Below are 144179 nucleotides of genomic sequence, written 5' to 3'. Positions count from 1 at the left end.
CTCCCTGTCTAGTGTCCCCTTTCATTCATCATTGCCCTTATAATGTCTTGAAGAAATATACTGCTGTAAGTATAATCTTTCATGGTTGTCACAGGGTGAGCCTCCCATTTATTCTGGAGCCAAAAAGTTGTAATTCTTTCGGGTAACCCCTAAAGGCATAGGAGTCTGACAGTGAAGTTTGTTTAGACCAAAAGACAACAGGGAATTGGCAGTTTGGGAAAAAGAGTGGAATGACCATCGAGCCGAATTTGTGATTTTTGGATTCTGTTTAGTTTCGGTTCGTTAAGAGGATTATATTGGACCTAATGTGTTTGGCCACAGCAAATGTGCAATTTTATGGAACAATCATTTTTTTCCTGAACAAGTTTTGACATAATCCCAGCTCTAATTTTCATACAAAATCGTATAAAAATGGGAACAAATTAAAGCTTTATCCCTAGGGTAAGTAGTGAATAAACAATACAAATATATTGATTACTAGTTGTGAGTAAATAACAAATTACTCTGCTGTTCTTAAAACCATTTTAATATTTTGAAATCTTTTTCATATTCTACCCAGTAAGCTTCTTTCTTCATTCTGTATGTGAGATTTAACCTTTTATTTACAGTTTCCAAATGAATGCAAAACAATTCAGATTACTATGACATCCTTACTAAATTAACAATGTAGTTGTTGTTAAAACCCAATTCAAGCTTCTTCTTTACCTGCCCAATTAACCAACTCAACTGGTGTAATGAAAAAGCAGCCAGCAAGCTGACACTCCTGCTTAGATTACAACCCAGTCTCACGGCATTTCGTGTTATAGTCACGACATTGAATCTATTGATTCGTGTTCACCAACACGATTTTCCCCTTTTTTTCGTGTCACACAGAACGATTTTAAAAGCAATGTATTTCTATTGGTAGTATGTTTCGTGCCTGCAACACGTCTTTTTGTCCGGTCGGGTCTTGGAAGACCGGAAGCTGTGTGGTTCATAAAAACATGTTCTTACTCAATATCAAGCCACGATTATTGTTTTTATTTTAAATCGTATAATGTCTGACTTTTTTTGCCGTCCGCGAAGAAAATAAATGGGGCTCAGAGCCTCAGAATACTGAAATCTGTATTTGTTATTCTTTTCTAAATAACACATTGTTATTTACTCAACAATAACACACAATTATCCTTGTTTTTATTTATTTGTTTAATTCTATAATCTCTGGCTTTTTTGGCGTCCGTCAGGAACTGAATTTCAAAATAAAATAACCGGAAACGGGGGGTTTACGTATTGTAACCCTAGTTATATAAACACAGGCGGAGCCCTCTACTGGACTCTATGGGTACTACTCTCTATCATGCTGTGCGTGCTTTCACCTACTGAATTTACGTAAACGTAGCCGGCCAATCGGGGTGAGCCTACCTGAATGCGCGCGCAGGCCCACAGTATATAAGGCGGCTACACCCGCCGCCCCACTATCCTATACACTGAAGTAAGAAGATATGATTCTACACTGTATTGAAGTAAACATGTATTGTTTGAACTGTTTTATGTAATCACAACGGTTTGGGTAATTATATATAGAATAGGAATGTTATTCTCACTTTTAAATTCACTGGCTCAGAGATTCTGTGTTTCAACACACCAACATTCTTATCATCCCTAAAAGCCAGATGCGGTCATTAAGTCGTTAAAAGACATCGTAAAATAAGTGGAGAAGAGTTTAAATGTCGGAAGGAGGGAAGGTTAGGTGAAAATATCCCCTGGGAAAGGAATGTAGAGTAAGATAAGGTAAAGATAAACATTGACTTTTGACCTGGTGTGGTTTGGGATCTCACTCTGATTGACCTCGGCCAGAAGCGAATCCAGCCAGTCAGGGCACTTGGGGGAGGTGGTCAGTTTAAACAGCTCCTCCCCAGGGGCTCTCTGATTCGCTTGGGAGTAAAGTGGGAAGGAAGAGATGACCCATCTCCGCCCCAAAAGTAGATAGAAATACTGATGTTTGTGTGTGTAAAAATGCTTTTGGGTTTGGTGAGTGGTTTGATCCCGATATCTGTATCCGCTTCGCATCACAGACCTGAAGTCCAATTTATTTTTGTTTGATGAGTTGGTTTGATCCCGACACATTTATCCGCTTCGCATCACAGACCTAAAAGCCCGGAGTACCCGGAGTACTCTGTATAACTTGTATATGTGTTTGGTTTCCTACTAGAAGTAAACTCAGATAATTTGTTATAACTTTGATTCCGGTGTTTTCAATTCCTTTCTTAATTTAATAGAGATCCAGCCTCATCCAACGAACGGCGCGTAGCAGAGGTATTCTACTCCAACAACACTCAGCTAGTCAGCGAGCGGACTAGGAAAGACAGGGCCCCCAGGTAGAGGGCTCCGCCTGTGTTTATATAACTAGGGTTACAATACGTAACCCCCCGTTATATCTCACACAGGCTGATGTATAAACGCCCTGTCGTCCAACAACATCGACCCACCACACCGTCCCTGACCGGCTTTTGGCTAACATCCACTGCATCCCCACTTCCTCCCATCCGGTTGTAACCGTGGAGAAGTCGGGGCCGCAACTTGGATAAGGCACCCTCACACACGCTTACCTCGTGTAGAGTGTGCATGGAAAAAATTGTGCTCCGTCTGGAGCCTACCGCGCACCATGTTCCCCAGGTCCCTCAGGAGCATGGGAAAACATAAGTGCACCACATCCCCCACACTCACACACGCTCCGTGTAGAGGGGGCATGGACAATAGTGAGGAAGGCTCACCCAGCCTGCCCATAGGCAGGCGGGGAGAGTCCTCCAGCCCTGTATGGGGCTGATTGCGCACCATGTCTCCCGAGTCCCTCAGGAGCATGGGAAAACACAAGTGCTTTATGTCCAGGGGGGGGGGGGTCAGATACCTGCTGACCCACAGCCACCCCCCTCTCACCAGTCATGCGTTGCCTCGGCAAGCACAGACGACGAGAAGGAGCCAGACATGTCCAGGAGATAACATTTTATGAAGGGGCCTGGCGTAGACCAAGACGCCGCCGTGCATATATCTTCTACACTCACGCCGCTGAATAAGGCTGTTGACACAGCCACAGCCCGTGTAGAATGTGCACGGACCCCAGTGGGGAGGGCTCTCCCCGCCCGTCCATAGGCATGTGTAATGCACTCGCCTCTTGGAGAGGGCTTTTCCAGCCACACCATCCCCAAAGCACACAAACAGTTGTTCAGTGCGCCTAATGGCAGCCGTGCGCTCTACATAGCATGCTAGCGCACGCACTGGGCAGAGGAGGTGCAATTTAGCCTCCCTGGCCCCAATATGGGGTGGAAGATTAAGCCACCTAACTGAATAGCCCTTGATCTGAATGAACTTCTGATACTCTTAGGAGTAAAGGAGGGTTTCGGCCTGAGTGTCGCCCCGCTACGGTCACCCCGGATCAAAAGACAACTTGGGTGTACCGACAGAGCGGTCAGCTCGGACACTCTTTTAGCCGAAGTCAAGGCAAGTAGCAATGCTGTCTTCCATGACAGTGCTTTCAGGGAGGAGAGCTCCAGAGGCTCAAATGGTTCTGTGACCAGAGCCTCGAGCACCAACGGCAGGTCCCACTGCGGGGCGGAGGCGTGCACTACTGGGCGCTGCCTCCTGACCCCCTGCAAAAACCGCGCCATAAGCGGCTGACTGAAGGCTGACCTGCCTCCAAATCCCTCATGGCAGGACGAAATGGCTGCTGCATACACCTTAATTGTGGAATGAGCCAGCCCCCTGTCCACCAGTATCTGTAAGTAGGTAAGAATAGAGCCCAGCGTGCACAACAGAGGCTCTAGACTCCTTCCTTCACACCAACGCCGGAATCTCGCCCACTTTGGCCTGTAACAAGCTGTGGTGGATTCTGCTCTTGCTGCTTGGATAGTCTGAATAACGTTTATCAGACAACCCCACCTGTCTCAGCCTGTCCCTCTCAGGAGCCAAGCCTGGAGAGGTTGGCCCAGAGTGGGTAACGGCCCTATTGCACCTGCTTCCTGAGACACGGCGCCAGGCGGCGATCTGGGGCCACCAGGATGATTGACAGCTGTTCCCGCCTCACCCTCTCCAGGAGGGGGGGGATAAGGTGCAGCGGTGGAAAGGCGTAAAGCAGCTTTCTTGGCCATGGCTCGTGTGCAAATGTGTCGACCCCCAAGGGCGGGTTGTCCCACCGAGCCAGGGAGAACCACAGGGCACAGTGGCTGTTGCGCCGATTGGCGAACAGGTCCACCTCTGCTCTACCGAACTGAGTCCAGACCTGCTTCACCACCTCCGGGTGAAGCCTCCACTCGTCTGGCAGGGGTCCGCCTCTTGACATGAGGTCGGCCCCCCTGTTCTCCCGTCCCGGGATGTGCAGGGCCCTTAGAGACAACACTGTGAAATCCACAGCCACAGGTTCTCTGCTGCGGTCAACAAGGCTATTGAGCGGACTCCGCCCTGCCTGTTGATGTACGCCACTGTGGTGCGGTTGTCGCTCCTTACTAGCACATGTTTGCCCTGTATTAAGGGTTTGCAGTGCTGTAGGACCAACATCACTGCTTGCAGCTCCAGGAGGTTGCTGTGCCGTGCCTCTGCCAGAGGCCAGCAACCACCCACAGCTCTCTCTAGACACGTCCCCCCCATCCTGTCACTTTCTTTTTCTTTGAAGCGTCTGTGAAGACTGTGATATAGGAGGTTACCTGCCCCAGTGGAGCTCCCCTCCGCAGATTCTCTGGGGACCCCCAGAATCGGAGGTTGCTCTCTACTGAGGGGGGGGATGGTCACCAGACGTCGTTTGTGTCTTAAGATCTAAACGAAGGCCGGTAAACCACCTCTGCATGCGACGTGCATGCAGCAGTCCGAGTGGCACTACGGAGTGAGCAGCCGTCATGAGACCCAAAGTCTGCATGATGATCAAAGCTGTCACCGTCGCCCCCTGACGCAGCCTGCAGACTGCCCGCAGCAGGGATGCCTGTCTGCTTTCTGTCAGGGTGACACGTAGTAGTCTGCCTGCATCGAGCATCACCCCCAGATATTCTACCTGCTGGTGAGGTATGGGGGAGCTCTTCTTCCAATTGACCGCAACTTCTTTTCACCCCATCTTGGTTAGGTGTAGGATCAATTGGGCTGTGTGCAGTATTGCCCATTCCCTGGACCTGGCCATAACTATGAGGTCGTCCCTATGCCATGGTCCCGCAGCGGTTGCAGCGTCGTGGCTGAACGTGCGTGGGGATAGGGAGTAGCCGAACGGCAGTCTGTTGTACTCGTAGGCTACCCCCTGGAAGGCAAAACGCAAATACTTTCTGTGCTCTTGGAGCAATTTCGCCATGAAAGTAAGCGTTCTTCAGGTCGATGGTTGTGAACCAATCGCCTGGCTGCACCCGGTAACTGTTTCATAGCTAACATATGGAACTTCTTTCATGCAATGTGCTGGTTCAGGCATTGAAGATCCAGAATGGGCCTGAATTCTCCTGTCTTCTTGGGAACCAGGAAGTACAGGGAATAGTGCCCCTTCTCTCTGACTTGAGAGTGCACATGCTGAGAGGAAACCTCCTCCTGGGATGACAGATGTGCCTCTCTCCTGCCTCTGAACGGAGGAGGGATGCTGCAAAACTGAAGTGAATAACCCAGTCTCAGTATCCTGTCCATCCGCTCTGTTAATACACCACTGATTTTCCATTCCCCATAACATTGTGTTAGGGGATGTGCAATCAGCTGCGGAGCCGCAGCTATGAAGCTGTGGTACTCTCTGGTGGCCCACTCCGCCGTCAAACCCTCCATAAAAGGAAGTTTGACCCATGGGGGGCTGACACAGAAAGGGTCGTTTTTCTATAATGCAGTTTCCACTCAGAGAAAAAAATGGCCGATTTTTAACTGAGGTCCCTGAACGCACCACGGCATGCTCCCGTGAGAGCGTGCGCTCCACCATAATGCTGTTTTCTCTTAGAGAGAAATGAGCATTAATCGGAGCTTCTTCTGTCCATGAACGCACCGCGGCCCGCTCTCGGGGGGGGGGGGCGCGCGTCGTCATAATGCCGTCTCTTTGAAACGGACATTATGGGGAAATGTGGAATGTGGAGAGAGATGACTCTTACTCTGGGATAAATGCAATCGTTTTTACTGAATGCATTTTACACACACATATCACTCTAGAACTAGAGTTACACTACGTAACCCACTGTTCTTCTGCGGAGGTCCCTGAACGCACCGCGGCCACTCTCACGGGGGCCGCGCCTCATAATGGGTGTCCAATTAACATCGTATGAAAACGGCCTTGCCGATCTCAACGAGACATTATGGGAAAATGTGGAATTGTGGAGAGATATGACTCTTACTCTGGGATAAATGCAATCGTTTTTACTAAATGCATTTTTCACACACACATCACTCTAGAACTAGGGTTACTATATACGTAACCCACCGTTCTTGCAACAGGGCCTCTTTTCGACTTTCTGTTGAAAGGAAACCTATCTCTCCCAGGATGATAGATTTGCCTCTCTATTGCCCCTGAATGGAGGAGGGACGCCGCAAAGCTGGAGTGAATAACCCAGTCTCAGTGTCCTGCCCCTCTACTCTGTCAGTACACAGCTGGGCTTCCATTCCCCTGTGGAGCCACAGCTAAGAAGCTGTAGTATTCTCTGGTGGCCTACTCCGCTGCCAAACCTTCCATAAAAGGGAGTTTTGGCATGGGGGCTGACACAGAAAAAAGGGCCGATTTTCTACTGAGGTTCTTGAACGCACCGCGGCAGCTCCCGTGGGGCCGCGGCTCTGTCAAATGCCATCTCTTTGAAACGGACATTATGGTGAAAAGTGGAAATGTGGAGAGATGACTCTTACTCTGGGATAAATGCAATCGTTTTCACTGAATGCATTTCTCACACACACATCACTCTCTTGAACCCGCACAGTGTTTTGACAGCACTACGGTTTATTCCACTCACGTGCACGCGCCCGAGTTTACAGAGGGGGTGGGGAGTGTGGGACAGTGTTCTTTCCTCTGGGGATGAGCAAGAAGCAGCCTACTCCTCACCCACGTGACCAAGGAGATCGATACAAAGAGCCCTTCCGTAAACACGGGGGCTCCCAGGAGATCAACACGGTCCTTTTTGGAAAGTGCCATGCGGCGTGATCCCTCACCGGGACATCACACGGCAGACAACGGCGGCGGCCACAATCAAGCTACAAATAATCGCTCTGATCTGGTGAGGTGGGGGCATCTCCAGCAATGAGCGAGATGCCCAACACACCCGTGTTTATTTGCAGTCGCCCTGTCACGTGGTAGCGTGGCAGAGCTCTTTTCAGCTCCCTGCCCAGCCTGCTGCCCGCTGGGTACAGCTGCGCTCCGCCGCCATGGTCATCACCTAGGGCGGTGGACCTCCATGGACCGAACCCGGAAGTGCCCGACAACGGCAAACGGAGCCATCCGCCCCGCTGGAATGGCGAACGTGAATGGCACCGCCTCGGCCATATCCTGGTCCCCCAAACACTCTAACAGAGGTGGTGGAGATCGGTGCCCGCGATCAAACCAAGGCAGGTGGGGCATGGCCGAGATTCCAGTAATGGTGAGTCCATTTTTAGTTTCTTCTAATCTTCTAATCTTCGTACGTTTAACTCTTCGGTTGTCAGCTCGTCTGAAGAGAAAAAGGATAGTGGGGCGGCGGGTGTAGCCGCCTTATATACTGTGGGCCTGCACGCGCATTCAGGTAGGCTCGCCCCGATTGGCCGGCTACGTTTACGTAAATTCAGTAGGTGAAAGCACGCACAGCATGATAGAGAGTAGTACCCATAGAGTCCAGTAGAGGGCGGAGCCTGTGTGAGATATAACAGACGTAGGCCTATATGGGACATTTCGAGCATCATTGCGATACACACCATGATACACACCCACTGAACTGATTACCCAAGATCCTCAGCTATGGTTTAAGCTCGGTGATTGGATGTTTTAGCCGCAATGCACGTTGGGATATGGTGTTAAGGCGAGACACGGCAGGCAAAAACATCGTTTTTCCTGCACTGGTCAATTTTGAGATTTTGTGCTATTTTGATTCCATAACATGTTTTCTTTCAGGCTTTTGGAAGGAAAACGTACAAAATACACATTTAAGTGTTTATTTTACTATAGTTTGTCTATTTGCGTCTGTAGATTTCTCTTACATTCACCAAAAGTTAGCATTCTAACGTAACATAAAGTACCGCGACCGTTGTTTGCACCATGTCATCAGAGGTATCGTTTGAAAGCTCCGTTTCTCCTGCACAATCTCATCGGATCCAAATATGGTCATTTCCTTTGTATCAGCAACCAATCGTGAAAGTGCAAAGGGGTCTTTAACCAAGAAACGAAATCTCATTGGCTGGTGTCAATTTCTGACAACGTGATTCGTTCAGATGCGTCACGTGGTGTGCTAAAGCACTTCCTGGTTAGCTTTCCGCTAGAAATTTAAATCTGAAAATGGCAAAATAACGGTGAAAAAAACGTTCACAGAGAAGACGACAACAATTGTCACTTGCACAAAGCAAGGTTATACAAAAAACAAATGACCCTGAACATGAAATACCTTCACGGAGTGCGTCGATGCGCAAGCTATCATCCAGATAACAGGAGGGTTTAGCTAGCGTCACACTGAAATCTTTAAAGGTCGTTTTCTCAAAATGAGTTTTTTCTCCTACTCTGAGTTCGAAATTTCCACTTCAGTAGCAGTTACATACACCAAACCTTCCAGTTATATTCCTATCAATATTATGAAGGCTTTTACAGAAGGGTTTGGTCATATATAATTCATAGCCTGAATTATATAACATTTTATACCTAAAAACATGGTGAAAATTGATATTTTAGGGCTGTTGACAGTATTTTCTGATTTATGGAGTGATACAAAGAGATATCCAAAATCCCTTCTGTAAAAGCCTTAGATACTAATATGACTACAAAATGAAACAATAATTTTGATCCTGGCTTTATCCAAAGTTCAGATTTCGGTTCCTGAAATGTGTTAAAATATGCGCATATTTCATGAGATAATGGATCATTTGCATATTTAAACATGCTATTTCAGAAAACTTGTAATACAAAAAACAATTGCCTTATTGTAAGTAATTAACTGGAGAAATTTCTAGCTGATATCTTTAAGTTAAAAAAATTACCCTATTCACCTGGGGTGTCTCGCCTTAATGCGATATGAAATCCGAAAAACATTTCGGAGTTTAGCATGGCCGAAGACACTACACTACCCATAATCCTCAGCTATCGTTTGGGACTACAGTCCCCGTGATTAATCTTCAAGCTCTGGGATTGGATATTGGAGTGGCAGTGCGCCAAGGTTACGCCGAGCGTCAAACAGCACTTTGAAATGGAACGAAACCACGGCAGACTATCCAAAACTGGACTCGACCAGCCCCCCCCCCCAGAACTACACATGCTGGCTCTTGTGTTTCGCAAAATGTTCTATGGGACGTCTCTACTGGGAACGTTTTCGTTTTTCCCACAATTAGAAGTTGCCAGTATTAAACACATTGGTGTTATCAAATTTAAAACATATAATTAATAAATGGGTGAAAATGGCTTGTGTCCATAATAGTAGAGGAACAAACCCCCAAAAAAGGCTTTAGTTATCGAGACACCCCTACCCGAGGTAGAACAAAGCACAACCATGTTTTTTCATTACTTTAATATGTCTAGTTTATGAAACGGATGGTTGTATAAAAATATTTGACTGCTAAATAATTCTTTATTATAGTGAAAATGTAGGCTCCTCTGAAGGGGGCCGTGTTGGCCTTATCCCATGTATCTCAGGAAATATTGATCAGGATGTTGATCAAATGTGGCCTAGATGTTCACAGAGAGGCAAGGCATACAATAAAGCAAAGATTACATCAATACCTTTTACCATCTTTGTAATATTAACACTTAAACACACATAAATCATAGGCGGAAATGGAATAGGAAATAACAAATGCTAAATGTATGTTTATGCTTTTCTGTCATTTTTAAACTAAAGAGTCCAATCACCCAAAAATGTCATTTATATGTACCAGAGACTCTTATCTTTTCATAAAAATAGTTTTTTTGACTATTCACTTCACCCTCTGCTGTCACCAGCGTAATATGGTCTTTGTTTACATTAGCAAGCATGGCTAACACTCAGAGCTAACCTGTACTGGAGAGAGTATGTGTAAAAAAGCAGGAAATAAAAAAAGGAACTCACCTTGTGGTAAACCGGCAAGAGAAAAAGCATTTGAGCTCCATACTGTTACAGAAATAATCCTTGATGTGGTTTTGAACATGATACGGCATTTAAAAAAAAAAAAGCTAAGGACCCAGAATCAACTCTTCTCTAATGCTGCGTTCACACATGCTTTGACAAGTCTGCAGACAAGACGGCAGGCGAAAAACCTTTTAAAATGCGTGTTTTCTGAATGGAGATCGGATCGATCAGGCTAAACTAACGTTGTATCTGCTCCGTCCACACTCACAACAACGGCATACAGACATAAATAAACCAGCGACTGTATTCGCCATGACACAGAGTCTTTGGTTTGTACTTCTTTAACCTTTGTCCAGTTTCTGAACAGATATGAGGAGCTGTGAGCTCTGAGTGCTAACAGCTAACGGCTGATGTTTTGGTTTTCTGGTTCAACGTCAGTGACGGCAGGCTGAGATCCTCACCGCTGATTGGCTACCGCGAGATCGCGTCATGCGAATTTGACGCTCGAGTTGAACAAATTGAACTCGAGCGGTTGTCGCGGCCCCCTCCAATCGCCCCAATCGCGCCGCGGCATTCGCATCAACTGCTTCTACCATACCATAACAGGGCTGAAATAGAGGAGTATGAGTCATGACTAGAATGGGCGATCTGTTTGGTATTTTGAGCATAACACTTCATAGATATGTTTTTTATACATTTTCATATATTTGAGAACTATAAATTATGCCTAAAAATAGGATAATAGGAGACCTTTAAATGACAATGTTCAATAATTAGATTGGATAAATCAAAGATTAATCTTAAATGAATGATAAATGATATACAGTATGTATTTATACACTGGGGTCCTTTGTATTTGTGTTATATAGCTTTTTGTTGTTGTTGCATTCATCAGTGATATGAAGATGACATCTAGCCTTCTATTTATTATTTAAATTTTCCTTAAATGTCCCTGACGGATTCTCTATTTTTCGTCAGGACCGGACTGCAAACTCGGGGAAAAGTAAGGGAGGCGGTGTGTGTGTAATGACTAACAACAATTGGTGCTCAGATGTGAAGATTATTTCATCGGACTGTTCCGCACAGCTAGAGCACCTCATGATCTCATGTCGGGCCTTCCATCTGCCGAGGGAATTCACATCTGTTGTGATAACAGCAGTGTATATCCCGCCGCAGCCACTCGCCGACAACAACACGGCACTCGATCAGCTGTTTGGGTTTATTGATAAAACCGAGACTTCACGGCCAGATGCGGCGTTCGTTGTGGCCGGAGATTTCAACACCGCCAACATGAAGAAGGTTTTGCCAAAATATTACCAACACATCAACTTCCCGACGCGCGGGGGAAACATACTGGACCATGTTTATTCCCCTTTCCGGAATGGATATAAGGCTCTCCCTCGCCCTCCCTTCGGCAAATCAGACCATATCTCACTACTGTTGTTGCCTGCTTACAAGCAGAAACTTAAAAGGGACAGACCGATAACAAGGACAGTACAACGATGGAGCGAGGAGTCAGATTCAGCACTGCAGGATTGCTTTGCATCTACGGATTGGAGTGTGTTTGAGGACAATAACATCAACACACACACGGACACTGTCATCTGCTACATTGGGAAATGCATCGATGACGTGGTACCGAAGGTTTCTGTACGGACATTCCCAAATCAAAAGCCCTGGGTAAACGGTGAGGTGCGCGGCAAACTGAAAGCGCGCACTCTCGCGCACACAGCGGGAGATTTGGAGGAGTACAGGAAGTCTAGGTATGATCTCCGGAGAGCAATAAAAAATGCAAAGAGACAGTACAAAGAGAAGGTGGAATCTGACTTCAAAGGCTGTAACACTAGGAATATGTGGGCGGGACTAAGGACAATGACTGACTACAAAGGAGCAGCGGGGGGTGCTGCGGGAGTGTCTGCGTGCGCATCTCTCCCAGATGAGCTAAACAGTTTTTTTGCACGCTTTGAGAGCAGCCAGGCTGTGGAGGTACAGAGGGACCAGGAGCTACACTGCCCTTTTGTTTTAAATAGGGCAGATGTGTGTAAATCCTTTAAAAGGGTTAACCCACACAAGGCTCCTGGACCTGATGGCATCCCTGGCCGTGTTCTCAGGGTGTGTGCAGTTCAGCTGGCAGAGGTGTTCACAGACATCTTCAACAGGTCCCTGCTGCAGTCTGTAGTCCCCACATGTCTTAAACACTCCACCATCATTCCTGTCCCCAAAAAGTCAATCATCACCTGCCCCAACGACTACCGCCCAGTAGCACTCACCTCCATCATAATGAAGTGCTTTGAGCGGTTAGTCAAATTATTCATCACCTCCTCCCTCCCTGAATCTCTGGACCCCCTGCAGTTTGCCTACAGAGCAAACAGGTCCACAGACGACGCCATAGCCCTCACCCTCCACACTGCCCTCTCACACCTGGACCCGAAGAACAGGAACACATATGTGAGAATGCTGTTCATTGACTACAGTTCAGCATTCAACACCATTGTGCCCTCCAAGCTGGCCATCAAGCTCAGAGACCTCGGGCTCAACAGCGCCCTCTGCGACTGGATCCTGAACTTCCTGACGGGCAGACCCCAGGCAGTGCGGGTGGGAAACATCACATCCTCCACCCTGATTCTTAACACCGGTGCCCCTCAAGGCTGCGTGCTCAGCCCTCTCCTCTACTCCCTGTTCACCCACGACTGCGTGGCCACACACAGCTCCAACACCATCGTGAAGTTTGCTGATGACACGACCGTCATCGGCCAGATCACAGACGATGACGAGACGGCATACAGAGAGGAGGTCGAAAACCTGACATCTTGGTGCCAGGAGAACAACCTCCATCTCAACATCAGCAAAACAAAGGAGCTGATTGTGGACTACAGGAAGCAGCAGGGAGAGGGACACGCCCCCATCGCCATCAATGGGACTACGGTGGAGAGAGTCAAAAGCTTCAGGTTCCTTGGGGTCCACATCACTGAGGACCTGACATGGTCTCTTCACACCACCACCATCACCAAGAAAGCTCGACAGCGGCTCTTCTTCCTCCGCAGGTTGAGGAGGTTCAAAATGGATTCCAGGATACTCTGCAACTTCTACAGGTGCACGATAGAGAGTATCCTCACTGGCAGCATGACGGCCTGGTACGGCAGCTGCACCGACCTCGATCGTAAGGCTTTACAGAGGGTGGTGAAAACTGCACAGCACATCACCAGGACGGAGCTGCCATCCATGGAGGACCTTTACTCCCAGCGGCTCAGGAAGAAATCACTACGGATTATCAAAGACCCCCATCACCCCAGCCACAAACTGTTCTTTCTGTTGCCGTCTGGCAGACGTTACCGCAGCATCCGGGCAAGGACAAGAAGATTCGGAGACAGTTTCTTCCCGCGGGCAGTGAGACTGTTAAAAAATTGAACTGTTGAAACAACTTCAAACATTCAACTGCTACTCAGTAGTATGTATCTAATACCTAATATATATATATCATTCCAATAACTTGTATATAGACTCATACTGCACTATTCCACATCATAACTTTATTTCATTTTTATAACTATTATTATTTTTGTATTGCTCTTGCTCTTATTGTTATTATGTTATGTTATTATGTTGCATTGTTGGAGAAGCCTGTGACATAAGATTTTCAACTGCATAATTACTCTGTAGCTATGTCAGATTGACAATAAAGAACCTTGAACCTTGAGTTGTTGCATAAGATGCAACACCTAGGTACTATCTCTCTACTAGGTACTATCTCTCTAATAATGACACATCAGGAATCAATTAGGAATTTCCCCCAATGTGAAACCAAAAGTTCCTCAATGCATCCACAGCCCTTCATTTCAGTATCTTTGAGGGCCTCCTTCACATGTCCAAGGTTAAGGACAAGCACAGCCAACAGGCTTCCTGACAAATTATTTTCACATGATTTAACAAGAAAAATCAAATAAATAATCAATGAATGATACAATTATAAAGAGTATATAGTTAGATAGTGGTGGTCTAATGGATAGTGAGGTGGGCTGAAGATCGGAAGGTTGTGAGTTCAAATCCCGCCAGGAACACCACCACTAGTGTGCCCTTGAGTAAGGCACTTAGCCCTTAGTTACTCCAGGGAGAATGTCCCTGTAATTGGTCAACACGTTCTCACTCCCAACCCGTCACATGTTGACGGTCGGTCAGGGCCCCTCCCCGTCACTCTATTACGGACAGGGTACCCCTTGAGAGTCAGTTTTCAACGGGCAGGGCGTCCCATTGACTTGCATAGAGCTCCCTGAACGTTGGTAAAAGTTGTGATCGCGGCGTAATGCTCTCCGCAGATCCATTCTCACAGCGTTTATCAACCTTTTTCTTACTCAATATCAAGCCACACTTATTGTTTTTACTTCTTTATTTTAATTGAATAATGTAGGACTTTTGTTGCCGTCAGTTAGGGGGAGAGTAGGGGCTCAGAATACTGAAATCTGTATTGTTTCATCGTTTTTTCCTTCTAATTTTGTATTCTTTTCTAAACCACACACTGTTATTTACTCAACAATAACGGAGCGTCCACACAGCAGCGTTAAAAAAATCTTAGAACGCTTCTGCCCATTCACTTTGAATGGGGTGACGTCACTTTGCCTCACTTTTCGCCGAACTGCATTGTGGGAAGCAGAGCGGAGATTTTCAGGATTTTCAGGATTCAAAAGTTGAGCAATGTTCAACTTTTGAAGCTGAGGTGGACATTAGACCATAGACTGTATAAAAAAATTAAATAATACATTATTCCGAGTGTGCTTGCTTTTCTCTTTGAAAGTCATCACATAACGGCATTGTAATACACGTTTCGGCTGCATTAAATATGACATATCTGCCGTAGTTAACTCTATGTATAGAGCCCTGATGACAAGACTTCTAGACAAACAGGAACTGCCGCCAAAACTGAAAACTTGACGTGGATCTTAAATATATAAGCAATTAAACAACATCTTACATTTCTTTTCACACAATACGTCTCCTTGCAGTATCAACACTAATTCGGCTGACTTTTATATTTGATCCAATTGGTAGATAGGCTGTATTTACGCCATAACGGTGCACAGCTGATAGAAAGGGACACCTACTGGTTAAAGCACGTTATTGCATTTTATAATTTAAAAAAAAATGTTTTCTTTTTTTTTTTTTAACATTGATGAATATCCCCCGAGAGAAGCAGACAGATGGCTATTATCAGAGCTTCGTTGCTGTGTCGCCTGCATGATGTTTTTGCCGTTTTCCTCCTTGGGTTGTACCACTGTGGAAATCGGAGAGTAGCAGCCAGGACGTACTCCCCCATACCCAAACACATGGTGTTGAATAGTTCAAAAGAAAATGGCATGGATTTGTATTTGGCCCAGATAATTGCCGAATTCAATTTCAATTAGGAAAGGATCATGTTGCCACCCATGTGAAGGCATGAACTTTTACAGTCTACTAGAAATAATTTTCGAATTAATCTATTCATGGCCATGTGACACCACAATGATTATATAATTTAACTAAATGATTTTTGGCTTACACTAAAGTGATCCTCAAGATCAGAAAGTTCATCAATGTTTGCCCCTTGATGAATCCTTGGAATGGTTAATCATCCGGAAGACTAAACCCGTGAAGTCTGATGGTGATATGTACATCATCTGACAAATATGTGCTGTTAGCTTCATCACCACCAGATGCTATCTCAAGTAATGAGTGCCATGTGGGTAGAAGTTGACAAATGTGATAATTTGCACAGCATCTTCAAACTGCAGCCTCGGTTGATGCTTCAACATGTCATTCAGTTGACTAGCCAAAGGTTCTCCGAGAATAGGTCCAAATCTCACTTCAGATGTGTCGGAGAGTAAATTAGCAACATCCCCCCTCCCGTAAATCTGTTGACATGACATCAGTTTCCATGAGTTGCTCATCTTCTTAATCAGTCTCCTCTTTGCAGTGCTTATTTTTATTCATCATTTGCCTGACACAGATCAAACTGATTTAATCTTAAATGTCCCTTTTTAAAAAAAAAAGATGATGCACATCTGGCATCATTAAATACAAGTTCTACCTGGTCTGTATTTTATCAGTGTATGACTGAACTTCCTATTTAAGAATTTTTCTTTTTGAGAACAAAAGCTTCACTTGCAATCTTTTTTCAAATCCTTCTGGTAAATACAAAATCCTTGGTCCCCCTTTTGGTGTTTTTCTTCATCTCATCTTGCTTATATTTTCTGGTCTTTTTTCAATCAATTATAATAATAATATAAACAAGGTAATCCTTATGGTCAGAGAATGAGAGTTTTATTAAGTGGTGTTTATTTCTGCAGCTTTAAATCTTGAGAAACAATATTAATATTGATAAGAATTGTACACCTAGTAGTGTTTTATATTGTCAGGCTCTCTTTATCTGTTCTATAATGTTCCCTAAAAGGTTGTTATGAGCTGTAGCATCTTCAAGAGATAATATTAAGAGATATTGATAATCTTTGGAAATTCAATTATTTGAATTGATTTACAAACACAGGCCTGAAAAGAAGTTTTGTATTTGAACACTTGATATACTGTAGGTATGTCTATTAAAACAGTTAATGTTATGCGTCACTATAAACAATAACATTTCAATTTTATATCACATTGAAAAGGGTTGGGCTGAGTTAGGGAATACTGCTGATGTTTGCATTTGATGTTGACTTTTTTTGCTTTAAATAATACACCCTGATGTTCTTTGTATATGAAATGGACCAAACTAATTAAGGTTGACTCGATGGGTTTTTCCAAACTGTTGTGAATTATTACATTATTATTAATAACTTTAATTAATAAAATTAAAGCGTAATTTTCATACGCTCTGTAACCCAATGGGTTAAAACAAATATGTAGGGCAGAAAGCAGGAACGTCGATCACAACAATCTACAAACTCAATCACATGCAGGCCTACAGGGCAGTTTACAATATGTATTTAATGTAAGTGCAGCATGCTGAAGAAAATCACAAAGACGTGATTGGAAGAAAGTACCTGCTAGAAAGTATGTTCCCAAAAGACAATTGATAGACATGTGGATTAATTTAATCTTGGATGAACAGCACAAACATGCCCATTATTTTTTAAACCTAGGGACTAAGATTGCACTAACTAGTTGTTGTGTTTACTTATTGATATCATTGTATATGTTGTAGTTTCCCCAATCCCCCCAACGAGTAAACGCACAGCAGTTCTCGAGCTAGCAGCTGACCGTTCTCAGCTGGCATTCTTTTAAACCATCACAATCAAAATGGGGCTTAGAACAAGTCGTTATTTGCTGTATGTTTACATCTCCATTCAAAAGAATACCTAATTAAAATGTGTTTTTAGCTGTATGTTTACATCTCCTATATTTAAAACAATACTTAATTAAAAATTGTTATAGTATACACATTATTGGTAAGAGATTGCTATATTATGTAATCTCTGCAGCAAGTCAGCATGTCAGATGATGTCACTCTGCATGATAATTAGCAATATGCATCTGTTTGTGCATAAACCAAGGCCACCTCCTGTCATATAACTACTTTTGTTGGTTTAACAGAAAAGGACACATTTTTACGCCTCAACTTGCCAAGCCCCTTTAAACTTCTTACATTAGTCACCACAGAGCTTTTTTTCAACCTGCAATAACTTTTTTATGGCCATTTAAGGGCAGAGGAAACAAGGTGTAAACAGCTTTTAATTTGATATAGCAAACATTTGCTTATTTACACATTAAAGTTGCAGGCTAAACGGCTAAACAGTGAATTGACACTATAGCTTCTGTATGTTCAATACAATTAGCAAGACTTTTCCCATTGTTACACTGAATTCTAATTATTAGAGCAGCTTCTTAGCTAGAGTTGAACATGTTGACATTAGTAGCTAACTTTAATTTCAATACTAACATTCAGGTTCACCTTTACCTTCTATAGCCATGGTAAGTTGTCTTTTGAAATTACCGTCTTACCCTTATCTTTTTTATAGCCTAACTTGGCCTTGTGTTGGATACATTTAGCTGTTAATATAACTGCCATTGTTTGCACATTAATTCAAAGTACTGCTTATATGTGAAATGGTGCATTTGGCTACTGTAAAATACAAAATCAAAATGGGTCTAGAGGGGACGCTTACATTACAGGTCAATACAGCAAGACATATTGTCACTAATGGAGTGCATGATTTGTTGGGGACAATGTGTTTGCTAGTGCCTTGTTTATATTTACAAAATAAATAAAATATCCTGTGTTGACATCATTTGATGAATCACCACTTTAAGAACGCCAGTCACTGCTGAGAAATCTTTGGCACACAAACCCTCTGCTAACTTTCTATACTTAGAAAAATATTGATCACACTGTCAAGTAAATCTTTCCTGCAGCTGCAATAATTAACAAATGTTAATTATCTGATTGTGGAAGAGTTTGAGCCTTTTCATTCTTTTTCACTAACCTCATTCAATGCTTTTATAAAAATGGATTTCACTTACAATACATCCTTTTAAAAATTATTTTCTGCTAATGTTTCATAAATTATGTCTGCAGTCTGCTAGGTATGTTTTGTTACTCACCTGCGTCTGAGTTATTTTCACCTGATGTAAGCCATTTTGAGAGTGACTGGAACAGCTCTAATTATAAGTCGATGCAGCTTCACAGCCGGCACAGATGTAGTGATGTTTTGATGTTCATTGTTCACTCTCATGAACTAATTTGCATGTGCCTGAATAAACCTGGATGTCAGTCAGCTGTCTGTCAAATTAGAGATCCCTGATGTGAAAATTATGCTAATGTTTTGAGTCTGGTGTCTCTTACCAAATCATGCAAATGCGGGATTTATGCATTACTCATAATTTTGTACTGTAATTTATTTAAACATATTCATTTTCTAGCAAAACATCCACAAAGTGCTAAATGTTATACATAAACAGTATTTGGTAAAATCCTAAGGCATCATGTCAACAGTCCAAGTCAAGTATCAGCACCCGAGGCGAGAATTACTGATTACTTCCTTCATTATACTTGCATGTTAGAACTGTGACCACTCAACTGATTAATGAACATAAGGATCTTTAAATGTCAAGACATAATGTATTGTAATCAAATAAAACGTTTAATCTATTTAAAATATGTATATTAGGTTATGTTGACATCAATGTGTACATCTAATTGGTACGTCTTTATGCTTTGTTAATCAGAAATTACCATCATCCAGTTATATTATAAAACACAAAATTAATCATATGATGAGAATTCTGTTTTATTTTTATGGTGGCATTCATAATGGAATAACTGTTCATTTGAAATTTAAATTACAGGATGCGCTGGTGACCCTATTACTGCCCATGATGCTCTGACCTTTTCTTAACGACTTGGAAAGGGTTAGTCATTACTTTGGTTGACTTGGTGAATTAAATATATACAATTCCATCCTTATTTTAGTAGTACCACCAGCCCATTCCCTGAAGTGTGCAATCCATCATGCTGACAGGATCTGGCATGTGCTTGTTACATGTAGCTGACAGCTCAGTGACCATACATGTAGAAGCAGAGTCCCTTTTCAAAGCTCTCAAAAGGCCACAGGCTGAAAAACCTATTAGATACTGAAACATATTGAGAATTCTGATGTTGGGTCATTTGCCTCACTTAAAGACCTTAAATCAAGATATCCTGGCACTTGATGTTTGTTGTGCCACCATTTAGCATATTTCCAATACAGGCTGTTGATGACCCATGAACCTAGACTTTCCATAACCTATACTTGTGATCCCTCAGGTTCTTATTTACAATTTATTTGTAGTTTGCACCCAAAGATGTTTCAATCGTGGATCCAAGAAGATCAATTGCCCCAAACCATGTTGAGGGCATTGCAACCACAATTGTTTTAAGGTTTGCTCCACTGGCTTGTGTTCTTGAGTTTTCAAACAGACTTGATTTTCTTTTTTTCCCCCTTCAACATGGTCTGCTGCTCCTATTTCTACAGCTGATGTTAGCAGTTTTTAAATTACATCCAGCAATACTGTAGGTGACATAATGTATAATATTTGTTTGTCCGCAATCAGAGTTGTTATTTACCAGTTTTCTGCATGTAATCAAATGGTGACTTCAACACCTGTCCTAATTGAAAGACGGTTATTCAGATTTTTCTGAAATCTTAGATATATCTGGCTTAAAGAGGCCCTATAGAGTGCCACAGTGACGCGTCCTAAAACCCGGAAGTAAGCTGCGCATGAGTTCCTTCGACAAAAACGCAATGCAATTTCTCCATAGGATTTTGGAAAATAGCTTGAAATAAAGTCTGTGGTTGACACATTTAAGAGACGGATCACGTTTTGTTCAGTCGGATAATATCCACATGTCTACCCTACTTTTCTAATTTTCTAATTGTAAATCTAATCGATAGATTTATGATCGATAGATTTATGATTAGAAAATTATAAAAGTATCGAAGGAACACATGCGCAGCTTACTTCCGGGTTTTAGGACGCGTCACTGTGGCACTATCAGAGATGGGGTCGTTACTAAAAACAAGTAATATATTACATATTACATATTACTTTAAAAAAAAGTAATATATTACACTACTTCGTTACTCTCTACATCGTTACTTTACTCGCAGGGCCGGCCAGCCCCTCCCTGCAGGCAGATCACGCAGACTGCTAAAGTTTCAAATGTTCTCTTTAGTTCAGTTTCCATTGTCGCATAAGACTGATCCAGATAGCTCTGACCATGGCTGTCCTCTGTCTCCTGCTATCTGTATTTTGCGCAGTATATCTCTGAACGATGCGATGGTGATTCCACTGTGCAAATGGGCAACATTACCTCTACTATGAAGGATGCTACAAGCCTGTCCATCTCTGCTTTGGTTACCGGTCCTCCAAATTCTTGCGGCGGCGCACTCACAACATCCTCACTCTGGGTTTGGGGGTCCTTAGCTATTAGATTCACCTTAGCATGTGTTCTTTGCAGGTGTTTGTTGAGGTTTGACGTGGTGTTTACAGCAGTGGATAACAGCTTCTGGCCTGGACACAGTTTGCACCTCACCGTCACATTCCTGTCTATTCTTCGGACGAACTCAAAATAATAATTACTTTGTAACGCGTTACACCCAACTCTGGGCACTATATTACGCTTTTAGGTGTTTTCCCTTTCTTGTTGTGTGTTATAAAGGTGTTGTGTGCATGTAAATGGTCTGCAATGGCTAACATCCCAAAGTTCCCTCCAGAGGGAGTTTCTCTTCAACACACTCCCCCCCCTGCCTGAAACGCCTTGATTGGACTTAATTTCCCTTCCTTAACATAGTGACTTCACTATGTCACATTTATTGGCAAACAGCCCAACACATTATATGACCTATAACCTATACAGGTCTGCATGTAACCTATAGGCTAAGAATCGGGATATCTTTAGACAGTTAAGCAATCACCACATAGCCGCCAGCTAACCAATCAGAGCAGACTGGGCTCTGGTTGCAGACAGAGGGTGAAAAGAGGTGCCAAAGCACAAGCAGTATGAGACAAATACAGCACTTTTCGAACATTAAAGCATGTAAACATGTCACAGAAGAAGCACAAAATACAGATATGATCCTGAATATGAGCATTATATGTACCTATAACCCAAGCAAACACTGTCGCCTCACATCTGCAGAAGTCTTTCCCCTCACTCTATCCCTCATTAGTTGAATCCAAATGTGAAATAAAAGAACACAAGGGAAACAATTAAAGTCTACATATTTTATGTTAGTGGGAAATATATACAGTTTTCACACTATATTTTATCTAAGAGATGTTTTTCATAGTATACAATATGACTTGTTATTTAAAACAAAAAAGCATGTTTGCAACTGATACCATCAATAATGACTAAAATCCATTTAACCTCTTAAGCACGGCGGTCCCCCCATTGGACCCCTCCCACCGTTTTTTTTTTCGAGATAATGTCTCAGGGCTTCTTAACATTTATGAAACTATTAATGTGTAACACCAGATTAACGGGAAGAATCTCAGCTAACTGAAGATATGAACCATTTTTACCAAAACAAAACACAAGTCTCATAAGAAGCGTCTAAATGACCCCTGAGCGAAAAAATTCTAACGCACTGCGGCACACAATTCAAGATAAAGATACCCTTATTACTTATTGTAGCTGCACATACAATATAGCCGATTAAAGCTGAGACTCCACAGAGTATTTAGGTATAGTATCATCACTGAGCGATCCGAACTTGCGACAGGGTAAGCAAACACAGACATCACAACACGTACCTTTACGGAGCATTTACGGCAGATCGTCTCACCGTAGCTGTTAATTAGGTCAAAAGACGTGTTCAATGGCATTAAAACGAAAAAGAAAAAAAAATGCTACAACTGTTGATCCATAGGTTGATAATGTACCTGTGCCTTTGAAAAAATTATTTATAATCCATAATTGCATTTTTTATGTAAAAATCGGAGCGGAAAAGTTAGCTGCTAATGGTAGCCACCAGAGTGTATGCAGCTTCCGGTTTTGGTAACGCGTCACTCTCACTCCTTATTTGTTAACGTGTTGGTGTGTATATAACTTTCCCTCGATTCCATTGGCTCTAGCGGTTATAAAGAGATTTCATTCATCAAAATCGAGCAAGGGGGGCCAGAGATAGGTCAAATCCACCCAAATGACCCCAGAAGAAGTACAGGGTACTTATTATATGTTGTACTTTGGATTCCTAAAGCTTTTAGTCTACGAACCCATCATCCAAGGGTAGTTTTCACTATAAGTAAAAAAGAATTTTTGGACGGACACTATAATTTACAGTTTTTTTCTATGTAAAATCTGAATTTTCTTTAAAATAAAAAACATCTATATTGATTCTGACTTTTCTACATCCAACTCACAGGTTTATCATTACTTTGAGAATAAAGATTATTAATTTAACCCTTTTAGAAGGGAAGATATGGTCATTTGTTCTGGGAATGTCATTTTCGAGCCTGAGACCTGAAAAACAGGCTCAAGAGGTTAAAGGTCCCATGTCATGGCCATTTCTACTGATCATAATTCCATTGTTGAGGTATACTAAAATAGATTTATACTGTGCAATTTTCCAAACTCACATTGGTTTCTCATACAGCATCTCTGTATAGTGTGTGTATTCACCGGTATTCACTCTCTGTCCTAAACGGCTTGTTGTTTGTTTGTTTGTAGCCTTTATTTGTGACCTGCTCTATCGAAATCAGTCGCATTGACCCGAAGACACATTTTGAGTTGTATACACTGTTGGAAAGAGGAGATTCCTAGCTTTCTAATGATATCAAGATTTTTGTTGTACTCCAAATATTAAGCAAAATATGTCACATTATATAATGACTGTCACCGAGTCATCATTTTGAGAAAAAGGCCTTCAAAGTTTCCTCTTCTCTGGAATCCATCGATCTGATTGATTATTAGCGGAGCAAATGATCAAAATAGTCCGGAGGGAAAATATTTCCGTTTGGATTACTGGTCTGGGGGAAGCTCGCGAGTGTGTGAGTGTATGTGTGTGTGTGTGTTTGTGTATTTTTGCGTTTGTGTGTATTGTGTTTGTTTCCCGGGGAAAACACTCACGAGAAACACCGGCTGTTGTTATGCTTGCTGTGACGTTAAGTTACTCCGTTCTCCGCTTGTAAATATGCCGTTACAAGCTTCATAGTTGTATTTATCATCTAAATTTGCCGAAACAAGTTTAATATTCTGAAAGCCAAGACTTTGTTTAATTGAAATCAGATGAAAACAAACTGTAACGGACCCTGCCGTGTTATCTATGATTACTTATGCCTTACATTCATAATTTCAGCCGGAGGGAGGGGGAGCTGCGCTACGGAACAGCAGATTGCGATTGAGAGGTGCCTGTCATCTTCCCTTTACAAGCTTCACAAATGTATTTATCGTGTGATTTTGGAAATAAAAGTTTCATATTCTGAAAGCCAAGACTTTGTTTATTTAAAATCAAACAAAACACCCGAACCCCGGAAAAATAGTTTTTTCCGCAAATCCACATTTATTTTGAAATGAGCCGTTGCGACATCCGACTGATTTCGATAGAGCGGGTCACATTTAACCAGGTGAAAAAATCCCATTGAGATCAACGATCTCTTTTTCAAGGGAGACCTGCGGACCTTGTTGGAGCTCCTGCCCCCCCCTCCCTGCGAGCCCAGTGTGCTCTGATTGGTCGGGACGTTGAAAGGCTCGTTGCTGCGATCTGCTCCGCTCCTCGCAGCAGATCGCAGCAACGAGCCTCTCGGCGATACAGCGAGAACAAGCGAAACTCATCCTGAGCACACACAAACACTCACAGCCGAAGTAAAAACAATAAGTGTGGCTTGATATTGAGTAAGAAAAAGGTTTATAACTCTGTTAGAATGGGTCTGCGGAGAGCATTTCTCCGCGATCCCAACTTCGTAGCCCGAAAAACGTTTACCCATTTAACCTGTTAAGCACCAAGCCTGTTTTTCATGTTTCAGGCTCGAAAATGACATGCCCAAAACAAATGACTACAAGTTAACTTCTAAAAGGAATATATGAATAATTTATTTTATCAAAGCAAGGTTAAATCTGTGAGTTGGATGTAGAAGTGTCAGAATCAATATAGATGTTTTTTATTTTAAAGAAAATTCAGATTTTACATAGTAAAAAACTGTAAATTATAGTGTCCGTCCAAAAATTATTTTTTACTTATAGTGAAAACTACCCTTGGATGATGGGTTAGTAGACTAAAAGCTTTAGGAATCCAAAGTCCAACATATAATAAGTACCCTGTATCAAGATTGATGCAAAACAAGTGACATTTGACCTTTTTAGAGAGGTTTAGCCAAAACCACCCCACCTCTGAGGTGATTTGGGTGAAAATGTATTTTTTTCCATATCTCTGGCCCCCCTTGGTCGATTTGGATGGTTGACACCTCTTTCTGACCGTTAGAGCCAATAGAATCAAAGGGGGAGGCCCCCACCACCACACATTGTGAAGAGAAAAGGTGGGGGCTGCGCGCATGTAAATGTGCAGCAGAGTGGACCGATTTCTAGCTCTGGCATTTGGAAACGAAAAAGCAGTTTTATTGCTTATGGATTATCAGAAATAATTTCAAAGAGGACACAGATACATTGAATGAACCTATGGATTAACTGCAGCATCGTTTTTTTATCGTTTTAATGCCATTGAAGACCAGTTTTGACCAAGGTAAGCCATGTTAGCGTTTCTAGCTACCTAGCTCCACATGTTATGATGTACGCTTTCGTTTATAGCGTCGCAAATGTTTATCACTGAGTGTTGAGGTGGGCACCAAACGATTCTGTGTCTCCAGCTGATGAAAAACGAGTGGTTGGCTGTGCATCTAGGTTAAGTAATAAGGGAGTTATTGTGAGTTTAAGTGCCATTTTAGGTTACATTTTTTCGCTCGTGGATAATTCAGAGGCTGAGTGTTAGCATTGTGGGGTTTTTTTGGAAAAAAAATTAAAAAGATCAGTTAGCTGAGTTTCTTCCCGTTACATGGATATAAAACATTCATAGTTTATTAAATATTAAGATTCCTTCGACGTTGTTTCCTGCAAATGACGCATTTATCCGCCCGGTACCGGGGGGGGCCGTGCGTAACAGGTTAAACAGTCGTGGTAGATACCTTGTTTGTTTTAAACATCATAAATACACAAACAACAATGAATACTTACAGGTTGTGTACCCGAATCTCCCGCTGGTCCAAACAAAGTAGGAACAGCATCGTTCTTTAGTGCCCTACGCTGTACATATCCGGCATGAATCGCTGAAAGGTTTGGGAAGCTTTGTTTCGTGAAAGGCTGGCAGAGGGTGTGGCCTCTGGGTATCCCCACGTCAGAGTACCCAGGAAGAAAATGAGAAATCTCCAACGAGGCGTTTTGGGGAGGTCTTTTCTGTGCTAGAGTTTTACTCCCTACAGGGTGTACTTTGAGGGTTTTTGACTCTGCAGACAGTTTACATGCATACACATCTTCATAACACACAAGAGGACGGGTAATAACCGGAAAAGCATGACATGGGACCTTTAAGTGTCCCAATAGGCCATAGCACAGCACAATCATACATTATATATGTACTCTAAACTGTACCACTACAATGTAATTGGTCACAGAAGTGCTATTCTTGCAATGAAATGTAAAAACATTGTTTGAAATATAACTTTGAAAACACACTCATTTCAGATAAAGGTCCTGACTGTGTATCATTACTACCGATTTGCATCACGAGTGCTCAAACACAAGAGGAAACATACTGCATATTAGTTTCATGCTTCATGCTTTCATCAAGAATGCATCCAGTGAGCCCGCTCTAACATTGGAGTGGAGAAAAGAACACGGAATAAATGTCTGCATCTCACTCATAAATTCCCATGCGTTTTAATGCACAAGACAGGAGCAAACACATTTCAGCGCCTCACCTTCGTCAGCACTTTCTTTTGTTCTTAATGCGTTGAACCACTCTCGTAAAAAAAAGAAGTTTTAAAGTAAGGTTGGCGTTTGCTTTCTTCTAGCTCGCATGCTGACAGGGTTTTTGCATGTGTATCCTCTGGAGACAGATCTCTCTAGCTGGGAGGTGTTTTACAGGCTTTACAACAGTACAGCTCTACTCTCTGGGGACGTTCAAACAGACACAAATCACTTTGACATGTCTTTCTTCTTCCCTTTTTACACAGGATAGAGACATTTGGAGACATGGCCAATGCTTCATATAACATCCTGGATTCCAATAGCAAGCAATGACTTTGAGAATAAATAGTTACACGTATAAACATTAAGCTGTCAGTCAAAATAGGATTAAACGCAGAGACTTTTCTGTGACGGAGAATTCTTATTCACTTTCAATTACACAAATAGGATATTGCCTGAACATGAAATGTTGGATGAGTACAGTTTAAGGTTCCCTAGGGTCAGCATTAGTTACATTTTTGTATCATGCAGAGACTTCCAACTCCAATACAGCAAATCCAGCGCAAAATACTTCTTGATCACATCAGGGCAGAAAGAGCAGTATGGAAATCCTTGTCATGGTCTGAACCGACAAGAGGGGGATTAATGGAAAGAAAAGAAGCTGTGAGCAGGGGCAAAACCACTGTTAAGTGGTCTCTACGGCATGTGCTAAAGGGTTGCTTAGTCAATGGATTTTTTCATGAAACTTCTCTCTCTCTTACTGAGTTTTAACTAAGAAATGTACTGTATTGACAAAACAACCTTTTAGAAAATGTAACATTTGCAAATAATTTAGACTTACTACAAAGAACAATCTCTCACTTTCACATGTTTTCTCTCAATCTCTTTATCTTGTATTCTCCATCTGGTGTTTTATCCCACTGTTTGGTTGCCACCGTATAAAGCCAGCCTGTGATTTGTGAAACACGTGGGATGCTTCAGAGGAAATCATGTTATCACAAATATCTTAAAGGCTTTAGGAAGTTTGCACTGCGGTCATACCAAAAAACTGTGTGCTATGACCTTAAAGGTCCCATCATATGCTTTTCTGGTTATTACCCGTCCCCTTGTGTGTTATGTAGCTTTTTCTGCATGTAAACGGTCTGCAAAGTCACAAACCCTCAAAGTACACCCTGTAGCGAGTAAATCTCTAACACAGAAAATACGTGTCTATGATGCCCCAGAACGCCTCGTTGGAGATTTTTATTTTTCAATTTTTTTCTTCCGCGGCCTATTGACGTCACTAAATCTGGACCAATTGGCACACAGCTATAGAACAATAGGCACATCCTCTGCCAGGGTGGACTCCGCGAGGCCCCCGGAGCGGACAGTGTGAGGGGGATTTCCCGCTGTGTTTCCCTGGATGCTGGATATATACCAAGTGCCGTGCCAGCGGCAGACTCCTTACCAAATCAGGAGGCAGACTCCGCGGTGTCCACTGGCATGGCACACAGACCCCACGCAGCAACCAGGAAACGACACCAGTAATCCACCTCACACTGTCCGCTCCTCGAGCCTCAACGGGCGGGGCAGCGAGCCCCGCAACGTCCCGCCAACACGGCACCCAGACCCCACGCAGCATTCTCATCTGTTTGTCATTACTGGTGTCATTTTCTGGTTGCTAACAAACGCCATTGTAAAACATAAACACTGATGTTCAGCTGTAACGTTGGTTGACTAATCAGAGCACAGTGGGCTCATAGGGAGGGGGGGGGCAGGAGCTCCAACAAGGCGTGTAGGACAGAGAGAGAATACACATACTATACAGAGATACTGTATGAGAAAACCAAGCTTATATTAGCTTGTGCTGCTTTAAGAGGTTCAGGCCTATGAACATGTTTTATAGACTGATAAACTCTAATGCTGTTTTGTTGGCTTTTGTTTTTAATTCAACCAGAGTGCAGTAGATCAGTGATCCGTGAAAGCATCATGACTCATTTACTGTGAGAAACTATTTGTATTTGCTTGATATTTAAGAACTTCCAGCCTGGTTACTTATTATGCAAAGTTGACCCATTCTCTAAATCTGTGCAGCATAACTGATTTAAATTCAATAGGTGAACTCCTAAGTAACAAAGTTTAAACACAACTCTCACTAATATGCTTCAACAATGACGATATAATTTTTATTATTATGCGGGTGTTGACGTTCTTTCCCTCATTTCCTGACAGACTTTAATTGCCATCTATCTAATGTCTACCATTTGCATGGTGTAATAGATGATTTTGAGTGACTTGTTTATTCTCAGAAGCTAAAATGTTATTGCCTTCAGATCAATTTCATCAGCCTGGACTCGATGACCTTGATGAAATATGATGGTTCATCAACTAGAAAAGCAAAATGAATTACTTTTCTCTCAATTTAGGCCCTTTCCAGGTTTGTTTTTTCCATCATAAGATGCACTACAACACTGCAAATAAGCTCAGACACGCCGTCAGAGCTTTCATTTTCTTGTCATATCCCATCCCCTGCAGGGAACTCAGGAGAAGCCGCAGCAATAAATTACTTTTTTGGTCATTTAGATGAGGACTGAGTTGAATTGATGTTGCTTAGTGAGATGAAAAATGTGTCTCCACGTGCCTCAGTTGCTCTAGCCTATTCATTGTTATGTGAGAAAATAAAGTGTAATACAGCGGTGACAGCAAAGCCCAGCATTATATGTCACAGTCAGTTTAAATTTGGGTGCATTGTGAACAGCTACTTAGAGAGAGTATTGTATTGGACTCTTTTGACTCAGAACATTATATTCAAGTATTCTGCATGAATGTTATTTTTGAGCTATTTCTGCTTTACCTGAATGTCTCCATTTTGTGCCAATTTATATTTTGACTTTCAAAGACAAATAAGCTACCACTATACAATTTAAAGGAATACAATCATCAAACTCTCAACCCCAGCATACTTTAAGTGTGTCTCTAAAAAATGTATAGCTTTCATTCCAGGTCTAAGGTATTTCATCGCAACCCAGTTTCATAATAAAATGAGTCACCACTTCCAAAAGAATATCTCAAAACCCTTCTGATCTGCCTGTCCATTCTATATTTTAAGACAACTCTAAAAATACTTTCTCACAATAATGGTTAGCTGTTTTTCTGTCAAACACAACTAAATTGGTTGCAAGGAAAGGAGCCATTCTGCATTATTAACGTAGTAACTTTCAATACCCTCATGCAGTTTTATTGAATGTTTGGCTAACTTAGGGGCAAAAGAACAAGCTATAATTATGATATTGACATATAGTGACCTAAAAAAGTAGATAAGCTAGTTAATGAACAGTAGTTTATTTACAAATTCAACAGGGTAACATCAGCATTCAATTAGAGTTGTGTTTCTGTTGACCTGAAATACATGAAAGTCAAATATTCACTCTCTTGCTAACCTCTGGTCGGGTTTACACCAACTCCTGAGAGAAGTATCTTTGAAAATAGTAAGGCTGAAGGCCATAAAACCAAAACAAAAAGTTGAAACACACAGAGAACAGAAGGAAATAAGAGAATCGAGTTATAATTCTCAATAGGGTTTGTTACTCCAAGCAACTCTTTCACATTACATGTTGTCATTGATCTATTGCAGTGTTTCTCAAACTTTTTCATACCAAGGAGTCGGACCACTTAACCAATAAAAAAACACTTGCGGACCACCTAACTCCACAAATATCCAAAAACACATCGTTTTTCTAGAACAGATTACAAATCGCCTGAAAATGGTACAAACAAGTGGCAACATGTGTGATGAAGGTGTTGCGCTGGGCTCAGTGGCGGCTCCAGAGTATTTTTGTTGGGTAATCTATGTTAGGGCTAACCCATACAGTGGTGGGGCTCAAGTCAGTATTTGCAATGTAATTACATACACACTATATCGCCCCCCTTGACAGTGAAATGCCACGCTTGAGGTTTCGATTATTTCCCTGTCTCAATCCAAATTGAACTGTATGAAATAAAAAGGCACATTTGTCTTGTAGTAAATAAAAAGGGCGACCTGAAGCCAATCCTGCAATTTCCCCACAGGTGAAAGAGTTGACATGCTGAAAACCCAACCCTTGCAGGGGGGTCTGGGGGATTCTCCCCCAGGAGATTTTTTGAAATACTAACATAAAATACACATTCTGGTACTCTCTTGAGAAGAAAAATAAATAAATCTATTACTACACATTTAAAAAAATGAATGCCATTTTAGTTTTTTGTTACTTTGTTCTGAAAGCTGAACCCGCTGCTCCTCACAGAGAGAAGAGGAAAGAGACTGTGAATTACTTTACATTGTGGATAAGGGTGGAGAGCCCCCATTGTTCTGTGTGTCAAAATGAAAGACAGCCCACACACCTATCAATCATCAAACCGTGGGGTCTTATTTCATTACGTGTTGATTTCTATCAACACGTAATGTTGTATCCATGGATATAGAGATGTACTACAGCAAAAGTATTCTCCGTCGGGACTTCCTGCAACAACACCACACCGTTATCGTGATTCTGATTGGCCAGAAGACATTATCAAAGATGTTTTATTGAGAAGACGATCACTACGTGACAAAAGTTTTCAAAACCGTTTCTAGTCTTCGGTATTTCCAGACAAGTGGCTACTGAAATCAATCTTACTAACTGCTGTCTGTGCAATTTACTCCGCGAGTTGGCGGACTTTATTTTGCTTACTTTAACATTATTTTTCATGGTGGGGCTAAGGTGAGGCTAAGGTGGGGCTAAGCCATTTCTTGGTATGGCTGTAGCCTACCCCAGCCACTGGCTGGGCTATATCATGCAATCAAAACTTAAGCTCGCTCCATTGCGGAGATATTCCCGCGAGAGTGCGGAAAACTTAAATGTATTTATTTATTTCAAATGTGAGATTTTACCAATATACTCAAGGACCACTAGGGGGCACTCACGGACCACCAGTGGTCCGTGGACCACACTTTGAGAAACACTGATCTATTGGACTTTTAAATATTGATTGAGTGCATTTTGAACGCAAGGCATTGACACACAACAATGTTTTATTCATTGTGGTATTGCTTCTGCTCTAAAAAGTTGGAATGTTTTTTTTACCACTGACTTTGTAGTATGAAGATAGTTATCATAAATAATGTTTATTAACGGTTTGAGCAGACAAGGCAAACCAATCCCGGGAAAGAAGAGGATAAAAGAAGACTGAAGAACATCGGAGTGCAGTTCCCTTTTGAACCCAGTTCGAACTTGAACTCTCCAGCTTTAGCAGGCAACGGAAGACAATCTTATACTAACTCATAGTGAGGCAAACCTACATCTCAGATATAATATGTATCTGAGCAAAACGCATTTCATTTTGTATTGATGTGTGGTGTTATAACTTGTGAAACTTTAATAAAACTACCTGTTCACATTTGTGAGTGGAAACTAAAGTTCATGTAGCCCTTCTGATTATTGATGGATAAGTGGCAAATCAGACGGAAATGTAACCTGTTCCCACATAGCTTGAGTCCTGAGTCCAGTTTTTATTCCAGTGTCCTGTTCCTTGGTTGAGGATCAATCCCTGACGGAGTCTTGCAAAACGCCAGAGAAAACAACGGGTAAGTCGCACCTAGGTAACTCTGTTGCTGAATTCTATGTCATATTGGAGGTCGCCATGATCGATTGATCTTAAATACGGCAGCAGTGCTTTACGGGTATTGAATCCCAAGGTTTCAGAGGTGTGTTCATTAAGGTCTGTGTTTAAAGTCTAAAGGGATAACCTAACAGGGTAAAGTTAAAATGGTGTAAAACTGATGAATGGAGGTAGTATAGAAAGAAGGGAGTTTGTCGGTACCTCACGGTGGTGTGTGAGGATACACCTTTTAGGCCCGGACTGAGTAAAAACCGAAAATATTATAACACTACACCAACTGATAATGATTAATAATCAACAGGAAAAAAAATAATATTCATATCTACAAAATATATTGAAGATATATAGAATAATATATTGTGTTAATATATTACAATATATTGTAAAATACAAAAGTAATTGCCGCTTTTCATATATTGAGTAATATATGAAAATATATTTAATAATATATCTTAATGTCATTATATATTTAATATATGTAATATGGGACAACATATGGTAAATATTGGTTGTGTATATATGTGAACATACATTTACTATATATTAACATTTATATGGGGACAAGTATGTTTTATATATTCAGATTTATATGGGGACATGTATGTACTATATATTCAGATTGATATGGAGACATGTATGTACTATATATTCACAATTATATGGGGACATGTGTGTACTCAACACAGTCTCACTCCCTGATAGTCCAATAGCGACGCTTGGTCAGGGTCCTTTGGCATGCAGTTGTGACGCGCAGAGTCTCCTTCAGCTTCATAAACGGACGCAAAAAGCTTTCAACTGATTGCAATGTATTCCCATCGGCGGGGGTATTTGACGCTCAGGGAAGCACCGCATCGGTCCATGTCGGAAGCAGTTAAAGGCAATGTGAGCGTCCATTCCCAATGGATAATGGAGAATTTTACACCCGGAAGTAAGTCCTTACTGTCGATTGATTTTACAGTGATATAATAATAATAATATAATAAATAACATATATATGCGTGCATATACAGATGGAGCCTCTTATTTTGGACCCCAGCATACAGCTTCCTGCCGACTGCCAGCCAGTTGCCAGCCAGTTGCCTGCCAAAGACCAGTATTCAGGAATGTTAGGCCCTCCCACTATTCTCCAATTTCAGGGTTTAACCAGGAGATGGCGCTATATATTAAATAACTAAGACTTAGTTTTTCACAATAGAAAATGCAGATATTATATAAAAAACTAAAGTTAAAATCTTGTTTTTAATGCCCCAAGAGCAATAACATCTTGTCACAAGCTTTTTGGAAGAAAAAGACTGACTCAAGAGACCTGTAGTTGACTAATTACAGGCCTCAATAAAGTTCTGCCATTGGTTGTGAAAAACAACGGTGGACATAGTGGAAAGTGAAATTGACATTGTCGAATTTAATAAAAATACAAAATAATGTATCTGTGTACGTGTTTTACTATGTGATCTGCACTTATCAAACATCTAATTAAGGCGAGACACCCCAGGTGAATAGGGTATTTTTAACTTAAAGATATCAGCTAAATATTTCTCCAGTTAATTACTTACAATAAGGCAATTGTTTTTTGTATTACAAGTTTTCTGAAATAGCATGTTTAAATATCCAAATGAACCATTATCTCATGAAATATGCGCATATTTTAACACATTTCAGGAACCAAAATCTGAACTTTGGATAAAGCCAGGATCAAAATTATTGTTTCATTTTGTAGTCATATTAGTATCTAAGGCTTTTACAGAAGGGATTTTGGATATCTCTTTGTATCACTCCATAAATCAGAAAATACTGTCAACAGCCCTAAAATATCAATTTTCACCATGTTTTTAGGTATAAAATGTTATATAATTCAGGCTATGAATTATATATGACCAAACCCTTCTGTAAAAGCCTTCATAATATTGATAGGAATATAACTGGAAGGTTTGGTGTATGTAACTGCTGAGTGATTCTACAATTTAGGGTACATTCCATGTCCATTGATGTCCATTGATGATAATTATAATTATTCTAACTATTTTCTTCAAAAATATCATATTTTGCCTATTATTGGAAAGCATGTTATAATATCACACAAACATTATGTGCATCCTATGCTTTATTTAGCTTGAAATGTGTCATGATGTTCTTAAATTGTCAGTTTTTGCTATGTCCGTTTTTCAGTTGAGGGTGTCTTGGATTCAAAATAATGAATAAAAACCATTAAAGTAAATTTAAAAAATGATTCATTTATTTCAAAAGTCTAAATACTAAAGAATAATAACATATTTTTAATTGATTTCCCCCTTTAAATAATTTAAATATCTTAATATATGAATGTCCGCAAAAGTTCTGTCAACTATGTTACTAACAGAACTTCCCCCTTTAACTCAAAAATTGTTTGTCCCAATACCATGTCACCAGCATCACATGATGCCATGTTCCTCTTTGGCAGACATTTTGAACACACTGTGGTGATTGTCCTCTACATTTTTACAATATTTTATGTATAATAGCACATGGTCAATTAATATACTCATTGACAATCAACAATGTTACGTACATTGTTATGGTTTACAATTGTTTAATGATTTTAATTCAATTATATGTGCAAATGTGATGTTAACCTGTTCAAGAAAATGACATGTGGTCATCCAGGCAAGGCCTACCATTGAAATGATGGGTCAAAATAGGGAAATTGTCAACTAGGTTACCTGTCAACTGAGTTACCCAGTACTGTAATAACTGTAGTAACTTAGTTGACAGGTAACCTAGTTGACAATTTGTACGACATGTAGACGTCATTACACATCATTATCAATGGAATTTTGCACTTCTGCCTTGAAATTAACATAGTGCTGATGGTTAATAATGTGTCCAGTCAACTATGTTATTTGCGTCAAATGTTTGACTTTCATTGTCAACTATGTTGCACCTCATTTTTTCAAATTTAAAATATCTAAAATAGTGCTTCTGATATCCTTTATAGTATAATGTATATCTACACAGGTTGGAGTTTTACATGACATCTCTTAAAACTATCAAAATGACCTGTATGGTAGTTTTATAATACAAAATATCCCTAAACTTAATGACAGTGCTGAACATATCACATGAAAAAACAAAACTTTAATACAATTATTTTTTAAACTTTAAAAAATCTTTGGATATATGGTAGAATAGACTCAAGAGCCTTTCAAATTTGATTTTACTTGAAGTGCAGGACTTAATCAAATGATTGTAATGACATCAAGTTTGTCCGTAACATAGTTGACAAACTGAGTAGTGAAAACATCCTTTCCCTTAAAATAAAAAAATATATAAAAATGTTTAAGCTTTGCAACTAGTGGATATGTTACACTGAGGAATATACTAACTTGAACCACTGATTGTTCTATCTATACATTTTATTTGGCATTAGTAAATAATTATGCACATTTACAGATATTTTACATGATATGAGTGATAACACGTGTTATAAGGGCTATTTCGCACAATAAGTGTGACTTGAGATTTTTACTTGTCCTTTGGTGTGCCTTGGGCACAAAAAGTTTGGGAACCACTGCTGTAGAGAAATGTAAACGTTCACCATCCCCCACCCGCCTACTGTATGTTGCTTTTTGACATGTAAATGAGTAACTACCCCCCTCTGAGTGAATACCTGTTGTACCTGTTCGGGGCTAAGCCCATAGGACGATGCTCTGATGTCATCACCCTCGCACATTGGTCATATGTTTACAAAAAACGATGTTAACACTTTCTCGTTCTTAATATATGCTATATTTAGGGTCGATATGTGTTGAATTTACTTTAAAATAGCAGATCACTGTGATTCACTTCTCCGCGGCTCCTCCGTGCAGAGAGGCCCCCCCCCGTTGACAATTCACGAGCGTCTAACTCTCTCCCCCCTGTGAAGAGATATCACAGGGGGGGGTTGGGACACACACATTCCGATGGCCATTTCGTTTTAAACAAAGAGTGGGGTGGGGGCTGGTGAACGGTATGGTCAATGTTTGTAAACACTGTGACATTTTGACTTTATTTGATCATTTCAGTTAAAAACTAACGTTCATATTTCATATTACTGTTTTGCCTGGCTGGACCTGTAATTTACAGGAAAGGAGTGCACGCTACTAAAGAGACACGCTACCATGGAAACCAAACAATGGTGTTGCTGTATTGAAGTCCGAGTGGAAACAGTCATATTTGGAGCGTTATGTTAGAATGAAACAGCGAGGTCGTGACTCACAAAAAAAAAGTATTACTTCACTAACTGTAAGCTTGTCACTCAGAGTAACCTACAGTTAACTTAACTGTTGGAAAAGAAAGATCAGAGTTAGGAGTGTGAACACACAGCTGAGAGCTGCCGTTTCATTCTGACTGTTTAAAAAACGGTAACAACGGACTATTTTTCTTAGCGGATGCATGTAAATTTAAATCAATACATAGAACTATGTTTTAAATCAATACAAATATTTTCTAAATCCATAAAAGCATTTTAATTAATATTGGGAGTCATGTCGTTACTTTGTTGAGAATGTGGCCATGTAATAAGCGGGATAATTTGCAGCGACTTGGTCATTATGGGGAAAAATAACACCCAGGGATCAAGATCCCTCCGCGACGCGGAGGGATCAGTAATTTTTAGTGAATTACTGAGTTTAGGCACGTTAATAACATTTTAATGAAGTTGAATACAGTATATTCATATTTGTCAGTGATTTCATGTCAATTCGGCGAACATAAACGATTAAATTAGGATTAAAAATCGAGAGCCGGCTGCTGTTCGTTACGGTAACCCAACTAGGACACTTGACACAGTGGCTTTTGGCAAAGCACACAAAGAAAACAAAAAAAAACCGAGAGAGATGAGTTATTGTTATTACAACGTGACTTCACTATTATTTAACAACTATTTTTATTGGGTTCTTTTATTTGGGGTTAAGTACATTGTCAGAATAAGTGAGAAATGGATTTAACTTCTGTTAGACAGCTATCATACTGAATAAATATTTATGCAAAAATGTATGGCATTAATAATGTATATCTAATTACATTTAAAAATGTATGGCATTAATAATGTATATCTAATTACATTAACTGTGAATGTCTTTCATTTTATTTAAAATGAAATAAAATTACATAAAACATTTTCCATAAAAAAGTTGATTCAAGAACAAATCAGTACTTTTCTTATATGACTATTATTGCTAAATTTGAAAGGTCTTTACCAGCTTTGGAATTATATATATATATATATATAGCACCTTCTGCCATCCCATCTCTACTGACATATGGATCTTAACAAAGATCCGCTATACATTAGTACCAGATATACTGTACACGGACATTTTAGTGAACCAGACCAGCTGTTTCCGCCGGGTCTTCGCTTCCCGGGCATCACGTTGTTTACAAGTGTGTTCAGATGCTAAATGACAAGTGCAAGTGACAATTGTTGTCGTCTTCTCTGTGAACGTTTTTTTTCTCCGTTATTTTGCCATTTTCAGATTTAAATTTCGAGCGGAAAGCTAACCAGGAAGTAATAATTACTTAAGCGGAGAACGGAGAAAGTAAACGTTACAGCAGGCATAACAACAGCCGGTGTTTATTTTATTATAATATATATCATTTGTTTTAAAGCTCAATATATAGTTCTATCCGTGACATATGGATCTTAACAAAGATCCGCTATACATTAGTACCAGATATACTGTACACGGACATTTTAGTGAACCAGACCAGCTGTTTCCGCCGGGTCTTCGCTTCCCGGGCATCACGTTGTTTACAAGTGTGTTCAGATGCTAAATAAAAGTTTAGCTTGTACTTTTGATACCCCGCCTCTCGGCACCACAACATCCAGTTTACTGTATTTCACATGAGCGATGTCGAACATTGAAAAGTCCTTATAAAATCTCTGTTATTAGATCAGTACTTTTCTTATATGACTATTATTGACTTGAACACTGAGAATGTATTTATTAACTTCAGACATTTGAAATATTTGAAATCAGATGAAAACAAACTGTAACGGACCCTGCCGTGTTATCTATGATTACTATGCCTTACTGTACATTCATAATTTCAGCCGGAGGTAGGTGGTAGGCGTTGCGGAGGAGCAGATTGCGAGTGAGGTGCCTGTTCTAAACGAACTATTCCAGCTGTTATAAAGCATTAAATAAAAAGTAAGCAAGGAATACAGAATGTTTCGTTACGTAACTTTGTTGAGAATGTGGCCATGTACATGTAATACATGGGATCATTTGCAGCGACTTGGTCATTGTGGGGAAAAATAACACCCATCCTGATCGTTTCAATGAAGTTGAATACAGAATATTCATATTTGTCAGTGATTTCATGTCAATTCGGCGAACATAAACATCAATGATGATGATTAAATTAGGATTAAAAATCGGGAGAGCCGGCTCGTTCGTTTTTTCCGACTAAACAACATCTATTATTTAGAAGTTGATTTCACATGACTCCAGTGTGGAACCCCACTGCACCCCCTGGTGGATCAATGATCCATTGCAGCTGGCTTCACAATAATTAAATGTATTTATCATGGGGGCGGTATCAAGTCTGACTGGGGGCCGGCCGGCCATCACGGAACGTGCATGAACCGATCACGACCCTCGCACTTTAAACTGTCCAAAATAAGACGCTTCATCTGTATGTGTCTGTATATATTTATAAACTGTATATCATTCTCCATCATTCAATGGACAATTTGTAGTTTTTTCCTATATACCATCAAACATAATGTTCAGGGCCGGTTTTTGGCATAGGGCGCCAGATCTGGGGGGGGGCGCTGCGCTGGTAGCTCTGGGAGGGAAAAAACTTTTTTGACCGTTGGTTCTCATCCTAATATTCGGCCTTGATGTAACAACATTCATAATCAAGTAAATGGAACACCCTTTTTACCCCGGTTACACGTTTCATTTGCCCTGTACGATGGGCGCTGTAAGTGATGAAAGTGGCTCACAGCCAAAGTGCGAGTGAGCGTGGGAGTGAGCGAGGGAGAGAGAGAGGGCGCACCGGTACCGGCGCTGTTGTTGTTAGCATCTGGTGCTAGCTGCGCTAACGGATATAAGAAGAAGATGTTTCTACAATAAGGAGGAGGAGAGCTCTCTCCCGTCAGACTGAGAGGCTGATAACTACAGCTCAGTGAGGTAAATGACTCTGAGTGTTTAGATAGTTAACTTTAGTATAAGTTATCTCAGTGGCTCTCAAACGTTTTGATCACAATTTATGTAGGCCTACAAATATTTCCAAGGCGCTCCTTTATAATTGGGATAAACAGGTTTGAAATCATTTCAATGTATACTATAGGACAGTAAACCAAAAATATTGTTTAAACCTGGAGAGATAAAAAAAAAATGCATAAATAAATAAATGTTAACTAGGTAAAATAAGATATGAATGAACAACAAAAATAAAATAAGTTACATGTATTTGTTATTGGCTATGGTAGGTTATTGGTTATGTTCAGGGCCGGCCCTAGGCACTGGCGAACTAGCCGGTCGCCTAGGGCGCCAGATCTGGAGGGGCGCTGCACTGGGAGAAAAAAAGAAAAAAGAAAATTAATTAATTTTTAATTTTTATTCTGCCTAATTTTCTGCCCTTGATGTAATACATTTACATTAATAATTGTATAAAGTAAACACCCTTTGCACCCCGGGCCGGCAACATTTTGCATTTGCCCTGTACGATGTGCGCTGTAAGTGATGAAAGTGGGGGATGTTGACTTATCTGGCGCCCGCAGCTCACAGCCAAAGTGCGAGCGAGCCTCCGAGCGAGCAAGAAAGAGAGAGAGAGGGCGCGCATGCATCGGTACAGCGGATTGTTGTTGGATTGAGGCTGATAACTACAGCTCAGTGAGGTAAAGGACTCTGAGTGTTTAGATAGTTCACTTTAGTCTAAGTTATCTCAGTGGGTCTCAAACGGTTTGGTCACAATGTATGTAAACAAATATTACCAAGGCACACCTTTATAATTATTAGGATAAATAACAACAGGTTTGAAATCATTCCAATGTATATTATAGGACAGTAAACCAAAAATATCGTTTAGAACTGGAGATATTAAAAAATATGCATGAATAAATAAATGTTAACTATAAAATAAGATACATTTATTTGTTATTGGTTATAGGTTATTGGTTATGTTCACATACTTATTTGGTTATTAAAATGTAAACCGATCTTTTTCATATGGGTGTTTTAGAGTTGCACCCCCTAGATCTAGTCTCTAGTAATTCTGCTCAAAGTGCACCAGATTGAAGCATTTTACATTACATTTCATTTAGCTGCCGCTTTTATCCAAAGCGACTTACAATTACCAACTAGAGAATGCAATTCCTGAAGAAATTGCTAGTGGGAATGCTTTATGCTGAAAAGCTGATGCTAAACTGCTATGCTGAAATGTAATGTGTAAGAAGAAAGTGAAGAATTTAGATTGAAATGATACATGAACACTGGGGGCTTGAATGTGTGATGAGAGAAGAAAAGAGAGTAAAAAGGCTTGGAAAAGCAGCAGAATATTTGAACTGCAAACCTTTGAACTAACTTGATGGTGAATGATCTGTCGCCATGCCAACGGCATTTGAAGAAATCTCAAAACTGTCCCGTAGATGTCTTCACGGCTGGACTGTTAGCACACATGTGAAGTTTGAGCACTTTTTGAACATTTTCATAGGAGTTATAGCGACATCGTCTTTTATGGCGAGGGATGCGTTTCCATGGAAACGGCATATGGTGAGATCTCAGATTTGGCGTAGAGCTGTTGAGGCATGGACCGGTGATATACAAGTGAAGATTGGGGGACGATCGGACCGTGTCCATTGGACTTACAGCGACATTGTGCTTCATGGCGAGCATTGTGTTGCCATGGCAACGGCATTTGAAGAAATCTCAAAACTGTCTCGTAGATGTCTTCACGGCTGGACTGTTAGCACACGTGAATTTTTAACACTTTTTGAACAGAGAGAGAGAGAGAGAGAGAGAGAGTTTGTGAGAGAGAGAGAGAGTGTGTGTGTGAGTATGAAATGAACAGTTAGAACTGACTGCTGTCAGTTGGAGTGATGACATCATCGTGTTCCATTGCACAGGTGTTTATAGTTGAGCTAACGAGCTATGAAAAGATCAAAGGTTTCATTGTTCTGAATGAGATGAACCTCTTACATGTGAACGTTTTGTGGAAGAACGATAACAGATATCTGTGAAATTTCAAAACGTGAAGCATGTCAAGGAAGTTGAGTATCTGAAGTGTAATTTGTGTGTACTTTCGGGTTAATAATGTGGCCTTTTTGGCAGTTTAGCTAAAGGTGTGCGGCTGCTGCTGTGAGGAAATATCTGCCTGAAAGAGCTATGAAAAGATCAGGTTTCATTGTTCTGAATGAGAGATGAACCTCTTACATGTGAACGTTTTGTGGAAGAACGATAACAGATATCTGTGAAATTTCAAAACGTCAAGCATGTCAAGGAAGTTGAGTATCTGAAGTGTAATTTTTGTGTACTTTCGGGTTAATAATGTGGCCTTTTTGGCAGTTTAAGAAAGGTGTGCGGCTGCTGCTGTGAGGAAATATCTGCCTGAAATTACAATGGGCTTTAATGGAGACATGTTGAACGTTTTTGTCACTTCATGCCCTCAAGCGGCATTTTGATTAATTATTTTGCTTAATTATTTGTCATTTTTCAAGCTACGAGATGTTTTCCTACGTTTCTCATGAAAAATGATGTCTCAGGAATGTAGGGTTTGGGAATTATGGCAGTTTTAAAAAAAAATATGAAGGGAAATTTCAAGATTTCCTACCCTCTAGCTGTGACATCACGCACTCTAACTTAACGAGCTGCGCAATGTTAAAGTTCAAATGTTAAAAATGTGATGAATTATGGGATGTATCTCTGGAATTATTAAAGTTATGAATGATAGAAGTAATAGCAGTCGATTCCCGACCGAGCTGAACGTTTTGATGTTTGAACGGAGTTTCTGCGATGTTGAATGTGGGAGGAGAAGACAGACAAAATAATTGGACGGAATAATAAACTTTTTGTCCGTAGCATAACATATAGTTGGAATGCTGTATCAGCGTTCCCACTAAATTACAGGGACATTCTCCCTGGAGTAACTAAGGGCTAAGTGCCTTACTCAAGGGCACACTAGTGGTGATGTTCCAGGCGGGATTTGAACTCACAACTTTCCGATCTTCAGCCCACCTCACTATCCATTAGACCACCACTACCCACCACTATTTTAATTTAAAATGTTCAAAAATGTCTTCCCGGGGGAGCATACCCCCGGACCACCCTAGAGCAGTGGATCCCAACCTTTTTCAGTCAAGCCCCCCTTGTGTAATTGGAAATATTTTCGCCTAATTGAAACAATTACAAGTACTGCTTATCGATCTGTTTCTTTAACAGTATTGTTATAGGTTATTTTTGTTATTTTTTAGGGGAAAAACTACGGAGCCCTGGAGGGTTCATAGAGAGAAAAATAAATAAAACGAGGCCACGCTTTATTAACTTGTGCGCACGAGATGTAATTTGTGGCCTCAATTTAAATAAAACGAGGCCACGCTTTATTAATTTGTGCGCACAAGATACTTTCTTATGGTAAAACACATCGAACTGCCCGATTATTACGCCATATTATTAGTTTTATGAAGAATATGTCCGGTCGCCAGGGCGTGTGTTTGTGTGTGTGGGTGTGTGTGTGTGTGTGTGTGTGTGTGGGAATTTGTTTATGATAGTGTCGTTCGTTCCGGTGCACTCCGGCAGGAGCACTACATCGAGATTAAGGTTAAACAAAATTCTTTCACTTGGGAATACACATAACTATGGAGAACCAGATTTGTGTAAATTACTCTTCGTGGTAATTTGAAAACAAATGCCGGTGTTGTCGGACAAACACAGAGCGGAGCTGAGCACAAACACACACACATCATGCTGGTGACCGGACATCTCCTTCAAAAACGAGTAATAGGGGGAATACTCTGGTAGTTCTATGTGTGTAGAGGTGTGTGTGGTTAAACATAGCAGCCTCGATCTCTATTCAGCTGTTCTAATGAAGGGAAACACAGTGAAGTAAACAGTAAAAGGCACAGCTCTTTGCAGTTGGTGCTGCTCTTCTCAGATTCTGCTGAGTTACACGTTACTGCCTCCAGTGCCCTGTACAACGAAGCCAGTTCAACAGACCCTGGATATGTTTATCCAGGGTTACCCGGCTTAACTAACCCTAACAAACGCGATCTCGCTAAGCGGTCCGACGAAGCTGGTTATCAACTCAGTAAATCAACCAGGGTTTCTCTGTCCGGCTGAGAGCGCGTTCACGTGGATGGATGAATGATGTGAAATATAATCAACTCTTAAATCAGACTTTAGTTACACCTGGAGTAAATTCACAAGCTACCCTGCAGTATACTACTTTTACTAGGTAGGGTAGGTAAGAATGGAGAAACCAGCTCGAGTGCGCTAGAATTTGAAAGTACGCAGCCGAAAAAAATCTTCCCCTTCCTTCAGACTTCCTTACAGAGCCCCTCCTCCAACACACACGAACGCGCACATGACCAATCAGGGCACGAGATAAGTTTGTGCACGAGATGGAAGGCTGACAGGCAGGTAGGCCTTCCAGTTATTTTAGCCGGGCCGGCTCAGATGATTGGTTGTGCTTTTTACAGCACCACGGCTTCCACAGATGAAATGTGTTTATGTATTTATTGTAGGGCTGTCAGTCGATTAAAATATTTAATCGCGATTAATCGCATGATTGTCCATAGTTAATCGCGATTAATCGCAAATTAATCGCACATTTTTTATCTGTTCTAAATGTACCTTAGAGGGATATCTTTCAAGTTTTTAATACTCTTATCAACATATGAGTGGACAAATATGCTTTATATGTTTGTTTATTATCATTTGAACAATGACAAATATTCTCATGAATATTAAACACAACAACCTCTGAACATTACAAATATTCGCCTCAATTCAACCTGGAACCGCTCTCATACAATAATACTGTGTGTGTGTGTGTGTGTGTGTGTGTGTGTGTGTGTGTGTGTGTGTGTGTGTGTGTGTGTGTGTGTGTGTGTGTGTGTGTGTGTGTGTGTGTGTGTGTGTGTGTGTGTGTGTGTGTGTGTGTGTGTGTGTGTGTGTGTGTAGACACTGTGATGGATCGTTGGAGCTATGTGCAGCTCAAGGCATATATGCTCGAATGGGAGCTGCCTGGACGCTGCAATCATGTTGCGCGTACTATCCGTGCTGAGTGTGCTGACTTTTCGTACAATGTCCCACTGTCTGGCTACCTGCATAAAGTCAAGTGCTCGGCGCAGTTGTCGGCGAAATGTCATTGAAACAGCTCCTTATATCCGTTAGCGCAGCTAGCTAGCACCAGATGCTAACAACAACAACACGTAAGGTGTGCCTCGCTCGCGCGAGTCGCGCCACACATACACACTCCCTCCCGGTCCTCCCGATGGCCAGTCCGGGCCTGCCAGTGAGCGTGGAAGTGGGCACAAGCGGGCGGCAGGAGCGGGGCTGTCAGCATCAGCTTGTCGATGGTATTTTACACTCGATGCGCTCTGAAACTACGGCGGCCGAGGACAAAAAATACACATGCGTTAATCGCGTTAAAATAATTAGTGGCGTTAATTTTTTTTTGCGTTAACGCGTTATTAACGCGTTAACTTGACAGCCCTAATTTATTGTCAAAGCATTTAATGTATTCATTGCTATCAGAATGTTAAGAGCATTCCATGGAATATAACAAAAAGTGTTTCTGAAGTGAATTACCTACCCCACCTTTAAGTAGGCCTACTTGATCTGAGTCCTTCTCCCACCTTACACGTAATTGGGGTAACAGAACTCTGAGTTAAGGAAGTTGAAAACGGTGCATTTGAATATGATGCCTTTTGGCCAGCTGATGGACAGATTGCTCACCTAGGGCAGCAAATTGGCTAGATCCGACCCTGCATATGTTCATATATAAAGTGGGTAAATACAAAACAAAGTGAGATAACTGTTTATGAATATCTGTTCAACTTTATGTAAACTTGTGTAAGATAAATTAGTGTTTCAATAAAACTATTACATGTAAAAATGTAGTGGAATTCTTGTTTTCATTGCAATATATTTAAAAATATAAGGACTACTGTAATATTGAAGGCCTAAACATACGCTGTGACTGAAGTAACATGTGACCACAAAAAAGTCACTGAAAATGATCTTACACATGGAAGAGCTGCATTCTGTTGTGTTACTAAAAATGCAAAGACTTGTCATTGATTGTCAAAATGTGTGATTCTTATTCTTATTCTAAGCCTTGCCAAATGTGTTATGAGTGCATAAGAAATGTCTCTTAAAAAAACAAGCTGATGTTTTCTTATGTTTGACACTTTATTAAATGAACCTAGTGATGGTAACTAAATAGAATTTAGAAAAAATGGGATACGGCACTTTACCATTTTTAGTAGCTGTCAAACATAAGACAGACAAGTAAAATAGCTTTAATGTGCTTCATAATGTGTTTTTATCGCTTGCTTTACTTCCATTTATCAAGGTACCTTCTCATCTGTCTTCTAAATTATGGTCCTCTCAGTTTATTCCCAGTGTAAAATAAAAAATTGACCTATTGTTGGCAAACATTTTCTAAAAAGCAATTAAGTGTTTTTTTCCTTGATCTTACTCTGCTGGTTCCTACTCAGTGTTAAACACATAAAGCACTTGCATTAAAGGAGAAGATAAAACACATTGGTGATAGAAGTGCTCTCCTCTGCCCCAGTTAAACGTAACAGATCTATAACTCCAGCTCATACAAACATAAAATACATAATCAGACGGAGATTCATGCATTCTGTAAATAATGCAAGAACAGGAATGGTAAATTAGATAATAAAATAAATGTTAGATGTCTGCAAACCCAAACAAAGGTTCAAGGAGAAGTAACACGTTAAAGAATACATTCTGTGCAATAATTAGACCCCACAGGACCAATTCTGGGGCTTCTTAATATTCTCGTGTAGGTACATCATGATGAAAGTGGTAAACAGTGTTCAGTATGAAGGTAGATATGGTGCAAAATGCGTAGATATGGTGCAAAATGCGAGAGCTGATGTGAGCACTTGCAGAAAAAAGATCTGAGCTTGTGTGCATACATTTACACTTGTATAAAATATCCACGTATCTGTGAACCAAATTTGAAGTCACAGAAGAAAAAAAAAAGTTTTGTAGCTTGTAGAAAAAAAATGAACTTAGTGATGAAATGTTCACTTGCAGAAAAATATATATTTTTTAAATATATTTTCCATTACAACTGCAACTTGGTTATTACAACCTCTCAAATCAGTCATTACAACTTCACGAATCTCCTCTGTGGCAGTATAAATCGACAAATCTGCGGCCTTGACTTTTGCTACACTTCTTGCGATGAATGTGTCGCAAAAGTAATTTTCACCTGTAGATGTGGGGGGGGGGGGGAGGGGGGTTGGAGCGAAGGGGCGGAGCTATCAGAACGACGAGGCTCGGGTCAGTCACAGTCACAGCCATAGTCAGGTCGAACCGGATGACTGCGGGGCTAACGGAATAGACAAGTGTTAAGCGTTAAGTGGGATAATACTGTAGAACAAACGGCTTCTGTTTGAGGTTAATAAAATAAGGTCATCCTTGTAACTTAGAGAGATATTTTATTATGTAGGTAGGAACTGTATGCATCGCTAAGGTTAATTTAAATCCGCTATGCTCGAGTATGTAGACAAGCTAACGTCAAAGTAGTGTATGTGAAATCAACCTCACAATAAGATGTGTGTATATTACAATTATTAATGTCATATTTCAAGATGATTACTTAGATATTACAATATGGTTGGTTGAGCTGGAGTTCATTATTGAGCTTACACGTTAACGTCAGTCATATCTGGAGAACGAACCCAAACCTTGTTGTTTTTATTAATTGCATTACCAAATTGGTATCAAATAAACAGTAAGCATTGGTAACACAACTTCCAAAGTTACAGTAAAATAAAAAGGACCCTGACTCGTGTAATACACAATCCAACATGTTCAACAGAAGAGAATAAGTTATATTGTGTGTACACATGGTACTTTACATATATATCTGTTTGTTTAAAGTGTCCAGGTGATGCAGACAGGCTGGACCAGAGAGTGAGAGACAGAACTGGACTCCTCACAGCAGTGAACTTCAGCACAGGTACAAATACTCTTTTTTCATACTGTACAAAGAATCAAGAAAGATATTGGTTTAAATAAATGAAGTATTGACTTTAATACACTGATATACATAAATACTAAATACTAGATCACCTACACATCAGTGAAGTTGAGGGTTTTTTCCATGCAAAGGGTTACATTTAGATGTTAACAAGCAATATGACTTTGTCAGCTTTCTAATTTAATGTATTGAAGGCAAAGATATTTAACACATTGTGAGAACTGCTACTATTTATCTCTCAATATTGTCTGTAAAAAACGTGGTAAAAGTGATTATTTCAGTGAGACAACAGAGCAAGCTTCTACAGTTGCACTAAGTTTTGATAACAGTTAAATATTATTTTGATAATAAAATATATTTCAATGTTGATGAATTTCATACTGTTCATTCATAATCTGATTGTCTTTGTAGCTCACTGTTGAAATAAAAAAAAACATTACAATTACAAAATAATTATATCTACAGCCCCTAAAAACACAAACACACCTCTTTCATAAATAACACACTTGTTCTGCAATAATATGTTTTATGTTTCCTGTAATTTTTGTTAGGAAAGGACATGCCTGAAAGACACCATTCAACATTTTCTCCTTCTCTGAGGGTCAAGAAGAACATCCAAGAGGAAAATTAAAAGCTGATGTTATGAGATTTTAAGACCAGTACAGGACATTCACTAAGAAACTACTTTTATTGTGAAAACAAAGTCAGCTGATCGAATGCACCTATTTCCACATCTACACTCCATCAGCTGATTATTTCTATTTGCCTCACTTTATGAGCTTCACAACACCTGTGCCTTGTACCGCAGAGTTTGCAACGTCACAAATAAATGGGGCCAATCTTCAGTCAGATGTGAATGTGTAATCTAACATTTTCAGAATAATGCACAAAAGGAGTGAAAATACAAATACAATTTATTGAAATGTGAACCAAAAGTTAATCAAAAATGTTTTAAATAAAAAGCACATATGGACAGAAGGTGTAAACCTATTAAATGTATAAATAAACACATTTAGTCAAATAAAGTGACAGACTAGGCCTGTGCAGGTGGTATCAGCTATGCCCAGCATGGGCTCTTCCATCAGGCCTGGTCCTCCTCGCAGAGGAAAGACCCTCAGTCCTCTCCGGCCAAACCAACAGACAGGACCATCACACAGAGGTTTCTCCCTGAAGTCTCTGCAGCTCTCTGGACACCACGCTGTCTCAATCCGTCCACACTGAATATGAGAGGAGAAAAATGAAAATAACAAATGCTTTAGACAATAAGAAATATAAAAGTGAACCGTTGAGTTGCTCAGTTTTTTTAGATTGTCAATACTATTACTGTATAACTAATATCCCAGGTTAAGAGGCACCTTCAAATAAAGATTGGTCTTTAAATACATTTTGTCTTTTGAATTGTTTGTCTAAAGTCAAGGATCTAGAACTGGTACTTGTAGTTTTAATGGTACAGTCTGGTTATTATGCTGTTTGGAGGAGGCCTCACAGGTAAGAGCACTAACTAGCTACCATCACATGTACCTTAGCTTGACTTAAATGTATTAAATGTATAATTAAGTGATGGCAAAATATAAATAACTAATGTCATGCAAACATATTCATATTTGCTTGATTCCAGTGTTGAATTTAGCACAATTGCATACAAACGTCAAGGGATTTTTAAGTCTTCGTTCTAAATAGAAAATAGCATGGATAATTTACAAAGGCTTTAAAAACACAGCAGGAGCCCAAGACAATTATAAAACTTGTCATTATTTCAGTGCAGTTCAATTGGTTTTATTTTCATAAACGGTTATCAACCGTTAGTGCCAAAGCAGTAGGCTATAATATATGAATTACTGCTGTATAGACTACAACTACTACTTGTTTAGCTAGCATAAACTCAACAAAGCTAGCGTTAGCTGGCTAACTGACGTTATTTTGCCGCTAAACTGCACAATATAAAACGGTGGTCTTCATAGCGGATTTAATCCTCAATCACAATAATAATATTCAAAGTAATACTGGGGAAGTAATGGGCAAAACTTACCGTTGATTGACGCTCCATGTCAGCGGACTGGTAGCGACACGGACCGTTAGCCCCGCAGTCATCCGGTTCGACGAGAGAGGCGAAGTCCCTCCCCTTCCGGTGGGACTCATGGGACCTTATTTCGGAAAAAGTTTGTATTGAAGTCAATGGAGAGAGAAAGATTATCTTTCGATCCCGTTTGAATTGTGCCACGAATTACACATGTGATTCGTCAATCTTAAATAATAATTTCCATGTCAAAAAAGTCACAGTTTGTCGTAAAACTGTTGAAATATAAGACTATGAAAAATAGGCAACTAGAAAGACTACGAATCCCAGAATCCCGGTCCCGCATGCTGGCTCTTACGGAACCGACTAACTCCCCTTTTGTGTATGTACAGCTCTCAACATGCCCAGACTTGTAGTGATTTTCACCTCTTTTAATACTTTTCGCCTCATTCTGAAAGAAAGAAGTGAAATGTGCCAACGTGACGGCCGTCTTGGTGTGTGGTGCGAGACGGGAGATGTAGTTCATTGAGCGGTTTCACACAAAAAAAGTGTTACTTCACAGTTTTACGACACATTTTAATTTTTTTGACCTGTAAAATGATCTTTTAAGGCGAGACACGGCAGGCAAAAACATCGTTTTTCCTGCACTGGTCAATTTTGAGATTTTGTGCTATTTTGATTCCATAACATGTTTTCTTTCAGGCTTTTAGAAGGAAAACGTACAAAATACACATTTAAGTGTTTATTTTACTATAGTTTGTCTATTTGCGTCTGTAGATTTCTTTCTTCACCAAAAGTTAGCTTTCTAACGTAACATAAAGTACCGCGACCGCTGTTTGCACCATGTCATCAGAGGTATCGTTGGAAAGCTCCGTCTCTCCTGCACAATCTCATCGGATCCAAATATGGTCATTTCCTTTGTATCAGCAACCAATCGTGAAAGTACAAAGGGGTCTTAAACCAAGAAACGAAATCTCATTGGCTGGTGTCAATTTCTGACAACGTGATTCGTTCAGATGCGTCACGTGGTGTGCTAAAGCACTTCCTGGTTAGCTTTCCGCTAGAAACTTAAATCTGAAAATGGCAAAATAACGGCGAAAAAAACGTTCACAGAGAAGACGACAACAATTGTCACTTGCACAAAGCAAGGTTATACAAAAAACAAATGACCCCGAACATGAAATACCTTCAGGGAGTGCGTCGATGCGCAAGCTATCATCCAGATAACAGGAGGGTTTAGCTAGCGTCACACTGCAATCTTTAAAGGTCGTTTTCTCAAAATGAGTTTTTTCTCCTACTCTGAGTTCGAAATGTCCACTTCAGTAGCAGTTACATACAACAAACCTTCCAGTTATATTCCTATCAATATTATGAAGGCTTTTACAGAAGGGTTTGGTCATATATAATTCATAGCCTGAATTATATAACATTTTATACCTAAAAACATGGTGAAAATTGATATTTTAGGGCTGTTGACAGTATTTTCTGATTTATGGAGTGATACAAAGAGATATCCAAAATCCCATCTGTAAAAGCCTTAGATACTAATATGACTACAAAATGAAAGAATAATTTTGATCCTGGCTTTATCCAAAGTTCAGATTTCGGTTCCTGAAATGTGTTAAAATATGCCCATATTTCATGAGATAATGGCTCATTTGCATATTTAAACATGCTATTTCAGAAAACTTGTAATACAAAAAACAATTGCCTTATTATAAGTAATTAACTGGAGAAATGTCTAGCTGATATCTTTAAGTTAAAAAAATTACCCTATTCACCTGGGGTGTCTCGCCTTAAATTGACAAACATCATATGTGTAATTCGTGGCACAATTCAAATGGGATCGAAAGATAATCTTTCTCTCTCCATTGACTTCAATGTATAACTTTTCCGAAATAAGGTCCCATGGAGCTCAACCGGAAGGGGAGGGACTTCGCCTCTCTATGGCTGTGACTGTGTGACTGACCCGAGCCTCGTCGTTCTGATAGCTCCGCCCCTTCGCTCCAAGCCCCCTCCCTCCCCCCACATCTACAGGTGAAAATTACTTTTGCGACACATTCATCGCAAGAAGTGTAGCAAAAGTCAAGGCCGCAGATTTGTCGATTTATACTGCTACAGAGCAGATTCGTGAAGTTGTAATGACTGATTTGAGAGGTTGTAATAACCAAGTTGCAGTTGTAATGGAAAATATATTTAAAAAATATATATTTTTCTGCAAGTGAACATTTCATCACTTAGTTCATTTTTTTTCTACAAGCTACAAAACTTTTTTTTTTCTTCTGTGACTTCAAATTTGGTTCACAGATACGTGGATATTTTATACAAGTGTAAATGTATGCTCACATCAGGTTTTACACGCTCTCGCATTTTGCACCATATCTACCTTCATAGTTCAGAGCCTTCCTTAAAGAGTGATTACACATGCATTACACTCTGTCTATCAGCCTGCTGTTTCTTACTTGGGCTTTACACATAGTAGAGCATAGTTTAAAGGCATGTGGGTAACAGTTATTCAAGTTATATACCTATGGAAAGTGATTTAATTAATTTGAGGTACCTTATTAATTCCCTCTCCACCACATTATTTAAAGCTTGGGTAGCTACTTAGTTTTCAAATTAAGATCCTGCGCATAAAACAGGTGTTCGTTTCAGCTGTCCAACAGCATATATAGTATATATATTACTTCAAATAATCTCCATCTTAGCCAACTAAAACAATGAAATGCTGTGAAAATAGTTTACGGACATTTTACTCATAATACAGAGGAACTTACTGAGAAACTTAGGGGCATTGCAACAAAAAGAAAAAGCACAAAAAAATGTAACCTTATAAATGGTTTCAGACATGCTAGCAAACAGCAACATTAGCTTATTAAAAGTTATTTTTGTGATCTTATGTCTCTGCTTTGGTGTCAGCTAAGTCCTCAGGGAGATTTTCACAGATGTATAAGAAAAACTACACTCCAACCAGACTTACATTAGAAAATATGATGACTATATTGATAAATTGCAGATGAGTGTGACGCACTGTGCACTATTGCATAACGTATCATGAGAATGACACTAGACACTACATTGTCAGATACATTGTACCTGATAGAGATACAATGACAGATACAATGAGGGATGACAGAACCCTTGTTCCCTAGAGAATGAAGGCGGACTCCTACTCTATTCCATTATGTGAAACATATGGAAAGGAAAATAATCTTTATTCATAAGAGTTTGCTATTCATAAATCATTATACCCCCTAAGACATGTTGCAGGAATGAAGTGACAGTGAGACTTTGAGACAACAGGCTACACTTTAATCAGCCTTTTCAGGTATTCCATACCAAAGTCATAGATACTAAAGTACATACAAATATAGGTGGTTGTCCCAAACGGAAAGACAAGTATGTTCTTTTCTGCAATTCATCCAGTTTTGAGCTCCCTACTGGATGCTCCAATACCAGAGTTTTACTTTTTTATTGCATGCCCTGCTTTCTTTACCTCTCCATTGTCTCTGAATGATCTGGTGCCAACAGGAGATTGTCAGTAACTGTGTGGCTATTGATCTATGTAAGGTGACCTTCTACAAGTCACCTGTGTTTGCTCTTTCTCCAGCTTCTTTCTCTCCTTCTGGTTAAATCTCTGTCCACTGTGCGCAGTGGGCACATAGTTACCAAAGATCGGAGGTTCATGACCAACTTGCAGAGCCAACGTGCAAGAAGATATGACCATATGCTTCCAGCATAAAGTTATCTACAGTTGTGGTGGGAGTGTGTGAGACAGCTCTAGTGATGAGTCACACACCAGAACCATAAGAGCTGTAAAAATCATGGCACCACAGAGTTGGTGGATACGTTTCTGTGTTCATCAGTATTAAAAATATATTTTTTTGATTATATAAACATAATAGCTTTAAGTAGCAGGACTGTAACACAGTTTCTGACCTTGCCATTTATGTTGAGTAAAATATCTTATTTTATGTCTTTCCTTTCTTTCGACAGAAAGTTTCCACCCCTGCAAACGTTCTCACTTCGTCACGACAGACACAGACAGTAAACACAATGTGAAGAAAATCGAAGCAATTTAACAGCATGAAAAATTGAACTTACATTCTTCATACAGTGTCGGAAAAAAACAGATTAGAAGATAGTAAGAGCAAATGAGAGTGACGATCTGAGTAGAATATATGTGACATACATTTAAGTGAGAAATATGCTGCAATAGTGTGTTTATATTCCTGCGGCAGAGGTACCAGAGCACTGTACTGAACTGTGGCTCTGCATGAATGTGTTAAGAAATAGTGAGTATGTTTTATTCATACGGCAGACCACTTTTTCTCAATGTAATGCTGTGGAAAAAGTACATACTTAAGACAAAATAACTTCATAGCTTGAAGCCTGATGAGGAAGCCAGTAATGTTAATTTACTGGCATAAGATCTTCTTGACTGAGGCTAGAAACATTTTAATTATTCCAAACCAATGTTTACCTCAGCGGCTGGCCATCATCCAGAAGCATCACTCTGGGAATGGACACCAGATAACAACCCTGTCTCCTATATGCTGCTATTTCTTTGCATGACAGGAAACATAAATAGCTTCTTAGGTTATGTTTACTGGCATGTTTTTTCCAACATGTGACAATCTTTTACTGGAAAGAAGTTGAAGGGAGTAGGTCTGGGTAAGTGTTTTGGGGTAATAAGAAATGAAAATGGAAGAGAATGCTTTGTGTTTTGCGACCAACTTTGTAAGGTGGAGGCAACACATTTCCCCAAAAAGGGTTAGGTGAGAACATTATTTGGTTCAACATGTTGTCAGACCTACCGTTATAGCCAAAGGTTCCAAAAAGGATCTGATTTGATTCCTCTTTCATTTGACTTGACCAATGATCACAACCAAGGAGATCTATATAGACAAAGTAATGTTTTCCTTATACTGACGTAACTGAATTTACTCAGTTATGGTTAGGTGAAGATTGTGGTTATGGTAAAAATAGAAAAAAAAATATATCACAACCAATTGGCATGTGGTGTCAACTTCTGTTTCCTTCGTTCTTAATCCTATCCTTCTCCCTTCGGGCATGTCGAAAAAGATTAAGTATGAAGAAAATGGAAAGTTGTAGTTGGGAGCAAACAGATGCAAATTCGCTCTTGGTGGTGTGGATTGGGGTAAAGACACGTGGGGTAAAGACATTTCAGAGATTTATAAATTCCCTTCAAAGACATGCATAGATGAATAAAAAAAAGGAAGAAGGGAACTGGAGGAACAACCAAAAAGAACATTGGTCTTTCTGAATACACTTCAATGCTGTCCTTTTCCTGGGTGAACAGTATATTGGGTTAACTATTATATTATATTGAAGAACATCAGTGTATTCAGTCTTCAAGGAAAGCCCACATTGATTTTCTCCAATAATGTGCTCTTTTCCAAACTTTAACCAAGTGCTGCAAGTGGGCTGCAACTTACAGAAACCTCCCCGTGGTGCAGCCTGGGAAACGCTGGTTGAATGAGATATACATCCAAGAGGATATAATCTGATACTGCCAGTAGGCCAATCTCTGTATACTTACCTACACAATCAAATTGATGAAGATGCCTGCCGGATCTCGACAGCGTCACAGATACCTGCCCCTCTCTGGACCCGCACTGTCAATCGTCTCAATCAACATCTGTCACGGTTGAGTGCAGCAGGCAGGACCCAAATGCAGATTTCCAAGAATAATTCCTTTAATCCGGTACAAAGTAGAACACAGAACACTACCCTGTGACACACAGTCAAATACAAACAATGAACCAACAATGACAGACAGAAAAACCAGAACTAAAATACACACAAGACCAATCACACAAACAAGACACAGGTGAGGAGGGAGGAGAAAACACAGGGGCACCAGGTGAACACAATCGGGCAATCAGGCAGGAGGGAACACAGAGACAGGAAGCAACAGGCAAGACGGGATGAACACTTTTCAAAACAAAACAGGAAACCAAAGACAGAAAAAGACAAGACAAAATACAACACAGACAGATTGTGACAACATCGAAGGTTTCTCCGGATGCAAGGCAGAGATACTGGCAACGATGGCCAATCGTTTTGACATACTCTGCATGCAGGAAACCCACATCGGCCCTGCACAACACCGACCTACCATCCCTGGAATTAAACTGGTCGCTGAGACCCGACACAGACAGTATGGATCAGCTGTTTTCAGCAGACCAAACCTCAAGATTGAGGAAGTCTGGACCCACACTACGGAAGGAAACATGGAAACCATCACAGTTGCCCTCCCAAATGTCTCTGTCACATCAGTCTACAAACCACCCGCAACCCCTTTTCTGTACACAGAACTACCAGAAAGATGCAAGAGGAGATTCCATATCAGCATCGGCGACTTTAATGCCCACAGTACATCATGGGGCTATGAGAACAACAACCAAGATGAGACGAGACAGGACATGGGGTTGGCAGGACCCACAGCGGAACAGGTGTCGGCAGGACCCCCAACGATACTGGACGTGGAGTTGGCAGGACCCTCAGCGGAACCCCCAACGGCACAGGACATAGGATTGGCAAGACCCCCCGGCAGAAGAGTAGTCGGCAGGACCCCCAATGGGACAGGACATGGAGTTTGCAAGACCCCCGGCAGGAGAGTTGTCGGCGGGACCCCCCAACGGGACAGGTGTCGGTGGGACCCCCAACAGGACAGGATCTGGTGTTGGCAGGAAACCCGGCAGAAGAGTAGTTGGCGGGACCCCCAATGGGACAGGACACGGAGTTGGCAAGACCCCTGGCAGGAGAGTAGTCAGCGGGACCTCCAACAGCACTGGACATAGGGTTGGCAGGACCCCCGGCAGAAGAGTAGTCGGCGGGACCCCCAACGGGACAGGACATAGGATTGGCAGGACCCCCGGCAGAAGAGTAGTCGGCGGGACCCCCAATGGGACAGGACATGGAGTTGGCAAGACCCCCGGCAGGAGAGTTGTCGGCGCGAACTCCAACGGCACAGGACATAGGATTGGCAGGACCCCCGGCAGAAGAGTAGTCGGCGGGACCCCCAATGGGACAGGACATGGAGTTGGCAAGACCCCCGGCAGGAGAGTAGTCGGCGGGACCTCCAACGGGACAGGACACAGGATTGGCAGGACCCCCGGCAGAAGAGCAGTCGGCGGGACCCCCAATGGAACAGGACATATGATTGGCAGGACCCCCGGCAGAAGAGTAGTCGGCAGGACCCCCAACGATACTGGACGTGGAGTTGGCAGGACCCCTCAGCGGAACCCCCAACGGCACAGGACATAGGGTTGGCAGGACCCCCGGCAGAAGAGCAGTCGGCGGGACCCCCAATGGGACAGGACATATGATTGGCAGGACCCCCGGCAGAAGAGTAGTCGGCAGGACCCCCAACGATACTGGACGTGGAGTTGGCAGGACCCTCAGCGGAACCCCCAACGGCACAGGACATAGGGTTGGCAGGACCCCCGGCAGAAGAGCAGTCGGCGGGACCCCCAATGGGACAGGACATGGAGTTGGCAAGACCCCCGGCAGGAGAGTTGAGACCCTAGCAGCAAGGTTTGACATGTGTAGAGCCAAGGACTGATTGATTTCAGCTAAGGCTCGCATCATCTGCTCATGTTGGCCCAGAAGATTTCCCTGATGAAAAATGGCGTGCTGGACCGGAACAGAGGCCGGAACTATGGCTGCTGGGGCCAGAACTGGGGCTGGAACCATGGCTGTGTGGGCCGGTTCTGGAGCCGGAACCATGGCTGCTGGGGCCTGTACTGGAGCCCAAAGCAAGGCTTCTGGGGCTCGGGCTGCTAGCCTGGACTTGCGACTCCTTCTCTTAGGAGCCTTTTGGAGGCTCCGTGGACCTCCAAAAGCCAGACGAGTACCCGAGAACGGCTCCTGGACAGGAGCAGGAAATGGGGAAGAAGCAGGGGTTGACTCCAGACGGAACACACCGAGATGTATGGTGTCAGGTTGGGAGTTGGGAGGCAGGGGGCTAGCATGCCTGGGGCTAGCAGGCCGGGAATCACACATCGAAAGGAAATCCAAAATCCAGTCAGGTAAGAACTTAACTAAAGATGGATCCACTGTTGCCACCTGGTGAGCCTCTGCCAGAGCAGCCTCTCTCTGCTGAACACTGGACGCTCCCCTCCACCTACCATAGCAGCAAGCCAAAGAAAAAGTAAAATGTTGTAAATCCACCTCAAATGGATCTGCTGGGCCCATTTCTGGTTGGTTCATTCTGTCACGGTTGAGTGCAGCAGGCAGGACCCAAATGCAGATTTCCAAGAATAATTCCTTTAATCCGGTACAAAGTAGAACACAGAACACTACCCTGTGACACACAGTCAAATACAAACAATGAACCAACAATGACAGACAGAAAAACCAGAACTAAAATACACACAAGACCAATCACACAAACAAGACACAGGTGAGGAGGGAGGAGAAAACACAGGGGCACCAGGTGAACACAATCGGGCAATCAGGCAGGAGGGAACACAGAGACAGGAAGCAACAGGCAAGACGGGATGAACACTTTTCAAAACAAAACAGGAAACCAAAGACAGAAAAAGACAAGACAAAATACAACACAGACAGATCGTGACAGTACCCCCCCCTCAAGGAACGGATCCCAGACGTCCCAAAAAGTCCCAAAAAATCCAAAAAATTCCAGCAGGGTGGGTGGAGGGGGTCTGGAGGAGGGACGCACAACCAGGACCAACAGGGTGGGTGGAGGGGGTCCGGAGGACGGGCCCGGAAGGGGGTCCCGGGCGGACGGCCCGGGGGCAAGGCAGAGTCCAAAAAGGGGCGAAGGCCACAGGGGGCGAACTCAGGGACCCGGGCATGAGAGCGAAGGCGGTGGTTGGAAGAGTCAGGAGGCCGGGCTCGAGGGCGAAGACCACGGCTGGGGAACTCAGGAGACCGGGCTTGAGAGCGAAGACCGCGGCACTCCGGGAGCCGGGCTCGAAGGTCAAGACGGGACAGCTCCGGTGGACGAGCAGAAAGGCGTCGACGGGACAGCTCCGGAGGCCGGGCAGGAAAGCGCAGACGGGACAGCTCCGGAGGCCGGGCAGGAAGGCGTCGATAGGACAGCTCCGGAGGCCGGGCAGGAAGGCGTCGATAGGACAGCTCCGGAGGCCGGGCAGGAAGGCGTCGACAGGACAGCTCCGGAGGCCGGGCAGGAAGGCGTCGACAGGACAGCTCCGGAGGCCGGGCAGGAAGGCGCCAACAGGACAGCTCCGGAGGCCGGGCAGGAAGGCGCCGACAGGACAGCTCCGGAGGCCGGGCAGGAAGGCGTCGACAGGACAGCTCCGGAGGACGGGCAGGACCCAGTATCGACCGGACAGGAACCGGAGCCGACCGGACAGGCGCAGACGGGACCCCGAACAAGACATGGGCTTGTGTCAATGGGACCCCGGATGTAGCAAGGGCTGGTGTCGACTGGACCCCCAACGGAACAGGACACAGAGTTGGTAGGACCCCCGGCGGGACAGGTGTCGGCGGGACCCCCAACAGGACAGGATCTGGTGTTGGCAGGAAACCCGGCGGAGCAGTAGTCGGCGGGACCCCCAACGAGACAGGACATGGGGTTGGCAGGACCCACAGCGGAACAGGTGTCGGCAGGACCCCCAACGATACTGGACGTGGAGTTGGCAGGACCCTCAGCGGAACCCCCAACGGCACAGGACATAGGATTGGCAAGACCCCCGGCAGAAGAGTAGTCGGCAGGACCCCCAATGGGACAGGACATGGAGTTTGCAAGACCCCCGGCAGGAGAGTTGTCGGCGGGACCCCCAACGGGACAGGTGTCGGTGGGACCCCCAACAGGACAGGATCTGGTGTTGGCAGGAAACCCGGCAGAAGAGTAGTTGGCGGGACCCCCAATGGGACAGGACACGGAGTTGGCAAGACCCCTGGCAGGAGAGTAGTCAGCGGGACCTCCAACAGCACTGGACATAGGGTTGGCAGGACCCCCGGCAGAAGAGTAGTCGGCGGGACCCCCAACGGGACAGGACATAGGATTGGCAGGACCCCCGGCAGAAGAGTAGTCGGCGGGACCCCCAATGGGACAGGACATGGAGTTGGCAAGACCCCCGGCAGGAGAGTTGTCGGCGCGAACTCCAACGGCACAGGACATAGGATTGGCAGGACCCCCGGCAGAAGAGTAGTCGGCGGGACCCCCAATGGGACAGGACATGGAGTTGGCAAGACCCCCGGCAGGAGAGTAGTCGGCGGGACCTCCAACGGGACAGGACACAGGATTGGCAGGACCCCCGGCAGAAGAGCAGTCGGCGGGACCCCCAATGGAACAGGACATATGATTGGCAGGACCCCCGGCAGAAGAGTAGTCGGCAGGACCCCCAACGATACTGGACGTGGAGTTGGCAGGACCCTCAGCGGAACCCCCAACGGCACAGGACATAGGGTTGGCAGGACCCCCGGCAGAAGAGCAGTCGGCGGGACCCCCAATGGGACAGGACATATGATTGGCAGGACCCCCGGCAGAAGAGTAGTCGGCAGGACCCCCAACGATACTGGACGTGGAGTTGGCAGGACCCTCAGCGGAACCCCCAACGGCACAGGACATAGGGTTGGCAGGACCCCCGGCAGAAGAGCAGTCGGCGGGACCCCCAATGGGACAGGACATGGAGTTGGCAAGACCCCCGGCAGGAGAGTTGAGACCCTAGCAGCAAGGTTTGACATGTGTAGAGCCAAGGACTGATTGATTTCAGCTAAGGCTCGCATCATCTGCTCATGTTGGCCCAGAAGATTTCCCTGATGAAAAATGGCGTGCTGGACCGGAACAGAGGCCGGAACTATGGCTGCTGGGGCCAGAACTGGGGCTGGAACCATGGCTGTGTGGGCCGGTTCTGGAGCCGGAACCATGGCTGCTGGGGCCTGTACTGGAGCCCAAAGCAAGGCTTCTGGGGCTCGGGCTGCTAGCCTGGACTTGCGACTCCTTCTCTTAGGAGCCTTTTGGAGGCTCCGTGGACCTCCAAAAGCCAGACGAGTACCCGAGAACGGCTCCTGGACAGGAGCAGGAAATGGGGAAGAAGCAGGGGTTGACTCCAGACGGAACACACCGAGATGTATGGTGTCAGGTTGGGAGTTGGGAGGCAGGGGGCTAGCATGCCTGGGGCTAGCAGGCCGGGAATCACACATCGAAAGGAAATCCAAAATCCAGTCAGGTAAGAACTTAACTAAAGATGGATCCACTGTTGCCACCTGGTGAGCCTCTGCCAGAGCAGCCTCTCTCTGCTGAACACTGGACGCTCCCCTCCACCTACCATAGCAGCAAGCCAAAGAAAAAGTAAAATGTTGTAAATCCACCTCAAATGGATCTGCTGGGCCCATTTCTGGTTGGTTCATTCTGTCACGGTTGAGTGCAGCAGGCAGGACCCAAATGCAGATTTCCAAGAATAATTCCTTTAATCCGGTACAAAGTAGAACACAGAACACTACCCTGTGACACACAGTCAAATACAAACAATGAACCAACAATGACAGACAGAAAAACCAGAACTAAAATACACACAAGACCAATCACACAAACAAGACACAGGTGAGGAGGGAGGAGAAAACACAGGGGCACCAGGTGAACACAATCGGGCAATCAGGCAGGAGGGAACACAGAGACAGGAAGCAACAGGCAAGACGGGATGAACACTTTTCAAAACAAAACAGGAAACCAAAGACAGAAAAAGACAAGACAAAATACAACACAGACAGATTGTGACAACATCGAAGGTTTCTCCGGATGCAAGGCAGAGATACTGGCAACGATGGCCAATCGTTTTGACATACTCTGCATGCAGGAAACCCACATCGGCCCTGCACAACACCGACCTACCATCCCTGGAATTAAACTGGTCGCTGAGACCCGACACAGACAGTATGGATCAGCTGTTTTCAGCAGACCAAACCTCAAGATTGAGGAAGTCTGGACCCACACTACGGAAGGAAACATGGAAACCATCACAGTTGCCCTCCCAAATGTCTCTGTCACATCAGTCTACAAACCACCCGCAACCCCTTTTCTGTACACAGAACTACCAGAAAGATGCAAGAGGAGATTCCATATCAGCATCGGCGACTTTAATGCCCACAGTACATCATGGGGCTATGAGAACAACAACCAAGATGGAGATGAAGTTGAGACCTGGCTTGAGTCCAAGCACCTGACCCTAATCCATAACGCTAAACCACCCAAATCCTTCCACAGCGCCAGATGGAAACGAGGATACAACCCAGACGTCGCCTGTGTAAGCAGTGACATCGCATCCAGAACTGCGAAGGAAGTCCTGGACCCTATCCCCCATACCCAGCACCGGCCAATTGCCATCACCGTTAGATCCGCTCTCCAAGCAACCACCGTCCCATTCCGCAGGAGGTTCAACCTACGGAAAGCCGACTGGTTGTCATCCCAACAGGAGATAGAGCATTCCATATCTAACATACCACCATTTCCCAATAACTACTCCAACTTCACAGACTTGGTAAAAAGGTCAGCCAGACGTCACATACCCAGGGGATGCCAGACACAGTATATTTCTGGGCTATCAGAAACATCCAGCGACCTGCTGAAAGCCTACTATGAGGAATATAATAAGGACCCTTTCTCCTCTACCACCATGGAACTTGGAGAGACCCTGATCAGTGAAGTTGGGGAAGAACGAAGGAAAGTCTGGAAGGAAATGATAGAGAACACCAATATGACAAATAACAGCAGGAAGGCATGGGCTACAATCCGCCGTCTTGGCAAAGACCACACCACACCACCCATAATCACAATGGTCACAGCAAACTCGGTTTCATCACAGCTGGTGGCCAACGGCCGTAACCAACACCGCCGCCAACCCACAGGAGAACACCATCGCACAGTGGTATCAGACCAACCACAACCAGCCAGCCCTCTCACCAAACCCTTCGTCATAGAATAACTCGAAACTGCAATGGGTAAGCTGAAACCCGGAAAAGCAGCAGGGATTGATGACATACTGGCAGATGATACAGCACCTGGGACCTAACGCAAATACCTGGCTCCTGGAGATGCTGAACACATGTATGGCACAAAAAACCATCCCTCCTGTCTGGAGAAAGGCCAAAGTGGTTGCAATCCCCAAACCCGGCAAAAACCCATCATCCCCAAAGAGCTACCGACCCATTTCCCTCCTCTGCATCACTTACAAGCTCTACGAGAGGCTGCTACTCCAACGCCTCATGCCACTCATAGACACCAAGCTGACTAAAGACCAAGCTGGTTTCCGTCCTGGCCGCTCCTGTGCTGGACAGCTACTCAACCTCACCCAACACATTGAGGATGGGTTTGAAGGAAAACAAATAACTGGAGCAGCATTCATAGATCTTTCTGCTGCCTATGACACTGTCCAACACCGTACAATGGTCAGGAAACTACTGGAAATGACTGGTGACCTGAATCTGTGTCAAGTCATCAAAAGCCTCCTCAACAACAGGCGCTTCTACGTCCAGTTAAATGACCAGAGGAGCAAGTAGAAAGCCCAAAAGAACGGCCTCCCACAAGGTAGCGTACTGGCCCCCCTCCTGTTCAACATATACACAAACGACCAGCCATTACCCCCAGAATGCCAGCGTTTCATCTACGCAGATGACCTCTGCATCACCACCCAACAAGTAGACCTCCAGAAGATTGAGCCTGTCCTTGAAAGTGCCCTCCAAGAAATGTCAAGCTACTACAATAACAACCACCTGAAACCCAACCCATCAAAAACCCAACTATGCAGCTTCCACCTGAGGAACCGAGACGGTAAAAAAAAACTGAGCGTCACCTGGGATGGCCACAAACTGTCCAACCACACGCCTCCCATGTATCTTGGTGTTACACTGGATAGGACATTCTCCTTCAAGAAACACCTGGAGAACACCAAAGCCAAGGTCAACACCCGCAACAACATCCTGCGCAAACTAGTGAACTCCAAGTGGGGCGCAGATCCACCAACAATCCGTGCAACTGCCATGGCCCTGTGTTTCTCTACAGCAGAGTATGCCTGCTCAAGCTGGAGCCGATCACGTCACACCAAACTGGTCGACACAGCCTTGAATGACACCTGCCGCATCATCACGGGATGCGTTAAGACAACACCTGTCCCGTGACTCTATGCGCTAGCCGGCATCTCTCCCCCGCACATCACACGACTAGGTAACGCTCAAGATGAACGGAGAACACAGGAGACAGACATCAGACACCCCTTGCATGGCCACGTAGCACCCCCACGCAGGCTCCGATCCAGAGCCAGTTTTGTGCAGACAGTCCTGCCCCTCCAGACAACCAAACAAGCAGCTTGGGAAGATGAATGGCAAAGAAATGACGCACGAGCTCTTGAATGGCTGGACAGAGGAATCACACCAACGGAAAGCCTCACTAGTGGCCACGACCTTGGCTGGACAACCTGGAAGTCACTTAATAGACTGCGTGTGGAACAAGGGAGGTGCAAAGCACTGATGAAAGTGTGGAACTACACCACAGAAGACACGTGCAGCTGTGGATCAGTGCAGACAATGTCCCACCTACTGGAATGTGCCGATGCCCCCCGGTGCAGTCCAGAAGACCTGGCAGAACCTACCCCATCAGCTGTGGCCTGTGCTCGATACTGGCAGAACGACATCTGAGATTGCTACGGACTCGAAGAAGAAGACCAAGTGCTTTGAGTTTCTAAAGATAATCATAAAGCAATTAATCCAAACTTTAGTTGCCAGAAATATACAGTATAGGGAAAACAATGTTATGTTGATATTTACTTACAGATATGTTCAACATGAATGTGTCTTTGATATATTGGAAATAAACGTAATCTAATCACCATTACATTTCCTTTCACAACTAATTTATATTGCAAATGAGTTCTCTCTATCTGTATCTTCCTTTATCACAGCGTAGTTTCCAAATAACACTGCTGGCTGTAATGTGGACTGTCAGTGAAACATCTAAAATAGTTGGAGGCTATTATTTCCAATAGGTGGGTGGACTGTGCAGTCTCATGAAATAATCTGTGCTGCTCTTTAAGTCATTCTGCTTGCCTGAGACTGGGTCACTGCAGCACAGAAGTGAGTGATTGCAGTGCTCGGTGCTCTCATGTGAATTAGTATGAATAGGTTAGAGAAACAGAACTTGTACTGAGCAGAAGGAAGAGGTGGAAATGCTGTGAAATAAATTACAGGTGGGAACAATATTATACTACATTTTCATTTAGTACTGGAACAGATGCATTTAAGTGTCTCTTAAATAATACTAAAGGTAATCTAGCATGTACTTCCCACATGACAAAATTATCCTATCACTTTTGTTGTACCACAATAATATATAAACCACGTTTGATACTGGATCCAGCAGTAGTTAATTTATTAAGTAAAGTTTCAAAGTCTTACAATCATATTGTAATATTAAACAAAGCATACGTGAATTGCCTGTTTATTATGCCTGTGAAAACTTTGTTTATGTCAATTTCTTCTCAAAATGAAAGCCATCTTTTCCTAAATTAATAGTTCCTACCTAAAGAGGAAAAGAGGAGTGTGGAGTGTTTTGACAGTTGACCAGAATAATGTTTTGTTTTTATTTATAATTACCTTAGCTTATGTCAAACACAGGTGATGTTTTCTACTTGTGTCAATGGTAAAGAGAAAGTTGCATAAGGAAAAGTGGGTTTTGATGTGGTGGATCTGTTTTATGTTTTACTCTCTCATTCCAGTGATGTCTAGCACATGTAAGTCCCACACAGGTGATGATGTTCAAGGATCAACTTAGTTTCAGAGATGCCAGAACCACAAGACTAAACAAAAACTGAAAAGTACTAACAAAAACGTTTTCATTGAGCACTCTTAAAAATAATCAGTTTGAAATAATAGCATGAATACTATTTTCATTATCTTTATAGGATAGGGGAATGTCTACACTTTGGTAATTTCTTAAGATGATAAAAATCTGTTTGGATCGCCTTCTTTATCTGTTAAGTAAACGTTAACTGAAGAAACTTTGAATCTACAGCAAGGCTTGAGTATGTTACTTCTGATTTAATCTTGGTAGCCAGATGCCCAAGTTTGCATGATAGTTGATCATTTAGCTTGGGTCTAGGTATTTCAGTTTTATCGGCATTTACTTGAAGCAGTTATTGCTTTTTCAACTTATAACTGTCATTGTCAATGTCAGGCTTGAGCTTAATATACAGCTGTGTGTCATCAGCAAAATGTGTAATTTCAGCAAACATCTAAGGCAGAATGAGAGTGTTTCTCTGGGATCAATTCAAAGCAGATTTACCTTCCGATACACTACACTTGTCAAGTTTAGGGTCGGAAATTGCTCAGATTTTTTACATGACAGACCGTTAGTCTTCAATAGTTGTGAAGATTTCAGAGAACTTCAGAGAATTGCAGGAATTGTATTATAATTTCTCAAAGCAATGATAAACCTGTGAGTTGGATGTAGAAAAGTCAGAATCAATATAGATATTCTTTTATTTTAAAGTAAATTCAGATTGAACATAGTAAAAAAATGTAAATTATAGTGTCCGTCCATTACTTATAGTGAAAACCAGGGTTCGAGTTATGTGGGAGCCAATGGGAGCTGAGCTCCCATAAGGAGGGGTCTGAGCTCCCACGGACGCAGTGAAATCATACATCTGTGGGGGTCGCTAATACATTACCAACAACCATTATTTTAATCACAAATAAGGCATGTGTCAATGTAATGAGTATTATTTACGTTAACGAGGTAATATAGGCTAAAAGAAAAACATGTTTTCCAAAAGAACTACGCATCTCTTGAATGACAATATGCCTGCCTGTGAGCGTGCTGATGCAGAGATGATGTGTGTGCGTAGTTGAACCTTTTCATATTTAAGTTTGTAGCAAGTAGAGGGCTGCTGCTGTGTGTGTGTGTGTGTGTGTGTGTGTGTGTGTGTGTGTGTGTGTGTGTGTGTGTGTGTGTGTGTGTGTGTGTGTGTGTGTGTGTGTGTGTGTGTGTGTGTGTGTGTGTGTGTGTGTGTGTGTGTGTGTGTGTGTTTGCACGCGTTAGTTTTAAAGACCCCTATAGAGCTCAGTTTATTACTCGAACCCTGGTGAAAACCACCCTTGAATGATGGGATAGTAGACTAAAACCTATAGGAATCCAAACTATAACATACAATAAGTATCCTGTATCTAGATTGATGCAAAACAAGTGACATTTGACCTTTTTAGAGAGGTTTAGCAACAAAAAAAACACTTCTGGGGTCATTTGGGTGGATTTGCCATATCTCTGGCTCCCTCTGTCGATTTTGATGATTGACACCTCGTTTGAACCGTTAGAGCCAATAGAATCGAGGGGAAGTTCCTAAATCCACCTACATGTTACCATTGAGGAGTGAGAGTGATGCGCACGCAGTATGCCCAAAACTGAAAGCTATGTTACGCTCTGAAAACTGAAAACGGAAAACTAGGCTTATTGCCATAAATATGATGATGGATTATCAGTAATCATTTCAAAGGGACACAGACATTATCGTTGTAATGCCATTGAACACAATCTTTGATCAGAAAACAGTAAAGGTAAGACGTATTTGCCGTTTTGGCTGCGTAAAGCTACGTTGTGTGTTGTCTGGGTTTGCCTTCCCCTGCACAGGGATGATATTTATACCTCTAGAATCTGTGGAATCTCAGTTTTAATCTGATATCTTGTTTGTGCAGATCCGATAAGTAATAAAGTATTTCTACCGTGAGTTCTGTGCTAAGTGCGTTAGCATTTTTTCGCTCAGGGCCATTTCAAAGGCTTGGTATTACCCTTGTGTTTTGTTTAGCCAAAAATGGTTCATATCGTCAGTTAGCTGAGTTTCTTCCCGTTAAGTGGGTATGACACATTCATAGTTTGTTAAATGTTAAGAAGCCCTCAGACGCTGTTTCTTGCTGATGTTGCGTTTGCGGGGCCGTGGGGCTTAACTTAACACAGCCTGAGAACTAGTTATGGAAATTGTGTGTAATAAGGGACTTAGCCTGCAAACACAAGACACAATATTGATATGGGAGCTGGTAGATTGAACACCTGCATGATTTACTGAAGTCTATGTTGGAATGTCAAGTTCTTGAAATGTTTGTCTCATGACAACTTTGAGGGTTTACTGTTCACAAGGCCATTGTTATCGGCTTGATTTCAGCAGGAGTGGCAACTGAACCCTTTTCTGTAGATTGCCCATGGTGTGTGTCAGTAAGCAGCGGGTGTTGCTGCTAGTCTGAAGTTGAACACTTGAAATCGTGTATGGTGGTGACAATGACCCTGACAGGGTCGGTATCTTTTCATTGCATAACCCTTATCATTTTGCAGGCACTCATGCTGAAGGACCTTTAGCTCACATGATGGTAGATTGAATGAAATGATGAGTCCTCAGAGTCAAATAGGCCATCACTGCATGAAACATGAAAAGGAAAAGGAAGCTTTATCACATTTTGTACATAGGGAAATATCGAAGCAGGTGACAATAATGCCAAAACAACATAATGAATGGCATAAAATCAATTAGACTTATAAGAATAAAGGCTGACACAAGTTTTATTAAGAACAATGAAAGTTTGCAAGACAAGTGTTATAAATAGTACATATAGTTATACTTTGTGTACATCTGGTCGATCTTTTCTATGTTTGGTCAATCTTTTGTACCTTTGGTTTAGCATTGTAGCTAAAAACAACTTATCTCTTATACCATATTTGGATTGACTTTTGGGGACAACCAGCAGTGGTGGCTGCCCTTTTGTGTGCTCCTTTAGTGATAAATAATTAATTAGATATATCAAAACCAATTTGGGACAAAATGGATGAAACTTAAGTGATAAGTCCTCAAAGGGAGGTGGGAAGACAGTGTGGCAAATAGCCTTGGGTAGTTTAGAGATGACACATTTCAGTATTAACCCAGCTTCCCCGAAATTTCTTTTTGGTGTCTGTCTACGCCGGGATCCTGAGTCGTGGCTGTGCCTGTTGCTGTGGTCCTGCATCCTGAGTCAATGTTAATGTCTTGAGCAGAAACATTCTCTGAATGGTGTGCAGATTCAGGAAATATGTCAGAGAGCAATTTTTTCAAGAGAGACATCAGAAAGCAAACAAGTTAATGGACACACATTGCAGTAACACCACAAAACTTACAATACAAACTTTTATGCTGTTCTTGATGTCTCTTGTAGAGTTGTACATTGTGTTCCATAAAGTTTGAATGGCTCTGTTCAAATGAAGTTAAATCATAACGTTTCAGTGTCATCCTGCCTGAACACATGCTCAAGGAATCGCTTTAAATCACCACAGCAGGATGTAAATTCATCCTCCGCAAAGTATTCATTTAAAGACTCAAACATTCAGCATTTAGTCAGAAGAAAGCAGCCAACCAGTGGAACATGCTGTGCATTGTGGTAGGTGGATGAAGGCAGAACAGCGACAGCTTGTCATTGTTTATTACCCTTCTAATTTTGTTTTGCTCACTCATATGTAGAATAAGCGTCTCTTGCATGGCCTTGCTTTTGTTTTCAAGAAGGTGAACTTATGCTGTGGAATAAGCTCTATCAATCAATTGACTTCAGTAAAAAGCTGTTCAATGTCTCTTAATGGGAAAAACAGAAGAAGCAATTTACGAAGTTGCACAATGGCAAAGAACTTAATGGAAAAAGTGTTTTCACTAAAAGCAACCTTGTTTTACAAAGACATGAGGCACATGTGGTGTTTACATATGTCAGTGTGATAATGTGAGCAGGTTTTTATTATTATTAACAAGGAACAAAAATACTTTAAAGGTGGAGGGGTATGGAGATGGTTGTCCTCAGATCTTCCTGGGCCCCCCTCCGGCAAAACAGAAAAAAACATCTACACAGGCAAAACCATTGTGTGATCATCGCCTTTAAAAAAACTGTCATCATTCTGAAGATTAGTCAAGCAGATTTAGAGCCTCTTAGAATATGCTTTAAGTGCCAAAGGTTGATTTCAGGGTGTTTATGTTGTTATGGATTCCAGCTTTAATGAGGTTTACGTGAACCCGATTTCTGCATGCGATGTGCAAACAGAAGCGGGATTGGGCTCTAGGCTTGATTTCCTTTTGTCATCTCTCATCTCTGATCCCTGAACTCAGCGTCTTTGCAGCCTCCACCTTCTGCATTTCTCCGCGAGGCTTTTCCAGCAGCAGCAACAACACAGGCGAAAGATTAAAAAACATAATTGCAGCTTTTAAGATATTTGAAGTAAAACCCAGAGAGATCTCTATGCAAAACTAATTGAAATAGGTTGATTCCAAAGGCACACACTTAGAGTATATTTTCTTTGCATTCTTAGAGAGTGAAGGTGAGGGCGGGGAAATATTCTTCAAACGCTGTTGCTGAATGTGTCAGTATTTGAGAGTCGGCACAGCAGAACTCGCTTGGAAAGGGAAATAATTGGCTGCACTGAGCAAAGGCATACATGTCAGTCTACCTCGGTGCTGCCATGGATGGGATAACGCATATGAGTTGTGTATCTTTCAACACTGGCTCTCTTTAGATGTGTGTTTATTTGCAATGCATAGCCTGTTTAAATGAAGGTCCATAAGCAAATAGATATACTTTTCTAATTTGTCACGCTGCAACTCAACAACTTTTCCTTTTGATCAATGCCTATCCTTGTTTATGTGTGCCTCCTAATGGTTGCTCATTGTTGTGATTCACACTTCTGCCATTAGCATTTATGATTTATGATTCAATGCCTCAGAGAAGACTTTAGAATAACAATGCAAGAAAGGAGCTTGAGTTGGAAATTGACAGATTGCAGTATTTTATTCCCTGTTGGTGAAGAGTTTTCCTTTCTTGCTTCATCTGAGGTTGTTTCATGTGGTTCTAACTTTAGGGGAGAAAATATTTTTATTAAAAGCAGAACAGGAAGTCTCTGAGTGAATGTGTACATTCTGTATAAGCTCAAGGCTCTCGTTTTGCTCTTACAAAGACAAAAGACAAATGGGCGCACATTAGTTTTCAAAAATGTTATTTCTTCTGTTTTTACAGAATCTTAAATTATGAATTTTACCAGCTTTCTCCTTTTTGCTGGCTCATTTTCAGGGGATACCGTCTTTTACCTACCTAAAAAATATGAATACAAAGTATGATAACAAGGGGTATTTAAGCATAAATAAAGATATGCCCCCATAAGTGCTGAATTTATTATTTTTAAGCATACTTCTCATCGCTCCTCAGTGACAGTTCCTCCTCTTTTAATGCCCAGTGGCTTTCCACAGCTTGTCAGATTGTCATATATAGAAAGTACCCAGAGCAGCAGCAGCAGGACAGGAAGACACTAATAAGGTGACAAAATACAGAGCCAAGCATTTTCTAGGGGTAAAATGCCACCACCATGATTTCATATGGAAAAGAAAATTAATGTGCTGCTCTGCTGCAATCCTGAATCTTATCTGTCCTCTCAGAATTGTTCAATAGTTATTGCCACCAAAAATGTGCAGATTTCTCCAGGCCCTTTAGAAGGAAAAATAACTCATGTGATATGTTCTCTATTTGCAGCTAATGCATAATGATTCAGAAAAATGCTGGCACAGTAATTCTCATCTTTTCATGACCAATGGATTTTTGCATTGGTTTATTTCAGGAAAGTGATGGCAAATTAGCATCCTCAGCTATACAGATAACTGCTCATAAATAGTATAAATTCACAAATAACCTAGAAAATAGATCCATATGGTGTCTAAAAAGTGCAAACATATAATAAGAAACATGTGAAAGTAACTTTAAAGTAAAAATTATCCTGGCCAATGTTAAAGCCAATGTTATAAATGGAAATGTTTAATTGCTGCATCTTGAAACTTGATATCAATTAAGACACCCCGGGAGACACAGTTGTTTTGAAACGTGTTCACCAGAACAGAAATGACGCGTCCGGGCCAACACATAGAAGTAACAGATTTTCTTTTTTTTTAACCGCTCCATTGTGCTAATGAACCTGTTTTCACTGTCAGCTCCGTATCCACGGGAGAATCATTTCTAAAACTGCACTCGCTCATCAGCGCTTCATGGACTTCAACCCTGCAGCTGTCAGTTTGATTCACAACAGTCTCCAGCTTGGCATTGGAAACATAAACACTAAGCAGTTTAATAGTCTCTGAAATATATTTATTTGCAATAACAAGCACCCTAGGATTAACTTGCATTACAGAGGACAGTGAACCAATGTGGGCTAGGCCTTCTGAACCAACTTTTATTCTAACAGGCCTTTGGTTTGAGGTAGAGCCTATTTAACTGACTAACAGGTTGGCATATATTGTTCCAAAGTGTGAAGATATCCGCTCATTTCTTTATATATATAGAAACCTGGGCTCAGACTACCCCTGTTCTCCATCATGTGGAATGGATGTGTACTACCCAGAGTAGATTGAACCAGTCTTGGGGTGTTTGGCTGAATCCTAAGCCTGTCATAGAAAATAAACCATTTATTTGGAAAGTCTGGGTGTATAGGGGCATCTCTATGAGGGCGATCATATGTTATTAAGCTCAAAACATAAATTTAATCTTCAAATGTTCTAATCAAATGTTTCAAACTTCTCCACAAAGTATTGTATGTACAGCCAGTGTCTTGTTATGCATGTTTCCTTTCATTTATCTTGGTTATTAGGTTTAGGATTTGTTACTATTATTTAATCATTGTATTGACTTTTGCAATCATCGAATTGATCAACATTTCGAATAATTGTCTATTCTTACATGGTTTCCATATTAGAATGGTGCTGCTTGAATTAAAAGGGACAACACGCCTTAGGCTTTTCATAAATGTATGATGCGGTGGAGCACGATACCAATTGATGTGCTATGCATGAATTCTTAAGGGAAAACTTGGTTAAAGGCTATCTGAAACACCTGCACAGCCTCCTGCACCATCCATTATATACTAGAAAGTCTCAGGTGGGCTATTCTCGATTGGTCGAGATCATTAGTTTAGCTTGAGGCCCTATCACTACATAGACTTAACAGTTATCTCACAAGGGACTCCCACCTGCAGTCCTGTGCATCGCTTCTCCCACTGTGTGCCTTCCAATCATCCTTTACCTTACCGCTGCTGCCTTTCTCTTCATCTCTATTCCATGTCATCAGCTTTGTTTTGCTATGTTTTTATCCTCAATTTTCCACCAACTCTCCCTTCCTTTCTCGTCCTCTCAACCCGCATTCACTCTGTCCATTTGTTCTCCTCTCTATCATCTGTGCCTCTCCTGTACACCCCTCCTCCCTGCTTCTTTTCTAACCCATCTACTATTTTCTCCTGTCCTCTCCGCCTTAACAGAGCCCCACATTATCCCCCTCCTGCTTCTATTAGGGCTAGCCTGTCAGCCCCAAGCCTTAGTTAATCACTCAGGCAGCCAGGCAGCTCGCTGCTAGCTCCCTGGACACTAATAGCAAGACAAGCAAAGAGCCAAATAGGGGGGGGGCGGGCGGACTCATTAGGAATACAGGTATTTAAGGAAATGGTCCATTTCAAATCAAAAGATCATTTGTCTCCCGCTCAAATAAAGGCTTTTGTGAGACAAAAAGTTATAATAGGTCAGCTCACATGTGAAGTGGTTGCTGCTGGCTACGCCTGGCTGTTGACATTATCAATTTGATGCCTGATAAATACTTCAAGTGTACAAATGGCCGATTTTGTCCCCAAAGGGAGGTTAGGTTTGCTATCCGAAGGCATTTTTTTATGCTGACTCAATGGGGCTACCATGCTGATGGGGCAAGACTGGATACAGTTGTAATATGACCTCCATATGCCCATTGACATTAATTCAAATTAAGAAAAGGTTGCTCTCAAGCTTCTGAGATAATCAATGCCTTTCAACAAATACCTAAATGTCCATTTTGTGTTTGCATGGCTAAATCAAGACTCATAGCTAACAGGCAAACTAAGGTGAATGACAACACTTTTGATCAAATAAGACTTTTTTGTCTTACTTTTGTCTTACATAACCCTAACCCTACTTTTCATGGATCCATTATTTACGTTTATGGTTGAACACTAACACCTGAACTTCAATAGATTGGACAGGTGTAAGGTGAGACCATTACCACAAAACACAGCTCTTCCAAAATAAATAGAATAACTAATCAAAGATAAAGTAATGTCAACACATTAATCACAATAATAATCTTCACAAGTTTGCAATACTAGTACTTGTATTTTGGGGGAGATAAAACAAATACATCTGTGTTGTAATAAAGTACTGCACACCTAATTTGTAAGGGAAATCTTAATTCTCTCTTCGTTTTGGTTTTACTGTTTCATAACAACATTTCTGAATTATTGGCATGAAGTCCATCAATTTTCCAACACTAAGCATCTACAAAGCTCGTTTCAAGGAAAGCCTCTGCAATTCCCCTCTGTATAATGTGCCAATTTTAGCAAATGTAAGATACTGTTGTGTAACTGATCCTGGGCCAAAAAAGAATTAAAAAGGAAAAATAGCCGTATCAGTATATTCATTGTGTGCCATGTGGGCAATAAGCCGGAGGAATCTCATGTTCATGCTGTGTGGGACGAGAAGCATTGATGCCTGAAGAACATTTTCAGCAAAGGGGCCGGACGAGCAACTTAGTCCCCTCTGAGAGTCAGGTAACCTAATGACATCCTTACAGCAGCTGACTAAAGAGAAACTTGGGAGATAAAGAGAATGAAATGTGACATTATTCTGTCAGTTACGTGTGGTGCTGCTCATCAAAAGTAACTACACTAGTTCTCCCTGCCTACAGTAAAGGTGATGACATACAGAGAGAAAAACCGGGAACTTTTCACCAAAATAACCCAAGATTTGAAAACTGTCACTGTTGACATTATACATTTGGATGTTATTAAGGAGAGTGGAGGTTATTGTATCCACCCCATGCATTCTAAAAATGTGTCCATTATCAATTAACAGTATGAGTAAGTGAAAAAAGAAAGAAAAAAAGAGCAGTACAGTGGGTACAGAGGAGGTGGACCTGTCACCATGTTGACATCCCTGCTATTAGAGGAACATTCTCAGGTGCAGTGGCTGGCAGTCTCCAGTGTTTACCGAGGAGCATCATTAGCCAGGCGTCTCACAGCCTTAAAATGTCATATATCCACAGTAATGAACTGTGAGAGCACGTACCATTCCCAAACCTCCCCACTGCAGCGCCCACATTAATCCAAGTGTTCAAACTCTGCAACTCGAGTCCCTCCACTCATTAACAGTGGCAGATATCAAGATAGGAATAATGAGAAAGTGCCCGCAAGTCAGGACATATATTAAAGAAATTGAAAGAGCAAGGGAGAGAGAGAGTGAGAGAATAAATCCTGTCATAAATGGAAAAATACCCCGGAGGAATGGCCCCAGCATGGATGACAAACAGCATGGATTCATTTTGTTTGGAGACGGTGACAGATTCTTCTAGAAACATAATCATAGGAATGTAGTACTCACGGTCGCAGAACAAAATGATGCCGCCCATAATAACAAAATGCTTTCATACACAGTTAGTTTGTAAAGAAAGTCCGTAATATTCAGCTATAGATGCTACGGGGTGAAATACAGTTGTTTCTAGAAAATAAGAATACAAGGCAAGGCAAGGCAAGTTTATTTATATAGCACATTTCAACACAAGGCAATTCAAAGTGCTTTACAAAAATGAAAGACATTAATAGCATTTAAGAAACATATTATGAAATGATATCTAAAAACACTTAAAAGCAATGATATAAAATGGCATTTAAAAACACTAATTTAGAAGCAAAGATACATGAATCACAGTTACAGTGCAGTGTGAGATACACACATCTGAACGAACCCCCCTTTGGAAAATTATAATCTGACCCCATGGTACCTTTTAGTTTTCGCCGAAACTATTCCTCTTTTTTATTTTTAAATGCACATAGTTAAGTTTACCTTGCCTTTCTAGGACTTTTTTGGTGTCCTCCGTGAACCAGGGTCTTGAAACCAAAACTAATTCCTGTACCCCATGGTACCTTTTTAGTTTTCACCCAAACTGTTCCCATAAGGTTGTATACAACTCTATTTCCATGTCCTGGTACAATAATAAAGTGAGTATGAAAATCAAGTTCTACGGAAAGCAACATTTATTTTATAGCACGTCATTCCGAATGGAAGCACATTGTGCTGCACTATGCTGAATGTACAGCAAAAGTTGTAGCTGCTAACACTACAAGGCTAGTGTAAGAATAAAAGACGAGACATAACAGATGTAAACATAATTAAAACATGCAAATAGGTGCAATGGAATTAAAACCATTAACAAAGGGGAATACAAGTAAACCAAATTATATTAGTAACTCATCACAGAGGTATAGTAATAACCAATAACAAAAGTCATATTAAACTTAAATCATTGATTATACACCAACAGTTGACCAAATAACAAATATGTTCAGCAAACCACAGTTTAAAGGAATGTTTCTACTTTAGTTTTAAGAGACCCTTAGTATTCAATATGCTCCATCGTGTCTGAGCGCACCAAACGAGATTGGGTTGGATGTTCCAGCAGCTTGAAGCATAAAAAGCTAAGGGCAGTTTCACCAATTATAGTTGGGACCCAGGGAATAACCAGATGGCCTGTTCCAGTTGACCTGAGGGGTCTAGCCGGTTCATAGCTGACAAGCATGTCGGAGAGATATAGCTGGACCATGTAGGGGCGAAAAACACAACATTTTAAAATCAATTCTAAAACGCTCTGGAAGCCGGTGTGACAACCTCATCAAAGGTGTTGTATTCCCGTTTTGTATAAATAACATATCTGTGTTTCAGAGTACCTGCAGAAGATTGAGATTTGTTTTTCACAATCTGCAGCATGTTTTAGTTGTCTAGCTGATTGAAATTACAATTTGATTATTTATTTAGCACTTTTCTTACTTATTATAAATAATAGACTGGTGGGAGGCTAATGCGAGATGATTAATATGGCTCTTGGTTATGATTACACACATTTCTAACTTAACTTTTGCTCACCAAATAGAAAGATTGTTTATTCATAGGTTGACATTATTTATACACTAATTTTGAAAATGTAAACAGTTTGAGGTCATCATAGATATCAGGATGATATATGGTTTTATTTCAGAGCATCAGACTGTCAAGAATAAATGCCACGCTGCACATCTCTTCTTCAAGAAAGTATGACATCCAAGCTCACATTCATGTCACATTGAGACATCGTGAATTGAATAAAGAGTAAACATATATAATGTCACAAATGCTATTATGCTCATCTGACAGATATCATAAAATACAGAGGAATAGCAAAACAAACAGACAGCTGATGCGATGTGCCACACGTCATATTTAATCGATCTCTTTAACACGACTGCTCTGAGTCCTTTTCTCACCTCCTTTGCTTACATCTCCTGTGTGTGGGAAGAAAACCCAAGGAAGCAAATGAATCAAGGATATACGAATATGGGAATGTTTTTAGTGTATGTTTTCAGATCAGCTGCCGAATGATCTCAGAACTAACAAGGAACTTGACATCTTTATTTTACCAAATCACTTTACCAAGTTTATACATAAAGCCCCAGGATACTCTGATTGGTGTTGTTTGCTGGTTAAAAGAAATGGTTCCCACTAAAATATTGTATTAGTTCAGGAACATCCTGCGTTTACTCAGTCCCAGCCATGATGAAAATGATACAAATATACAATTATCTGACTCTGAAGGACTATAGACAAACAAATTAGCCGCAGTCAGGTCTTTAATTCAGTATATGAAGTTCAATGTTCGGTTTAACGCGTAGCCTGAAACCTAGGTGATGGTTGGGAATAGTTTTTGGAAATGTGTTTATTTGGAAAAATGAATGTCTAAACTGTATACTCTCAGGAAAGGCTGCCACTGTCAACATTTCTGTTCTATGTGAATGATTGATTAGAAAACCAGTCCATTTTTTAAAGCTGTATTAATGTTGATGTAATTGATATTGTCCATGAAGGCCCTCTTTCCAGGATACATGGCAACACTCTCACAAGAATCTGATGAGAAAACTGAGTATACAAACAAAGTATGTTTGGATTTTGCTTTCCAACTGATTGGGAATGACAGCAACTACTTATGCAGACCATTTTTTCATCTAATCTAGACTCCAATCAGTCTATCTCCTCACACTGACAACTTGTTCCTCTTATCTCCTCGACACTCAATCTCCTGTGTCTCAGGAGGATGGGGAAAAAGATTTAGACTAATTTACATCCAGGACAGCGTTCAATCAGTTGGCTTGTTTTGATCAGCTTGTGGAATTATTGTGATTTGCGAATGCAATACATCCCTGAAAGTGGCTTCAAGTGAAAGTGAAACATAAGAGTTTTGGGGCTTTAGAGACATTTTAGAGTTTTTGATACACACCAATACTAAATTATGCCCTTATTTGTTGCCATGACACTCAATTTGGCTGGGTATATGAGCAAGTGTTGTGTGATTTTACCTTGAGATGACATTTTTTGGAAAGTCACAGTGGCTGGGCTCTCTCTTGTTCTAAATTCACTCCATCCCACGGACAGATGCCCAATAATGCGTTTGCCAGTCAGGCAGCATGCATCACATTACTCAGTCCACTTGCTGCAGTAAGACTGTACACACGGAATTTTCAAAAATGCTATCTACAGAAATACGAGTGTATACTGTAGCAGCAATGAATGATTGAGATGATTAAGGACAGAGTGTGGAGGCCAAGAGGAAGCAGGACATTGGGATTTTGAAATGGGGCTGATTACTGATTAGGGCTAGCTGGGAGTGAAAATTGCAACACAACTTCATTTACCCTTTTAAAATATCCAAACATTAATACAAACATGATTTTGTAAAAGAAAAATGTACTCGTTGAAATAATAGAACTAGAATGCTGGCAGTTTAGGAAATATCTGAGGTAGACTGAAACTCACATTATGTTAAAGTGGCCTAGGGCTAGCAATAAATAAATAATGTTTGGAATGTCTATAGAGTCAGATTTTCCCTCGAAAATAATTTTGTAAATGGCTAATTCTCTTTTTGATCTGCAAGTGTTTTATCCATTCATAACCAGAGATGGCAAAAGTACACACATCCTTTACTTTAGTAGAAGTACAGATACTTGTGTTTAAAAATACTCTGGTTAAAGTAGAAGTACTGACTAAACTTATTTACTCAAGTAAAAGTAAAGAAGTATGGGCTTCGAAACCCATAACTTGCTCCCTTACTGACGCAGTTTGAAAATAAGGTGCCGCAGTTGCTTCCTGTTCAGAGGATGATGGGAATAGACCGAATAGACTCGAGCCAAGTTCTCATTGGTCCCTCTTCTTTATAGAAGACCAGGAAATGATGGATAGACGGATCGTGTTAAAAATTAATAGGCACGCAATGATTCAAAATAATAATGATCACGCCACCAAACACAGATTAAAACTAAAGTAACGAGCCTGTTTTGAAAATGTAAGAAGTAGAAAGTACAGGTATTTGTGTAAAAAATGTAAGAAGTAAAAGTAAAATGTCATCAGAAAAATAAGTAGTGGAGTAAAGTACTGATACCAGAGAAATGTACTTAGTAACGAAGTATTTGTACTCCACTACTTCCCACCTCTGTTCATAACACAGGATTAAATACATGTATTTTTATTTTAGGTTTGAACATTCTTTTATTTTTTAAATCAATGTTTTTAGACTTCAATGCATGATTTGCCACTGCAGGTAAAACACTTGAACCTTTTTCATTACATGCCACCACAGCTCCGTTCAGAGTCGGGCTGTAGTGGGCCATCAGCTCTGATTGCTCCCTGGCCTGCGGGGGAGCTGCAGACTCGTACTTGGCGGAAGTGGGCAGGTGCAGGAAGAGGCCTTGATAATTGGCTGGCTAGTGTGGCTCGGTCCTCCGGTGGGGCTGGGCTCTGACTCCTGAGGAAGACACACAAAATGAGCTACTGCATCAAAAATTGAGGTTGGCAACCTCCTTGCACGTCTGGGCGATTTTTCATATGAGCATTTCTCGGGCCCCAGAGGAGACCATGGTGCTCCTGCTATCATAAGCAATTGAAATAGAAATGGACACAAAATACTTTTTTGCTGGCATGCATAATTAGGTTTGACAAGAGGGCAAGCTGTGATGTTGAGAAGGGCGGATGATAAGAGAGCGGGAGGTGTTTTATTTTCTAAAGGAATGAGGTTAGTATATTTTTGTTGTTGTAGTTTTTTATTCTGAGCCTCACATGTCTGTTTTCCGGTTCTTAAAAGAACAAAAAGAGATCAGAGAAATGGTATTCGAGTTCTAAAAACAACTGTAAGGGCTCTGTTATGCGTCCTGCTCCCAATGACAGAGCTTTCAAAGACCCAAGCAGAAATAGCGTCATTTTCACATCAGAGCTTTAAAACCTCTTTGAAAAGTTTGATAAATGTTATGCTAGACATCTGAGCTTTCAGCTTTCTTTAATCAAACGCAAATATAATGACACATGTTCATTATTTAAAGACGTAGTGAAGTGCCAGATTTTTGTTTACATTACAAAGTCAAGCAAGATTTATTAAATTGTTGAGAAATTTGATCGCTGGAAAGTGGGTTTGATATCAAGCATGGAGACTTTGCCTCAACCACACCTGGCTCACCAACACTGCGAAAGGAGGTTGAGAAAAAGAAAGAAAAGATGAAACAATTAGATGTCAATAAAAAATGTATGCCTACTGAGAAAGAAAACACACAATTAACACCCATGAGAAAACTTGGGTGTTAACTGAAGTTCTTGACCGACGGAAACCAAAACTATGTGCTAAAAGGTTACGTTCAGGGTTCTTCATACTCCTTGGAGTTAATTAAAATGTTATGTGGTCCATAAATGCAAACATGACTTTCACTTCAGTACAGCTTTAAAGGCAACCAAGAATGAACTCAGCATTGCTGCAACTATAGGGTTTGCAGTTGGTAATTCTCAAAGCTTTCTTATCTTTCTACTCCATTATCCCAAATATTTTATTCACTCTGAAATCTGATGATGTGAGGATAAAATACTGGCCCTCGATCGAGTTTTAAGCCTTCATCACGCTTGAACAGAACTTGGCAGTTGATTGAGGGACACATTTGCATTTGGCCGAGCAAATCACTATTTTTATAGACCCCCTTTCGCAATTACATATTCTCTATGTTAATGTTACTTTCATAAAGAATTAGTTCTTTATGTGCTCCGATGCTCGCAGTCCATTAATTTAGTTTTATTGCCTCTAAATTACATTCACTTACCCCCTCTAGCAAAGAAGCACATTGTGCATAAAAATAACTTATAACCCTAAACATTTGTTCTCAAAATATTCAGTTGAAGTACACTGTAGGTAGGCCAATTGAATATCAATAACCTTCACAACTCCTTCATGTTTCAGACGTTTATTGTGATATGAACAAAATTACTCTGCCCCTCTCTTTAGATTTAAGTTCTAAAAGTCACAGGCGAGGACATTGTGTCCCACCTCCTACTTTGTTTCTGAAGGGAATGTTTTCTCTGAGGATCTGGCATAGAGATGATGATAATATTATCACCTTCACCCACCATATTCTCTTCAGATGATGCTCTTTCACTTTCATCCTTTCACATTATGTTTTAGTGCTACTATTAAGGCATTATGAGCATGCATGAGTGTTTTCTTTCTCTTGGAGAAAAAAAAGACTACGACGCCCTGGGTCACTTTGGGATTTGTGTCTGATTGCAGCTTGTGTGGTGAACTATGAAGTACATTTTCAAAGAGCCGTGCAGATTGCTCTGTGGGGAACGGCAGCTAGGACTAGGCTGAGGAGAAACAACACAATGCTGAACAATAAAAGCAAAGCAGCACATGCTGATTACAGAACTATTTTGACTCTCAAATCGCAGAACATCTGTCTCTTGAGGAGGCAAATGGTTCTACTTTTGGCCCATCATGCAAACTAAAAATGTACCCACTGTTTTGTTGTACTAAGATGTAGAAGTAAATATTTCATTTAATGACAAAGGAGCTAGAAATAATTCATTATAAAAACAGAAGAGATCTAATTATCAACATTTTTGCTATGAATTTAAGAAGTGGACGCTGTCACCGTTATGTCACATTGTTAGTCAATGTTTTTTAAGCATTGAGTCTGGCAGTCCTTAGCTTAGAAGTGACACAAATGTTTAGCCTTTATATTGCAGAATAACTTTTAAGGTGACTCAAAGGTTACATTCAACTTTCATGAACTGAAAACACACTGTGATATGGTTAATCTTGTCAGACGAATACACCGAACGCACCCAAACCCGACAATGCCATGGAAACAACGTGCCCATCAGAGGTTACCCATTAGCTATTTGCTCATTTACTCAAAATAGAAAATAAACAACATGCTGTGCGATCGAGATAATTAACCTTTCAGCAACATGTTTGCAGAGGTAAAACACTTTGGAAAAGTAAGGTCACTTTCTCTTGTACTACATATTGCCACCAGAACAGTTGCACCCTGCTGGCTATTAGAGGCACTTCCACTTGGCATCTTTTGATTCTCGCATATTGGCAAGACCCACTCATTAAACACCTTCAAGACAGCACAACTAAAGCAACTAAAAAAACTCCCCAGGGGCATTATGTGACATGGGAAGGATTTTTTATGTATTGGTTTTTCATTTGGGAAGAGTTGCATGTTAACCGCGGCCAATGCGATTATTATATTTTTTTACTCATCATGGTGAGTAGAATTGTGTATAGCTTTTAGTGCTCTTAAGCTAGTGAGATGATGGAAATAGACACATTCTAAAAACCAAAACCTTGGATCACCGTTCATGCTTTTCCCACAGCCCAAAGCACTTTTTTCATTAAATGCCACCAAATCTCGGCTAGCCTAATAAGGTTGAGCTGAAAATGTGCTTTGATTGCTCACTGGTCTGGAGTGGAGCTGCACATGGGAAACAATCTAATCTAATCTTGGCAATAGTTTTACTCTAATCATTTTTCTTCATTGATGTTTTTTAAATTTATTTCAATGTATTGCTTTGAGCGTATACAGAATGTACTACTTGTGAGATTTATTTAAGAGCATGCCTTGTATGTGACATGGTTATATTTTTATGAAAAAACAAGCCCTTGAATATATCAAAAAATTTCATTTATTTTAACTTTGCAGGAAATAAAACCTTGAACAGCTATTACATTAAAATATGTTCCAATATTGACACTGCCTTGATCAGCATTTGCTTTGAATTACATTTCTGTTCATTTGAACGAAAGAGATGAATGTTTTGGCTGTAAATCTAAATGATTCTGTTTTCATCAAAAGGCCAAGGTCTGACTCCCTTAAGCAAAGACAGAAACATCACATAATTAAGCCATGTCCCAAAAAAAAACGAAATCACAGATCTGCCATCAGTGAGCTCCTCTCTGAACGTCTGATGATTGGTATGAGAGGTCGGAAGCGATCCTTATCACCAAAGCAGCAAAAAGTCAACAAAAATCTTATCTTTTGAAATTCTTGTGGCCCAGAACACATTTGCCTTTATAATAAATGACTATTAATAATAATAATAATACATTACATTTATAAAGCTATTATAAACTATTAAGACACTCTTAACGAAATGATGTTTCTAGTTACCACCTGTGCCGCACTTAAAGGTCCCCTATTATACTGTTTTTCATCAATATATAACAGGTCTCAGATATATACAAAACATGTCTCTGAAGTGTTTGGCTCGAAATACCAAACAGATCATGCATTGTAGCATCCCATAAACCCCTCTGTTTCAGCCCTGTTTCAAAAGGGCTGATTCTCTGTCTGTTACTTTAGATGAAAATAAGGAGCCACTCCCCACGCCCCTCTGAGAGATATTTGATTAAAAAGAACACAATGGTGCTCTAGGAGGAGATTCAGGTGATAAGGTGGGGGTTATAAAAGACATGAAAAAGTGGATTGTGCACAATAGATGACCTTTAATGTCCCATTACCACATGCAGGAACACTTACATTTTTCTATTTGTACAATCTGTTCTGTCTGTCTTGACTGGTTTAACACTTGGACTCCTTTATTTTTCTTCTTCATTTGTTGTGTTTTATGTATTACTATGGCTGCCTGAGCATGAAGAAATCCCTCGTTGAAAATAATACACAGGGTGTTTTTTATCTGGAGCCATTGAGCAAACTTTCCACACAGAGCTTTCTTTATGATTGTTGTAATGCATGGATAGTTTCACACTAAATCACAATTCAGAAAAAAAAAAAGAAAACACCCAACACTCAGGGGCATGGGGGTGACGCTCTGTTCCAATAATTGCTAGAAGCTGGAACATGCATGTAGGGTGTAATTACAGTATTAGTATGCACCAGGGCTTTTTTCCAGAAAATGAGTGAATGAAATATTGATGTTTCCGAGATTTGATTTAACCAGCAAAAATGTATGTTTTCCATGCAACTAACCGCTGATGTTATCCTATTGATCAATGTTCTAGTCTCTTTTTCACGGATGCAAAAGCAAAGCAATGGTCATGCAGAGAATCTAAAGCACTGATTATCCTAAGTTGAGTGCAACTTCTTAGATATATATTTTTGGTGCTAATTCTGATTGGATCTTAAAGGGGACCTATCATGCAAAATGCACTTTTGTACGTCTTTTATACATGAATATGTGTCCCCGGTGTTCCAGGGAACTCACCAAGTGTCAGAAAACACAACCCTCTCTATTTTCCTCCATACCCAAATCTCTAAAAAAGGGGCTGCAACGGATCTGATAAAAACTGATCCAGATTTGAACACTTTCCTGACGTCAGGACAGTGGCGCTACGGCTATTGGGCCAACTCCACCAATCAGGAGGAGACAACCACGGCATTGCCGTTCGAAAGCGCTGGAGACGCTGTAGTACATATGCCAGGCCTCTAGATGGTGCTGTTGCTCACAGAATCAACCCTTGCAAAAACAGAGCTATAAATTGTCAAATTGAGCGAAATGAGGCATGGCTAAAATGCATGATCTGTTTGGTATTTTGAAAAAAAAAAAGTATAAATATGCCTTATATAGGTATGGTCCTACACTATATTATTCAAATATAGCATGATAGGTCCACTTTAAGGGAAAAATCAAAGTGAATTTTAAGATGGGAAGGATATATTTTTTTTTATGCAATGCCAGTTAACACATGTCCTGGAGAACTTGTGGTTGAGAAATCTTTCATATTCTACCTGTCATCTCCACTTGATCTATTTTTTCATTCTAAAGTGCTAGCAGCAAGAAACGATTTGCATTTTTCTGACATCTCCGACAGAAAGCATTATTGCCGTCTTATCATGTGATGGGGAACACTCTGGGCGATTTGAGTCTTTGAACCTGCATTTCCACAGTCTGTGCTTTCATCCTCTGAAATGGTTAAAGATCAAGGGGAGTAAGAGAATGGCTTTGTGTGGAGCAGCTGCATACTAGACGTGTACAGCACAAAGCAATTTAGGGTCACGGGCAGTGATGCTTTATTTTTACGATTTGTGGAGTAAGACATAAACCCCGGCAAATTACAACAGACTGCTACACACCAGTTAAAGAACCACCTGAGATAAAGGGCTTTGATGCTGGGTCCACCCCACCCCCCACCTGCAGCAGCCATCCATCAGCAAAAATCCAAAGGCAACCTTAGGCACAGAAATCCTCTTCTTATTACCACAAAGAATTGGCATTGCTGAATATCTTGATAATCTGCCAAATGTGGAAGGTTGTAGCTTTAATCCCAAAACAAAACAATGATATAGTATCAAATGCTCTGTAAAGAGCTATCATACCACGAAAGAAAACAACTTTTGTCTTTTAAAGGCCTCATATACTGAATTGATGTCCAAAGGAATGAATTACACTTTAATGATAAAGATCGGCTGATAGTTAAAGCACCAACTAGCAGCTATTTTTCTGTTAATCAGTCATGTTTGGTTAGATTACCTGACCTCTTAACAAAGCAGGCAAAGAAAATTACGGCAAATTTTCAATCAAGAAATATCTTTTTATTTATTTATGTGGAATATGACTTCAGGAAGGTATATAAAAAAAAGCGTCATTAGGGAGCTCTTAACCAATTAAGCCCCGAGCCTGTTTTTCAGGCCTCAGGCTCGAAAATGACATTCCCAGAACAAATGACTATATCTTCACTTCTAAAAGGGGTAAATTAATACATATAAAACATTATTATATAAATATTACTTATAGGGAAAACCACCCTTGAATGAAGGGATAGTAGACAAAACGCTTTAGGAATCCAAACTATAACATATAATAAGTACCCTGTATCAAGAATGATGCAAATCAAGTGACATTTGACCTTTTTAGAGAGGTTTAGCAAAAAAAGAAACCACTTTTGGGGTCATTTGGGTGGATTTGGGTGGATTTGCCGTTTCTCTGGAACCCATAGGTCGATTTTGGTGATTGACATCTCTTTTGAACCGTTAGAGCCAATAGAATCGAAGGGGAAGTTCCACATACACAAACACGTTACCATTGAGGAGTGAGAGTGACGCGCACGCAGTCGAAAGCTATGTTACGCTCTGAAAACTGAAAACTGAAACCTAGGCTCAAACTAGTAAATATGAAGATGGATTATCAGTAATTAATATTTGATCAGGAACAGCAAAAGGTAAGACAAATTGGTCGTGTTTGCTGTTTTTGCTTCCCCTGTCTCAAGTTCTGATCACTCAGTGATGATACTTATATTTCAGCTTGCTAATCGATATCTTGTTTGTGAAGATCTGATAAGTAATAAGGGTATTTTACCTTGGGTTCTGTGCTAAGTGCGTTAGCATTTTTTCACTCAGGGATAATTCAGAGCCTTTGTTATTACCCTTATGTTTCGTTTTGCTAAAAATTGTTAATATTGTCTGATAGCTGAGTTTCTTCCCGTTAAGTGAGTATGACACATTCATAGTTTGTTAAATGTTAAGAATGTTAAGAAGCCCTCAGACGCTGTTTCTTGTGGTACCGGGGCCATGGGGCTTAACTGGTTAACGGAATGGCTCCTCATTATATTCACTTACCACTGATTTTTCTTTTGCCGGATGAAATGGATCTTGAATGCAGCTGTCTCAATTGTGGCAATTGCACTTAATCTCTTGTTCTGCTTGAACAAGTTCTTTGAATGTTATATTACTTGTTTTATAAATTTAAATACAAAATATAATATGCCATCTCCTAGAAATTACATTTACTCTGTCTGCCCAGAATTGGAAGGGACTTCAGAGCTTGTCCCGAGAATAGGTTTTGGGACTGATCAGGGAATTTGCTGGAAAATTAAATGTTTATCTTGCGGATGTAAGCCCCAGACAGAAGGCCAAAAATGTGTTTTTGTGAGGTCACAGCAGCCTTGACCACTGAGTTCTTGTTAATTCAAATTACATTTGTGTCAAATTCATTCAAGGAGCTCCTGAGATAGAAATACCAAAATATAATTCCTACAAAAAGCAGATGATACAAAAACAATCCTCTCTACTGTACTGTTTTCCCACTTTAATCTGCTAATGTTGCACAATGATGTCGTTTATAACAGCTGGCCTCTACGGTGCGAGCATTTTAACTGAATTTGAATTGTCATAGTAGGAAGAGCACAGGTGAAATTGATATAATTAACAATGACACAGTCCATTAAGTGTCACAGTAAGCAATTCAAGTTAACCAGCATGCACAACACCAGGGCCTCCCCTAAGTGTAATGTAGCTCATTAAAGTTGTTAAATACACCTGTACTTCTCCCACAATCAGTCGTCAACATGTTTGCCGTGAAAACACTTCTATTACAAGTGGTGGATCAATACACAGCGCATTTCGACCATTTTTTCCAATTGTCAAATCACTCAATACCGTATTGTGACAAGAGGTTAGGGTTAGGGTTTTACATTTTGCTAAATCTATTACAAAGAAAAACTAGAAAGATCACATCATGGACATTATTATTAAGACCCTTAACTCAGTACTTAGTTCACATTTGGCAGCGATTTCAGCCTTGATGCGTTGCACACCTTGAGTAGGGATTTTCTGCCATTCCCTGCACTTTTATGTTCGATTGGTTTCAGGCTATGGCTGGGGCTCAATGACATAGCAGAGTTGTCCCTAAACCACCCCTGCATTGCCTTCACTGTTTACTTGGGCCACTGTCCAGTCTGAACACTCTGAACCAGGTTTCCATTATAGGAACATTTTAGTACTTTTGGTTTTGTACTTTTCTAGAGCCCATTGTGTTCTTTGCAACCTCCAATGCAGCAGGATCTTCTTTTGTGCCTCGATACAACCGTGACTCTGAGCTATGCAGGCTGGTCCTTTGATAACATGCTTCTCTTTTTTGCATTGTTGCTGTGATACCTCATATATACAGGTGTGTGGCTTTCAATTAACGGAATTTACAACAGGTGGACTCCAGTCAATGTTTACAACCAGCTTTAATATGTTTAAGCTAAATGTTAAGTGTGATAGTAAACTTTGCAACTTTTTTATTGTGCATGATGATTACATCAGGCCTAATATTATTATACGATAATTCAATGTTTAAATATGTTTTAACATAGCTAGTAACCAACACCTAAGCTTTACAATGATTTAATCTTGAAATTGTGATAATCACAAAGAAAATATGAAATTGGATTCCCAATAACCTAATCTGTTTTCATCCAAAAAAGATATATTATTATTTAAAATCATTCCTCTTAAAGCATATGTTATCTGAACATGTATCTATAATAGATTTACATTACATATTTGTTTAGGTTTTTTTGTGTCCGACCTGTCCAAATAAATGTCATCATAATCATCATAAGCTCTGAAAATCTGTTCTTTTTTTTAAATGTATTTGTAGTGCTCCTCCTAGAAGCTGATCTTCTCTGTTTTGGCTTTTTGCAGCAAACATTTTAAGTGCATTTAAGAGTATTGCTTTTGAATTTCCGTATGTGATTTTCAATTGACACTGTGGGTGTTTCTCAATCGCGAGTACGCTTGCTTGGTAGCACATGTCTGCCGAGCATCTTGCTTCAGAAGCGAGTCAAGAATACTTCCTGGCATTCGGAAAACGAAGTGTGGAACACGCTAGCAAGTGTGCAGGTGTGCGTCATATGAGAGGCCCCGCCTTACATCTTCCGCCACAGATTTGGGGAAATTGGTCCGTGCGCAAAGCATTGTGGGGATTTTAAGACCGCGGAGTCTACTCATGTGCAGCCTCGATATTTCTCCAAACGGAGTACGCCGGGCTCGGTAGATTTCCAAGTATGCTGGAGATTGGAACAGTACTTCGGCGGCACTCGATGACGTAGTATGCTTGAAATAGTGGCTCTGAAGCAGCTTTACTCGCGATTCAGACACACCCTGTTTCTGAAGCTGGAGCATTTCTGTTAGAAATGTTTTGAGTTGTAGAACCTTTATCCCCTTGACAGCCACCATTAAGCCTTTGCATTTGCATGTTTGGCCTTGAATAGTCAGTAGCCTGACAACAGATCCAGATGCATTTGAAAGCACCTCAGAATAACAGAAACATATCTGAAATGCTTTTTATAAAATGTGACCATGTACGACAGACAGTGATGTGCCATAGCGGAAAAAGCACAGGTGTTATTAATGACCTTAACAAGCTGCTGCAATCAAGCTGCTGGGAAAAAGTCCTTGTATTTCTTGTATGAAAAGTTCACCATCTATAGACCACACATAAAAATGTTTTTATTTAGTGTATTAACAAATTGTATTATACATTTTATAGACACTGTTTTATTTTTATTTTTTTTAACTTTTTCACAAACAACAGCATTATAAAAATAAAAGCACATGTAACATATATTGTGATCATGGTGTCGTTTTTATCAGCAAATCTGGAATAATACATTGTCTTTTGTTTGTTTATTGAGTTGTTGTTTGTCATTTTCTTACAAAAATGTGTAGTACAGTTTAAAAAAAAAAGGAGTTTATTGAATGGAAAGCTGAAAACAATGAGGTGCCCATCATGTTCCAGGTTAAAAAGGGAGTTCAATGGTAGTAAAACAAGGATGTATGTTTATCTTTGTACTGGGGGGGAGTAAATGTGATGAGGAAAGAACAAACAAAAAAACATGCTGGTGTTGAGATGTTTATATCTGTGAGATGCTTACATTGCTTGGGTAATACTTCAGCAAAAGTTTTTGTTTACGTACGTGAGCGATTTAAATGTGTGCAACCTACAAACGTCATCACACTGGCAACATATCAGTGATGGCAGAGATTGAAACTTATACTATCAACTGTCAAAGTTATTATTTTCATCCGTAGAGGAAAGAAAAAAAGCTACAGTATGAGGCAAGTTTGGTGCTCCTTAAATCTACAATGTTGTACAAATATATACGAAAAGCTGACATGAGGATCTAAAATGCACTCTTGAGATCCATGACGACAACAAAAATGTCCCCCAAATGTCCCCTTCCTCGACTCCAGAATTGCTCTTAACCGTCATCATGCCTGTGTGATAACTGCTCCGCCATCTGTGCACCTGGCCGCCTGCCCACTTATTAGCTACATAATTTGGTAGTTTCGTATTCCAACGAGTTGGGCTGCTTGGCACTGAAAGTCTGCAGCGCTGCCTGGATCCTGGCAACATCCGTGGTGGACAGTTTGAGCCGGTGGCGCAGCAGACAGGAGAAAAGGTCCAGAGGCTGAGCTCCGGGCGGGGAGAGCCTGTTGACCCGGTCCCGGATCTCAAGCAGCTGCAGCAGGGCGGAGTCCTGCGATCCCTGAGTATATGGGTAGTCAAGCTGTAAAATCAAGTCCTGGATCGCATCTGGGTCAAAATGCATACTATAGCCATACACCTGGATGCTGTTTATCTTCATGTAGCCGAGATTTTTCCCCGATTCCATGTACTCCAAGGGTTCATAATATACAGTTCCATTCCCGGTACTCGAGGGCCCTCTGATCCGGCTGCGCAGGTAAAAGTGGACCGTCTCAAAAAAGGTTTTCCACTTGTTGCCCAAAGTCAAAGTCCAGTTGTAGCAATCATAGGGAAGGTCTAATTTAGTCCTTTCCCAGTCTGGGTAGTTGTCCTGTTCAATGGGCATGATCCAACTCTCCGAGTGGCTCCCCCCAAACGGATTGATGTACACAGACAGCAAGGGGTCCAGAGTGCTGTTCTTGGTAAGGCAGATCTGTAGAGACATCCCCAGGAGCATGTGGACATGGTTTGACTTGTATTTATTACTTTTCAGCGTCAGCAGCATCCTCTTCCGCCATGACGGGTCGAACCAGTTATTCAGCCTGACATCGTTGCTGACAAAGATCCCGTGTATGCTGATGCGGTTGTCACGTCTCTGCAGAAGGTAGCGCAGCTCCAGGTCCTGCAGGTCTGTCTCGAAGCCGATGTAGTGATCCGTGGAGTCGGGCACCTCGTTGCGGCACAGGCCCTGACTCAGCATGTAGCCCTGGTTGCAGGTGGCGCAGCGGGAGCGGTTCTCGTAGGAGCAGGAGGCGCAGGAGGTGCCTTCGCCCACCGTGCAGGGGATCACACCCTGGCAGGGGGGGTGCTCGTAGGGACAGGAGCAGCTCCGGGTGTCCTCCAGGTAGGAACCGATGTGGTTGTTCTCACTGCAGTACATGATGGAGAGGATGTAGTTCAGCCAGTAGGTGAAGGGCCTGTTAAATAAAAATAGAAGTATGTAAGATTTACCGGTAATATAAGATAAGCTACTCAAAACCACATGATTACGAGTATTAACTTTACATGGGATTTAATACAATTATAGTAAGTAGAGTTGTGTAACTAGGTCTTTTTAAATGAAAACAAAAATGTAAGAACATGTTTTTCTTTTTCTTTTCTTTCATTTTATGTTATATTAGTGTTCATCTCGTGCCTCTTTTGTTATTTAATCTATATTTAAACAAGTTAATTAAAAACATAACAAATATAATTTTGAGTTTAATTATCAAGTTCTCTCTTTTCTCTTTCTGTAAACACAAAATTACTTTCATTACACATCCAAAAAAGATTCAAATCAAATGTAATAAAACCATTGCTCGGAACCGGAAAACAGTTTTAAGGCACCTCAAAATGTAAATACTTAGTTTTCATTTTAAACTGTAGTACGACTTAATAAGAAAGATATGTTCAGTACAGTTATGTAATACAAAAAAACATGTTTAATGACTCTAAAAAAACTTATAGCTAAATGTGATGTATGAGATCAAACCAATGCCTTTAATTATGTACAACACCAGTTAACCTTTAGCTTGTGTCGTAATTGCAAGAAAAGTGATATCATTGATTTGAGATGTACTGTATGTTTCCATTTTAATTGCAAAATAATAAAAACATGGCAGAGGTCTAACATCTCCCTAGTCAGCTTCCTAATCTAACAACGTGGGTGAGGGCAGTATGGCTGAAGGTCAACCATCCTACACAGATTGGAATTGCTTCATATTCTCCAGAGATTCACATCAGCTCAGCAAAGCCCACATTCAAACCACTTAGCACCATAAAATCCTTCAAGAAATGCTTCTCTGCCCACATATTCTTTGGTCAGATATATAAAACCTAAAGATGTAATGTTAAAGAATAACAGTCCTTAGCTCTATATTTTCGTTTAGCACTTAAAAGTTAGCTAATTTGCTTCATCAAATGACAATACCTCCTGGTGTGATAAGCTCATAGCAGAACAATTCATTTTTATTTGGATTCTGATTGCTTTGTTGTTACACTTTGATTGATGCTGTAAAAGAAAGGGTTTGTTTTGTTAAAAAAAGAAAGCAGATGGCCAACATGCCAAGAATATAATGTTGTAGATCAGTCTTTTCATTCACTTTGTTCCACATCTGTCACATTTCTGAGTCCCTCCTTTTGTTCTTGTGCAGAGTAAGCTGTTTTGTTAGTTTGGTCATTTGCAGCTGCTAAATGAAATTAGGGCAAACAAAAGCGCAGGTATCAGTAGTTTACATTCAATAAATATATTTTTGAACATTGTTCCCAGCAGTTGTTTAACTATTTAACACACAGTGAATTTGATCTTTAATGATGAATATTAGATCAAAGTCATTGAAAGTGAGCCACATTTATTCTCACAACTTTACAAACCCAGTTTAGAGCAAACATAAGACATTTTTGTAGCACTTCTAAATAGGGTCCACATCAGTGCATTTCCCATTTATACACAGAAATAATTACTATAGCAGTGTGTGGTGCTGACTTTTCTTTACCAAAATGTGATGAGACAATGAAAACTTTCAAATGCATGTGTGTGCACACAGCATGCCATGGCCAAGTAGAACAGATGAGAGCAATTTGCAATCATTTATAACAAAACGCTCAAACTCAACTAATGACTGAATTCTGATACATTTTATATGAAGCTCTGATTTGAAAACTGCTCCACATAGCTAATCAGTGCAGAACACAGAATGTCCTCTAATAGAATAATAATTTTTGTTTGATTTTATACAACATATTTGAATGCAATCATTTTTAATTAACTGTATTACAAAGTAACATTAATACCTCGGCTACCGGAACCCATCATTATTGCATAGACATACCAAGTTAATTGTGATAACACCATACTACTGTATGCTTTGTGATGATATAAGTACAATTGCATACAAGCAGATAACATTTTCAGTTCACTTGTATGTTGTATTTTAAACATAAAACCATTTTACAATCTCAGACTCTCAGACTCCAATTACTGCGAATGTGTCTGATTTGCTGCATTTATTATGCAGTACACAAATTGGAGAAACACTGTCTTTTATTCCACTCCCTTAAATATCTGTGCGCAAGAGGAATTATGTATTTTTTAAAAGGGGCTCTAATATAATTTTTGGGGTCTTCCCAAATCCCAAAGTTCACAAGTTGTTCTCCCACACACTCCCCCCTGCCTGAAAATGCCTCAATTATAGTACTTTGTTTACTTTTGCTACATAGTGACATCACTATGTTAAACTTCCGCTTCCATTAGGTAGCACTCCAACACATTTTTTGTGATAAGCTAAGGGGCGGGATATCTTTAAATGGTTGAGATTGCCAATCACAACAGACCAATCACTGGGCTCTCGATGGCAAAAAGAACTGAGCAGAGGCAGTAAAACACAATTATGAAACCTAAAAATGAGCATAATAGGGACCCTTTAATAGGTTTTTAGATTTAAAAATGTTATTAAAAAAATGGTTCATGCAATCCTACTGTCCATGTTTTGGGAGAAGTTTGATTTTATGAATGTTAACACCATTTAGGATTCATTAAACCAATGCCTTTTAAGTATTTGTAAGGATCTGTGCGAACCATGAGTGGATACAATGTGTTAACACTACCCAGCTCCTCTGAAACTCATCAGTTAGAGTCAGCTGAGCATATCTCACCTCCAGAGCGTGGGCTGTGCACAGCAAGAGAGAGGAAGCCTCCCCACCACCATAAAGCGCATTGTGTCAGCAGGACATGTAAACTGTCGTGCAGACGCAGTGTGCAGCGCGGGCCAAAGAGAAGCCGGGTGTTCACTCTGCAATCTGTTCATTGTCTGCCAGCTCATTTCACACTGATCAATGCGTCACACTAACTTTCTCCTTCTGCTTCAATTCAATTCAATTTCCACTAGTGAGCAAAACTTTCCCCCTAAAGAAGATGCAATATTTGTTTGCTTAATGAACCAAAAAAACATTAGTATGGCGGCTCCATCGATAATATTCTGACACCTTGTAATTTCAAACAGTGCAGCTTCCGAAAAAAGCATTACTATTTTATTATTTCCAGACCAGGGAGTTAATCTACTGTAGAACCCTTAAAATGGATAAGTCATAAGCATATCATATTTCTGTTCCCCTTTTTCCTTATTTTTCATACTGATGCAGAGATACATAAACGTTTCTTTTCAATCAAAAGGAAAATATATATTCTATTAAAAAGGTCTTTAAATGCAAGGTTATAGGGAAATATGTTGTAGAATATGGAAAATCATTGTACATTGTTTACGTGTACAGTAAACAGTAAAATGGCGCATTATTACAGACCTTGTCAACATTTGACAGGTAATTTAGCACAGCATTTTGTGCAGAACTTTTAAATGCAAAGTTAATAAATTATTTCCCACAGTTCATAGATGTGAACCTCTTTAATGAACTAATGGACTCCTGCTAAGATCTTTTGAGAGCACCAGGTTACATCACAGCAGGATCCAAAATATCCAGTTTAAGTATTTAGTCCCACTCCCAATATATGTTTTTATATCTGCTCCCTCTAGATACTCTCAAGCTGAAGTGTTGAGATTTATATTAGTTTTAATGCAGAGGCACTTATGGATGTGCCTTTTTATCAACTCATCACTTACAAGTCACTTATAACTGCATCATCTTATTTCATTGTGATTAAATAGTGCTACATGTACTGGCACTTGCTTTTGAACAGAGAGTCTTTCTGCATCTGACTAGAATAACTCTTTCAAATGAAAACTGTAAACAATTAATCCAAACCAGACAAACAAAAACACAGCCTAACAAAAAGACTAGAAGACAGATAATGTAACTATGCTGAACCACAAGTGAGGCAATTTACAACATTCAAAGGAATATAAGTCAATATTAGGTAGGTTATAGGTTAATATATGCTTCAACAATTATATATGTTCTTGGTTTCAGATCTGAAAATATTATTCATTGGTAAAACTGCCGACTCAATGACTATAACTGGCTCATTCAATCATAGTGTACTAGATAAGAGTAGCTATGATCCATTCAGAATCATGGGGAAAAATGGGGGACTTTAGGTATACAAAAAGTAGTGTGAAAGGTAAACAAGTGTTGCATTGCTACTCTTCTGTGGTGCCAAGAGGAGATAAAGTAACGGTGTAATGCATACGCATTTATCTATCTATTTCTCACTGTGTCTGGCTATAGTCTCACCGATAGATTTCACAGTGTCCTCTCTCAGACTTTTCAGATGACGTTTCCTTTGTAGAATTGGTCCATTTTAGGTGTTACTTATGTCTAACGGTTATTTGTATAACCGCTCCATCCGTCCTACTAATACATGGATTTCTGAGCGACCTAATTATGTACAGGCGAAGATACACATAATAATGAAATGAAAACTGACTACAAAGAGACACCTAATGACCACAAAGTGATGCAAAATACACATATAAACACATAATGACAACAAAGTGACACAAAACATCTACAAAGAGACAACAAATGACCACCAAAGAGAGAGATGGTGTCCATTGTGTCAAATATTTGCACCTTTAAACATGATCACCCTAAAATACATGCTGCAGGAGACCAAACTTGCAATTTGTTCAGTGGTAGCTAAACTCTTGGTGCAGTCTATAAGGGACAAACAGGCTTTACATCATTAGAAGTATCCTAATATCTCACACTAAAGCATTGGTCTTTGCTATGTTAAAAAGTAAACAAGAAAGCCAACATAAGAAAGGAGTTAAAGCAACAGAGGTTAACAATCCATCTTGTGCATTTATGTTTGGTCTGATATGATTGTATAAGTGATGGGAAAATGTGGGAAAAATAATGAACTAGTTTATATTCCCTTTGGTGTTGGGCGATGAGATTGATGCAGCTAACATCCCATTTGCAGAGTTTTTCACCTGAAATAGCCCCTGAAATGAGCCTGGCTGCATTAACAGCACTGCTTAAATCACATTTATTTTTCATAAGCTTGGAGTCTGCAGACTATAATGACTTTGTGTAAGGAACAAAATAGATTGAATGATGTATTGAGGTGACGAGGAAAACCCTTTTTTGTCCATGATTTCATCTCAGGCTAGTTAACCAACAGGAACATCTCCCAAACTTAGCATATTCTTTTAAAACACAGCAAACTTTAATTTCACAGGAGGGTGGCTTTGATTCCCTGCATGTAGAGGAGACCTGTGCTGGGAGTACAGCCAAGTCATCAAGGTGTGACACTTTAGCAGGACCTCGGTGGAATATCAAAGCGCTAGTACATTGTGTGCATTATTAGCATAATGCGAAGTTGAGGGCATAGCAAAGCGTGTGCGGAAGAAAATAAATGAGCATTGCCGTTCAGAGCTTGCTTGAAAGGAATCGCAACGTGGCAGCAGGCTTTGGGAGTTTGTGCTTAATTCCATACATGAACAACCTCACACACACACTTGCACATCCGAATTAACAAGAAAGTCAGCAGGAATACTTATCAGCTTCTCACCTCTCCCTCAGCATAATGATTTTGGGCTGAGTGCGACACCTCTTGCTGAGGGTGAATAGCTTGTTGATGATTCGTTGGGCTTTGCTCAGGAGCTGCTGGGTGCTGAGCTCCAGCTGTTTGTAGCGCTGGTGGATGGTCGGCTCCGCCTTCCAGAAGTATTGGATGGCCGATGTGTTCAGGGCGTAGAACGTGGGGAGCCTTCGAACGAAGTTCTGGAACTCATCTGCAAGGCAGGGGGACATGAAATGTTAGAGTTGACACTACTCCGCCAAACTAACTCTCCTACCTCCTTCCAACTATATTTGGCTGATTTAGTCAAACCAAAATGAGAGAATTACTTTGTGGAGGCCATCTGTGCTGAAGGGCTTTAGGGCATACTGGATGTGACCTGTTTGATGCATACTTTAAAGGGGACCTATCATCCAAAATGCACTTGTGTACGTCTTTTATACATGAATATGTGTCCCCGGTGTTCCAGGGAACTCACCAAGTGTCAGAAAACACAACCCTCTCTATCCATACCCAAATCTCTAAAAAAGGGGCTGCAACGGATCTGATAAAAACTGATCCAGATTTGAACACTGTCCTGACGTCAGGACGGTGGCGCTACGGCTATTGGGCCAACTCCACCAATCAGGAGGAGACAGCCACGGCCATTGCCGTTCGAAAGCGCTGGAGACGCTGTAGTACATATGCCAGGCCAGTAGATGGTGCTGTTCTCACAGAATCAGCCCTTGCAAAAACAGGGCTAAATAAGTGCAAATTGAGCGAAATTAGGCATGGCTAAAATGCATGATCTGTTTGGTATTTTGAAAAAAAAAAAGTATAAATATGCCTTATATAGGTATGGTCCTACACTATATTATTATAATATAGCATGATAGGTCCACTTTAATGCAAAAAGGCTGGGTAAGTGAGTTTTTACTCTATAATGAACGGCAAACCGTTTTTCCAGGGCTTATTCTGTTTGAACAAAAACAAGGAAACCATTTTTTAAAACCAGTGCTCACACACAGCACAGCAAACCGATTACATTCCAAGGCACTCAATAACAATATTGTCATCGTTGTCATGATCGGTTGTATGGAAAATCAATGTGAAGTGCAGCACTGATGAGAAAATGACTGCACTGTTTGTAATTAGTTCACGTTATCTTGATAACACAGTATCTGATTATAAAACCAATTAAGTGCCAATGGCTTCCCTGGTGATTATGCAAGGTGTTTTACATGTTCCTGTGAAATTAATAAGTTGATTAAACAGCTTGTAATAAAATATATGAAAAGAGTGTTTGGGGGGAGCTTTCCATGGCCTGCCTTTTGAAACGAGAGCTATTCTCAGGGGGTGAATCATTTGATTTAACGACTTCTGTTCAGATGTTAGCTTTTGACATTTGTACTATAACATCATATTGGGGGTTAAATGGATAATAGTTTTCCTATTGTCAACCAATCCCCTGAAAAAACCTATTACATTTAATTAGTCATTCTCTGAAAATTAGACATCCACTGTTTTTTGGTGATATAAACTTTACATCTTCGAAATAGGCTCAGTCAACGTCACCAAGGGGGCATCGGGGGGCAGTACATGCTCATTGCATTAAAAGCTACACAGATCTCAAGATCAAGATCTTAGCTTAAATCATGATAACAATTATTGCTCAAGAGAATATATTGACTAAGTGCAGTACACAAAACTATTACTATATCTATTCATAGTGTCCAGTTTTCTGCGGCAGCTTGAAACTCAGAGTTACTGCTGAGCTCGACCATTATTTTATCACCAAGACAACAATCCCTCATCCCAGGGAATTCACTCTCGGCCCACCATTATTATCTTGTCAGCAGCTGAACCCAGGAAACTAACAGCCCTCCCCTTTAGGTATGCTTTTAAAAACAGAAAACACTGGGAGATTTGGAGGAGCACAAGTACAGACAGATTCTGGGCATTGTTAAATATAAATCAGGGTTGGATGGTAACGATGTGTATCAAAATGCTTTTGCCGATTGTTAAATTATAAGGTTGCGAATAAAGATTTATTGGTCTTTGATGTTGGGTTAATTGTAAGATTCATATAGACTCTTAGATCCGTAAATGTTATACCCACTGACTTGATATATTCTATACCGCAACTGTATATATATAGAAAGATAAAAACTGTATGCATCCCGAGGAAAATGTAGGCAACCAATATCTTATACGACACATAGGGGAAAAACACAAGTGTAGTAGTGAGGAAAGCTTTTAAAACTGTAGATACTGATCTATCCATATAAATACATTTTCCAAATTAAAGCATCACACAGTAAAAGGTCAAAGCAAATGAGGTCCGCCATCAAGTAACTGTGATTTTTAATCTATTTGCGGCTGATCTTAGTTGTTCTCCATTATATAAAATATACAAGCTTTTCAAAGGAACTTACTTATTTTTCTTTATTTAATACAACACTGCAACCACAGTTCTCAGGGCACCTTGCTGCTTAAGTTATTGCCAGCTGTGTGCTAATCAAATTGTCCTCAGTACCGAAGCATGTAGCCAGTAATGACACACTGAGCCATCGAGGTGCACAAAGAACGGCTTAAGGCTGGGCTGTAAACGACTGAAACAGCAAGATGCCCTGAGAGCCTGTGGATACATCTCACAGTTTCAATAATGACTGGAAAACAGAAAGAGCTATTTCTTTGAGTATCTAAGATTTGAGGTAAAATCCAATTGTGTGAACCAGATTAAAAAATGTAATCTCCTTGCAAAAAGCTAAAGCTGGAATCTTGAAGTGAACAAAACAATATTTAGCTGCGGTTTTGACCAAACCCACAGAAAATATGGTTCACTTGTAAAATGTGAAAGTGTTAAAGTGTTACAGAGGTTACATCATAGGCTTCTAACAGATTCCAGCAACTGTGCTTTGTTTCTGAGGTGTGACAGCTTCCTCCCTATACGGTACTGAAAAACCTTAATTTGGCTGACTCACTGTTGACCTAGTCACATGACAGCAAATGCTACCCTTTCATTTTCTGGTCATCGAGATTTTCTCCATAAAATGTCAGCACACAGCCAGGCTCAAATGGTAGCCAAAGGTAGTTGTTTGAGTGGCGAGGAAGAGTGTGAGGTGTTGTGACAACGTACACTGTAAGATGATAGGTTTGTCAACAGTCAAGAGATTTTCCATGCTACTGAGTCAGTGATGCCTTTAATATATCTGCCTGTATCAAGCCACTGAGGAAATAGTTGCAAATCAAAGGCAGGCTGTATTGGATTTACAACTTCATTTATAAATCATCATCACCATCAACACACATCTAAATTAAAAAAGTTCTAAATTGAATAAGCAGATACTTTTTCACAATATCACAATATAAAATGATATTATAAAATGACATCATGACTATATCTATATCAAGCTGCAACATAGTCAACCATTTTTTTGCAATGATGTTTCAGTCAAAGTCTAACAAAGATATAATAAAATAGATAAGAGTGCTTAACATTCATGCAATACATTATTTGTAAAAGACATGTGTGGCTTTGAAAATACATAACACTGGGACTTTGGTCTTGTGTATATAATCTAAAGTCCCAGTGTTATGTATCTACCAAATGTAAGTCAATACAGTTAATAAGCAAGTCCTCTGTGTACTGTTGCATTCCCAATATATCTATTGGATGGAATTTGTCCCACGTTTTCATTGTTTTCTTTGCCCATTGGCTTCACTAACAATGGGGTCTACGTTTCTGTCAGTGGGAGATCCACAGCTATTGAATGAGTGCAAATAGGAAAACACTGACCTGACTCCTCAAAGTCTCGGTTGGCCGTTTTCCAGGAATCTCGGATTTTCTGCACACTGGCTTCCATAGCTCTCAGAGCCACCTCAGGGCAATTACACTGTGGGTAGTCCACGGCGCAGTGGCACCAACAGTCATTGTCCCGGCACACAAACTGGCCCTCCTCATTACATCCGATGTAGCTGAGAGCTGCCTGCACAAACCTTGGCTTCAGGTACTCTGGCAGAATGGCTTGAAGGCCTGAGGCAAGAACAAAAACATGGAAATGTCACATGGCTGAATGAATACGGAGCTCTTCAGGTATAGCAGTAAATTAGTTTAAATGGCTGTTGTACACTAGAACTGTAAATCACTAAGGGCCGACGCTCATTTTCTCTGCTTTTATCTTGCCACGCTTGACATATGCTTGGCGTCACATGCAATGTGCTGAGATTCACTTAAAGTTTTATTTGTACTGCACAGTGCTGCTACTTTTGTTGTGAATCATTACTTGGATTCACTTCAGAACTCTGCAAGCATGCATGGGCAAAAAAGAGTGATTGAAGCAAAACTCGTTCTGACAGTCATGCTGCTGTTATAAGCTCGCTGGAGAACAGACACTGCGACAATTCCATCAAAAATTGGAGGAGTTCAATTATGGATGCCCAACCTTGCAAATGAATCTTGTTTTCAGGGCTCTGAACCAAAACGGAGCTGACAGAGTCGAGGTTGTCATAGTTACTGCATCCAAGAGGGCCTGTTCTTGTTTCGGTCACCTAAAGAGAGAAATACAAAGGAACATAACAATAATCCATATTGAGAGAGTAACCCACCAATGGCATTACAAACAGGGGGAGGGTGAGATAAAGGAAAAAGAAAAGGGAGAGCATGTATGACTTGTCAAGCAGAATCAGATTAACCTTCTCCCCCTGTAAACATATTACATATTCTGAGATGTATTGTGAAAATCTTAACTAGGAGAATGACGTGGACTGGAAACTGTGTCATGATATCTCTGGAGTAAACCTTAATGAGCAAGTTGTGTCATCTGTCAAATTTGTCTCAACATTGTTTTTCCCCATTACAATGCCCCCTGACACCCATAACATGGTAACATCTATTTTGATGCTGCTGTAAGCATGTCCTATTGAATTATACATGCAACTGAGGATTTGTGTAATTGCTTGGTGCAAACTTTTACATGGGGTGTGCAATATTGTTTCAAGACTTCACATGCCTACATGTGATGAGAGGATTGGCATAAAGATATAAAAAAAATTAGTTTTGGGTATTTTTCTTCAAATGCAGCTAAAAGAAGACTCCATCAAATACGAATTTCACTCCTGTTACAATTTCAAACACAAAATGGACACAAAGTATCAGAATGGATGAATCAGAACTACCTATATAATGTCATTCTAATTGATGCCATATTTTCTGCTTCCTTGACAAATCATGCCGCAAAGTGACATTAATATGCTTTAGACACATTTTTCGTTGTAGTTCTCATGGCCTGTAAAGAGACTCTGATATGTGAAATTGGCCAAGTGCCCCTTAAACTAATCAAGGCTGCATGTTACATGATGTAAGCTGAATAATTTATTCTTTCTCAAGATAACAAGGTTTTCTGTAGTTATCACTCTGCCAGGGGCTTGAACAGCATTTTTATTGATGTGCTGTTATACAACTAAACATCAATGCAAGTGGTGGATTGATTTGTTAATCCCAGTTTGGTATAGTATTTCAACAAGACAAAGAGTCTACTGCCATGCTAGCGGATTAGGGTTAGGGTTAGGGTTGGGGGGTTCAATACTGAATTCAAATGACAGCATGCTAACAATGACAATGCTAACATGCTGATGCTAAGCAGGATTGTTTACGATGTCCACTTTGTTTAGGCAAGTTGGTATGCCACATTTTAAATATCACAAGTGTTGCCGATATTTTGTCAAAAAACTAAGAACTAGATTAAAGGACATTTTAACAGACAATTACACAATGAAAAGTAAGCTATTGGGAAAAATGGTAATGGTCTTCAAGAAACTTTTTTTAAAACTACAAATGTGGAATTTATGGTGGTACTAGAGCAACGTTGTAGGCGTTACTAAAGTCAGTATGATTTATGCAGACCAAGAATGTCTGAAAATGGCAATCCATCCAATAGTTGTTGAGATATTTCTTTCTTTACCAAGGTTTGTCCGACCAACTGACATTGCCATCCTGAGAATCATTCCTACAAAAAAAAAATTACAAACTTGTGCTAAGAGCAAGGGTGAATACCTTTGGATATACTGTATCTGCCCATTTAAAAGTTTGAGTTCTTCATTAAAAGTAGCTTATAGTATTATTGATGATAATTGTGATGCTAACTTCTCCACATAAATTAAAGTAAATTACTATGATATTGGTTCCAAATTGTTGCTGGTGATTATAAAGGTAACCCTTCAACATAACTGGCTTTGTTCACTTAATCAGTGGCACACAACACAAAGCCCTGTCACAGTTGTATAATAGGAGCTCACATTAAGTGATTTTGTGGAAAAGTTGAACTAGAATAGGATTATTATCACCAGGTGTGATTACTTCAATCATGTCAAAGTCACCTCTGTTAACACTCTCTGTAGGGGTGCGGTTTGCACAATGACAGTCTGACAATGTGGTGAAGGGAGGAACAGTTTGGAGCAAGTTCCACCACAGAACATTTTTTCCCAGAGGAAACTTGAGCGAGCGGGAGGTGTAAAGTCTTGGTGTGAGCATAAATAGCACTCTGAGGTTTGGAGAATATGATATAACTAATTTCATTTCATTTCAAACCTTTATTTAAACAGATTGGTCCCATTGAGATCATAGATCTCTTTTTCAAGGGAGACCTGCAGACTACAGCTTGAGGGATTAAAGCACACTTGGTTAGCATGAGTTTCTCTTGTCCAAGGAGAACGCATGTATAATATAAGGAAACGGTTCAGTGACACGAAGAAAGGCGCCAAACATGTTGGCAGAAGTTGATTGTTTGGCACTCAGAGAGGGTTATATACCAGCCAGCCTGGAGGATATAGACGTCTTATTTATGTAGGCTTAATGCGACATTTAGGAATTATTGTATATTTGACAATCTGTCACACAACAGCTATGTCTATATAATTAGCAATGAAGAGCTTTCCTGCAGGTTTAGGGATTTTATATCATACTGGAGAGCTTCAATCCACACAAAAGACACAGCGAAAGAAAATCTGTGATGACTGGGAGATTTGGAAGAACCATCTGGAGGCGGAGAGGTGACTCGGTTTATCACACCTGTTCAGAGTAAGGTTAATTTACTCAGAACAAGTTCAACCACGTAGGAGTAGGAGAGAAAAATCAATTGACGCACATCAGACAACTCTGTCCACCAGGCTTCTGCTCGGGAAATTAGTGTTTATTTGAGGAGAGATATGAACGAGCGGAGGCCTGTGGACAGTAGCAGTGACTTGTGTCCGCAGGGATCGTCCGGATTGTTTAAAAGCTGTTGTTTTTCTTTATAAACAAGCCCAGTAAACATCGCTTGTGTCCTTGCTGCAGAAGCCTGAATCACCATAACTCTTAACACCAGTGTAGCAAAAAAGAAGTAAGAGAAAAGCTAATTTCTAGTGGAATTTATGCACGTAAACAATAGCTAAATGACAGCAGACCTAACAGAGTGTTATAGGATCTGTTGCTTGCTCACATTTTAATAAACAAGCAGTGTGCCAGGAGGAAATCATTTTCTTGGCACAAATGAAGCTTTAGAAGCTGCTCAGGCAGATAACTGATACACAGCTACACTCAAGCTGAATGTGTTATTTTCTATTACCAGTTAGGTGATCTATTAAAGCTCAGTTTTTTTCTGCCTTAACGTCAAAACAAATTCTAGATTCAAATATATTCCAACGTATTATGTTGTGAGTCAATGTGTGGGTTGACTGAATACAGTAATATAGAAGAAAAAACATATTTATGTAAAGTGCTTCAATTTTCTAAAGACATTTAGGTTTCACCCTGCTGCCAAAATTAATCAGAAGTTGAAGTATTAAGATGCACTGTTACAGAAGTAGGACCAAGTAATTGTTTTGCAATTCACAAGTAAGTTGAAATGATTTGCACTCTAGTCCCAAGTTGAGTCCTACTTTGAGTTTTGAGTCCTGAACTCATCCTCATCTTTCCCAATTTCTGTTTTCTAACTTGTTTTTCCTCTTCGGCAACGTTGATGGATGCTGTAGATTTGGTTCAAACTAAGTGGATCTGAGGTATTATTAATTGACAAAATTAATAATGTTAGTTGATTTAGGAAATGGATTGATTTGTGGCACACGTTTTGAATGAGATACATTTGAATCTCTGGGCTTGATAGATAGTAGATGTAAGTCAAAAGACTCAAGTCTTTGGTGTTAAAGTCTAAATCGATATCCAAGCCAACATGTGTTCAATTGAGTCCAATGCCCTCGAATGTGTTAGTCTACGCTTCTGCATTGTAGAAAAGGACACCTAGACAGAAAAATGTGTACAAACATGTGTAGAAGATATATTTTACTATTCCTAAGCTGACCATGTAGCAAAAGTCAGTCTGGTTCTTTTTTCAGTAACACAGTAACTATAAGTTATACTGAGAAAAATAGCAAAATATATTCATGCCATGAGGGCCTTTTGTTGAAAGTGGTTTAAAAACTGTGCATGCATTGCTGGATTTATCAAGGTCTTCTTTTTTGGGCTCTATAGTTGGACTGTCAAACCGTTTAGGGGCTTATTTCCTACTGTAGTAAGAGCTAGTGCGTCATAGGTTAAATGCCGGCTAGCTTGAGAACATACTTTTTGGAAGCTGCTGCCATACAGTAGGTTTAATTACACCGAGGTATCACAATGAGAGCTTTTTAATTAGAAGAAATGTGAAGAGCAGCAAATACCGGTCAAGAACTAAAAAAGTAACACTGCCAACAAGCAAACAGCAAACCTATAAGAGGGAGTCATGTACCGACCATAATTATTTCCCCAAGTGTGGAAAGTCAACTAAATGAAGCCGAAAAAATAAGCTGCCTTAAAGATAAAGGTCAAAGAGACATACTGCATGAATACAACTGAAATTAATTGGTAAAAAGTTGGAGGTGAGAAACTAAAGTTAACTAAAAACAGAATACCTTCTGAGACAGGTATATAAATATCCCGGAACTTTTGACGTACATCTTGAAAGTTGCAACTATATCCAAGCTTCAAAGACATCAACACAAGATTTGTGCTGACAAAACACCCACAAAAGAACAGTTTGGAGTCTCTCCTCTCGGTTGGAGCTCATGGTTAGATTGTTCGCAATCTCTGCTCAATCATCCTTGACAAAAGCCTGATTTGGAGTATGAATATATCCAGGCTCCACGGGCAGCAAAGATAAACTGCCAACCTGAAGGGAAATCCATCTCCTTCGCTGTCACTTGCGAATTATTGCCAAACACCATGACGGTGTCTTCTTTTAATATTTCCCCAAAGGTCCAATAACAGGAACAACATCTCCTTGCTAGATTAATGACAGAAACTATGGTATCCAGCCGGGAGGAAACGGAAGACTTTTACCGCTGTGGGCAAAAAAGTTGTCATTCTTTTGACATCTACTTTTGACAACTACAAGGTTATAGAGGAAATTAAACACAGAATGACCTGAGGATGAAAAGTAGCTGGGAGCTTTGAATGTACCTTGTGTGTCTCTTTCAGTCTCCTTCTTAAAATACTTCATAGGTCGACTGTTTGTCAAGTTGCTATTGCTTAAATATTGTCTTTTAAATACACATTTTAGGCAGGACAGTCAGACAGAGGTGGGTGGGAGAGGGAGAGTAACTGACTTGCATTCTTTTCCTTTTTATGTTTGACGCATTAACACAATTAATTAAAATCCTGGCAGCTTCCGTAGGGATCAGCAGATTAATTTTTAACACAGACAGATGTCCAACTTAAAAGGGAAAATGGACCAAATGCAATTCTAAAGATGTCTTTTCCATGCATAGCAATGAGACCATCTGCAAAAAGAACCCAGTGGAGCAGGGCATGTGTGCACAGTCAGCCTTCACTATTAGACATCGACCCCGAAATGAAAAATCTTTTTATATATTTCACTACTTCCAAGACCCTACTGGGCATTTATTTTGTTCCTAAAAGGGAGAAAAACACAGAGTTATTGCAATAATATGATATGCAAATGACATGGATCAGTTGGAGGGGAATTATTAATGTGCCATAATTGAGTACAAGATACTTGTGCTGACTGTTGAAATAACTAACAGCTGCATTTAATTGCACTTTAAGGCATTCCTAGAATAAGCAGTGTGAGATACTTACACACATTGAGGACGTGACTTGTTTATTTAATCGCTGAACTTCCCTATGCCCTCAAGCATTACCATTTGATGTCTCCTATCTGTCTAAATGCTCCTTCAGAGAATATTTTTAATACATTTCTTAGAGCTGCCTTAAATACAAAACCACCAAAATAATAGAAGAGGGTATTTTGTCACAATGTGGCTAAGTAAAATTGTGACTTATCATATTGATCGATCCTGGTGGAGTATCAGCTTAACAGAAACTAATCGTTGAAAAAGCAAATGGTAATTTTTCATAAATTCGCAGACGCTAATGCCTATTTCAGTTTTCCATTAGGCTGAGTTTTTCTTTTTCTTTTCAAAGTCTTTTGCAGTTTGTGTCTGTCTTCCGCTGATCAACGTTGTGCACAGAATCCTTAAACCTGCAGGCTTTTAAGCTGGCAGGGAAAAAAGCTCATTGGCATCAGATCAGTGCTTAGCTTCACATTCTGTATAGGCTTTTAATATGTTGTCCCAAATTAAGGATGAAAAGTGAGGCAACAGACAGTAAGCGCACTACAGACAGATGACATATTATACTGGAAAAATTCACATAATGTGTATTAGCAAGGTGTTTGATTACCACAAGCTGTTGCTGATTAGTACATTTTCAAAAGTCTATCAGAAGGGTGAGTACAATTCCTCCCACATAAACTGCAGTCTCTTGGTGTCATAATAGATAGTGTTGTCAAACATTTGCACACTTAAATATTTTATAGGTCACCGATTTTGAATGTTATCTGCTAATTTAAACGGGCCCTTTAATGCTTTCGGGGTTATGAGGAAACAGGCAGTTTGAGGAAAATAAAGCAGTTTTTGAACATTATAGACTGTAAACATGTCACTGTAAATGAGCAATAACTGATACACGTATCAGTGGTTAGAGTTATGGATATACTAATTCAGACTGGACAACTGCAACTAGTTGTCAAAGTGAGTATAAAACATGAAAACAATGTGTTATGAAACTCATTTTTAAACATAATTTATTTTGGGTTAGGCCACAGGGCAATAACTCATAAAGTTTTTGCAACCATACTATTGTATAACTTGTGTTGTTCTAAACAACACAACTATAACAACTAGATTTGTAAAATGACATGTTAACATTGTGAACACAAACACAACATGACTTTATTGTTTCTTGTGGGACAGGAACACCAGCCTCATGGGTGTAAGAATGTGCACTAATGTCATTCAACTTCATTTGAACATTAGAACTTTTGGAGAAAAATGTACACTGTTTGATGCTACTGCTGTTTTAGGTTTGTTTGTACTCAAGTGTAACCATGTGAGCTAACAGCTATGACACAAGGGACAAACACTGAACAAAGAGCAGTACATATTGGCTACCTATCATTGCAATTAAAAGTAACATTGGTGGCAAAGGACTCACGGTTGGATTCTTCAAATGATATTCTTGCATGATCGGTTGTTTTCTGTTTGTTACTGTATCTTTAAATGACCTGAGTGCCTCCTTTGTTCCTTCCATATTTGCTAAGATCCATAGAGGTGCATGTCCTTTTCTTGTGTTTCTTCTTTTGGTGAAGGCTGATAACGTGATAACATTCTAACTGGATAAATAAATGCTCAACTGAGGTGACATCTGGTAACATTGCCATAGCATATTGAATTAGCATACTATATATCATTCATCATTGTCATCAAACCATTCACGGAGCTCAGGTGCACTGCTTGGAAGCAACATTTATTATGTTTCTGTTTATTCGTCACCAGTCTGTGTATTCAAGCAGGAAGCAAACAATCCCAAGTGAGCCCTGAAGGCATCCTTTTTTAACTTCACATTGCACTCTGTCGCTGAAAGTGTAGCTCTGCCAGGCACACTGTTCAGGGAAAACTGCTGCTTGGAAAGTTGACATATTTCCACTCTCAGACTACACAGTGGCCCAACACACGAGTGCAGTGGCTCAGGACGTGTCGTTTCGACAGTTGGAGCAGGTGAGAGCCAGAGATAGTATTTGGCATTGTAACTGGATTGAACACTACTCAGCTGCTAGTCTAACTGAGTCTCTTCTGCAGACCGGGGTAATGTTGGGACAAGTGTTCCAGCAAGAACACTCTTCACTTGAAATGTGGTTTACTTGGGAAATAATAGTTTTGTTGCAAAAGCAGGTATTGAACACTGGGAGGAAAATTAAAACTCAGAGCACACATTAAACACATGATTAATTAATAAGAAACGTTAACTAGATCATAATATTATTAAATAAATTAGTAGCAGGTAGTAATCAATATACATAGAATGGTAATAAGAAAGTTACATAGTTAGTAAGTGACGTCCCCCATTGGTTTTTAGCTTGGACTATGGTTTTGACATTTTGGACGTCGCCATTTTGTTTTTTCTTTTTCGTATTTTAATTAAATGTGTGGAGAAAAGTACATCCGAACACTGAAAGTACACTGTGAAAGGAATAAAGTTGAAAGGCAAAAACTGGACCATGCCCCAATCACAAGCTAGCACCGCCTTCAAATATCAGCTTTATTTAGCTTTTAATGAAAGCATGACTTATAAAAGCATCGTGCTGTTGAAAAATACTTGAAAATAGCATTTGAAACCATAAACTCATCAGAAAAATGTCCACCAGGGTTATAATAGGAAGTAGGGTAATTTTCTCATTGACTTTAAGACATAAGACCTTTTTTTTTTCAACCAGTGGAGGTATTTTTCTAATTAATGCTGTTTAAAAAAAAAAGAAATACATAATTCAAGGAAATGATGCTAATAAATTGATAACTTAAACCACTGCATCATCTAAATAAGATTATGCCTCATCTTTTCTCACACAGATTTTAGATTGGTGGAAAGCGTTGTGTTATCTGCAGGGCAAAGCAGCACTTATCCTGTTAACATGATCTACTAATATAGCTCTAAGGCACATCCATTATTTAAAAAAAAAAAATTAAGACTTTAATATTATTGTACGACCAGTTAGGTGAAAGCATGTTACTGATGAACATGTATCAGTCAGTGCTGCAAATCCATCATATGAATAATTCCACAAAAACAGCATAAAATGTCACTTAGTGTTAGCTTGTGTTGTCAGAATGAGCAACAATGGGCTTTAAATGGCTGCACTTTCTGCTTGCTGGAGGAAAAAATGTAGGCCTACAAGATAGCATTAATGTTTCATGAAAATCGTCTTTCATTTCAGAATCGCCTCATTCTCTGCACCTTCAAGAACTGTCGCAGGCTTAATCACCACGGCATAGTAGATTTGCAAAAATGTGAATTTCAGATATGTTTCAAGCTGTTTATTTAGACACTGAGGATTTCAATGCTTGTATTAAGACCACTTTGTTGCACTGGCTCACAGACTAATGTCGACCAGCGAGGGATAAGCTTACTATAAGTGAGAAAAGGGGGAACGGGAAGAAAATTGCATCAGAATGATGAGCAATTATGTGTCTATGAGAAAAAAATGTCACTCCAAGCCACAGGGGAACAGAGGGCAACCTTTGGTAGAAGAAAGTGGAATTTAATCCTCTGTGTGGTGTTATATTCACTGAGACTCTCTAAGGGAAGCTAAGCTATGCAATTTTACAGGAAGTACCAGTCACTTGAAAAGGGGCCAAGGGAGAAAGATTCTGTGTATTTATTTTTGCTCTCCAGGCTTCACTTCTTTGAACCAGCTGCAGATTAAAGCAAAATAGCTGGAAGAAGTTAAATTCTTAAAAAGAATCGGAAGTGAGACATAAGACTAGAGCCAGGAGCTACAGTATCATACAACTATTTATAAGGAGGAATATTTTAGGATTCTTCCTCACTCCCACACATATCAAGGAAGGAAACCTATAGATCTTGTTAAATGTTAAAGATGAGTTGAAAAGACACCAAGCAGGACGTTTAGGTTCCTTTTTGAATAATGTAGATGCGAAAAGAAATCGACCGTAATGAATTATTCATCAGAGCTTGCGATAACACTGCGTTTTTGTTTGTTTATCTTGCCATCAAAACTGCCCCGAACTCAGGGAACCGTGTTCCCTGCAACCGCTCCTCAGCAACCATTATCTGATTTCTGAGGCTCGACTTTTACTTGTGTTTCCTTCCACGCCAACAAATGAAGCGTGACACCGCACGACTGACTGAACAAACAAGGCTCGCGTGGCAAATTGGGTCAAACATCCCTTATCACTTCTCCTCCCCATCAATGATATTCTCCTCCCAACTTTGGTTTAATGAATCTTCAATACAGAGGGAGCCTGGGCTGCAAATCAAGGGTAAGCGCGTTGATTGATGTCGCATTTCCTGCGCAACTGCCTCACCTCCATCCTCAGCTGAAAAGCCTTTTTAAATAAGACCTGTCTATCCCCGTCTCATCTCTCCTGTTCAGTCGCATATGACACCTTAACTCATACCGCAAAACGTTTGACAAATGATGGAGGCTCTCAAAGGAAATTACAGAAATGGAAGGGATGATTCATGACACTACAGTATGTTATAGCAGAAACCTTTTATTTCGGCACCACTATCCCTTTTCCCCTCGTCTTTGATTATTTTGCAGGTTTTGCTTTACTTGAGGCCTTAATGCCAGGCATATCTACTATTTAAAATTATTATCTCTTAGAACCAGGAGACCTGTGCTCTTCTTCAATGCAGCTTTGTTTTGGCATCTGTCTTCATCAGGGTGAGGTAAAAACCCATGTTCCCAATTAAGGGCTGCTGGCGTTGTGCATATCTTACATCAGTCACCTGAAAATGCCTCACAAACAAATGTACCCCAAAGGACTACTTCTTTATTCATCTCAATCACGTTTTTCTTTAGCAGCACTTTGGTTCAGTGGCTGCTGCCAAATCAGCTCAATGTCTTCTTGCCAATTCACTTTAGAGAATGTACAGTTTTATCTCCGATGTAAAGCAAAGGAAGAGTCAATGAAAAATGGGCTGGAGCTCAGAAAAAAACAAGGGACTTAATGTTTTAGCGGCAGCTCCACAGTCAGAATAAGGGATTCAGACCCATCTTCAGTTTCTTCAATGGAGAAAGAAATCTCTACTCGCTGATGACTGTCTTTGTACAATCTAGGCATGCAATGCATAGATAACTATGTACTTGCACAGTAGTTATCTATGCATTGGCCAATTTTTTCTTATACATTTAATTCCACCCAGTTAATAATTTGATCATCAGTTTTTGATGAAACATGGAGTATTCAAGTCTTTACATTACGTACTTTTTTATGCAAATGCATGTTCAGCCTCTCAAATATTAAAGCGGCCCTTCATGCGTTAAGGTTTAACCTTTCCTGTAGTGGCAAGGTAAAGGTTATTGTGCATGCAAATGTTCACACCAGAGGGAATTGTTTCCACACACACTCCCCCCCCTGCCTGAAACGCTTCGATGGACTCCTTTGTTTACTTTCTTAACATAATCATATCACACATGATCCTATTTGCTAGATCTCCACACAACATTTGCTTGGTAGGGTGGTACTTCATTGGGTTACAAGTAGAATCATGATACTACACAAGCACCAATACATTTATGTTGTTTGAATGACTAAATGAATAACTATATCAGTTTGATTATCAATTACTTGCTTAGATGATTTAGGTGATCAAGCCAAAATGACAGACTCTGCTTTTCGATAAAGGATTTGCTATTTATTGTTTTTGTCCTTATTGTAATGGGTCTGTTGTTTGAATGCATCACCCTGGGCTCCGGGAAATGATGGATGGTATCTCATATTTTCTAAATAATGATTAATAAAAATAGAAGTATTAAAGCTTTACACTATCCTCATCCTTTGGACAAAATATATTCACTGGCTTCTTTTATTTAAAGCTAAATCAATCATTTAAATATGATTATCGCGTTAAGCTTAACAAGGCTGGTGGATGGAAATACATTGTTTATTTGACAGCAACGAATGCATCCAAAATACATTTTAAAGCATTATTTGTAGGTTATATGATGAAACCTGAGCCAGATTGTTGATAAAACCTTGAGATGCTCATTAAATATTTTGAGATCATTCCAAGGTTGGACGTTAGACTTTCATGTTCAAAAGTTAGATGTTGTCATTGTGGCCATATTCTGTCAGATTTAATGTAATGTAATCTCAGTATTTCAACCTTTTTGATATGCATCAATATTATTTCACCTTATTTAACGCCAGGCATCCGCTTTATCAAAGGACAGTATAAAATGTAAAAAACAAAAGGTCCCACACAGATGTTAACACATTCTAATCCAAAGCAATGAATTGTGATGTATTAGCCATGTCATGTGTCGGGTGAGGTAAATCCAATCAGAAAACTACCACAGCAGAAGCAGCTGTCATCACAGTATACAACACACACAGACTGAAGACGATGACAGTGTCTCAGATTGTGTTTTTGCAGGTAGCTGATACAACCTAGACTCTGTGACGTTAATCTGTTGTTTACCACAAGCCAGTGCAAACACATTAAAGCCACGCGAGGGAATAGATTCTTCAGAAAGCAAATAGAATTCAGTCTGCGGTGCGAAGGGCAAACTCAGCCGATTCAATTCATTCTGCTTGATAAAAACTGACAGAGTGATGAATGAACACACCCCGAAGGTATTAAGCAGTAAAAGATGCAAGGTGATATTTACATCATAAGCATATCTCGATATGCATTGCATGCTGTTCCATATAAAAGCCTGCACTCGCCTGGTAGAGCAAGGATCGGAATAAACCATACTGCTCGCTTCATCTCTTCTCTTGGTTGGAATCTCATTTGCTCATTGAGTGTGCATGTGAACATGTTTACTCCAGTGTCACATGAAATAACTATAGTGTCTTCAAGGAAAAGGACAATATGGTTTTAACCCACCAGCGAAATGAAGCATTTCAAGTAGATATGTTAGTTTACTTGCCTATAAAGTAAGTATCTTCACTAACAAATAATATGTGCTTTAAATGTTCTTCATTTTTGTGGTCTAAAAGCACTGCTAAGTCGTTGCTTTATCAATTATTTATTTAAATAAAAGCAGTTTTGTCATAATAGCACATGGGATGATAGCTGTATGACATTGGTTTCCAAACTGTGTGACAGGTTAACTGAAAAAAAACATGACATGCTGTTAAATTCACTGCAATTATGCCAAAGCATCACATTTCATTCGAAAAAAGCGTCTTGGCACGCAATGTTCCAGGTGCACAGTCCCCAATACAGGCTCAGAAGTATAGATCTGAGCTGAACAATACAACTCATATCAGACAGAAACCCTGCAGCTACACTTGTCTTAGAAGGGAAAGCTTTTGTAACACAGCAGAATTTGCCATATGGAGGAAAGAGATGCCCTGAAACCACATTTGTTTATTTTTAAGTGTCAGACCTCTAGCCATCCTGTCGATGATGTTGGTCTGTTCAGAATAAAAAGGAGAGGGATTTGGCAATTGCACCAAGTAAGCTCAATAAACCTTCTTAAGACAAACCCATCTGTAGCCAACAAAGATATCAAGCAACTAAATACAAATACAAATTGAGTGATCATGTGCTTTGATGTTCAAGATGGCAATGGCCAAATCATCAACATCAAGGCTTTAAAACAGTAGTCAACAAACCAATTGGTGACATCACAATGATGACATCCACATCGGATATAGGGTGTGAACCCTTCTTAAAGTAGTGTGAAAAGTTGAAACTTTTCAATATAAATAACACTGCCATTCAAATTTCACACCGCTTTGTACTGTGTCTTCAAATAGACTGACTTTCTCTCAGCACCCCCAACTCCTACTGACATCCCTTCTAAAAAATATGAAGTTCTGCTCCTGAAGACCTGAAACTACAAAACTGCTACTACAGTCAGAGAGTATACGAAACATTAGGTGAGGTCTTAGAGTGCATTCACGATGAAAGGTTCATAAATTTAAAAGAAAGTAGCTCTGTTCCAGATAAAGGGTTGAGTCTGCTTTATGTCCCTTAAAGTTATGTATTATTAATCTGCGGCATTATGATTCTCTGCATATGAAGCAGGCTATAGAGTGTCCGCTAAGTGCCTATTGATAGGTCGCCAACTGCATCCAGTAATTGTTAGTAAGCAGTAAGTACTTGGCAGGTACTGACCGCTCTGGAGTCTGATTTTCTTAATTTGTTCGGATACTTATGCACAGAAGGGGGCACATGTACCATAATTATCTCGAAAACACAAGAATATAAACAAAAAACAGAAAGAACAAGTGTTGTATTTACTGTACAGAACATTTATTCATTTTCAACATTCAACATTGTCTTATGGTCCAAGGAGCGTCAATAGCTTCCCACAGAACAATTAACAAAGCTATAAAACTACAGAACGACAATGTGAACATTACTGCCTTCATTAGGGACGCAGGTTTGCATTTATAGTCAAACAATATGAGATAGTAAACATCCCATAATACTATGTGATCATCATAATGGAACTCCAGTGTCCTGCAGGTCAGCAACTCACTATCTTCAATGCTCGTAATATTTGCTAGTTAAAAAATATGAATGGTTGTACATGTATACTGAGTGAATATAAAGAGGGAGAAAAACAGTGGACCCTGATTGGTCGCTTGAATCGCTTGTCTCATTAAAATCAGCTAAACCTGCTGATTGTAGGGTTCCATTTCAAATGCTTAATACTGGCCATTATGTATTGGATTATTTAGTGAATGAGCAAATCAAGATAATTTGCCAATGTTTTTAAAAATGCAATATTTACATGTATCCACTGAAACAGAATCTCATTGAACGCATTAAACAGATGGGGGGAACATCCAACAATAGGGTTGGCAAATGAGCACATGATTTTGTGAATGTTAAACCTTTTGTGTGTGATTCAGATCAAGCTTTTTACCTTGATGGCAGAGGAGGCGATCTGGATGTGGTGCAGCTTGTGGAGGGTGCTCTCCCGGTCGATGAAGTAGGAGGCCGCCAGCTGGTGCAGAGCCTCCAGAGTTACAGCTGTGCCGTTGGATTCGCTCACTTCAGACGTCCGACTCAACTTCCGCTTGTCCACAAAGATCATTAATGACTCTTCCCCTATGAATACACACACAGTCAAATACACACACTTCCTTAATGACTCATCCCCTATGAACATGCATAAAGTGGTGTACTGGTAAATATTAACCCATTAACACCTGCCAACGTTAATTATACAGTCCCATAGGCAAGTTAGCCCTGTCTGACAGTTGTATACTGTGTTCTACATTGTGTTAATTAGGTGATTCCTCTGCAGCTAGAGTGCAATTGAGATGCTTCATGGAACAAGTCTCTCAATGCTAACAGAGCAGAATTTATTGACAAACAGTAGACAGACTGAGATCAATGTTAAAATCCTTTCTAACAGCATGAGGTTTTATGGGGATTTTAATTGTGAGAGACTTTAGAGTGAACATACAGTACAACACTGGGGATAGATATAACATTGCATTGTTTTCCACAATAATTTGAAAGACAATCTCAAATATAATAACTCACTTTTTTCTATTAGTGAGTCTTCGAAACTTTTAACAACAATGTTTTTCCAATCATAATGAAGTTACAATAGTAATAATTGTCTTAATTGTATTGTAATAATATTGTTTATTTAAAAACCTTTGTTATAAATATGAAACATTTTAAATTAATCAGACGTGAATGATTAATAATTATTACCAGGCATCACTTATTTCAACACATAATAATGATTAAAAAAGCTTTATTAATCACCTTTAATACACTTGCACCATGATCCTAAGATAAAACATTTAAAAATATAAACTCTATATCCATTAACACTGCCTACTGGTCATATTGGAGGTTATATAAGGCCATGCTTCCGCAGCTTTACTTCTCTCTATTTGTTTGCAACACATGACGTACAGGATTGTCTTGCCAATCTATTTGATATATGGTTGGTATATATCATGGTTCACTAGAGACAAAGATGAAAAGAGCCAGCAGAGAAGTTGGGAGGAAATAGATAACCACGGGAGCTCTGCAGCACAAAGTCTGGCCAATTACATCTATTGTTATGGAATCAGGGGATCGCCCAACATTCTTGTTTAACAAGTTTAACATCTTGAATCAGATATTATGAGCCCGAAAACACAGGCTCAACAAACAATCCGACAGTCACAGCTGAGACCAGTCTTTGGCAAATATTTAGTTGTTTGAGCATTCAAGCTTCCAAACTTCCAACAAATAGATCTTTCTGGGAATTCAGCACCATTTCAAAAAGCTCAATGTCTATAGTAAATATACCAAAAGTAAGATCTGAGACAAGGTCCAAAATATAGATAAAATGATCAATATTCAAATAGGTTAAGGATAAATAGATGCAGGAATAAATACATTCCGAACAAAACAAAAGAAGTCACTTTAACCCTTTCCTAATTGGGGTTCAGTTTAGTAGTTGTAGCTTGGTTCTTGAATTTGAATTTACTGCTACATGAATATGAAGTTGAAAGAAAGGTTTGGATAGAAGACGTCCAGAGGTCTCCTTTGATGGCCACTCCTACAATTAACACCACACATTTGATTTAAAAAGTAAACTTTCAGTTGCTTGTAACCTGATATTATTACGTTTATTTTCACACATTTGTTTGTAATAATAACTTTCTTTGTCTTTGAGTTACCGTGATCGTTGGAGGAGGTTGCTTCATGGTTCAGAAAAAGGCGTGGGTGAGGGCTAAATTGGAAAAAACCATATGCTTCCATGTGAAAGGGGGGATTTTGGTTTTGTCAGTGTCCTTTTGTATTTTGTTGATTTTAATCAATCAATCAATCAATCAATCAATCAATGTTTATTTATATAGCCCAATATCACAAATGTTACATTAGTATCAGTGGACTTCACAGTTTGTACAGAATATCAGTATGACAATACGACACCCTCTGTCCTTGGACCCTCTCATCGTACAAGGAAAAACTTCCAAAGAAACCCCACAGTTTAAAGGGGAAAATGGGAGGAACCTCAGGGAGAGCAACAGGACGGACAGACGTGCAATAGATGCCGTGTGTAAATTGAAAAGATAATACATTTACAACATAGGTAGTCCAAATGTTTGAAAATGCATGTGTCTATAATAAGAAGATGAATCCACAAGGATGTCAACAATCCTGTGGGAGCCATCAGGGAAGTAGTATGATGAGAGTCAGGCAGGACCGCAATGACCCTTTGTTTACTATTTGGTTTAGTCATATGTTCCATTTGCGTCATTGTGGCAGGTAAGTTTATTCAGTTAACACCTGTTAAGATGCTTTTACATTTATTCATTTTATTCACTTTATACATTATTATTTGCAGGTCTCCCTTGAAAAAGAGATCAATGATCTCAATGGGATACAACCTGGATAAATAAAGGTTTGAAATGAAATTCAAGTTATTTTCTGTTTACCTCTTTTATAGGCCTAGTTATTAAAGATTCTTGTTTGTTTTTTTGTTGGGTAAATACAAACAAAAAAAGTTTCTTTAAACATCTCATGTGTCCTGTTGCCTTTCTGCTTGAGTCCCAGACATCTCCTTAGTATAAACAATGGTATACACAGTATGGCAACATTCATTTTCATTGACTATTGAATTTAGACCCTGGTTCCTCAAGTTGAAATACACGTAAAGTTAATCAAATCATTAAAAAGGTTCCTGGAAGTTAACCGGTTACGGATGGGCCACATGTCCATCCTGGCTTTAGGCCACATGGCTTTCTCCATCACGTAAAGGTTGGTCAATTAAGAAAACAACAAACAATCAAAGAGAACAACAAGCTGTTTATTTACCTCCCAGTGTAGCAGAGAGCAGGAAGTGGGTTCCGTATTTCCTGATAATGTTGTCAGTGATGGAGCTGAGACTGGGCCTTCTGCCCAACTGCCTAATGGTCTGGAGGAACTCGGGGTCCAGTGGCAAGGAAAAGCCATTGTTCTCTTGTCTCTCCAGGGCCAAGCTATTCACCTTCCAGCGGCCAAATTCCCTGCAATATCACAAAAACACATGCTAAGAATGAGCACACAAAACATGAAAGCTGCATGCAGGCGCAGAAACCACATCCAAATGGACAATGGAAAAACAAAATTGCACCAAGAGTCACTGAATAATTGTTTTCTGCTTCTTGATTTTGTAAAATTGGTGACCTATTGGGATTTTGAAGTGGACAAGTATTTAGTTTTATATCCACAAACCATCTACAGTATATACAACATATTACAACCTTTGTCCTTAGTCCATTACAGAGGCTGGAAAAACTGTGAAATCTGCACAAACTCAAAGTGAATCTTATGTACTTGACTTTAGAACATAAATAGGTTTCTGTTTTACCACAGCGCCTAATATGGCCACATAAGAGGAAAAAGTGATTGTGCTATTTTAAATTGGTGGAGAAACAACGTTTTTGTCAGTGATGTAAAGCAATTGTCAAGGCTGGATGGCGAAATACCATAGGGATTGAAATTGTGGACAATTACGCTACATTAATAAACCCATACAAATGTCCTTATAGCTGCATATAAGTGTATTTAAGTGTGAAAACTATATGTTATGGTCCTTTGTATACTGCTTTTTATTATACTTAGTATCTGGACTTCAAGTTAAGGTTTTTACTGATGACAGGTCTCATGCCATTTGTACCTCCGGCTCTGAGAATTGCTTTGCAACATAGCGGAAAACATTGTGTTACTCCAGCAATTTTAAATAATTGCGCAATCTTTTTTCATCTTGAGACACAAATGGAGACGCTGTTGCTGGACGGGCTATAATCACGGATGGAGTCATGCTGTTTTCAGGGCCTCTTTTGGTAGGAACAGGCTTCATCTGAAGTCGTTTGATATTCAGCCTGGCCTTGGAGCATGCCAGCTTCCTTTATCTACCAATTGCATGCAGAGTTTTGCTGCTTGATGCATTGATTAGTGCTATGCAAATGCAGCTGTCAATGAATATGGTTCTACTCGCACCTAGCAGGGGAGAAATTGAAGACCTTTCAATCACTTTTTGGTTGTTGGTGGACTCGTCTTTTGGGAAAAGGAGAATAATCTATCATGGATGTGAGTTTGGATGTGTTTTTGCTTTGTGAAGCTGTGAAAACATGCCATGTTATAGGTCAAAGCAAAGGCTGAAACACAAATGCTCTCTCCTCAATATTTTTACATCTACCCTCATGTTTGGAATGACGTGTTGTCTGTTAAAAGAATACCAACGTACAAATGAGAAAAGCGAACATTTTAAAATCCAATCTAAAGCAGGTAAGAAGATACTCAAGGATGCAGTTACCTTTTCTTATTAGTCCTGTGACCAAAAACTTAACAAAAACATGTTCGGATTAAATACAGAAAGAAGTAAATATATTCGATGTTAACTGAACAATAGCTATGAATTTGAGCACTTTGGTAAAAATACCTGACAAAAAAACAATGAAACAATTGGTTCAGACTTGATAACAGTCATTTTAAAGAGAATCAACTAATTATTAATTAAATTCATTCAACACTCGTCCATTCAAACATTCATTTATAATACGCTTGATTTGATTATACATAGATACAGTCTGGTAGATAAGCAAGAATCAGTGGTAGCTGTATTTTTTCTGACAGCTTATTGAGTCTATTCGAGAATGGCTTAGATTCAAAGATTCAATGGTTCATGGTTTTATTGTCATATGCACATAAGTTAGAGTGTAGAAATGGCAAAGACAATTGTATGTCCCGAGCTCCTCCAACAATGCAACATAGTTATATAAGACATAAACAATAAAACATAAAAATAAAAAGGAAGTGTGCAAGAAGTATTTATAAACGTAAAATATAATATGATAAATACAAGAACAGAATGTTAAATTAAATATTGTGCAGTAAGATTAAATTAAATATGGTTTATTACAGTGATAACTATTCAGATAAATAAATTGTAAGATGGCAACAGCTGTCCCTGAGTCTGGTGTTTTTTGCCAGACGGCAGCAGACAGAACAGTTACTGTATAAGTGAGACAAAGAAAATTAGTCAGGTGTTAATCTATATGTTTGACGTTACAATGTATGCACATCCAACCTGATTCAATCTATTTTTGGACACTAATGAGGTTTGAAATGTTTGACTACTTTAAAACTATTAGTGCTAACAAAGGATAATGTGTTGCCAAACAAGAAATAAATCATGCAGACATGGCTTCATTTGGAGTTTCTGTCTACTGAATGAGTGATTGATGTGTAAACTCTGGTTTGGTCTTCACCAACTTCTGAGAAATATATCTGGCCTTTTTTTTCTAAATGTTCCACTTCTTTTAGCAGTTAATTTTGTCTGTCTGCTGTTTGTTGTTGGGCAGGTAGCTTACAGGGGATTTATCTGGGGTTGTTTGCTGAACACAGCTGTCTGCTGCTGCTGCGAACAGGATTGATGAGGGCACTGAGACAGAACAATACAGTACTCGCGCTGTAGGAAAAAAAACAACAACAATGAGCTAAAAGAAGCAAAAAAAACCTATTGCAGTGTGGCGGTGTGTGTTAATGTTGTTCATGTGTGTGTGTGTGCATTTTACCCAATTATAATAATACAACTATATATGACAATCATATATACAAATTATAAATACAATTATAAGCCAACCAACCTACCAACCAGTATTACTAAAAAAGCGAAATATATATTTTATCTCGGTTCACTGGCTGTCCTCAGGTCATGACATGAGGTGATTAATGTTGCTGTACACATATCACATGTGGGCATTTCTCCTCTGTTATGTGTGCAAAAAAAGGTTGTTTTTATATTATATGGAGACATTCTCTTTTTTCAGAGTATTGTATTTTGGAGCATGAGGTGAGAGGTGATATAATGCAGTTCTGACTCCTATTATAAAGGGAGCCTCCTCCTCATCTGTCTGGTGTTATAGTTGTTTCATTTCAATATGTGGAACCGCCTTTCTTTTAGTTTCTTGATAACCAGCAGGTTGAGGAGACTCTTCTCTGGGTTCAGCTCCTGGAAGGTTATGGCTTTGTGATGATTGATTCTTTAAAAGTTTAATATGAGGGAGTATTGGCCGAGTTTTGCTCTTCAGGCATTGTATGTGTTATCTTGCTGGACATGCAGGATGTTCTATTTTTCACCAAGTTTCACTGCCATAGAGACGTCTAATCTCTAAGACAGGATATTGTTTTTTTTTATTGAAATTTCATATTTCTTCTAATTGCATAGACAGGTCTTCTTGCTTTTTTCTCTTTGATCTTGAGTGGCCAAGGTGAAGCTTTCTTTATACATGTCTCTTTCTAATGCATGCAACCCCCAACACGGCCCAGACACACACCAACCCCCTCATGCAAAGACACTTGCCCACACACATGCACATTCACACAGCCCGCAGCTGCAAACATCTAAACAAAGCTGCCCTTGCTGCAACAACTTTGCTTTCGCCCCGAATATCGCAGAGCCCCCTTTGGGAGCTGGCCAGCTGCCAATCAATTTCTCACCAATAACAATGACCCCCAGAGAAAAATACAAAGCAGAAAACAGCTCATTAAGGCCTATTTCATGTCTGGATTTCTCGATAACGAGCGGCCATTAGTGTTTCCCTCCGTCCGCCGGGGCTGGCTGAAGAAGGGAGCAGCGCAGAGATGAAGAGGGAGAACTTAACTGTGATCGACACACTGCCTCGCTGTGCTGCTCCCTGATGGACATTTATGAACGGTTCCACAGCTACACTGGAGGATACAGCACCCACACACATACAGATCTGTGGATCTCCATTTTGCCTCACCTCCTGCATTCTACGCACATACACACTATGGCTACACAATACAGTACTGGAAATCTTTTTTCTTATCCCCATTGAGATGACCACTTAGCAAATTCATGACACTTATCTTTAGTTAGTTGCAAAAAGGGACACAGTTCAAATGTGCACTCAACTATTTAACTATCATCTGTTTTTCTTTTCTTCAAGCCTTTTGGGTTTCAGTTCAATGTTGAATGAAATGAATAATTTTGCTGTATTTTTGCATTATATTCAAACCAGCAGCATGAACTGAATACACTTCTTTATCTGCTTATATATCTCAAATATTATAGTTATTGGTATGTTAATGTTGAACATTTATTATCATCATATTTTACACCCCTCACACACAGCACACAAATGGATGTGCCTGTTTATTTCCCTCTGAACTCCTCTCAGTGAGATGCCGATAGACTGAAATAGTCAATCAGACACACACACACGCAGCTTTTTTTCACCCGTAGCTCGGTGCAGCAGGGGGCTCGCTGCACATCTACCTGTCAGCCCCCCCTCCGAGCGAGCGGGAGCGCCGTGCAGCAGGATGTGAGGAGCTGCAGGAGCTTACAGGGGCAGCGATCAGAGCGTTGGAATGGTACGCTACTACCTGTCCATCACAGCCTAGGTGTCTCAGATCCATCAGAGCCTAAAGGCTGCCTGAGGGTGCCGCTTGGTAACAAATCAATTCATAACAAATCAGGGAATCAACCCGGCGGATAACCTGATGAAGCGCTACCATACATAGCAATCCAGGTTGTGGCAGAGCACAGTGTGGGATTGAGCAGGCTATGGGAGTGTGTGCTACTGCTAATGTTATCTCCGAGGTTGAGGAAATCAGGAAATTATCATTCAACATTTTTTAATTAAAAAGAGTGCACAAGCAAAATCAATTTTACGGCAGCAATAGAAAAATATAACTTATCTTATAGCAGCCTTTTGTCATTTAGTTCCAACATTTTAGAGGATCATAAACAGAATGTATAACATTGTTTTCCTCATGTGTTTAAGCACCTCCTTTTGAATGTTCTACTGTAACTATGCGATACTGTATGTCACATGAACAATAACACTGGTCCTGCCCTACATACACTATTGTTTAGATCACCCTTGATGTCATTATTCTTTGTGAAAAATACCTAAGGGAGCGTCTATAAAAAGGCCTTCTGCAGGGTGAGAGGCTGACCCCCTGGTAATAAAATGCCCACAAGCTATGTTGCTTCTGTTTTACAATGCAGTTAAATGATAGAAAAGCACACAGGACCACGCCATGTATTTCAGACTTGGGGCAAAATAGCATGAGGGTAAAGTAATGCATGGTCAATTTCAAATGTCTTTAGAGAGATTTTCACATGAAGTAGTGTACTGTAGCTCTCTTCACGAAACAGACACAGGTCGGTTCTTTAAAACGGGCGTTTATTCTTGGCGTTTAATCTTGTAGCCTCCCTTCTTCCGTTACGCTGTGAGAACTACAACAACGAACAACATATACATAGTCAAATACATTAGCATAGTGTGCTACACATACAAATATATAAATGAAAATAGGACATGACGCCCACATGAAAACGGAAAACAAATACCTCGTTGGCCGCTTGTCGTGAAAGGAGATTATTTTAATCTTTAAAGTTCTTAAAGTTCAAACTTTTCTGAATAACTTTGGCACAATGATAACTTTATGTTGCGGACTGCAGCAGAGCTTCAATAAAGACATCAATCCACGTTGAGTTGTCCAGTGCATCAACAAAACACACAGTAACAGTGCATGAACAAACATGAGTTCCTAGGCACAAGAAACTATGAGGAGCCGTACAGGCTGTAATTCATACTGGTCCTCTCACGCACATACATTCTCCTTTTACATACATATATTTTCACTCTTACACACATACATTCTCCTTTTACATATATTTTCACTTTAAAACTATTCAGCGATTCTGCACTGCGGTCACTCAGCCGTCTCTCAAGTTTGTTTTTTCAAATCAGCTGCTCTTCATTTTTTTCTTAATAAAACTGACACTGTTGGACTCTGTACTAGTTTGACTGCTACCAAAAATAAAATGAATTACTTTTACTGTGTACTTTTTTAGTAATCCTCTGTCAAAGTCCCCTCCTGAGTACAAGAATGCATGTTTCTCTACTATTTTGAATAAGCGTTAAAACACCTTTCTTCATGAGACTTATATTGTTGGACAGAGTATTTTAAGAGGATATGGTAAACATGATATCAGCACTAGTAGCCTACTCCAGCAGCAGTATTTGCATTTCCATGGAAAGTCTTTAGAGACTGGCCTGGATAGCTGGTCCAGGCCAGTCTCTGACACACCTTGTCACTCTTGTTGGCCTCTTATGAAGCTGCTGTCTTTTAAAATATGATTATTTCTCTGCTCTTAGTTCATTCCTCGCAGATTCTTCCATCAGTCCCAGTCATTGCATGTCAGTCAATACAGCTTCGAAAAATGTGTCCAATTCAACAAAATGTTTTTTTGTGAGTGAAGGCCAGAGCTAAATTATAGATTGTTTGATTGTGTAATTACAAGGTGAGAGAAAATAAATCCACATCCTCCTATGAAACGTATTTTATTTCCTTTTCCATGTTATACTTATACTTACTTGTATTAGAACATTTGCATGTTGAACTACATGCTGGATATATTCCCCAGCCTCATGGAAATAAAATAAAATAAATGGATTCATAATTTTTAAAAATGGATAAAAATGTATACATTAATAATGTTGTGTGCAAACATTTCAAATGTATATACAAAAGGGAAAAATAGTTTACTTTTGAAATTATTTCTCACAAAAATCTTTCTAAATAGTAAATTATTAAAAAGGGTTTAGTCAATATACGTTTGTCTGCCTAAAACAGTTGAAATTGAACGTAAACTATATCAAACGCCACATCCATGGCAATTAACCCATTTTTGCCCACTATTTAAATTGACTTTGGTTGAAGTTAATACAAATATTGATATTATATTTATATATATATATAGCATATCATTGATGCAGTCTTTCTGAACACTTTTAAAATTAAATACTGCAAATGAAGAATATGTTTAATGTTCTGCACAGATAGTGCCTTAACTTGAATTTGAAAACACGTGGCAACTTTATTATTACAGCAGTTGAAAAGATTTGTGGAAGGATACATTCTTCATGGGCTTCAATGGCTCTCTAGATGAAGGGCGTGTTATGGTTGCTTGTATTATCCTCAGATAGTGGTTTGTTTAAATAACTAGTGACATTTTAATAAATATTGCAAAAAAGGGCTCCAAAAAAGGTATATATATAACCTGGCCGGCTTAACCAGTCTGTATTTCTTTAAGCACCACAAGATTCAGAGTTTATAAAGTAAGTACACAGTAAAAGTACTTCATAGTAATTAGCCGCGTTCACACCGGAGTACTTTTCCCCGTACTTTTCGCGTTTATTTCCGTTAGTACCCCTTATGTCGCGTTGACACCAAAAAGAGTACTTAGTGCCGGGAACTTTTACCCCCATTTTTAGTGCCTGCTGAGAGATGGTACTTTCCTGGGGGAAAAAAGTGCCCCAGTTTTGATTGGCTGGGCGAATTGCAAACCACGCCCCGTAAAACTCTGAAATGTTTTGTAGAGCCGCCATTTTATTATCCTCGCATTAGCATTATTAGCATTAGCATTCGCCCAGCGCACAAACGCAGAGAGACTAACTTATGGCAACACAAAATAAAACATGGGAGCGGTGGAGATGAGGAGGTGTCGGCGGTCTGGCGATTTACTCGGAAGGCTGGGAGTCCCGGCAGCTTCTACGCAATTGTTGAATTGGACACATTTTTCAAAGCTCTATTGACTGACATGCAATGGCTGGGACTGATGGAAGAATCTGCGAGGAACTAACTAGCGGCAGAGAAATAATCATATTTTTAAAGACAGCAGCTTCATAAGAGGCCAACAAGAGTGACAAGGTGTGTCAGTGTGCTGCTGAAGGATAATTGTGACCAGCTATCCAGGCCAGACTCTAAAGACTTTCCATGGTGTAAAATGCTGCTGCTGGAGTATTAGTGCTGATATCATGTCTACCATCCTCTTAAAATACTCTGTCCAACAATATAAGTCTCATGAAGAAAGGTGTTTTAACGCTTATTTAAAATAGTAGAGAAACATGCATTCTTGTACTCAGGAGGGGACATTGAATATCAAAAAAAATATTTGCAAAAAAAAAATGAAGAGCTGCTGATTTGAAAAAACAAACTCGAGAGACGGCTGAGTGACCGCAGTGCAGAATCGCTGTATAGTTTAAATCTCCTAACAATGTTGTCCATTTTAGACATAGACTTATTATATTTACAGCCCTTAATAACATTCATTTTCTGGGCTCAATATGTGTCTTGGCCGTTTTCGTTGTGATCACTAAATTAAATGTAAACATTGAATGAATGTGCATGAGAGCAAAATGTATATATGTGTGAGTGAAAAATGTATAAATATGTGAGTGACAATGTATGAATGTGTGCATTGAAATATGATAATATGAGAGCAAAATGTATGAATGTGTGAGTGTAAATATATACGTGTGTGAGAGTGAAAATGTATGTATGTAAAAGGAGAATGTATGTGTGTAAGAGTGAAAATGTATGTATTTAAAAGGAGAATGTATGTGCGTGAGAGGACCAGTATGAATTACGGCCTGTACTGCCCCTCATAAGAAACAACAAACACTTACGCATATTGGTGTAACATATAAAACAAAACTGTATGAAATCATGCCATATTTTAACAATTTTAATATTACATGAAATAAAGTATTTATTTATTGAATTTAACTATGAAATGAATTATGTTATTCTTTTTAAATAAGGCAACTTTGTTACGTCATTTACAATTAGTGTGTTCCTCTTAGCCTGAACAACTCTTTGGCCCATTTATAAACTTCACAGAACAAAGAAATATACCACTAAACATGGGTGAAGATCATATGAAATAAATACATAACCCAAAGCTCTGTATCAATTTGCACAGAATATCGAAACCTACTCACATTTCCGGTGTCTCTTGTGTAACGTATAAACTGTCCAATTGATCCTCTCCGATAAGCATTTGTGCAAATGTTACCATACAGAGAGTAGATTAGTTTTGTATGTAAAAAGAATATATCATTTAAGGTTAAAATCCCTCCTCGGCTGTTAATTAGTCTAGCATGAATGAGCTCTATGATTCTTCTGTTGCTGCTGTCTCAATCATGCTAATGTTAATGTGTCGAGCTCCAATGCATTCTCATTTTAACTAATAAAATGAGAATGCAAAAATATGCAGAGTTGTCTTCGCAGGTGTTCGGGATATTATGTTTCTGACTGCGAGCTGATTACCTCTGAATACAGTTTTCTTCCATCTGTCATGTCCTCGCTGTTTCACTCAGTATAATGACTGTACAGCAGTTAGGTCCAGATCAGTGCTCTACATATCAAAAACTCTGAGTTTGAAGTGTGATCAACAAAGCAAATGCACAATATTTACATTCTGGCGAAACTGTGGATGGCAAAAAAGGCCTATCTTTTCTTTTTTGTTTTCATATTTTATTAATGCACATTTACTTGAGCCATATCAGTGGTTTAGAGGGGTGGGAGTTAATTAAATTACCCGACTGACTCAGAAAATACTAATTTCACACTGACTTCACTCAGAATTGGGCCTTTAGCCTTTTTAAATCTGTGCTTGGTCTTTCTTTGCACTCAAGCATATTTTTACATGCAGAAACAGACAACCCAGTCTCCTAGGAATTATGTTTTATATGTACTTTAGATTTGGATTTTACCATTTAGTTTATGACAGGTCGCTGATCATTTTCCTCAGTGAAGAAGTTTAAATTGATTTTACAAATCGTAAAAATGTAACACACAAAACTGTGTGACATCATCTTGAGTCCCACATACATTAAGTACATTGAGTATAGGCAACACAAGCTATTTAGGGTTTTGGTTGCATGCTGAAGAAACTATGTATCCAGTTGCTGTTGTATGTCATGGTGGACTTTTATCAATATTCAACCACAGTTTCCTTACATTTTAGAAAAAGCTCTGAAAGCCCAAACAATACATGCAATGTCAAAGATCTGAAATGTTAAGAATGAATATTTTGCGTCTCTCAATGGAATAACGTACTTTCTAGAAGAGAAGGTTGAACCAGAACATCTACATGGGCTGCTACAAAACTGGTTTGCAATGGATTTGCAGTTGGAGTTATTTCAGATGTAATCAAAGCTCCGGGAACACTTCAATCAGTTCAAGTAAATACAAATAAAAAAGCATCAAAAATTGCCTTTTTCTTTGAGAGGTTCTAAAAATCACTGTGAAAAGAAAGACAAAAATCACACCTCATTTACTGTACCTTTATAGACACAAATGTTCTCATCATAAAAAGGCCTCAGAACATGAGAGTGTGTGTGTGTGTGTGTGTGTGTGTGTGTGTGTGTGTGTGTGTGTGTGTGTGTGTGTGTGTGTGTGTGTGTGTGTGTGTGTGTGTGTGTGTGTGTGTGTGTGTGTGTGTGTGTGTGTGTGTGTGTGTGTGTGTGTGTGTGTGTGTGTGTGTGTGTTTGTAGCTGCGTTACCCCAGATACCAAAATAACCGGTTGTGCAAAACAGTTGGTTGATTCAAGACTCAATGTTATTTCAAGGACCTCCCCAAAGAGAATTGCACAAAATGGGTCCTTCATGCTTCATTCAGGATGATAAACCAAATAAAAAAATGTGGAAGACCTTGCAAGCAAACTGCAACTGCTATGCTGGATTCAATGTTCTTATTATTTTTCGCAGTTCGTTTTTTCCCTACTCTTGGTTCAATCTGATGTGACATTGATCCTTCTCAATATGCATGCACCAGCAAGATATATACAGGATTATAGAAATTAGAAATGACAAATAAGGAGGCTTTTCATTGGTGCAACATCAAAAGAAATTCTATGCATGCCAGTTGCATGTTGGATATTTTCATGAAAGGTGCCTTCAGAGGCAATTTTGTTAATTGAGCTTATGATGATCACAAGTGGAGAATCAAATCAGAATGAAAGTAAGATGAGTGGAGAAAAGATGAAGACTCTTGTCATTTTGTAATCCACCCAGCAGGGAAAGAAACGCAACGAAAGCCAGATCAACACGAGAGAAGAGAGTGTAATGATGTCCTTATTAGCCGCTGGTTTGTGAAGGCTACACGAAATTGACTCCAACGGTTCTTCTAACAACATCAAACAAACATCAGACCATTAATCTGTGAAAATCCTATTAAACCTGCTGAGAGGTCCTATAAACAAGAACCCTTACTGTTCCCTGCTGATTTCACTTTTTCTTGCCTTTGATGCGACGTAGGGTTCAAGTATGCATTTCAATGGCTTGATTACCACGGAAGACTGTGACCATTGCCACGGACATTTGAAAGCTCCTGTTGAGGATAAGGATAGAGTGCATTGGGGGATGTTAAATGGTTTTCAAAGCAAATATAAATATGCTGAGGGACTGAAGTAGATTTTCTTTATAGAAGTACTTTATAGAATAGCTGTCAAATAAACTCTATGAAGACACTGCAATGCATGTACAGACTTTTGTGTCTTTAGCGTCATACATAAACATTAGACTTTCAAGTGATTGTAATGAAATAATATTCATAGGTGGACTAAAGAGGCAACTGAAATGTTTAAAAAAAAAATCAGGAAACGCCATGCTTGCCTGTCAACACTTACAATGACAACAAGAGCCAGAAATGCACTGCTCCAGCCAAGAAATAGTCAGGTGCATAACTCACGATGAAACCAAAGCTTGTCTTTATAAAATAATGCATTAATTAGTGAGCTACAGAGGTACCGCTATAATGATTTATTTGCAACTTTGGAAAGATCCATGCTATAGCGAGTCCCTGCCTACAAGCATTATGCTAAATTGAGCTTATTACTTAATGGCTGGATCTAGAATACAGATGTGAAATACTATCGATCTTCTCAGCTTACTCCATGGAAAAAAAAGAAGGACAAGTATTTCTTTAAAGGACTGGGTTGAGTGAAGAAGATAGAAAAACATCGAAATGTATCTGAGAAGCAAAAGTGGAAGTAGTACGCCAAAAACCTCCTTTTCAAACGACATGACTGGGCACACTCATTGACGCACAGACACAAGCTTGTCAGGAAAACATAATTGGAGCATACTTTATTGGGATAAATATAAACAATCATCTTTGAGGTTACACGTTTTTTCATGGGATAACTATAGAAGTAATGAAATTAACACAAACAATCTGTGTTTTACAAATTATGAAGTTAACTGTCACAGAAGTTTAGGCAAAGCATTGAAGTCAAGCTTTAATTAGATGATCAGCATCAGCTGCTTCATTCATGCTTTACCATCAGTGGCTCATTAATTAACTGATTGGCTACAAAATTATTTGAAACATCCAATAATACAGTATGAGTAGATTGTTTTACACAGTGGTACGCAGAATCAGATTTTGTTCACTATTAAGGCCCCGGCCCCACGGGGATGCATACGGTAAAACGCATACGCAAACGCAAACGCAAAAAAGGCTTCCGTCCACGCGCAATAGACACCGGAAAGTGTCTGTTCACACGAGACAGCTCCGTTTAGCTCCAACCGCTGGAAAAGCTGCAGTACATATTTCAATTCATCTACATTTTTCTTGGAAGAAAAGAAAAGACAACAATCTTACCATTGAATTGTATTTTCGCCCACTGAGGCCTTTCAAACTTAAGCCAATTTTGTATTACGCTGAAGCACTGCGCAGTGTTGGAAAATAAAACTAAAAGGGTGGGTTTTGTTAAAAAAAGCAATTGCTTTATTGATTTGTAGCTCCAATGAATATCACAACACTTCTGATAATAGAAAGCAAGGGCATGTTGTGGAGAGAGAGAGAGAGAGAGTGGATGATTTGCAGGAGGGTTTGATGACATGAAGACTGCTGATCCCTTTTGTACTGCTATTTGTCATAACCATGTTGACAAGAGACTCCTCTTTACACAGAGAACAAGGAATGCCTGGAATCACATTGTGTACATAATGAGGCATGCACATACTGTTAATACACGCTGTGCACACACTCAACCTCATCACACACACACACACACACACACACACACACACACACACACACACACACACACACACACACACACACACACACACACACACACACACACACACACACACACACACACACACACACACACACACACACACACACACACACACACACACACACACACACACACACACACACACACACACACACACACACACACACACACACACAGAACAAAAGAGCCACCAGCTACGCTAAATCCAGAGCTCCTCGTGACACAGATGCTTTCTGTCAATGCCATGCCTGGTATGGGCTCTTTAGAATTATAATTACTGTAACTGCACATAATGCGTAAACACACACACTTGCAAAAGCGGCATTTTTTCTCTCACATAGGTCTTTAATGTTACAACAAATCAACGGCTAATACGATTATTTTTTCTAATCTGTGTATGCTGCATGTGGTGATAATATGGTATAAAGGTGCAGTGAATAAAAAAATTCCATTGGATAGGTAATGGACTTTAACAACAGTAGGAATAATACCTTAAACCTTCCCTTTTGTTTTCTCTTGCAAATCATTTGTGGATCCGGGTTTTTTTTAACCATTTTTGCGTTAACACCATGTCTGTTGCTCAGATTTTCATAGTGGTCAAACGGTGGTGCTCAATCTTCCATGTCAGTCCAATGGCGTCATTGGAGCCAAAAATACTTTTTTTACTCAGCTGATACCAGATACTCCAGATCTTTTCCCCGGGCGCTGTACAATAGCTGCCCACTGCTCCAAGTACTATGATGGGTAAAAAGCAGAGACTACATTTCACTGTGTGTGCTGTGTGCATGAACTTGTGTGACCAATAAAGAAGGTTTCATGCTCCGATTCTATTCTATAAGAGACGGCAATGTCTGCAAAATGCAAGTTGCACCTTTATACGGGTACTTTTGTACTAGAGAGTCAGGCCCTTTTTTGCTTCATGCGCCACTGAGCAACTTTCATAGGGATAACCGGGGTCCCGCCTCAATGCTGTATCCAGTTCTCTTTAGACTTCGATACATTGCATACGTCATTGACGCTTAATGGTGCCTAATGTGTCAGTATTACGATGCTGACTGCCAAAATGTAGTGCACTGGGAGTTAGAATTATTGGTCTTACTTGCACTGAGAATATATCCTTCTATTGACCACTCAAGACACCAGTTTAAATAATGGTAATTGAATATCCAAGACTTGTTTTGATGATATAGTGAGACCTTTAGGGGACAAAATAACTTGCAACTACTAAAACGGGTATGCAATTCCTACCCCAATGATCATGGCTCAAATATTCATGCAGTCACTCTTTCATAAAAGCCATTTCCATGGACCTCTGGCCCCGATAACTCCCCCATCACACACTTGTCAGAAGCCATAAGCTCTGCGCTGGGTGAAGCCCTAGTCACTGCCATCGCTGCTGGTGATCAAACGAAGAAGAGTGCTCAGCTTCTGTCCTGGAGGCATATTCAACCTCCGAGTTGAGGACGTTAAACTTGTCTCTAACACAACAATGTCATTGAACAAGGCATGCATGAGAGACAACTGCAGTTCGATGAGAACTCATTATACAGTTCTGCTCTCTCTGGCTCTGTTCCATCATGTGTTTACAAAAAATCTTTGCCATAATCATTTCCAGGCACTCATATATCGATCATGAACAAACAAGAATATTGCAATGAGGATCATCATCATCCACCTGCATTTGCATTCTACATTGTGTGCAACAAGGTCATATTTGATTTGGTTACGTATGCCAGGAAAGTGGAGGGGCACAGGGGAAGAGCTGCAATGTGTTCTGCATTTAAAGGAACATAGCACCAACAATAAATGAAGTGTGAAATGAACTAACGTCTACTGGCTAATTGTCTATTGTAATTATACCAATGCAGGAAAGTCTTATTGATGCATATAAAAGAAGAGTTGAATTTATTTTATCTCATTATCCTCGAATTGCTTGGAATAATCTATGTTTGTGTTTTTTTAGACAAGGAACACAGTCTTGGAAGAAGTGCTGCATTGTTATACTGCCACATATCTGTGCATCTGACTTATATGTTTAAATAGCAATAACTTTAAATGTATTTTTACACTATTAACAAGCAATTTAAAAAGGCACTTTTGTAGGGTTTGCATCCCTCAATACAAATTGTCTTTGTTTACTATCGGAAGTTGACCCCTCCAATGTCAGAGGGACAGATGTACGTCGAAATTATTGGGAATCGCCCCAACACAATCTCCAAACTGAACACCTCAATAGTTTTATCATTGCCTTCTGGAGTGTTTTGTGGATCTGGAGTCCTAACTGTATGTCGGGGCTCTCCAAAACCATTAAAAAATGTTTTAAAATAAAATGTGCCTTGTTAAGGAAGTTCACCTTGCTTTGGAGCACAACTTGGTCACGGTAAGGAAAATATAATGGGGGTGCTATAAAGATAACAATGTTATCTTTCATAAAAGTAGGGATTATAACTCTCAGCACGTAAAAGTCTTGCTGACCATACCTGACCTTTTTGATAGGAGGTTTTGTGATGCAATTCCAGCAATAGCCCTGCATGCGGGGACAACAGCTATTGTCATGGACACTTAAGGTCTGCATAAACTGAAACAAAAGGCACATTTTATCTGTATTTTACAAATAAAAATAAATGCTTTTCCTCTTGCCTTTTGAGCTATTCATCTATCTAGCTTTACCACCGACTGTTAATCACTAATGAGCGTACCTTTAAACTGCATTCTGCGATTTAACAGTATATGCAAATGTGACAAAATATGTCCTTATGATATTATACATTTATACTAAATTGACAAATGTTATAAGAATTGAAAAGGCTCTGAGCTGTATATCTGTCTTAATAGGGCATACTTCCCTGTGCACCTACTTTATTATTTACTACAATTTGTGTTTCATCCCTGCACATAGTGATATAATATTCTTTAATTCTCCCTTTTCAATTCTCGTTATTGCTGCCTACACGCCATGCAGTTGTACAACCATGTATTCCATCCAATTTTATAATCTATTTAAAATGTGTTTTCTCGTTTTAAAGCATTTAAAACAAAAGAAAAGCAAACCATACATATGAAGCACATAAAGCACAACACTCCCTCCGAATCTTAATGACATGATTAAACACTGCAGCACACACACTGTTACATTATACCATGGCAATGCGTTCTTTCTACAAACGTTTTTGCATTCTATTTTCTCTACAAACATGTGTGCATATAATGAAACACTAATCCCTCCATAATTACATTGGAACGTCTCCTTACTTCACATAAAGTCAATGTAATAGCCAGTGGGTTGACAGGAGAAAAGATAGGAGAAAACACGGGAGATGAGGCGTGATATCAAAGTTATGGCCCATGAAGAAGAAGAAAGGAGGAGCTGACATTTTGACTAATATGCTACTGTCTATGGATATGGCTCGACTACTATAGAAACCATGCAGCCAGGGCTTCTCACATTCACAGGAATGATTTTCCATCAGCACATGCTGCTATATTATAAAATCAAATATGCTTTTGTTCATTACACACCCATTTCCACCTCTGCCCAAACTGCACGAATATGTTGGAAGTCATGCTTTCATTGTGAAAAAGCACAGCAGTCAATGAAGAAATTCCGCTAATTGCTTTAATTGTGTATTTTTCAAATATACCCAGGTGTATCTGTTGGGTGAGTGAACACAGCAGACAACATTCATTATAAAATTAAAGCCACAAAGCTTTTAAGAGATTTGCCAGCCCCACTAGAAGAATACAAAGAATAACATAAATGAACAAATGTGTTTTAAAACGGCCATTTTCACATGCTTTTTCCTGCGATTACAGCTAAAGTAATAATGCTAAGTGCCTCCTGTTCCTGTTTTTCCACTGCCTTTGAAGCCGATAAATCTATTAATTCGTTGTTCTCATCTCCTTTCCAGTCTCTAAAGATTTTTTTATGCTATAAATGATGCTATGACAGAAAGCTGTAACTCTTTAAGCTTTTAACCCTCCTGTTATCCTCAGATTTCCTTTACACCCTTTATCCTCTAGTTAGTAGTTTAAAACTCAAGACAATGATCATATTCCAAATGTTAACCAACATGTATGTCTCTGGTGCTTTAGGTATCTTAGTTGACTACCTAAATAACCATTTAAATAAAACATTACCCCAACCTTCCCCCCCACAGACCCCTTTATACATCCAGAATTCCTATTATGTGACGATCGAAACATATATAAATCACCATAAAATCTCTCTGATTGAAATAAAATGTTAAAGTAAGATCTTTTTGATGTTGTTAAAGGACCAACAACTAAAGCAGAGGGTAGTTTTGTTTTACAATGATACATTTGCATGTAATAGTCACCTCAATATCATCCTACACAATCAACACAAATATGTTGACATTTTTATATGTTTTATACTACTAAAACAGCCTGGGGTCAAATTGATCCCAAGGAACACCGATGCGTACAAAGTACGTACAGGACATTTAAAAACGATCTTCATGTTCATTTGATGTTTACCCATTAGTCCTCACTAAATTAGGAAAAGTCATGAAATACTAAGCAAGAAAATGTGAACCATTTTTTTACATACGCTAAACATTGAATGGGGTCAAATTGACCCCAAGGATAACAGGAGGGTTACATCTTTCCTTTTAAAGCAGACCTTACAGAAGATAAAAGGTTGTTAGTGTAAAATAACACTTTAACTTCTACTCTGAACAATACTCAATTTAACACTAGAACCGCCAGGGGTCGCTGTATACCTCAAACCGCCAACGGGTAAAATGTACCCGATATTAATATGCATTGATTTTCAAGGTACAATGTTCTTTTATTTATCATACTAGAACACAGGGTTAAGAGTGAGTTTTGATCGCACAGTGATGAAACTTATACCAATGGAATCTGTGGACTCTCAGCTTTTCATATTGTTATACTTGATGCAGATTGCATGAAGTATAAAAGATCGCTACCGTGAGTTATGTGCAAAGTGTCTCTCTATCTCTCTCTCTATCTATCTATAACTATCTATCGATCTATCTATAACTATCTATCTCTCTATCTCTCTCTCTCTATCTATATCTATCTATCTGTCTATCTATATATATGGAACCACAGTAAACAACAGGCTTTGCTATAGCAAAGCCTGTTGCAACACGTCATGTGTTTTCGCGCAAGATCAATAGCGCGAAAATCACTGCATTTTCTATAAGGTAAATATTACCCGCTGGCGCTAATGGGTATAAATGGTAATTTCTGGGGCCATTTTTTCAATCTGACTTCATATTGACCATTTTTAACAACAGAGGGTGCTACATAACACACTTTCAGGAAAAGTCACGGACTGGGAGACTTGAATATTTTATTGAAAAAAAGTGACATACAATCAAAAAACAGCTGCGGGTAAAATGTACCCGTTGGCGGTTCTAGTGTTAAATGTCATGTTTTAATTAGAATTATAAATGGCTACAAGCTGTACTGGTGCAATGGCTGGCCAGCAGGGGGGGGTAAAGCTCTGGTTCCTCTCATGTCCCCTTCCTCTGTACTAAAACTCCTCCGGTCCTCCCTCTCATCCCCAACTCCCTCTCCCCTGCCCCCTGACTGGAAAGGCCAACTGAGCTCTGGAGAATATTTATGAGCGAGGGAGAGCAATTGGTTTGAGATCATTCGACAAGGGAGGGAGTGAGGGTGGGGGATGGCAAAAGGGAGGCAGGGGAAAAGAGAGAAAATAAAGATAAATAGACATGGAGATAAAAGCAGCGGCAGGGGTTGGATTTTAATCATTTTGTTTAAACCTCTTTTAACCCAGTTGTTAATCAGAATGAATAATCTATTAAATGTTTCCATCTCAGTATGTGCTTGCATACATGAACGTATAATAGGAGCCTTTTCTACAGCTGCATTGAGGAAAAGAAAATGGTGAAACTGCTCCTCAGTTCTATAAGAGACCAGTTTGGGTTTCAGATTTCAAATTACAACAAGTAGAAGTGACGTTTCAAGAGCCAATAAGAAAGCTTTTACTGACCCATAAAGGAAACGTAATGTGTCGGCAAGAAGCAAACCCCTGTTGTTGATCAATACGAATGACCCAGAGATTACTTTGCCTAGATTCTTCTGGCTTTTTGGGAGCAAAAGAAATACAAAACTGTGCAGCCCGTTGCATTTCGGAGGCACTTCTGATCTGTTCAGTTCTCAGATAACTGGCAGCCTTGACATCTCAGCGATTGATGATAGTGCTTCGGTTGCACGATATTTAAAGCTTGAAAGGACTTGTTTTTCAAGGCAAGGGAAGCAAAATGATGGTGCAGGAACATTGTTCCACTTTTTGAAATGGTGATATTATTCCTCCTCACTTGAGTTACTATTGGGTTCTTGTTCTAATTGGTCAGCCTAGTTCTCTTAAGAGGAAACCGAAAAGGCCACTGTAGCTCAAGGGGAAAGGAGGGTTACACACTTGTCAAGATTGCATTTCTGATTGGCTCATAGAGGTCAGTACTGTAGGTTACAGACTGCTTAAATAAATGTATAGTTTGGAAAGTAGTCAGAACAAATCGGTGTGAGTGAAACTGTGAATGCAAATATCTGTTAGATTTGCATGCCAAGGGTGGAGACAGGAAGTCAAACACACCTAAGGCGAGAAAAGAAGGTAGAAGGACCAGCAGAGAGGCAGCAAGGGAGCAAGTGATGGATGCGAGGGAGCCAACAGCGCTACATTCTCTATCTTTGCCTGGTATTGTCACTCCTGTCAGCTGCTAAATGCCAGTGTCACTCAAACTTCTGTTCAGCTGGCATCGGCCCCTCCACTTCACGGCTGCTGACGCTCCCCAAGCATCGCTATCATCAACGGGTATCACAACACTTACCTGGCACAACAAACAGCCACATATATAGACACTCAAGTATGCACGCCCTATCACACACACTTAGATGTTGTTGTTGTCTGAAAACAGTTTTACTTTTTCATTAAATTAGAAAAACAATATCCTTTTGGGCTGCTCTACGTAAGAAAAAAAAGTTTTTCACTAGTTAAGAGACATTTCTCAACCTCTGGAGGACCATGAGAGACTGGAGTGAAAATAAAACAAAATATATCACACACACACACACACACACACACACACACACACACACGCACACACACACACACACACAGACACACAGAATGTTGTCCCAACAGTAATATCCTTTGTGTGGGTCATGCTGCCTTAATCAGACACTTAGCCAAAGGCAGAAATGATTTCATCAGTCTGAATTTCAGTGTTAAGATTAAATGCTAAAGAAAAGACAAAAAAAAAACAGTGGAATATACCCGCACAAACACACACCCACGCTCGCATACACACAGACACATATTTACAATTGCGAAAAGCCTGCTGGGTACAGTTAATGTTTACAGCTGTTAAACTGTGGTTTGTGAACTTTGATGGAATTGCAATAAACATTATTTCTTTTGAGGTATATTTGAAACAGCATAGATGTTCTTTTTTATATCTACATGACATCCAAGTTGCTAACTTATCATATAGTCTGTGAATGTATAGGTGGGAGTTTGCATCTTGAAATGCTGTCCCGTAATCCTGTAATTTCTATCTAAATAGAAAAACTGAAGAAAAATGTCTTGGTATGGAGCTTTCAAACAATCCCCCTTCAGCTCCTAAGCACACACCCACTATACTTCACATCACACACTTCTGAAGCCAACCTTTCTTCCCACTGTCACACATCAACTGGCTCAGTCAGATATCTGTTACGTCCCGCTGCTTTGCCCAAACCCTCCTGCGGTATCTCCGCTTGAGTTTCAACTGATATGCAGCATTCGGAGGTTTTGTATCGTACTCAAAGCATATGTCTCTGCTGCCCACAAAAAAAGGAAGCAGTCGCACCCAGAGATGCTTGCATCTGTTCAGAGTAGGCTACATGCAGAGCTTTGTATGCAAAACTCCACTAAGTAATCGTCTCAAAGCTTCATCCCACAGCGTGCCACCCACTTAATCTGCATATTTTATACTCTACAGAAAAGAGCGATGTGATTTCTTGCTTATACTTTTCTGAAATCCCTTTTTTTCCCACAAAGTAAGACCAAAAAAAGGCTTTTGGTCCATTTCACAAAAAAGCATCTCAGCTTTGAAGTCAGTCATCCCTGACCCTTCTAATCACAGTTCCTCACCTGTATATCTTGTACTTGGTGGTGAATCCTTGCTGGTAGCGCTCTGTGAAATCAACAAACTCCTGGGAGTGGTGAAAGGGTCCCTTGTCTGACAGGAGCCAGCCCAGTCGCCCACCTGAGCCCCCGAAGCCAGCCCCTGCATGGTCCGCTGCCCCGGCCCCTAGTGTCACCCAGCTCTGGAGCAGGCTTAGTGTTAACCACTTCCATAGAAACATGAGGGCCGTCAGTCTAGTGGAGATGCACGGGCCACTCATGCTGCTTCCCCCGGCCCCGGTGACTCGTCATTCTCCCTGCACTCTGGATGAGTCCTGCTGGGAAGGGAGGAAGGAGAGGAAGAGTGAGAGGAGTTGAAGCAGGGCAGAGACAGAGAACAATAAGGTTGTAATTTCGTTTTGGGCGTGAGTGGCATGAAGATGAACTGAGAGGAATGATTTTCTTCAGCATGGCTGAGTCAGAAATCATTTAAAAAGGTCTCTATTTCTAAATGTTGGACATTTTAATGTAGTCTAGTCTAGGCTACAATTAAAAGCAAATGCAATTTTAAACTCTTGTACCTTAACATTTTAAATTGTAGAAAATATTCCAGAAGAGGGAAAATAATGACCTTGTTGTTAGATTATGCTGATTTGTTACCTTTTTCTGTAAATGTTGTGGTCCCTGGTTAGTCTCCTCAAAATCCCCTGATAGGACCGTGAAGTTGGGTTCGGTTCCTCACCAAAACGCGACGACATTGGCAAAGGACTTTTTTTAGGTGAGGATTATCGCCGAAATGCAAACAGACTCACACTTATGAGCAGCCGAACTTGAGCTAAACAGAATATGACATCCAACCTCCCGAGAGTGCACTCTTCTCCTCTTTCTCACAGTGGCATATTTCCAAGCGGAGACGCGATGCGCAGTAGTTTCTGTAGGTCCAATCCAACGGAATGAGTCGCAGCGGACTCTTCGGCTTCCAGAGCGCGCAGGTGAAACCTTCCAAGTGGACTAATTATTTTAACAGCGCAGTAGGTATTGGAATTCGGTGAATGTGCAGGGGCCAAATGACCAACCGCACATGAGAAGCGTCGCTGGGTGCTGCCTTCTAACTCATTGTTGCTCCTTAGTGGAGAGTCGCGCACAGGGCGCATGCAGGGAGCACGGAAACCCGCTGATGCTGCTGACGGTGCCTGGACTCCCAGCGCACTGAATGTGTGAATGGATATCGCGGCGCTCTCTCCCTCCCCCTGTACCATACCCCCGCATTTTAATGTATTCCAGTAGCGAGCACACTCCCGGTTGGCTGAGGCGTAACTGAAGGAAGTGAGAGTAGGAGGTGTTCATGTTCAGAAGAAGGGGGGGGGGGGGGGGGGGGGGGCAGGTTGGATGAGGCAATGGTCAGAGAAGGCTGATGTGAAGAAATTACCTGCTGTTGAGATTAAAATACTTGAAAGACAGGAAAACCGGAAAGAGTATGAGATCAGGATGTAGGCAGCAAATATCAATTTAGGTCATTTACAGTATTATTTTTTTTTATTTCAAGAAAATAGATGCGAAAAAATGCAAAATCTATTCTCTAATTTAAAAAAAATAAAAATTAATTATAAAAAGACACTATATATTATGGAAAGTTAAGTTGTTCAAAGAACCAGGAGAGGTGTAATTTGATTAAATGCATTAATATTCCAGGACTCTGCCAGATGTAGAGTCAATTACTAATTGTAGATTGTTCAAATGGATTTAATTTGGTCTCAATCAAAAGTTTGAGCCATCTGAATAATGACTTTAATGATGGCCGTGGTGATGATGATGCTGAATAGGATGATGATGACGATTTTGAGGAAGCAGAGGGTGTTTTCAGCCCCCTGCAGTTACTCTTGTTATCTCCATTGCCCTCTTCCTCCTTCTCCTTTTCTTCCTGCAGAATAATCATCACTTTTACCATCAGCAAACTTAATTAGATCTGCTCTATCCCCGCTCTATCCGCGCGCCTGAGTCGGACACAGCGTGGATCAGAGAGGCAGAGAGCAGGGAGGGATATGTGCTGCCTTTCAGCTGTCCTGCAGACGTTCAAAGCGGGGGTTTATACAGGGATTGGATTAGAGAAATGAACACCATTGAGTCGCGAGATTCACTGGGTCCCAAACTCAAAGAGAAACTGAAATCCCGTGGCATTGGGACTTGCACATTCTGGGTGAAAGAATGAGTTGATTTGTCACGGTTTCATCATCACGTCTTGGGATTCGGTGGCTTTTCCTTCTGACCCTGCCTTGAAGCCGTACAGACTTGTGAAGGACAACTACCTAATAGGAAGAGACATTCTATGGTATATACAGTGTTGTTTTTTGCATGAGGAATTTTTCTCAGTTTTTTAGGTTGCAATATAACTGACCATTATAAGTTTGCCTGCAAACACATAGTGAATAAAATATAATTATGCATCATGGCTCATTACTTTCATGGATTGACATTGCATTTTAGGCCATTTTTTGAATGTTGTTTTCAGGTTTCAGAGCCCCAAAACTCAAATGAGCAGAGTGGAAACAAGTCCCTGCAGCTCATATTTACCGGCTTAAATAAATCATTCATCAATTTGTGTGCATTTGTGTGTGCGAGATGAGATGAGTTTCCACTATGTGATGCGCTCGCAAGCAACTGTGCTTGTTTATTTAGTTTTAGGAGTGTCATTCAAGGCAACATCATCGATTGCCAAATGATGCAAAACAAAGATCTCAATAGAGACCAGATTTAAACCGGCACTTCACAAGAAAAAAAAGATTAAAGTGAATGTCCCAGCAAAGGGCTCATTATGGCTCCAGAATGGTACAAGAAATGTGTAGGTCACAGTGGCTGAGCAGTGACCTGCAGTATAACAAGGATTCATCTTATGCTCTTTGAGGCCCAGTAACCAAAGATTTCAAAAGCGGAACCTTGGCAACCGCATTCAGCAGAGGTCTGGAAATGTGCAAACCATAAAGAAATGCAACTTGGAATTTAATGCGAGTACTATCCAGCAATGGACCCCATAAATGATCATGCATTAGTTATTGTCCTTAAATAGATTTGTGCAGCCATTATTAGTGAACAGAAAATGTATGCTAAATAACCCCTGCAATAACATAATATTTATTTGCCACTTGGGGGCAGCTGAAACAAGTTATGAATGTAATCATCTACATATTATGATTGAAGCTTAATGTTAGTCCAATACCACTATCTATTCAGCCCTGTTTGTCTTCTCTACAGTACTAATTTCTGAAGGAAACATCTTGCTCTTTCGATGCCAAATGTTCAACAGCAAGTCACTAACTGTGTCTGTCTGCAGTTTGGTGATGAGCCACATGGTTCACAAACCCAAGTTCTCACTTTAGATACAGTATCATTGTTATGATGGCCCACCCTTCTGTTTCTCGGTGCGCTGCACCAGGTTTTTAATTAAATCCTATCTGTGTTAACATAAGATGCTCAGAGCAAGTTCCCCAGAGTTTAGAAGTCGTAGTTTAGAAAGCACAAAAGTTGACGTTGGAACACACTGGATGGTACGATCAACAAACCTTCACCGTAGTAACCAAGGGGTTAAATACGGAGCCCAAAACACTTCCATTAGGAGAAAAATGCTGTTTCAAAAACGATGCAAATAAAACAGCACAAATGTGCAAAATCACATGCAAATGAGGAGTCACCTACTTGACATCACATGCGCAGCATTTAGAAAACATTCAACAACTTGAGGAAACATGAAGCTTTTACTAAAATGTGCTGCATTAAAAAACCGCTCCAAGAAGCTCAAGCAGGGACACTAAAAAGTGATGCACACAGCTGGGGCTGGAGCGCTTGTTGGTATACAGGGATTATAAAGTCTCCAACTGTTACCACCACAGGGAACTAAACTAAAATCTATGTTTTGATTGCATTATTCCTACCGCCATTATCGCACATCTGCTGTAAGCTAGCTAGCTAACGTAGCAAAGTAATTTCAAATATACTGTCAAAACACATACGATTATGAAACAGACTGTGAGATCTGTGAGAGCAACAGATATTTATCAGGTACAGCTAAAGTACATGGCTTCATATGATAAATGCAATGTAACACACAAGAACATCTATAGTTCAACTAGCCACTGTGTCCATGTTTAAGTCATCATCAAAGGCTCTACCAGCAATTGTTGGGTTATGGGACAGCAAGCAGGAAAAAACCCAGGTCAGCTGATCCACCACAGATACAGAAACATTCACATTCCTACTGTATTCACACACGCTATTGTCCACCTGAATGGAACCATTTTAAAGAAACAGGAAAAACCATCATGCAACTCTTAGCAGACAGGATAGAGATGTGTACTCTAATAAGAATTATTCTTTTTGTTAAGCAACACTGTGTACAACTGATCCTCCGGGCAGTCCAGCAATTATTACGCACTGCATAATAATAACAACCTGCAAATGTTTTTTATGTTGGCAAACAGCTGGCACACAGACCTCGGGCTGAGGTCTCGTCTCTGCGTGAGTGTGTGTAACCCTAACGAGTCGTGGAGAGGACCGAGGCAGTTGCATTTACTCAGCACTGAGACAGATAGTCATTAGGGGAGGTAAACATTCACTTAAGCTTGGGCGTGCTCATTGACGCCA

General features: G+C 40.3%; 1 protein-coding gene across 1 annotated transcript; it reads right to left on the bottom strand.

Annotated features, from left to right (window-relative positions):
• Nucleotides 1-89022: 89022 nt before the first annotated feature.
• Nucleotides 89023-140248, bottom strand: LOC117495266 (BMP/retinoic acid-inducible neural-specific protein 3-like). The gene is made up of 8 exons (XM_034146422.1): nucleotides 140205-140248; nucleotides 139572-139879; nucleotides 118344-118534; nucleotides 115438-115622; nucleotides 100942-101047; nucleotides 100296-100532; nucleotides 96509-96731; nucleotides 89023-90977 (listed from the first exon to the last, which is right to left on the bottom strand). The coding sequence occupies exons 2-8, from the start codon at nucleotides 139823-139825 to the stop codon at nucleotides 89861-89863; spliced, it is 2313 nt and encodes a 770-aa protein (XP_034002313.1). The 5' UTR covers nucleotides 139826-139879; nucleotides 140205-140248; the 3' UTR covers nucleotides 89023-89860.
• Between the last annotated feature and the right edge of the window lie 3931 nt (nucleotides 140249-144179).

This window comes from Trematomus bernacchii, unplaced genomic scaffold (genome assembly GCF_902827165.1).
Source record: "Trematomus bernacchii unplaced genomic scaffold, fTreBer1.1, whole genome shotgun sequence".
Classification (NCBI taxonomy): Eukaryota; Metazoa; Chordata; class Actinopteri; order Perciformes; family Nototheniidae; genus Trematomus; species Trematomus bernacchii.
Note: the sequence above shows the minus strand (reverse complement) of the source record. Positions and strands in the feature narration are given on the sequence as shown.

What these genes read in the sequence shown, in the direction of transcription:
- LOC117495266 (XM_034146422.1), bottom strand. Translation starts at nt 139,825, where the DNA reads ATGAGTGGCCCGTGCATCTCCACTAGACTGACGGCCCTCATGTTTCTA. An exon ending in ACCAAGTACAAGATATACAG is followed by an intron (nt 118,535 to 139,571) that starts GTGAGGAACTGT and finishes GTGATATTGCAG; the next exon opens with GGAATTTGGCCGCTGGAAGG. An exon ending in TCGCCTCCTCTGCCATCAAG is followed by an intron (nt 101,048 to 115,437) that starts GTAAAAAGCTTG and finishes TTCTCTCTTTAG; the next exon opens with GTGACCGAAACAAGAACAGG.